Source organism: Bacidia gigantensis (assembly GCF_019456465.1).
Source record: "Bacidia gigantensis strain McMullin 20006 chromosome Unknown contig_175, whole genome shotgun sequence".
Taxonomy (NCBI): Eukaryota; Fungi; Ascomycota; class Lecanoromycetes; order Lecanorales; family Ramalinaceae; genus Bacidia; species Bacidia gigantensis.
Genome location: NW_025408595.1, coordinates 1 through 103,527, shown reverse-complemented (window position 1 = coordinate 103,527; position 103,527 = coordinate 1). Strand labels below are relative to the sequence as shown.

Sequence of the window (103,527 nt, the reverse complement as noted above, 5' to 3'; positions counted from 1 at the left end):
TGAGTATCGCGGGTAGACCATATGTTTCCTTATACCGCTCAACAATGATGGAACGATGGAATATGACACCATAGTTGGTGATTGTTCTTACTATAGGTACTCTTGTAGAATGTTTTCAACGCTCAAATGCCTTCGAAAAAAGCCCTGGGACGTGGTCTCTTCCCTTTTGTCCACAAATATCGCTACGTTTGTCGCTTGTAGGAGATTATTGATTTCATGGACGCCAAACCGTCTGATGACGGCCGTATTCATTTCACCTTCGCTCTTAGGCCTATAGATGCTGCCTAGGCAGGTTCGCATCTTGACCTCACTACAAGAATCCATTAAGTCGATTCGAGCCTTACCTCCGGCCAATTCGCGCGGGGGAAAAATCCTCACACCATCGGTCCTAGCTAGACTGCACGCAAAGCGATATCAAGCGCCGTGTATCATGACCAAGTGTGCAGTTTTTGTGAAGACCCTGATCTACAGAAGTATCACAAGGCATGTAAAGTAGAGTACATCTTCCGTTGATCCTGAAGTCGAGGAGTACCCACTACTCTCGGCGCAGATGAACGACAGTGAAGCTGAGGGTTGATGTCGAGAGCTGACACGAGGCCGCATATGCTATCGTAATGTGGATACGATTCATAAACTACCCTCGGGGTCCCCCCAGGAGGTATTTCGCGGCCGAAGGCAAAGATTAACTGGTTAACAATTTTCAACCCCGGCTAACAACCAACAGAATTAACGGAGAGAACTCTGATCCAAAAATCTAGTGGAAAGTGGAGCAAAAGCGCCGCATACAGGTAACCTTATATCGGGAAGATAGAGACCTTGAGCTGGTTGCAACGCATCATGTCGTCCCTTCCTCATAGCCAGTAAATACTCTATGACGAGAGCGGGGCGGAAGTAGTAGCATGCGCTTGTCAACAATCATCATCAAGTATGACGTTACAATAGCCGACAGTAACATGGAGCTTTGAGCAAAATTTTTTAAAGTAGGCATTGGACTAGGGGTTTGATTCATTCTATCCAAGCCTTGTGTGACATGACTATATGTGAAGTACCGAAAGGTGGAGTATCGACAAAAGAAATGGAAATCCACGGTAAAGACTGACTACAGTGAGCGTCCCATGAAAGACAAGGAGGGATCACTCCCGCTTTTAAAATCTGCTGTGCCATAATCATCTCCAAAGCGACGTCAGTAAAGGCTGAAAAATGAGATCTCATCCACCGAATCCAAGTGTGGATCACCTCCAGCGTCACCGTGCGCACCTAGTTCTTCCTCACCTGCTTCACCTGTGCTGGAATTCGTGTCTTCGTCGATATGATGTGTTTAGCCCGCATCGTTCGTTGCCATGGTGTCAAGAGCGGAGAAACTGATCATGCGGCGCCGGATTGAGGGATCAACTGGAGTAGAGTCTGCCTCAATGTTGACTGTGTTGGCGTGGGGTACAGAAATAGTAGGATCGACATTTCGAGCTCTGGAGTGGGCCGACGGACTCAAGGATGCCTGTTCAACGACCTGACATGTAGCAGGACGATTTTGGCGGTCAATGGAGGTGTCTAGCTCTTCATCGGCAGAGCCATGCCCGCTACCGGCAGGCTCTCGCTTACAAGCATCACGGCCGGCAATATACTCCTTGTGATAGAGGTCTTCCGCCAGTAGCCATGGCGTGGATGAGTCCAGGCTAAGGGAGACAGCGCTCAAGATCACCGTCGCTAAATCTTGGCCATCGAGTTCGCGGTTTTGCCAATGCTGACTCGCCTGGGCGTGCTCCTTTGTATAAGCCTCGGATAGCTCTTTCTTCATCATTGTCCAGATGAGTCGTTCACCGTGAAAATGGTAGATCAGAGATTCGTCGAGAAAGCGTAGAGTCTCGGGAGCCAGCGGACTTGGACAGTCCTTTGCCCGAGCAATCGAAAATCGGAGGTTCAACTGGTCAGTCACTAGCTTTCCAAATTTGTGAGTAACCCCTAGTTGGAAATGCAGCAACGAGAGCTCGCAAAGGACCTTGACAGCGTCGGCTGCCTCTTTAATTAATTCTTCCTCCACCTAACCCGGTGTCAGAATAAAGCTGAGATGTAAATCCAGTTGAGTTGTCTGCGCCCAATTTTTGAATACTTTGAAGGCCATCAAGCCGAGTTGGGGTAGGGGCAGACGAGACTGATCCTCATCTAGCAGTCGGTAGACCTTGCAAGTCAAGGCCTTCAACAACGTCAGTGACATCGTCACAATGGCCCCGTCTGCTAGAACAATTGTAACGGCTACACCTTGATCATGTCTAACAGCCAGTCAGAAGAGATGAAGCCTTCAAGTCTTGAGGACACCCACTTATGAATTACTTCGGGATGCGACAAATCATTTGATTCTATGTGCAATTGATCCAGGCCGACTTTGTCAGCCAATTCGGATGGGCCCATCGATGTTTTGGCAGGCTCTCCCTGCTGCTTGGTGTGGAAGCTGAACGGATTGAAAGGCATTCTGGGGCTTGATTGCTGACGGAAAAGGCAAGGATGAAAGACTTTTGGGGGCCTTGACAACGGAAGTGATCGTAATGGTAGGGGTCGCTTTCACGCAAGCGATGGACTTCTATGGAAGGGACGAGCTTACTGTGGAAAGAGAGATGGAAGCGTGAGGTGACTGATATTAGGCAACGACCAGATGTGTAGCAAACAACAGGTCCGCGAGAGCGGCCGGGTGCATGCAATTCGGTGCGCCGAGAAGGACACTCATCAAAGACACCCGGCTCTGCTTGGCGCTAGTCTTTCTAATTAGACAACAATCTGGCAAGCTGTGAATGTGGAAGTCTGACAGGGCCATATCTGTCGGCAGGACTGGCTTTGGGCTGGCTGGGTGTTCGGAGCACCAATTCGTCATTCAGTCAATTAGCCTCTGTGGACCAGGCTCATGAATTCTGTCAGTCACAAAGCAGAGTCATGAAGCAACGTCTTCGACCTATCTGATTGCGACAGAAGGGCCAATTGAGCAAAGCCTCAGCGAATGCTATTCAAGCGTTCTCTCACGTTTTGGCGCAGACCTCAACGTGAGAATCAGCAACTCCCACGGAATGTCTGACTGCCCGGAAGACTTCGCCGAAGATACGAGAAATGAGTGGCACTTTGTCAGGTACCAAGATCACAAAAACAATCTCGCAGCATAAGGAGAAGATGTGCAGCAGGAAGATCGAGATGACAACAACCGAGAGCGCGTTTGGTAGAGCCAGATCAACTGAGAGGCGGCTCAGACCATCTTGATCCACATGAGCTAGTTCAGGACTCACTTGAAGCTCAGGCGGAATATCAACGAAACTTGCGAGAGGCATCGCTGATGTACGCCTCACGAGCTTGGATGGAGGACAAGCAGAACTTAGAGGCGGATATTTCAGCAATTTCGATCTCTCTTTCAGCTCTCAGACCTGCTAGTGAGTGTGGCATTCAACACACAGGCTAGAGACAGGTTTACATCCCTTTTGCCTGAATTGAGGTACTTTGTGAATACAATCTTGGGACAATGTCTTGATCTAGCGCTCGCGGTTCAGGGAATTGCTTCGTAGATTAGAACTGAAAGAAGCGACATTGAAGAGTCTTGAGATTGGGACTTTTTGGGCGCACATGAATATGTACGGATGAAAGTGTACGGTAGCGTGTAAAGTTAAGCATATTCCGACTTTAAGTAGATAGAGGACCTTAGTTAGAGTCAATAATCCTGCGAGCTGTGAGACTTTGAGTGCCAGTCATATCTTCACGGTAGCCTTCGGTAGAAATCAACACCGTCTTCCGTCCCACATAATTCTCCGCACATCCTCTCGTGTTCGTATAAAGGCCGTGCTCTCTTGTGCTTCGCCGAGTCCACAGTAGGCGTTAGGTTGCGGCTGAAATGCGGATGACAGAGTGTACAGCGCTTTACTAGACATCATCCGTCTCCAATAGTACGCGCCAACTGTGAGAAGTAGAAGATCACAAGTGTGTTGTGGGGCTTTTGATCCGGCGGTGACAGTAGAAACGAATGCTATTCTGGCCACTCTTTTCCGTTGCTGCTTTCCTGGCTTTAGCTGTGACCCAACTCTATCACTGAAGCAATTTATGTAAAGCCAGAGCCGATTTGAAGGTCGCCACCTTCTGTAAGTCCATGGATGATTGTGGCCACCATCGTGTTGAAGTACTTTGGTTTCGCCGTCTCAGAAGTCATCTATTGGACCGAAAGGATCAACTGCTGGCCATAATTCCCCCAGCGTGATATGGAACCTAGAAGGCACTAATAATCTTAGCTGATTCCTGCACTTCACCGGGAGTCGATTTGTTCGCCAGGCGCGATAGCAGACCGTGTTAACGCCAAGATGGTTGCCAAAGCCATCATATTTCTGCTCTTGGCACTCAAATTGACGTTTTCGGTCTGCTCATCCCTCTGGTGAGTAGAAAGCGTTTCTTTTGGACGTTGTTGACTGAAAATCTTACACTGCGTCCTTCAGATTGGTCTCTTAGAAGGACAAGATGGAGATCATTTCGGAAAGAGGTTGTAATCCAGGCAGTTCGCGAGATATCCCGTTCTCTAGAATGTTGGGTCATTTTTTTGCAAAAGAAATCACAGTCTCTAAGAGCAAGAGGACGGGCGGTAGCTCGAACAAATTCGAGTTCTTCTTCGTTGAGCCTTCACATTGCAGACTCACCATCTCACTACCACCCCTTTGCCTTCTCAACGCCGTTTTTCCCGTATTATGCTAGGATAATGTATCAAGTCCTCATTTTCGCATTTCCTTGCTTCTCTCGAAGTCTTACGCCCCCTTTTTCGTGGAACAACTGCTCAACCTAGCTTCACATCCTAGAGACCGTGGTGGGGGGTCTGATTCGAATTTAGAGGGAACATGCAACCGGTCGACCGACTGGCCCTAGAGTTTCTCGCTTTCTACGGTTGCAGTAGACCCCCTTGCGATCTCTCATACTTCATAACACGATGATATATCGTCTTGACCGCGGATACAACAGAGAGCCTATGACCGAATGCTCACATTCAGAATGCTCCAATGCGAAAGTATGATGCCATAACCAAATTAACGACCAGATCGAACGCAGATGCTCCTCAAACATGCTGATGCTCTGACAGGCACCCTGCGGAGATGTAGCTGACAACGAGCCTGCAACGTTCTACTGCTCTTCTCGGGCTACTGAGGAAAAGATACCTCTCATCTTGCCCCGGGGAGATGATGCAGCCTGCGAGCGTAGATTGGTGGGCCAAGTCTGGCTCCCTTCCGAACCCTCCATCACTCGGTCTTACTGTGTAGCTATTGCTCTTGTTTCAGGCTCCTATTTCGCTTCGTACTCGAGACAATGGAGTTTCTATCGCGGTTCAATGTGCCTGGCCAATGACAGTGTCAAGGCTGTTGAAAAACGGCTGGTGGACCTTTCTGTATGTGTGGGGGGAGACAGCCTCGGCCTAGAGTGAGCCTCTGGCAGAACGCCAACCTCAATCTCTATTGCATCGTGTCACTCGGTGGGGCTACTTTTGAACTTCTCTCATGTCTTGGAGTGCCATGTCCTTCTCTATTAGCTAGGGTTTGTGAGGCGTGAAGAGTATAAGAGTTTGCCTATCAAAGTTGTGATGGTAGAGTCTTAGCAAAAGAAAGGTCAGGGACGAGGTTTGGCGAGGAAATATGGCGAAAAGGCTGGCGAAAAAGCTGGCGAAAAAGCTGGCAAAAAGGTGGAAGAGGGCGGGTTGCAGCGGTAAGAGGAAAGTCTCAATCACATCCCCATCACAGGATGAGGAGGTCTCCGTGGGAGAACATCGAAAATTCCCCTGACCTCCTACACCTTCCCCCTTCCCTTGCCTTGTCTCTTGCTCTCCGACTTTCTTTCCCGGGTATTTGGGGTTCGCAGGTTTGGGAAACGGAGGGCTTAGGCCCGGTCTCATGGCTTCGTGAAAGCTCATAGGTGCAGGAGCGTCGAAGCGCATCGTGCAGGACATACAAGTGCATGGTATCTATGTCGATGCGCATAGCCTTTCACAGGGCGTCCACGACTTCTCTGAGGCCAACCATGGGGCGGAAAATCATGCTCCCGAAACTTCCCCCACCCCAATAAAAGAGGCAAGCCATAAGGCATTGGCAGGAAGCTACTGCTTGATTCAATTGTGACTTTCTAGAGAGGGAAATAACTAGTCTGAACTGTCCACGTTCCAGGGCGACGACATCCTCTCTCCCTACACACGATCAAGCTCCATCTCTCTAGTCTTCGCCAATATTCGCATGTCCCGTCGGAAAACCCTGCGTTGACGAAGGCGTTTGCGGGGGCGCCCCTGCAATTCCCCCCATGGAGAGCTGGGCATCGGAGGTTCTAAAGGGCCAATCCTCTTCTTCCCAGGGTATAGACACGTGGGCTGGGAGAGTAGACATTAAGGGCAGTGTGATGTCCTCTAGAGCAGGTGCTGGCAATTGGTGTGCCATTGGTGTTGGGATAGGATTGTAAGTTGAAGGAAGAGGTGACATTCCCTGGTAAGTTGAAGTCAGAGGTCTAAATCCCTCGAGTGTTTGGTCTTGCGCACTGGCATCTCTGATAGTGTCTGGGAAATTGACAGGTCGAGCTTCTTCTCCTGTCACTTGAGGTACCCACTGTTGTGATAACATTGCCGGTTTAATGTCATCGTAATCTTTGTGCTGCGCGTACGATTGTCGTGTCTGAGTGTCAATTGCCGTTACCACATCGCTAGTCGTCTTCTCCTTTGCCCGCACACTTGCGCCCTCCTTATTCAATATCCCACCCACAGCATTCTCCCCAACATTTCCAGCTGCCACTGGCTGATCATCCACACTCCCTCCTATCATCTCTCCAAGCGTACCACCAGACTCCACAATACTCATGTCTGTCGTCCACTGCATCCCCATCTTCCCTCCCGGCAAACCGACAACCGTATACTTGCCCCCGGTAAATACACATCCTTCGCTACCCCCGGCTGGAGAATCTTCCGTGTGTCACGAAGTATGTGCAGTACGGCTTTGCGAGACTCAGCATTATCCACAATGGCCTTTGAGGAAATGTCATGAGCATTCCCATATCCCCAAAAGGGGTTTAGCTGGTTTTTCGAGCTAATGACCCAGGAGTTATAGGTTGCACTACTGAGCCTCAGCTGCTCCACGAGGAACCATAAACCCTCGACAAACACGAAGTTTGGGGGCGAGTGGACTCGGATAGGAGTCGGTCTTGGTGAGTTCGTGAGCGAGAACAATTCAACAGGGGTTTTAGTGAGGAGCTTCTCCCCATTGACGTTGTTGGTGCGGAGAAATTCCTCGAGCCACTCGATTGTGGGAAGCTGGATCATGTTATACGATAGAGGAAGTGATGTAACATTGATCAGCTGAATTAGCTGGTTCATGTGTTCCAACAGTGAGGCAGTGTTAAAGTTCCACGCATCGATGTTGCCCTCTTGGTCAAGGTAGACAGATTCACGCTTCGCAGGACGAATATCTTGCGAATCATCGTCGAGCGCCATGCTACGGCGGCGCTTGCGCCGTCCAGTTGGCGGAGGCGTGGCAACTTGAATTGACCCCGGCTTAGCTTCATGATACTGACGGCGCGGGGTGACGTCCGCGCCGCTGGACTCTTCCTGAGTGGCGGTTGCATTCTGATCTGCCATTTCCACCGTCACAGCTCGTGGAATTTGGTTCGCCCCCGATAGATTTATGACCAGGACAAGCGATGTGGAGAGAATGAAGAAGATGATGTGAGCCCATATTTTATAACGGAAGAGACGGACTGGCAGGTAATGGCCTTTGCTGTGAGGTTCGGACATCCGACTGCCACGGCCGCGGGGTAGTAGAAAGCGTCATGTACGCTCCCTTGGCAGAATGCTCGGTCTGGCGATGAGTGCAGCAGATAAATCTCTGGGTTGCCATGTTCATCCAGACTGCATTGGATGCTATTGGTGATGACATTCCCGATCGGGGACTCAAGCGTCAGGATTAACATTGACCTGAGGCTCTTGGAGGTTTATCGACTGTGATGCGGTAGATCGTGCAATGATGTAGGCATGCGTCCGCTCAAGGCGGATATGAGCATGGCGTTTAATCTAAATCCCGTGCCTTACATGTATCGGAGGAGCTTTCCACCAGCGAATGCGTAAGCTCATGGTTGAAATCGCCTGGCATTGCTCTTCATGGCCCTAGCAGCAGGATGATGGGGATACTCAAGTGAGAGGTAGTAATAAGGTGTACCGTGACCGTGACCGCGAGATTAGATTAGATGGAACTAGTCCCGATTTACGGTGTGCAGGATACCGTGTGAGGCTTGGCAGGCGGGAAGATTTCACCACTCTTTTTTCCCTTAAAATTTTATTTATTTAATATCTTGATGAATTTAGCTTTAAATAACTTTAAATTAAGCATATAAGAACATAAGAACTTTATATATATAAATTCCTAAGATTCAATTTTCCCATAAAATAAATGCTTAACTATTTATATATTTAGTTTTTAGTTATTTTAACTTTTTTAAAAAAAATAAAAACTTAAATAACTTCTTTAAAAAAGCTTTAAATTAAAAATTTTCTAAAACTATAAATATATATAGCTTTATAATAAATAAATTTTATAAAAAAATTAATAAAATCTATATTTTATATTTAAAGATTTTTAAATTTTTAAAATAATAAAAGATAAATATCTTCTATAAAAATATTTAAAATTACTTTAATTTAATAAATTATATTAAATATTATATAAATAACTTATTTTAAAAGTTTTATTAAATTCTATAAAGTATTCTTCAAGATATTAAAAAGTAAACTTTTAAAAAAAAGAAACTACGAAAAGTTCCCGCATGCCAAGCCTCACACGGTATCCTGCACACCGTAAATGGGTACCCCATGAGCCTTTCCTACTTCAGCTTAGTGGCAGAGACGCCTGGCCCCTCTTGCAAGTCCTGATCTTCTATCGTTTCCCATCACGGGCTGTCCTCTCGACAGAACCGCTACCACCATTGAAACCATTACTATTGCAATGATGTATGCTCAATTGCTCCTCTCTTCTGCTTTTCCAGTATCAATGCTGGATGGTGCCCAGCACGATGCCAGCCAAGCGCGCATGCTTCGAGACACTCATCTCTTATCCTTTGTCCCAACCCTGGCTTCGTCGCCGAGACGGTACTCGTATATCACATTCGAGCAATGAACATCTCAAAATCTAAGCCCTTCGACTGTTCTCGGCAAGCCCGGCCAGGAAATTCGGGGGTGGGTCCATTTTCTCCGCTAAACCCATGTTCAGATGGCTACGCATAAGAGCCCGGGCTCTCTCCATGGCTTCAAGATATTCTCTCCTTCACACTACCTCGCTCGTGTTACTGCCGCAGAACTCGTCCTCTGACGCCTGGCGACTCGCTCGTCCGACATACTCCCATAATCAACCTGCCTTGCAGAGCACAAGGACAATGGTACCACGTCGAAAAGCGGTACGGAAACCCACCCATTCTTCTCTCCTTGTTTCTTACATTGACACGCCAACAGTGCGACCATTGCTATCTGGGCCAAAGGAGATGCGATCTCGAGGTTGATTGGGACACAAAAAGATACCATCCGTGTACACACTGTCGAAAAAGGCGTCTCGAGTGCCACAATACAAGCCCGACGATAAGTCTTTGAGAAGAAAGCGATGCTCCCGAGTGCAACAAACAGAGACCACCCAAGCCTCTACAGCTTTGACGGAGCCACACAACCATAGCCCTTGGAACAGCCCCCCTCCTGGAGCGGGGATCCAAGTCGCCTTGACTCAACATTTGGGCTTCAAATCCGGCCTCAACCATGTCATGATTTCGATGCACCACAGATCTCCCACTTTGCTTATCTCCCTTTCCCCCATCAAACATCCCAAGGCTCTCAATCTAGGTCCTATCCACGACTTACCCCAGACATCACCCATCATCCTGCCACCCATACAGCGTCCCAAAGCTCTCAATCCTCCGCCCTTACACATCCTTCCACCTCTTCATCCCCGCTACCGTCGAACAACCGCACAACACATCCAGACAAATTCTCTTGGCTTCAAGACGGGCTGCTGGTCGCGGATCGTCCAGATCTAGAGAAGAAATTTTCCAGCAGCGAGCCACTATATCACTCCGGCTATGTACATGGGTGGCTGTGTATCATTCTCAGAGGGATTGTTTATCTCAGTTCGGGCATGTAGGAATGAAACAGACAAAGCTGGTGGTCAAAGAGAGCTGTAGATGAGGGACCTGATGGAGGAGATGATCGAGAGGAGGATAGACTACCACTCGGGTGGCCTTGTCTGCGATGGGGAAATGGAAGATGGTTCAAAAGGGGCGGGAAAGGAGCAGATCTGTTCTCTCGGCTACGACAACGCCATCAGCAGTATGAGCTTCTAGGTTCGCTCTCTCTCGCAAAATAAAGACACTGTTTCCGAGACTCTCACATGCCCTTCTTATGCTCCCTTCCTTCTCGATCTGGACTCGGCATGATCATCGTGGCAGCGGCAATGATCAGACCTGATACCTAGGCTCCCTCACACCTCGCTTTAGCCGGTGCAGATCAGGTCATGTCCGATTTGGTCGCTGCATCATCGGATCCATGCAATGTCCCGTTAGTGAGCGGACATTCGTTTTAACCAATCCAGCATATATCGACCGTCATTCTTCATTCTTCTCACCGTGGCAAGTCTATCCACTCCCAGCCCACACCTTTTAGCCCCTGCTCCCTCCCATCGCCGAAAGCGATGAGCCCAAGAGTCTCCAAGCGGCAGCAGGGCCGCGCAGCAACCGTCTCGGACTCAGAAGAGGGCCAACAAAGCGAAGAGGACTCTCTCCCCATCCCTCGGTCCAAACAATCCCGCAACGAGAGCGCAGGTAATATGCTGGCTCGATCTCGTGCCGCCGGTCGTGTGAAGGGAAAGCATCACAAGACTGCGGAACCATCTGATAGAATGCCTGGCTCGAATATTTCACCGGTGCTAGGGCCCGAGCCTGATGGTGCAGCATTCGCCAGTGGAAGCTTGCAACCAACTGTCGATGGGCAAGGGTGGCGAGCACGGAGTATGCCCGAAGTTCCTGACCAACGGCCAGCTACGCCCCTCAACCAAGCAAGTGATGGAGAACGAACTCAAGGACAGGAACCCGGTAGTGGATGGCGAGATCAGTCAGCGTGAGGATCTTCCATCCTCTCCCACCCGACCTCTCTCACTGACCTCACGTTCGTGCTCCCTGCTGCGCATTCCGTAACCACTAGCTCATAACCGCAATCCCCAAACCGGACCCTCAACTCATTCACACCATCGACGAAACCCTGTTCCTCACGGAAAACGCACAGCACTTTCTCGCCGAGCTTGACAACCTCTACATTTCCCTTCTCCACCCTTACGTCTCTCTCGCCAACATTGCCTCCCACAACCTCAGCCAATCTACATGGCAAGAAAAGCTCCAAATCTGGTTCCGCCGCACACTACTCACGGCATGGCAACACCGGTTGTTCTCCAGTGCCGCTTCCCAGACATCCATAGACAAGAAAGCTTGGGCCGAGCTTACCGGTCAAGCGCTACAGGCTCTGCAGATGGAAATGGATATCGTGGGGGAAGTGGTGCATGCATTGGCGCAGTGGCGTGCAAAATTGGCTTTGCTGGAGGCTGTCGTCAGAAATCCCCTGTGGTTGAGCGCTGGAGATGGGTGCACGAAGAACGGTGAGGGACGTGAATGCACCGGGTCGGGCAAGGAAGAGAGGAGTGGGGATGAGTGGGTTCTGCATAAGATGGGGGGATCGGAAAGCTCATACGCCGGCCAGGATAAATGGCTAAAGGGGTGGTATTTTGAGCATGTTGTGTCGATGACGGGGATGGGTAATGTAATGGCTGAGAAGGCCTGGAGCGAATTGGATCGTACGTGTGTAAGGACTTGATGGTCAGAATGGCGCAGCGGGAGGGACGGAAGGGCGGAACCAGAGACCAAGCTTGGATTTGGAGCAAGGGACGAAGTTTGAGAGAGGAGTAGGTGATGAAATGGACAATTACGAGACATGGTGGTAGACTTCATACGTTGGGGAATGAACGATTATAACGTTGGATATTTCAGAATCCCATCAATAAACATTGGTCGACCATTGGTGTCGTTCGTAACATGGCCTTTCTACATTACTTTCCTTCTCCGCCCTAACGCATCCTCGTCAGGCTCAAGGACAGGGGGAGGGATGAGGCGGAAGGGGGCATTGATGATTCGTATGCTGGATTCGATTGGAGCGAGGTTCAGTAGGGAAGCCGTCATTTGAGGGAAGGAGAAAAGCAAAGAGAGGAGGAGGGACAGAGGGAAGAGAGCAAGAGGACAGAGAGGTTCGGCTACACCGTCATCTCCATGAGGCCGCGCCCTCTTTCCTTGACCTTCCCTTTCATTTCAGTCCTTTGGATTCTTTTCCCTCTCTAACTGCCCTCCTGACAAACGCATCTCTCGTGGCATCCCTCAACTTGTTCGCCGCGTTGTCATCTGCTATGAAGTGCTCTCTTCATTGAGTCTTCATTGAGTGCGGGCAGCTTGGTCCTGATCGTCTTCGGAGGACGACCATGTGTACGAGTCGGAGTCGGATCCGCTTTTTCTTGGTGCAGGAGGGTTTTGGCTCCGTCCAGATCGCTTTGCGACTACTCTGCGGCCCTGTTTTCTCTGACCGGGACCTCAATTGACTGCCGACCCTGGTCGCTTTGACTCGCTTGCGAGGCCCAGCAATACCAGTTCCGTCAGAGTTTTCTTCATCCGGCTCCCTGCTTGCCTGCCTCTTTGACCGCGCGGGGTTATCCACCCGCCGTTCCTCCTCGAGCAAGCCCAAGCCCGCTGCCTCGCTCTCCTTTTCGACCTGGGATCGCAGGTCTTTGATGTAATTACGGATTGCTATATGCTCGTAGGACCCTTCTGAAATGCTGCCAGATTCGATGGGAAAGAGTAGTGGTAAAGCGTACAGAGCCTCCTTCTCTTGGCGATCGAAGGGGTCTTCCAACGTTTTTTCGCCAATTCCAGCAAGAGCTAATATGGCCTGGGCATGTTAGAAATCGTGCAGATACCGTTGGAGACAACTCACAGCAGGTTGGAGAGCGAATTTGAGACATTTCAGTGCGTTCTGTGAATTGACCTTCTGCCTAGAGTCTCGATGGTCTGACATTTTAGATGCTGTGGACAACCCTCAAGTGTCTAGCGGTCGCTAGAAGAGCCAATAGAGCTAGTAAAAGGGAGAGGTGTCTATGCCTTTGAATTGGAGGTCGACGGGTCACGGCCGCAACCACGGACGTTGCGGCAATCATGGCCATTGCCGTTCGCCGCCCATGGTTGGTTGATGCTGGCACACGCCATTCTCTGGAAAGTTTACGCTGGCCTAATCAGGAGAGATGGATCATTGACCACATTGAATTGGTATATCAAGAAGGCTGGCTGGGCGATGTCAAGTATCGATGGAATGGAATTAGCCTCATGCCAAGACTGCCCAAATTCCCCGAATGGAACGTAAGGTACAGAGAAAATCGCGACAACTTCACTCACATTAGCAGCGTCTCTTGCGTCATACAGACCGAATACATCCAGAAATTACACTCCTTTCCCCTCTCTCTCCCTTTTGTCCCCTCGCTCTCCACCGTTCTCGAATCCAACACGCTCCCTACACCTCCTTCCTCAAGACTTTCGGCCACTTACAAGAAATACGACAAGGTACACGGGAAGGTCAGTTACAACAGCAACGATCCGGGAAAGGGCAAGAGCAGACAAGTGACATAGGCGAGGTGCAGTAGGAGCGAGCTCAGCTACATCCCTTCAATTGCTTTGGCGAAGCGCAAAGGTAAAAGAGGAAGCTGGATTGGGGGTTTGGAGAGAAGGAGCTGCGCTCTCAAGCATGATAACGGTCGGAGAGCACCTTGGGAAGATGATACAATACACTGTCTCATGCAGGTCACGAAATGATTGGATGCGGCGCTTGAGAAGCCACGATACTTAGTCCGAAGATTTTGCGGTACACAGACGGAACAATAGACCGATGTGCTTAGTATGTTCCAGCGTGCTTTCAAGATCTAGAGGTAACATTGGTATATTTCTATCATAGGTCTTGTTCTCTGGAGCCCCCAATCGCTCGCGCTCTTGCTCAGCCAGCTGTGACCCTGTCTCTTTCTTACTCTGAGATTGTCTCCATCTGCCCCTCCATGCTTTTCCTCTCATCTCCACCACACGTTACGCTCCACTCCCACGTACGTCAGAGCATACGGGCAGGCGAAGGATGAGTTGGAGAGGAACTAGCGGGTCCGACTGGCTTCTTCAACCACTCGCCACAACCCCACCATCCCATTCATGTCGCCGACTTCTTGCCCGGCTCTTTCTGTTCACTCTTCTTTGCACCTTCTTTCCCTCTCTCCTCACCTTCCTGCCCTCATGTCTCCCGCCCAAGGTTCCCTTTCTTCTACCCACGGCGAGGTCAATCAAAGGAGGCTGGCAGACCGCTGGCCCTCGCGTCTAGGACCCCCCACCCCTCTCCTGGATTGCATTTAGAGCTGTCTCTTGTCCCTGCCTCCCACGCCGGACATTCGCGTGGCTGGTGGACTGGGCTATACAGGAAATTTCATCTTCTTTACGCCTTGTTGTCGCGGACAAGTCTCCCTAGGCTGGTTGATTTCTCTCGCGATTATAATCCTCGCCTTTCCTAGTCTGGCAGCTGTAGTCGGTTTTGCTCGCCCCTTCGTGGCTTCAATGCCAGGCGTTCGTGCAGTTGGTGTGGTATGGGTAGGTGAAGCTGCAGTGGGAGCCAAGTGGGGTCAAAAGGGTGGTCGGCTGTGGTAGGGGCTCAATGTCCTACACGCCATGCTAAAGATTGCATGACGAGGGAAGCAAGGGAATGCCAGCTGTTGGAGTAGTCTGGACCACAATTGGCGCGGTGGAGGTGGTAGAACAGCCAGAGCCATACCTCGATGAATTTTCTGAGCCACTTCTACGGTGGACGGAATAGTCGACTAGGCTAAAAATCACAGCCCAAAGATGATCTCGCTCTTCGTTACGGAATCAAAAACATGGCGCAAATCTGAGAAGTTCCGACGCTGCTGAGGTCAAGTGTGCGTGCACTGTCGGGAGCTTCATGTCTCTCTGTGCTTATCGTCCCCTTGAGAAGGCCCCGCTCCTCCACCTCCCAGGCCAATAAGCCCAACATCCGAGCCTCGAACACCTGGCACGTCTACAAGATCGAAGAGTTCAGCTGATGGGGAGAGGTCGCAGACTTAGGCAAGTGGTTGCTGAAGAGGCTGCTGCTTGAGGAGTAGGCATTGAAAAGCATATCCCTGGAGTACAAAGCTGCGACAGTGAATTCAGAATGCATTGCGGGCTGGGAACAGGGACAAGACGTGGCATTGGAAGAGATGCTCCGGCGGGAGAGACGGGCAGGTCAGGACTGAGGGAAGGCGAACTCTGTATGGGTAACCGGATATAACGAGTATGATTTGAGCTTGTCGTAAAGACTAACGACTAGAGTCGTGCAACTCTACCATTCTCCGCCTCTGACACCGCCTTGCGCAATACCTCCAGTTTCATCCCATTTGACCCCACTTCCCTCCCCCGGTGGAATTCTTTCAGATGTAACGGCAGGCGCGTCTTCTCAACGGGGATCTTACAAACTATCCTGCGGAACAAGCAAAGAAGATGGTAGAAAATTTGGGGGGTGGCCTGCATACGTACTTGGCCCTGGACGCCTTTATCTTCTTGGGGAGGCCCTGATCGAGGAAGCGGGGGTGCGGACGATGAAGGGAGGGATCATAGAGGCAGGCGATGGATGATGGAGTGTGGGGGGCGAGGCTAAGGCCAGTGTAGCGGGGAATGAGCGAGGAGAACGTAAGAGGGAATGAAGTGTTGGATGCAGAGCCAGAGAAGCAGAAGGGGGGAAGGATTGTGGGTGAAAGAAACAGCAGAGGGGCAGATAGGTGATTGGGGTCTTTTGAATGTAGATCATATGTCATTGATGTAACGAAGGACCTGATTACAATGCCTTTCATATCAACCTCCTGGCCGCCTGCTCCAGCCGTCTCCGCTGAATAGTGCAAGATGCGAGCGCCTTATTCACGTGTCCCTCACGCCTGCAGCGTCTCCGTTTTCACGTCCTTTATATTCTTCGGCTCTGCAGATACCTGAGTCTGATGGCCGCGCCCTTGGAGCCACCAGGATGCGACTATCTTCCACAGATCTCGGCTCGAACTCTGAGGGTAAGGTGGCAACCAAAGCCTCACCAGCCAAATCGCGACCAATATTGGAAATAGCAGAGCAAACACAGCCATCGTCACGACTATGACAGTCTCATGTACAAAGAAAAACCACCAACCCCATCTCCAGTACCATCTAGCCCGATGAATGAGCGGGCCGAAGATCCAGAGGGGCTCGAGGTAATCAAGGACAGCTGTGGTCCAGCCTTCGACCGCGCCTTGAACGACTTGGATGTAGGATTTCGGTTTAGGTGGAGATCGGCGCCAGAAAGAGGAAAGGGTGGGTTTGAAACCTGCTACGTTTGGTAGTGTTAGGTTGAGACGAGCCCACGACTGTGTGAGAGCCTGTTCTATTGCTTTGACGAGGTTGGAGTGTCTTTTCGAGGCCCAAGACATGACGCTCTCGAAGAGGGCGGTAGGTTTGGGGTATTCTAGGTGTTTCGGGACCGTGTTGCTTGCGATCTCGGAGGCGTAGGCGACGATGTAGGAGACTAAGCGCCGCAGCGAAGGCTGCGGATTCTGGAAGAATTCGATCAAAGGTTCGGAGTCCGCCTTAAAATTGGATGGAAATGCTTCGAGGACCTCACGAAAGGTGTTGAGACGATAGCTGGGCTCTGGGCGCAAGGTTGAACCTGCTGGAGGAACAGTATGGTTTGTAGAAGATAGGGTCTTCGTGACGCGGGAGACGGAATGGTGCCTTTGGTCAATCACTGCTGAAGTGGACAGGAATTCGGGTGTTGCCGCATTGTATGTGGAAGTCAAGGTCGGTGTCGTCTCGCTTGACCTCAAGTCTATGAGCCTCTCTGCTTCTTTATTAGTAGGGGAGTACATTGACAAAAGGAACTCACCTTCTGCACTAGTGCGCTCCGCATTACACAAGAAAGCGACCGCTACGCACAAGCAACGAAGGAGCTTCTTGCCATGCATCTTCAGCCTTCTGCCTGTAGACACTTGAGATATTCGATGCAATTGAAGAAATCATTTTCAAAGCAGAATAGAATGAAGTATAGCAAAGCAACTCAACACCGGCCATCGGACATGCTGCAACGTCGGACATCCGCCACTGGCCACGGAAGCCCCAGCACGGATCTTACAGCAACAGTCTGCCATCCACTTCATCCTGTTCATATCATTCGTTTTGCATCTCAGTATTGTCCATGGCAGACCACCCCTTCTTTAAAAAATACGGTCCGCCGCAAGACCACTCTTCACGTCCCATGCAACATGGTCGCAATACTCCCTCAACCCTTGAATCTGCTCCAGAACACGAGAAGAAGCCTTCTGAAGAGTATCTGATGAGCGGTGCGGTTCAAACCCATGTAAGTAGGCCTCTGTGTCAAGGCTGACTGTCGCTAAATGTCTGATCTCATCAGCTTTCACGTGCCGATTCAGCATCCCCAGTAGCACGAGACATCCCAGGCTCCGATACACATCACCTTCCAGGATCTTGGACCGTGAGTTGACTGCTATGAATCATATGTGCTCCAAGTAGCTGAACGCAAATCCAGAGTGCGTTGAAGCGGAGTGTAAAAGCCCATGAGGACAATGTGTACGATACAGATCGAAAGTCCAAGAATTCGTCCGCCGTCTGCTCATCTGAGACCCTCTCTTGGGCTCTTTCCGTGGTGGCCGTGATTCTTCTCGGATTGATGGTCTTCGTCCTGTTCGAGACAAAGCCTGAGGAGCCGTCAAGACGTCACATAGCAGCCGCCTCCAGCTTTTGTGCGCAGCCCCACCGTCATCTGCTGGAGGAAGGTCTTCAGGTGACCTCCTCACTGGAGGCTTCTGTGGCTAACATTACTCATTTGGACAATTACAACCGCAGCGACACCCAGAATCATATGCGGAAACCCTCTATCAAAGTGGACGTGTCAAGCCTGATGTCAGACCTTCGACGTCGGATCCAAGGTGCAAAATCGGTTTCAGACACAGCATGGAACCTTGTAGTTGTCGCTGTGCCAAATTTCATCTCCTCTGTCGATCACACAATTGATTATGTTGATGACCTGAAGCTCCTTGTGGATAGTTCATCCCGAATGCTTTTCCAGACGTTTGACAAGCATGAAGATATATTGAATGCAGCTAGACGTCTCCGCGATATAGTGTTGAGCGAGATCGGAGCCCATGAAAACGCTGCAGCTGCCTTCGGAGCCAAACTGGACCGTCAGAATTGGTAGTACCCGCGTGTAAAGCCAGACGAAGTTGAACGTAATCAGCGCAGATTGAGCCGTATCGAGACGTACAAGTCGGTCGTCGAAGGCGTTGCTACGATTGAGGAGCGGGCGTCTGAAAGCTTGAGCCACTGGAAAACGACGGAGCCCCTGGTCAAAGATCTACAGGCGCATTCGGGCTTTCTGCGACAGCTGGGGCAGATCAAAGCAGACTATGAGAAACAAGCCTTGGCCTCAAAGTTTGAAGACATCGCAGGAACATTGAGTGAGGTGGAGGTTGTGTTTGGAGTCAGGTAGGGATGAAGAGCGGAGAAGGTCCCACCATACAGTCGCAGTACCGGCGCTAGGCATATAATACATTTAAATCATCATTTCAGTACAGTATTTCAGACATAGGCAATTCTCGAATTTGTCCCATTACTACTTCATTCTTGAATGCCACAACGTAATCAGCACCTGAAAAGACTGGAGGTGTGCTCGAAATCCCAATCATGCCCAAGGTCAGACCAGCTTCCTCGAATGCTTCCTCGAATCAATATCAAAGATCACGCGCATGGACTATCTCAAGCCTCCTACAACGATTCTACCATTCAATTGATTTTCGATTTCTATAGCCCCGAATCGACCTCTCAATCCACCGTACACCACGCACCTGAAACAATCTTGGTAGGAGCTTGTCTACGCAGATCAAGGGCATGGAAATGCGCAAACCACAAGAGCCCTGGTGATGATGGCGCTGTGCGGGTCAAGGGTGGTTGAAAATGCCTACAACAGGCGAGACACGTGGACAGAACCTGCCCCATACACTCTCTTCGTCTCTGTACAAGAATTGAGAGGTCTTGATCTCGTGGTAGTATTACGTCCTGGCACACCAGCGCTGCTCGACTCCATACCTTACACCTCCAACACTACCGAACTTCATCTGCGCTCTAAGCGCTTTACAAGTAAATGAACAGCAGCTTTGGCCCTGTCCAGTTACAGACCAAAGGGGCCATTCTGTACCTGCTAGGGCTGGGATGAAAGTCTTACAACTCAAGCATACCGTAGGCGGACGAAGACCCAGGCAAATTTGAAATGGGTTTGGTACGGCGCCTTCAAGGTTTCAGAAGAGACACAAGTCACACTAGAGGCTGAAAGCACAAGAGAGCCTGCCGACGTTTGACAAGAGCGGAGCCTCACCTACGAAATCGCCTCTGTTCATCGAGGCTACTCCGCTCGACCACCGAGAACCCTAGAGAAGCATTACGCTGCCTGGCAAATTTCGAGATGGGAAACTACGATCCCATTGGAGCAAGCAGAAAAATCCAGCAACTGCGAGTTCCAACTATTCACATCTGCTGACTAGGTAAATGGGATGCTGATGCCGCACCAACGTCCCCAGCTAATTCTATCGTGCCTTCAATCAGATGATCAACTCGTTGTATCCATGTCCTGGAAGCCATGAAGATGTTTCCATATTTTGTCCGTCCAAGTATACACGCACCTTCTCCGCTTCCGCCTCCTCACCTTCGAGGTCCTTCGCCTTCTCTCGTTCCCCTCCACCTCCCCTCAACGCATATATGCCGTCCCTTCTTCGTCAATCTTCGCGAAGCTGCAGACAGTGAAACGCCACAGTAGAAAACTGTTGAAGCAACCCAGACGCTGAAGAGGGAGCCAAATGACTTTGCTAGATACACCCAGCAGATTACAAACCCTTTCAACGTCAGATTTCCCGACATGGAGTTGTTCCTTCGTCTATCGATTGTTCTTGAGGGATGAGGAATCCAAGGCGTACTCCGATGAGGAGGGTGCTCTCCACAATGAAGAGAACTTTGTGCCGCAACATCCAGGGTATAGATCGTGTTGGAGCACATCTAGTAGTAGGGAACGCGGAAGATGCGACGCAAATCTTACAAGTTACATGAGGATTTCTCTGCTACCGACGATAAAGGGGGCTCCAACATGACCTAAAGGACGCAAGAGACGTGAATACCCAAGCAAGGCAAAAGTCCAGGTCTCGCGATCTAGGATCAAGCAAAACACAAAAGCGGAGCAGGTTTCAGCACCTCCCGAAATCGTCCATCTGAAGCCTACCCGACTCACAGGCCTCTGGTCCTTACAATATCGAAAGCAAGCGAAATCCTCCTTCCCCCTCTTCCGCCTTGAGGCTAAGAAAGGAGGAGAAGCTTTCCAAGCCGAAGGCAGGGCAACAGTAATCGGGTAGGGGGCAATGGGCTTCGTTCTTTGGGGCGGTAGTTTTGGGGTTAGTGACGGCGCGGTAGCTGAGAAGGGCAGGAGAATGAGGCTAGTCATAATAGAGAGGATCCAAGTCTTTACCACTTCCGCTGATATCTCGGCTCGTATCGTTCCTTATGCTCGTGCGCATCTCGATGCTGTAACTTCCGCTTCGTACATACACGCCCTGCTTTCACTTGCTAAAGCTTCAACGCACCAGGGGCTGGCGGCGAAAAGACACAATCACTGGACCCTCGCTGTTGAATCATTCATCCGTATTGCTCCCTCTCGCTTCTGGACCGCGTATCCTATCTCCACCCGTGTCCCCAAGGAGGACATTGCAGTCACCTGAGCCCGTGCACACGCCCTAGCATTTGCCACGTGAGATACCTCCTTTTCGTCGCGGAAAGGCGCTTGTGGCGGATTTCAGTAGGCCTTGATGGCATCACTGATGAGAGTGCTCGTTAAAGCATTTGTGGGGGTGGATGAAACTTGTACCGTAGAAGAGAGTAGAGGAGGGGAAGAGAAAGGAGGAAAGTAGTAAGCAGTGAACACTTGAAAAGCCGAGGATGATTGTAGATAGTGAAATAGGCGATGGCAAGAAGAGAGAAGAGGATAGCAGGAAACGGAAGAAGCCTTTCATTCCATATCATATCCGACCGCTCTTTTCCCCTTCCTCGCAGTCCACCACGAGTGCCAAGTGAATACATTGCTCGTCTTCAGGCCCTGCTAAGCCCTTGCATCTGGATTTTCAGCCACTGTCTATTGTAACCACCCCCGAGCCCCACTTCGTGCCTGGTTCTTCAACTTTCTCAATCGCGAGGGCCTGGAATTCTTCCCTGATCTAATGGCGCTCTTCCTCTTCTTCTCTCCGAAAGGAGTTCACCCAAGCACGTGTCTTCTTGTTGCCGGTTTTCGCCAATTGTCTGGACTCGCGAAAAGGGACCGGGCGAGGAATCGACTTCGGATGCTTGATGAGGATTGGTCGATTTATGAGGGGATGAAATGGAACTCTGGAGACTTGCAATGTATTGGCTCATTGAAATTTGCTTCGTTATAGTCTCTTTTCTTCTCTATGCGTCAGGTCATCTTCACAAAGCCGGATGCGTGTGGCTACTGACCCGATCAAGAGACCAATAAGTCGTAAGAAGGAAGACGTATCGACCGCAATCCCCTTGATGAGATCATACTTTCCCTGCGATGGCTTCTCTTCACGAGTATAATGTTGTCTTAGGGAACTATACTCCCTCCCCAATTCCTGGCGACCGAGGTTACTCAGTCCGCGACCCGAGCCTTCACTTTCCATTTCGCTGTACTGAACGCGACCATTCATTCAGCGTCAGATGTCGGACCCTCATTTGTAGACCAATGCTAACAAGACATATTCCGCTTGTGCCTGTCCTCTACCCTCCAACGACTCCCAAGCCTTTGCGCAGAGACCATTGGAAGACCCCTTCAGAATATCCTCCATATTAATGCCACAGCCGACAGCAGTTCCACACGCACTTCTCATCGACAGCGTCTCGAATTCCCGACCAAAACAAACAGTTTGTTAGCACGCAACCCACATCATCGCCGTCTCGACGCCTTTCACCCTCGAAGTTGCCCCCGATTTTGTTTTCACAAATGCATCGTGTACATTCTTGCCCCCGATGGCGACACCACTAGTCTTTTAGATTTTTGTTTTTCAATCTATTTGTATTCTGGCTCTTGACGACTTGAGTGCTTGGGGGAGGCGTGCGCTCGGCAGTGGTGTTGGCCGTGCCTGGTGAGGATGGTTGAGAAATAGCTAGAATTGAGATGGGCGCAGACAGTGAGTGTTCGCGGCAAGCCGGGGGCGGTCAGAGGAAGCAAACCGTCTTGCGCGTCAATGGCGAGGAGCATTGTGGGCTTAGTGAGCATGTAATGTTGCTCATATCTAAAGTGAACAAGGAGACAGTGTACGAGGGGTAGGATGAAATTCGAGTCGGAAGAACTTTTGGCCGACATCTCTCCTCCTTTCTCTCCCTGCCGCACCACTCTGCTGACCTTCTCCTCTGTCCACATCCGCATCATGTCCCTTTGGCAACGCTCAATTGCCACCAAATCCACCAGCTGCAATGACTTCACACTGACGAGCCTGCACGCCATACGTTTCTTCACTGGCTGAAACATGCTCTCCAACGCCTTTGACGCCGTATCGGCCTCCACCACCTGCTTTCCTCTGCCTCTCAACTTCCAGCAACCCAACGTGTCGTGCGCAATGTGACAAGGTGGTGATGCCAGGGTGCTGGGTGGACGGAGGGTGAAGACAGCAGGCCACCATACTGTGGATGGATGGATGAAAGAGGACAGTAAAGTTCAAGCGCGAGTCTGCCACAAACTGTGAGCCCCGCGCCTGGAAGTGGGCCTTGAGCCCTTTGCTTTCGGCGAAGCCGCAGCCCCCCCGTAAAGTACGGCCTCCCAAAGCGGCCACGAAGGGCATACTGCAGAGTAAAAACGCCACAGGCGAACACGCGGTAATTGATAGGGTTAAAAGGGCTCGAGCCCAACCCAAGAATTCGGCTATCTCAAGACCACACCAATAAAGCGAAGAAGATGGAATCGGACGATTGACCATCAAGAACATGCTTCATCGTGAGTCTTCGGACATCTCTATGCCGATGATAGACGTGGGATCTAGCCAAAGCCAACAGATGAGCGTGAAGGAAAGGCTGTTGACGTATCTGGTGAACTCTACACTGGCGCTACCATCGTTCGGAGCCGATACCTCAAGCCACAAGGGAGAGAATGTGGGCCTCTGGATGTTTGCAACCGGGCAGGGATGGTATATCACCTTCCGTTGATCGCAAGAAGTTGGCATAAGGCGAGGTACCTACAACGAGCATGAATCTTCACGCTATTGGTAAAGATCAACTATATCCTGGCCCTCAAAAAAACCGAATCAAACCTAGACGACTCGTTGTTAGCGAGATTGAATCGCAAGGCTTGCTTGCCGAGTGTTCAAGTGGCCCTTCGCTTCAATGGCCATTCTACTAGCTACGAATTACTACTGATACGTGCCCACAAAGACTTACGATTTCTACGGCAGAACCTCAAATTGAATGATGTTGGCGCGTACAGAAAGGGATGGCGGGGAGATTGTTGAAAGCAAAGACGTGGCAACAATTCTAGCTGCTGCTCTCCAGATCAGCCGAGATATTGAAGTTGAGAGCCCAAATGCCTCGCGTCCCTGCTCTAATGAAGCGGGATGACTTGCTCGTACAACAAGCATCTTTCCAATGACAAGATTGCGGGCTAGTTTTTTAGTCATTATCAAAGAAAGTGGAATTGTAACATTTAGACCAATCGCTTCTATTGCTTCATCATCTTCTCCCGGGCTCGATTTGGCTACATACATGTAATCGTGAAGCAAAATTCCTCAATTAATATGAACACAGCCATCATCCGAACCACGCCAACTCGACTGCGAAAGCCCCAATGACACAAAAGTTCGAGTGGCTACTGCTAAAACAATGTCATTAAATGTGGTCCCATAGGTGGATGCGGGATAAATCTTCAAGATCAAGGCGGCCAGCATCTGAGACGGCGATATGTGTTCCATGATAGTACTTCTGTAATTTGAAGTCTTTCGCGCTGCATGACTGACTCTGTCATTTCATTTGTACAACGAGAAGTGATTTGTCTTTCATCGACCTCATTTTATCTTATTTCACTCGCTCTGTGGTGTCAATCACGTTGCCGAAGGCGTATGGCTGCTGGAGAGTGTTCTACGCAAGGTCGGTCGCTGCATTCACTTTAGATCACTATTTATACGAATAATGTAATATAGCAGAAACTCTCTTATTTCCTATGCTCCGCGTAGATCGAAGGGCAATACAATGCACTCCAATATATCTGAGTCACTGAACGCCTTTCAAGACGATGTGCATTGATATCAAATGACTCAAGAGATATAGGAGAGCTTTTCTTGGACGCACCTCGTATCCAGTTCGCGAAACCCGCCCTCGATTTTCTTATTTGTGTTAGAGCCTTCGAAGCTTTTATTATCAAAGTAGTGAAACACGAGTGATTCAAAAACAACTCAAACTTGAGGAACAGAATAATAGGTTGCCTGAATGTTTTGACATTGATGACTGTGAGAGCTATGTAATGACAGTCGAGATGCTACATCCCTAAATACTGACTAAGCCCTCTTTTGAAATAGCGGAGCATTTCACTACCCCATGTCTCAAGAAAATCGGATCCCACTTTTTCAGATGTGATCCAGCGTTTTTCCAGCTGAAAACCACATTTCAAGTCCACTTCCGCTTTTTCGAACATGATCCAGCGTCTTTCTAGCTGAAAATCATCTTTGAAGTCCGCGTCTCCCTCCCTGGTTGGTGAAACCCAGCCAGAAGCTTTCTCTCCGGCTACTTAACGCTTTGATCGGGTCGTTCTGAGTTAGCCATTCGGACCGCCCCCACTCGGCGTAGATAAGCCTGGAGGTTGGCTCCCGCTTGAAAATCCCACTCCGGGTCTCGGGTTGTGGTTGATCTGGGATGTGTTCATTCTGAGATGTGTTCGATGGGCGCCGTGCTCGGAAAGAATGACTGTGCTTGATCATGAATGTACTTTAAAGAGTGGCTGGAGACCGTCCTGCGGCCTTCTTCTCCTTCCACCATCGACCCTCTCGCCGGACACTCTCCTACCAGTCCCACAAGAATCGCCCGGTAATCATCCACCAAATCACCTCTCGCTGTGTGGCCAGCCAATCGGCTAGCCATGCTATCGCGATTGCATCAGGGTCCTCGTCCGGCTTGGCAGGATCAGGCTTTGTTATTCTAGCCATTATCAGCGTTGCGATCAAGCTGGACCGTGTGAAAGACCACAGACGACCCAAGATGGACCACAGGTAGAGAAAGAGCGGAGCTAAGGTGTTGTATATGGTCTGTGACTGGTGATCCCATTTTGACCAGACGTAGTTCAGGGCTTGTTTCGCTGAAATGTCTTTCAGGTGGGTCAGCCCGCCCTGGGTGTACCGGGCAGTTTGGACGGAGCGTAGCGTACGCCGGAAGATGTCGCCTTCAAGCCCTTGAAAGTACGGGGAGCAATGCCTATGAGCGTTGCGAATGTGGGCAGGAAAGTGTTTGAATGAATAGATCTTGTTGCGTCGGGCGGAGAAGATGTTTTGAGGTCCAACATGTGTGAATGGAGCCAGCGATTTGATGCATTGCTTTCTAGCGCGAAGGTCGACAGCGTCGTATCGGAGGGACTTGACTGGCTTTATGCGCTGCTTGAGATGGTGGGCGAGCCGGAGGAAGTGGTAGAGATCGTTCACTTCGCTGTCGGTGGGGCCTCGAAAGAATGTGTTCCAACACCAAAAGCCCAGAGCGATGATCATGATGAGGCACAAGCCGAAGATCAGCCAGCGCCATGGCTGCTTGCGCGTTTCTTGCTCTTGCTGATTTTGCTGCTGTAGCTGCTGTTGCTGCTCTTGTTGCTGCTGTTGCTGCTCTTGTTGCCCCTGAGGCTCTGTTTGTTGCTGTTGTCGCTGCTCTTTGAACTTTCTGATGCTGTCTTGAACCTCGTTGTATTTAATAACAGTTCCCATGTCAACATAGCATTTGGTTCCCACGGTCTGACTGGGATCCATGCTGAGTAGAGTGCTGAGTGCCAGCCCCAAAAGTATGAAGATAGAGGTATGAGGGCCCACTCTGGGGTATGAAAAGATTCCTGCGGTACAAGTCTAAAGCTCAAAAGCGAGGAAAGACAAGGGAAGGGAGGCCAGCCTCCTGTATAAGTGTGATTGTGAGTGCAGAATGAGATTGAAGAATGAAGGAGACAAAGGTGCTAGGCGGGTTATTTATGCCGCTGTAGAAAGCTGGATCTTGCCACACTACCGCCTGACGCGACAATTCAACAATAGAGACAATGAGAAGTAGATTGTTGCTGTCGAAATAGATGATATGGATCAGCAGGTACGATCAATGAGGTCTGGAGCTGGCTGAAAGGATTATGTCTTAGACCTCCACCACGGTTTTCTCTCATGAGGGTGACGACTCTCATGTCGCCACAAGCAAGCAACACACAATGTCTGAGCACCTTATGAGATCTCACATAGCATGACTGAACCTGTCATCTCCTTGAGGGCGGATGCTAGATATTGTTGCAGTCTCATTGATGCAGTTTTGGCCACCCGGGCTGCTCCTCACGCTTTGAGGATTTGCCACCCCACCATCACATGATGTTTAAGACTCCACTACATTGTATTCTCTCTGTTCTTTGTTTCAATGTTCAGATGTGCTATCAAAGGCTTGTGTTGTCGTAGATTGTCGTATGTCGCTGTACCTAAAGTCCTTACACGTGTCACTGGCTTTCCATATAAAGACTTTGCTCAGTCTCTCAGTCTCTCAGTCTCTCACAAGCCTCATTCCCCGATCCAAGAAGAACAGATATCATAAGAACAGTAGCTCTGAGAACTTAACAGCAATGCCGACTATACGAGACTGGCTGATCGAAAACCCCATGGCAATTCCTTTACTGATCCGTGCATGGTGGATGAACGAGCTTCCCAACGCACCGAGCCAAGTTATCGAAGTTGCAAAGGAGTTGTCACATTCGACCTTAGGAATACGCATAATCATGGATAAGATGAGTGAATTCCTGCCAGGAGCTGGTTGTGCGACCGGTGAGTACACGAAATTCCATTTTCCCATTTCGATCTTCCTGACCATGATTCTGATGCAAATCTAGTTGTCGGAGTTGCTGCATTCGGTCTCTGGCTATCGCAGCAGCAGCACTCTGGTTCAGCCAATGTGGAACACATCGAAGGTAGACCGAACGCTGCACCGCCCAACCATACTAATTCACAGATGTTTCCATCTCAAGATCCGTCGTCAAGTCTTACCGGTGGCCTGGTCAATAATTCGCCAATTTCGATGCACGGCCCGACGTCAGCAAACGTGGAAAACGCACCAAGCCCGATCCTTGTTCAAGTGACGGGGAGGAGGGGAAAGGTTCGGACTGAAGGGCAGCCTCGCATACACATGACCCGTGGCATGAGAGAGCTAAAGGGACCTTTGTAGGTGACGCGTTGATGGATTGGATAATTGAAGAAGTAAGGCAGTCGGTGACAGAATGAGTACTTATACGCAATGCTTATATTAATTATCCTTTGACTCGAATTTTCCATAGGTCAATCATCAAGCTGGTTTGATTTGAATACCTAAAGAAGACTCTGAAAAGCTACACGATCCGTCAGTTATGCGAAACGCTTAAGGGCTGGATTTCTTATGCTGACAGAGACCCTACAAGAATAGGTAGAAGCTTAGAGTTCCTCGATATCTTGGTTGCGCCAGTATCCAGCTACATCGCATTTATCCACCCAACAGAATTGTCCAGTCAGTTGTTGAAAAGCCTCATCTCTTATTCTTGCTTCTCCGATTCGCCTCCAGTCGCTCTCGACTCAAGCTCGTTATAGAATTTCAACATTTTGTCGATCCATGGCGAGTGATCTTCATCCTCGCTTTTCTTTCCTTTCTCTATATCATCAGCCAGCTTTCCTTTCAATTTGCTTAGAAAGGCGTCCTGGTCATGAGATCCTCTATTAAATTCTTCATTGAACTCCTTTTCTACCCATTGAACTTCTTCTTGAGATAGTTCACAGTCTTTCGATTTTGTTTCGTGAGCATCTGTGGTGCTAGTAGAAGCAGCGACGTGTGTGGGTACAGCCCCAACCGACGATTCTGTTGCTAAAGGATATGTGCCGTGTGTGGTCGCTGACGCAGACCTCGCTCCGCCCGATGTTCGCGTTTGAGCGACGGCAGGGGTGGCTGTAGATGTTCTCAATGGGGCTCGAAGTTGTTCGGGGAAGCTTGATCCGTCTGGATCTGTTGAGCGTGAACCCCCGTTATTGGAGGGTTCGTCCAGTAGCTCTTCAGCATGTGGTATATGATGCATCTCTGAACGAGAGGAGCGTGATGTCTCGCTAAGCTTACCTGACGCTCCTTTGGGTCGCGACAGGTGGGAGGTTCAGGCGACCGGGTCAATGACGGTGTCGTTGCAATTCGAGCTATCTTCAACCGTTTCTCGAAGTGAGGGCGATGCCTTTGTTTCTTCTTCATCCTCACTCTGCTGATTGCTGGTCTCATCTTGCGACTTGACCGAGTGCTGAATCCAGGTCTTCTGCTCACTATCTTTGCTTCCTTTGACAATATCAGCCGTGGTATTGTCTCTTGAACGTGCGGTATTATGGCTCCCATCGCAGGCAATAAAATCTTTCGAGGTTTCTTGGCTCCTAAACTCCCTGCTCTGTCTTTCTAGATGTCCTGCTCTTGAAAAATTCATGGGCAAGTGAGAAGTTCGACGAGGAGAATGAGTAGGAGAGGAATGCGGAGACTCGTTCGTCCTTTGTAGCTCATCATCGAGACTAGACGGAAATGTATTCCTCTTCATTGCGCTTGATGTAGTATTGCTCTGTGAGGCAAGAGTTCTAGGAGAGTCGCGAGCAGGTGGATGATTTGGGAACCCCTTTTCGCTCACCGCTTGAAGATTCGTAGGTAAAGACGCGGTGTCCTGTTGTGTCCTGCTGTCCAATCGTTTACGCACAGAGGGGACAGGTCTACTATCATCATTTAAATCTTCCGGGATAAATGGAAGTTTATGATCCTCAGTGTTAGCGCCGGCACCACCGGTGATTTCAGATCCATGTGCGCGTGTAGTGAGGAGTTGAGATTCGTCCTCAGTATTTGGGATCAGGGTGGCGGAGTTTCTTTCAGGCACCGCGACTGGTGCTGGTTCATTGGCTGATGCTGGTCCAGGTTTGGGTATTTTGGAGGAAGAGTTCGAAGTGGGGTTCGCCCCATCAACTTCGGGCATTGTAGTGCTTGTGTTCGAGTTGGAATCACTTTTTCGGTCACCAGTGATCTTGGAATGGAATTCAGATCTGATCTCCATGGCTTTAAAGATAAGGTAACAGCTGAATATACCCAAAGTTAGCTCAGCTCATGCTGCTCAGTTGCAGATCTGCCTACACCCAGCCGCTTCTGATCAATCGGAGATGCAGCCGCATTCTTGGATCCCATGATACACCTAGTAGACACCATGATATACCTCCTGTAATCTGTAGAACATCTTTCCATATCCAATAACTTTCGCTTTGTAATACACGCTCACCGCCCAAGCATACGCAAGCCACCGAATGACGATTTCCTCGAGCAGTGGAATGTAGAGGAACGTCGGAAGCAGAATATCAAAAAGCAGGAGTACAAGTGTCTGAAGGTTCTGTCTAAGCCATGTCATCACAGTCATGATTGAGCTGAACTGTGCTCGCAAGCTGTAGTCGAAGGATCAATACTTTGTTTGGTATCACTTCTTCCCATCTTTAGCCAAGGACAATATCCATACGGCCAGGACGCATTTTCTCCGCTCCAATCAAGATCACGATCACCACAATTTCCACATTCATAGCTTGTCCATCTTACGCAGCTCTTCCAATATCAGCTGAGACTCGACGCTCGCAGCAACAGCCATCTCTCGCGGGCAGGGGGAACGTAGCCAGGGGGAACGCAGCCAGGGGGGAACGATCCCACGTGAGATGCAGGATTTGACAAAAGCCCGCGCTTGACGGTGACAGCCAATGCAGATCAGGTATGCATCGCAAGAACAGGGTTCGACAAGCACAGGGACTGTGTGTCCATGATCTGGGAAGGCACAGGGCCTCACCTTCGCCTCAAATTCACTGACTCTGGCCACATACCGATCTCCCACGATTTGCGAAATCTCCCCTCAACGCGTACACCTTCCGACCCCTCTCTCCTTCTCCTTCACCACCTCTACCTCCTGCTGGCCAGAACACAATACCACAAGCAGAAGGAAGGAACATACAGACTACGCCTACCTACAATCACGATTCGGATCTCCGACTGGGTCGGTATGTTGGCTGAGTCACATCCACAAGAGGGAGGCAAGATTGAAAGAGCGTTACATTTGGCAGTGGCTGGCTAGGAATGCTGGTTTTTAGGGTTAGGGTTGGGTGAAGGGCGGCGTTTGGGCCGGTGGCTGCTAGACGAAAGCTAGAGGACGCCACTAGAAGTGCGTGGGGGTTGGCGGCACAAGAAGATGGAGGCAAGAGGGTTGACCGCGTGGAATGTGAGGGAAGAGGATGATGTCCTAGTCATCTGTGGCCCTTCATGATGATGTTCAGCAACCAGGTCTATTGTGGGACTTCGTCATGCAAAGCCACGAAATCTATGGCTGTGCATACAAAAGATCCATTTTCTCTTCTCATGGAGCTCAAGGTTGTACCCACAGCTCATGGAGTATCAACCACGACTCTTCCATGGCTGCAGAGGATGAGGAGGGGGAGATACTACATGCCTTCGTTCAAACAATATCATCTGTGATCTGGATTTTGGTGCGTAATGCAAGCGTCCTCGATATTCTTCCACTCGCCAACGCTATCTCCAGAGCCACAATAGCAATTTTCGCAGACAAATTCGGCAAGAGCCTGCAAGACTTCACCCATGGGTTTCCACTGCACCCAAATTCCAGCCCTTGCAGCATCAACACGAAAGCGTTTCACGAATCGTCCATTGAGTCATTTCACTCATTACAGAGACTCGCGCACAAATTGTTCCAGAAAATTGGAAAGACTCAACATTTAACCCTCCTTGAGTTGCAATGGCGTCGAAGAACCACTACCTCAAAAACCCTGCTGAATTTGCGTATCTGCGGCATCTGTGAAGTCGGTCCCCATTTTGGAGCTTGATGATCTGGTTTGCTGTCTCCAGAGATCTACTTTCGCACCTGGGCAGTGATTCCTGTTATGTTATACTTCATTATGGGCATCTCATTCATTTGGCCCTTCAGAACACTCAACTCGTCCTGCCCATCCAACCCCAAAATCGAAGTGTTATATGATGACTACCGCGCAGATGTCGTAGTGAGAGCCTCCTGCGAGGTGAATGAGGCGAAGCGGTCCAGGATCTCGAGTCCACCACCGAAGTGCAGGTGTAAAACCGTGTTTCCTTGCTGTGGTATTCGTCAGGAATGGAGAGAGCTATAGGGTGAAGGCAGACTTGGACTTCCGTTTTGGAGGTGTATCTTTCCCAGTGGACATCAATAGTCTAAAGCAGGACAACAATCCACATGAGCTCGTGCCTTTCTGGCTGGCTCGAAGGGCTCCACGGGTACACGCATACTCTCTTTGTTCATCAGCTAAGCGAGGAACGACGAGAAATTCTCTGCGACGTGGCCTCAAGCACGCTTCATGGTCTCAGCTGCTGAAAGCAAAGTAGGCATCGGATACATCAAGGCTCTCGCCCAGTAAGCAAGAGTCCACGCACTCTGTATTAAAAGACTTCCGCCAACCTCAGCTATACGTCGTCTATCGAACCGCTCGCTCGTCTGGCTTTCACTCTCCATCATCATCATCGGCTTCCTCGCTGTTGTCTATCGGCCTCTCTTCACCCCAGAGCAATCCGTTAGGCCACAATCATCCCTCCAACTCCCATTCGATAGCTATTTCCCACCATCTTCGCCTCTCGGCATCGACGGGGTCACCGAAACCAATCAATCCCTCCTCCAGCACCATTGCCCCCATCCCGAGACCTGTCCCGAAGTCAGTGTCAAGGCGATAGATTTGGTGTCAATAGAATAGTGCAGTGCAAAGCTTGGGGTTATCACGAAATGATCGGAGGGCAGCGATGATAAATGAAGAGTATCAAGACGTCTAAGGGGGGCTCTTTGTGTATACGGAAACACTAGTGGTGGCGTGGACGTGCGTGAGAAGACTATGGGCATAAGCTGGAGACACAGTTCGACGAATGTTTGTGACGGATCTTAAGAGTATAGGGCATTGTGGTAACACTAAATTCGAGCCTCTATAGGACTGATGATGAAAATTGAAGACTGGTAGAAATCCACCGCTAATAGAACGCTCGCCACGCCGCCAATTACTTCCAAGAGTTCCGAAGTCTCTGCTTTAAGCGTCTATTATAAACCCGAGATATTGATTTTACCTTTCATTCCATTCTATGTGATGGTGCTCGATGTCTTCTGAATAGTACATCGTTCCTAGTACTTGACTCAGCGTTGTGTGCGAAGATATGTCAACAAGGCAGGTAGGTGCGGCTCCGCATCTTTGAGAAGAATGTCAGTCTCGTTGCGACGTCGGTGAAACGAATTTTGGCGATTGATCAGAGCCTGTCGTATTACCTCCACCTTGTCATCGAAAGTTTGAGGACCCTCGTAGTAGACCAGTGTGCCACTGCTCAAAAGATTCAGTCTCCAGACCTTAAGATTGATTGAAAGCCGTTCGGGATTCATGAAATTCATGCACTTTAGAGTCAAGAGCGCTTCATCTATCGCCGCAGGCTCCCCTTCACCCCGATAGGTTCTACAGACTAAACTTATCGTCAAGTCTTTGACACCAGTGAAAGCCTTAGTGGAGGCTAAAGCTAAACGCAGCTTCTTGGGTCTGCATGTTACGTCAGGAAACACAAAGTTGAGTTTCATCTTTCGAAGAGAGTGACATTGGGTTTTTGATAAAGCTCTTGGTAGCAAACGCAATATATCTCCAGTCTTTTTTAGACTGACAACGAAAGTCTTGGCCTTCCAGAGGACGGGCAGGCATTCTTGATGAGTCTGGCTGCTGCAGAGTAGAAGTGCAAGTCGTAGTTTGCCAAGATGTTTAGTTTCGACGCAGCAGTACTCGTACACCTTGGTCAGGGATGTCGAAGTAACCTGACCTCGGAAATTTGTGAATTTGGTCGGTTCAACTTCTTCGTGATAGGAGACGCCGAACCGCTGTGTCTTCATGACTCGATCCTACGAATTGTTAGCCTTAGATTCATAACCGAAGGTCTTCGGCCTTTCAATACCCATGCTTTCTTACTCTTAGGTGGTAAAGCTTTACAGAAGTCTTTGGCGTCATTAGGCAATTCTTTCACGTAAATAAATCCATCCCCAAGCACATAACCCCAGATTTGGCTCCTTATTTCCGCGCGGAGGGAGAGAAGATGACATTTGCAGTCATCACTCTTCAAGATACCGCTCATGTCGTATCTTGTGAAGAGATGAGGTCGGAATATTTAAGATTAGTGGTCTGACGAGCTTGGACATGATGATGTAATGAGTCATAAATCTAATATTGGCCGTGCCGGCCTAGGGTTTAGAGGTCTGAAAACCTCGCTGCCGAGTGTCCACGCCAGCCAAAGACTGACTCTCTCGCTGGCAAAGCCATGCAGCTGCCTCTAGGCCAGCCAAACCCCCTACTGACGTAGCTTTGGAGTCTGTATCTATAGATCTATGTACAGGGACGGTGGGCGGGTGTTCCAAAAGCCCCCTGATTGACAGAAATGATTGTAGGAATGATGGAGCAGGGGCTGCCAAAATACTATGTAAAAGCCTAAGGAATTAGGCGAAATGAGCTCTTGGCCCACTAACCCCTAGTCTAGCTAGATCCTTGAAAGAAACGAACAAAGAAATACTTCAAACAGTGAAAAATGACGCCAGAGTGTATTGGGTCTAGCGTGCAGAGGGCACAAACAAAGGGCGGTGGAGAAACCATTCATAGACAGCAGTTGACTGAGTATGAAAAGGGAAAGTGAAAGTGAACGCTGAATAAGATTCAGAGAATGGTAGAAGTAGAGAAACCTTAAAAAGCATACACAATGGAGGGAGCTGGACAGAGAGGTGAGAAAATTTGAAGTTTACAATTTCAAATACCAACTTAAGGCTTCGCCCAGGAGCGTCGAGAGGATACCCGAGAGAGCAGTGGAGGTGAATGGAGGGAGAAGGAAGGAGGCTGAAGAAGGAGGGACCACGGGAAAGAAGAGGAGCGTATACAAGCCGTAGTAACCCTTACCTTAAAGCTTGTGCCGCGAAATGATTCAATGCTCAGTTGTGGCAAGAGGAATACTTTGTGTCTTATCACCGTTGTGCCGTATATGATGCAGCGAATGTAAGATTTGGTAGAGTTTTCGTCTTGTTCCCAATGCAAGGCTTGATATCACCAGGCTGCACCTTCCGCAAGCGCCGATATTTCCGAACTTTCGTTGAAGGGTAAATGCTTGATACATTGACAGCGCCATGCCTATTACAGGAGAGTCGAGACCATGAAAAAAATCTGGCTTACACAAAGGTTTTGCACATCTCCCCAGTTCTTACAATTTGTACCAATTTAAGTTTTCATGATGACTCTCCTGTTCCGAAAGCGCTGCTCGACGCCCCTCTACTTCAACCTCCATCGGTCTACATGTTGCCAGTTGAAGTCATCTTGCTGAGCCTCTCTTATTCTCTTGTACATGCCATCTCTGTTCGGTTGATCATGGACTTTCCACTTCTGACCCCATTCGCCTGCGGATCTACGGATGGCGTCTAGAGCTCTATCGGCGTTGTGTTGTCGGTGTTTCCGCACGATATGAACCCAAAAGTCATCCAGACTTTGATAACCTTGGCCCTCGACGCAGAACTCGCAAGTCATACTTGGCTTCGCTGCTTGAGCCGGATCTAAAGGTTTTGGAACTAAGTCGTTCGGGTCAATAGTATTTGCTAATAAGAAGCCTGGATGGTTTCCGAGCTTAGGTGTCAGACCGTGGGCTCTGGAGAGGACGTGAAACTGTACATCACAGACCTCGGGAGGTGTCATTGCGGCGTGCTGGAAAGTGGTCAACAGACTAAAAAGCCAAAAGGTGGTTTTTTCCTACCTTCATCAGACAAGGTGGATCATGCTTCATGCAATGTGGAGGTATATCTTGCTCTGTCGACCTTAATTCTATAGCTCTGTTCCTGCATTCACTTCTTTCTGCTTTCATAAGAGAAGGCTCGCAAAGTGGGTGGATGATACAATGATCTTGATGACATTGGCGAAGATCGCTCATGGAACGTTCATTCTCGGTTCCAAAGAATTCAACGACATCCGACTCTCGACGAGGCCACTTAGAGAACCAGAATTTTGCTCTGGCCAGGGAAGTTGGGACACCTGAGTGGGAGTACAATGCAACTTGACCCTTAAGCATTGTGTGAATGACAGTGAGACCGGTCTGTTCAAAGTTTTTACGGAGCTGTGTTAGATCGATAGAGCACCAAGTTTCCGGAACCAAAACGCAAGTCTTGTGGTGATCAGCTTTCACGCCCCACTTGGAAAGGAGCGCTCCGTAGTTACGATCAAAACTTTCCTTGGCCTCTGCCATAAGCCAGCTGACGGGACGTGGAGATGTCTGATAATTGGACTGCAAAGTCGGCGTTATTCCAGAGAAGCCAGGAGTGGGTGGTACGTCATTGCGGTGTCTTAGCATATTCGGTGCGCTTGTATGGGACTTTTCCGCATGCAAGCGGAGATGTCTGCGAGAACGAAACACCTGGTCACAGGGCCTGTTCCTAGCTCCCAGAACATCACAGACAAACATGCCTTGCCACCGGTGAAGTCGCACACTGGGCCGCCCGGTTGAGAAAATAAAATTCGTGCTCTTCAATGTATTTCTGGGTCTTCTTTCGTCTATGCGTTACGTTGTTGCTATTCTCTTGAATCTGATCAGTCTTGAAAAAAAATGTGAGCTTGGTTTTAAGTCGATGCTTTTATCTGTCGAAGAACAAGGCACACGTTGGTTTGGATATAGTTTGATGGAATACCTTCACCGACCGAGGCAAATTGCACGAACAAAGCCGGCGGCAAAGGTTTCAAACTCCTGCCGGATTGCTCCCGTTGCGAGTTCGAAAGAATACTACATAGCATTCTGGCAATACGGGAACAGTCTTTCGCAGACATACGATAGTATGCAAGCGTTGCTTGTGTCCGTCTTTTTGTGCGCTTCGACCAACAAGGAAGTCTTGAGGGTCTAGAGAGTTGCTTGTGAGATAGAAGGCTAGGAGATGTCTTGTCATGGCTGAAAAAAAGGCGACATCTCATGATGATCAACATACAAACTCTTTCATTAATGCCTTGATGCCTTGAGATAGGACGTTCAGGCAGGCCAACAAACTACAAGCTTTTAAAACGTCTAACGATTTCGTGTCGATAGCAAATTTGTGAAGGGACGAGAATGCTTCATACCGAATCTGAGTCTGTTTTCGATGGCTTTGCTCCCTTGCCTACTCAATTTCAAGGGACAGGCAAGGGAAACTGATGGCTCAGACCATGCTCTCCCCTGTGGAACACCTTTCCCTTGAGTAGCGTCGCAAAGGTCTTCAATGCTGATAAAAGTGTTTTGAGGACGATGCAGAACATTACCATGATTGGAGATGCTTTGTTAAAGTAAAGATAAGTTGACATACACCCTTGTCGCATTGGGGATTTATGAGTCTCTCCTCAAGTTATTTAGTGCATGCGAGGATCGACGCGTTGGCACGCTCAATTGAGAGGTCTTGCTTGCGTATCTTGTGTCGCTGATCATGCTGAAGCTGAAGCATCTATTACCATCTAGTAGCCTCGAGAAATGATCAGCTCTTGACAAAGGACTACCGGCGATTCTATTGATCCATCCTGGTGTACGCAAGCCCGACCGTTGGATAGACAAAATGCGCGACGGTAGGCTATCATGACAGCACTTCGAGCGTTGCTCTCTCAGCCCGGTGGTGTTTGGGCACTCCAATTGCTTCCAATGCCTGATCCCGTGTCTGTGGAGAACTTTCTGAACTCTGTGGGCAAAGAGCCAGGCCGCTCTCCTGTTTTCACTTTCACTACCCTCAATATCCACTTTGCGTGCGAAATCAAATCCTCTTGGCAAGAAACGTACCAGGTACCTTCTTTTGGACGTACCAGCATTCTCAGCCTCTGTATGCTCGACTCCGTCATCCAGGTTCTCCGAGCCAGCAACCAATGTCCCGGAGAAAGGAGAATCTTCTGCCTTGGCGGGGAAAATACTCATCGGCTGAGATGAGGCATTCAGCGACCAAAAGATTGGACACTGACTCACTGAAGATAGGGAGAAGGGAGGGTAGCAAATAAGGGCGCGGGCGTCAGAATTCGATCGATCAATGAAAATTAGATATGCACATGAGATTCGGTTGAAGGGGGAAGAAGCTCGAGCGGGACAGTGGGTAGTCCTTCATTATCATGTCGTCTGGCGGCAGCAGTTCGGACAAGGAAGAAAAATGGGTCATTATTAGTTAGCGAGCTAGCTGTGAGGCAAACATAGTATTCAGATATCTCCTATACACACCCTCCTTCCCTCCATTCTTCTTTGATGACAGACAAAAGCTTCGACTTCGCCTTCCGCTTCGTCCCATACTCGCCTCTCCTCCAGCTTGACCGCTACGACCATCTCCCTTCCTGCCTTGGATCCAGCCTGTCAAAGCAGAATACCGGTCTCCCCAACCTCCCTTCCGGTCTCATTTGCAAGATGAAGCCCACAGTGTACCTGTATTGCGTGACCCGCGCATTAGCATCGTACGCACAGATCGGTCGTGTAATAACTATGGAATCTTGGGTAGGGTCTTGGGGACTGCGCTTGGGTCGTAATGGGAGGGTGAAGTGAGGAAGTTTCGAAAAGGGTGAGACAGGTATAAGGGGGTTGACTGATGTGGCAGCGCAATTCGAAAGTTTTGATCATGACTTACAGATGCGGGTGGTAGGCGGGTTTGAAAATCAAGGAGGTTCATTGGCGCGGCGAGGTGGTGGGGTACATGGATACGTGGGACGGGTGGGAAGTATGGAGGTCGACACTTGATGCATTTGTCTATAAGTATGTGGTATCCCATGGGACGTGCTGTGCCCGCTTCAACAAAAGCGCCTACTTGAAGCCCAGAAGCTATGTTAGGCGACGCAGGCCTTGCAACATCAACCAGATTTATCGCTCATTGTATCAAGATCCTTGCCCGTGAAAAGCTGACCTCTTGGTCATTGTAGAAAGATACACATTCAATTCTTGCGTTGCTCAATTGTGGTAACGGTGTACACCACCTGAGAGTGTAGTAGAGGAGTGTAGTCTTTCCTCTGTCTTTACACCAATTAAGACGACTGTCTTGGCTGCACACGTACGAAAGCCTTGCAGGTATCACCCGACGTCTCCGCTGGGGAAATCTTGCCTTCTCCGTTGTCTTACGCGACGATGGAATGGTATCAGCGTACGTTTCTCAAATAGACTATCTCTTTCTCAAGCTGACTTCGTGGCTTCTGGACTGGCCTGATAGGCCGATCTGACTCTCGCTCCTCCGTTTTGTCAGAACTTGGAGGTATTTTGCCTCTGACCCCAGTTGTTCTGTTGCTGAACACTCATCGCAGTATAAATGCCATCTTTCCCTGATCGCTTTCCTGCTTCTCTTGATATGCTCCCGCGCTGCTTCTGAGATATTGGAGGGGGCTGCTGCTGTTCACGGAGCTGCAGTAGATGAGGCGGTGGACGCAGGTGCATTGGGTGGTAGTTATCGCATACTTTCTATCCGCGGTTAGCTCAACCTTACTATCACAGGGGATATGTACTCCGTAGCGTAGCCTCATACGTGATTGGCGCGGGAGATGGACACTGTCAGCCTTGGAGCCACAGTCCAGAATGAAGCGAGCGGTGGCCGAAGACCGGCTTTACCTAAATGAAAAGCGAGAACGAACTCCGAAGCATGTGCTACGAAAGTCTTCTCTTTTCCATTACTGTGGCCTTGTAATTTGGATTTTTACAAGTCTTGAGGTGAAAGTTCTGCACACGAATCGGAAGGCGGACAATACTTAATTCCTAGCGTCATGGCTTACTCACCGTGAGAGCAATGGGCTAACCCGAAGAGGCTTAGCTGGTTTGCCCCATCCAAGCAGGTCTGAGGCAGGGAGTAGTGAGACTTGACAAGCAGAACCTTCTGTCCATCGCCTTGCTAGTATCATGACTTTCGTCTCGAATAACTCGTGCTAAAGCTTAAAGGCCCTTTCAACATGGTCGAGGTTGCAATCACAAAAGCGAAGCTAATTGCATGAAGCGGTTTATCTTTCGCGCAGCAACTAGGGTACAATTCCTTTTCCCTCGCAGTTTCGAGTAGTTTTAGAACATGCGTGATGATCTGTGCGAAGGAGAAGCGAACGGGAGGAGAGTCAGAGTTAGCGTAGCGAGATCCAGATGTAACGTGCTGTGCTTTACAAGGCAAAGTTCGACATGTAAGATTGCTTGGTTCATTTCTGTATAAGGGAGTGCTCAAGGATAGAAAAAATGTTCATCAATGTCAGACGCTTTCATAAAAGCGCCCCCTTCAACACGAATTCCAGCGAAGAAAAGTGGCAGAAACAGCTTGTCTACTGTCTGTAGAAGTCTCCAGCCCAAAACTCTGATCACTGCCGCCGCCGGTCTTTACATATCATTTCAGCATGCTTCGAGAGCACCACTGACGCTGCCTTTCATGGCCTTTTCATGAATATATCCACAAATGCTTCCTTAAGTGCTCCCACAACTGCAATACAAGGCCTGACTGCCAACCCGAGGATTCAGCTGATTGGCTGAAGAAGTGATTGGTCGTAATACAAGATCATCATATGCATGGAAAGATTGACCAGATACAGGAAGCGACAAAATACGTCATAAACAACCTGGGACAATCCAATGTGCTTCGATATTCTTATGATGTATCTGAATATGCTGTGCAGCTCGTCCGATGAATCAGGGGTCTCGCCAAGATTAGGCAAGATAGTTGCGTGAAACTACGGTTGATAGCAAGCCCACCAGATGTAATTGATATCCCATAGCACACATTGAAGGGCCATGTAACAGTTTTCGAAGGAATGACAATTCCTTTCCAGTCTGGCGCTAGCGTTCTTGGAGGTGGCGTTTCCCAAAGGAAGAGACGCTCTGGTAGTTAAATGGCCAAGGAGAACTGCCACTGTCGACATGCAGATACCCAGCATCACATATTGACATGAGTCTTCACGGCCCACACTTTGACAAAGCGGCACCAGTGTCCATCAGCTCCCACCTCGACACGAGTATATATGCATTGATTTCTCACCATGCAGGAAGCTCATACAACACCTTCCACGCCTTCCGGGGACGCGACCTCTGACTTCTTCCCACATCATCGAAGGACTATTGAAACACAATACCTCAATAGCGAAAGTACCCTCATACCCAATTCCTATCTCGTTTTTGCGGATTGCGCCTGCTCGGTGGTGTTGACTGGAGGGTTAAATGATAATTCATCGTTTCCCAAGTTCATACCGTGAGCGGATTCAGAGTCTAGGACGTGATATAGTGGGTTGTTCGAGGGCAGGTTGTGAGAAGGCGGTATCACTTGCTGTTGCGGATGCGGCTGGCTAGCTTGGGGGGATTCTTCATAACTGGGGCTAGCGATGGATATAGTGAGGGCGAGATCTGGGAGGCGTAAGTCGCTGACATTCATGAGGTTGTGAATAGGACACTCTCCTGAGCTTATGACTATATATTCTGCAAAAAGCCCCAAAGCGCCTATGCCGTCCTCAAATGCGAGAGCTCTGGCCTGCATTCGCTCGATCAGGCGAATTAAAGAATACTTTGTAAGCTAAGTAGTATGTTCGAAGTATTTTATCGATCATGAGGCCGTGTAATGGATGGATTTTGGTAGATCGGAAGCAAAATGATAGCCCTTTGAGATACGGACGCCTCGCCTGACTATGGATTGAGACTTGCTGTCACCCCTCGCAAGCACCGTCAGGCGTTATCACGACTCCGCTAATAGAAGCTCAATACTGGGCAAAAGCGCTCTCAACAAATTCTGGCTAGCGTTGAACGACCTGCAGGCTGCCGGCTGCCGTTCATCTCTTTGGTCACCACATTACGACTTCATCTGCCTTCGCAATCAGACCTTCCCATGTAAGGCGAAGTCAAGCGAGCGAGCTTATCAACTCGTGCTTCCTTTCATTGTGTCGGTGCGAACACGCTCGTTGCGGCTGTAAGATTTTTCCTGAACAGCCGGCCAAACGTGCAGCAGGTCCGTGAAAGCTCGCTGTGAATCAAACTCAATGAACTGACATTTTCCACGTGCCAGACTCCAGCCCCTTCTGCCAAAGTCACGTCCCCAACCACTACCGGAGCAGATGCCACTGCCAATGACCAAGACCATAAAGAGGATAGTCATAATGAAGAGGTGGACGTGCATCACTCTCGCCGCAGTGGACGCCAGGAGTCGCAGTCAATCCGCCGTCCTCCCCCTCGCCAGCCCAAATTGAAGGGGCCGTCCTCATCACAGCAGCAATGGGCTGCAGTCTTCAACTTAACCCGTCTCGACCTCCAACTCGACGTTCAAATTTATCTTGAGCACCAGAACAGCTCCGGTTCCGCTGAGTTCTTCCTCGGCGAAGCTCTCCACGTTTCCTTCGCCGACGCCCCCGAGAATGACAACCCATTCGCACGCTTGCAGCCCCGAGCTCAAACGCAAGCAATAGCAAACCTTTATGTCATCGAAGGAAAGCTCAAGTACGTGGAAACATTCACCCATATCCGATAATTGTTCGTATGGCTGTTCTTCCACGATTATATCACGATTGCGTGGGGCAAGAAGGCGAGGATGACCAATAAGAAAGCCCGTGATGTTGTCGATGCCCTCGGAATTAGGGATACAGACAGGTCAATTACGGAGATCAAGGAGTCGTGGGCACGTTTCAATAAGATGGGGAAACATTTAGATGCGCTATGCAAGGAAATGGGTACAGGGGCTTTGTTCTGGTTGCATCGGGAGTTGTCGGCGAATTTGTTGGTTACCCAATCTCTTTCGGACTTTTTCTCGGGTTTTCATGAGTTCTTATCTTTGCGTTGTGGAAATGAATGCCGTGAGGGAAAGGTGATGGGCTAACATTTTCTTATAGCGTGTTGAACATCATGAACAATAGTGGGGACACTTTCAACGCCGCTATCCAGCATTTGCATGATCTCGGACTCAAAGAGAAAGCTGAAAGCTATGGCAATTTGTTAGGCGATAATGTCCGGTTATATATGGCTCGCCAGTTCCAGATTGACGCTATTCGGAAGAAGCAATGAGTGAATGTTCCGGCGATTGCCTCGCGGTGGGAGACTATCGGGGTGGGAAGGGGTTGGACAACAACGCAGGAAGCGGTGAAGCTTGAATGTATCTAAGCGACTGCTGATGAACGAATAATAAATCACGTAATCGAGACGCGGTCAATGTGCAAGTTGGTGTTGTGTTCTTCTTTCTTGTCGGAATGTGCTTGCCAGAAATACAAGCTAACGACCGTAAGTATCTGAACAACAGCAATCAGGAATGAAATTCAAAGAATTGCAGCGGCTTGAGTCTTGCTTTCCAACGTCCATGAAATGCTCTGCTCGCTTTCCCTCCAATTTTGTCGTCAGCATCCCATACTCAGCCTCAAATCGCTCTGTTGCCATTCACTAGGGAGGCCTCGCCCAACCCATCTGCACTGGAGCTTTCTTCCGCCCGCCTATCTTGTAGCAGCCCCTCTTCATCGTCGTGAGAGTGTACTTCCCAATGGACCTTGTCCAGAGCTCATTATTCCGTGACAAACTCTCCAACCTTCTCTGCCGTCACCTGCGCATGAATAAAGTCTCGGTATGACATCCGCCTCTTCCGCAATGCCTCGCGCGTCTCCCTCACCCATCTCTTATACTCCTCTACTTCTTTGTCCAATCATTCCTTGTCTAGAATTTCTTGCTGTGAGATTATTGCTTCGACATCCAAGCCGTTCTCCTCATCTTCGTCTAGTGCACTGGCGCCACGCTTGCGCGATGGCAACTCCCTGGCTGGTGTAGCTGTGAATTTGAAGGAGCTGGCTCTTGTCATCTGAACGAGGTCTCGTACTTTGGTCTCCGCATTGACCCAGCGCTTCTCTGCAACGTCGGCCTGATGCTTTTTCTCGGCGGCGTAGGAGTTGGATGAGTCAGACGCAGTAGTTGTGACATCCTTGCTCTGTTGTCGGGAGCCACTGGCTGTCAATCGTCTACCTGTAATACGGCTGGGTCCTGCAGCGTTACTTGGTGTGGTATTCAAGAAGTTGGGATCTTCCGTTTCTTCTTGCCCTGCGATCTGGCTCGGAGGGTTGCCAATTGCTGTGATGGGCTTGAACGCTCTATCCACATTCTCGGAAAAGGGAGATTTGGCAAGGGACTTACTCATCTGCCTCTTCGCCATCTGCGGAGCGAAAACCCTTAGAGCTTGCAGTACACGTAGACTATCAACTTTGTTGTTTGTCACTTTTCCAGCTTTAAGCGGCGGCGTTACCGGCTTTAAGCTGGGTCGTCCAAGCACAGTAGTATATCGATAAAGAATCGCTCTCAGCTTCGCTAAGGATCTCAGACTGCCGAGTAAATAGGACCTGATTCTACCAATTCAGCGGGCTCCATTGCCCACCGTTGGTTCACCAGGCCAAAAGGTCTAGGTAATCCTGTAGCATTACTGTACATTGACACTTTCCCCAGCTATGCCGCCGCATTAGCTGACACTGACACCACAGTGTAGTGATCTAGGCTGTCTTGATCCGCTTTAGCTGACAGCGGTACTTGCCACTGTCTCTACTCAATGTGTTGCTGCTGGATTGCACGCATAACCCTGCTCACAGGTAATCGCGCGCTGTGGCAGAACCTCTTGACGACCTCATTCTCACCACTGACTATACGCAGATGCCAAGTTGAAGAAATTTTTCTGTTGGCAATTCTGCGCTTGCATCGCCTCGGCTCAGCTGTAGACAGTAGTAAATGCCAAGCCGTGAAAACTTTTCACGGCTTGGCAAATTTTCTCCACTCCGCTGTACCTTAGTCAGCAATCAATGCCAAGCCGTGAAAAGTTTTTTCACGGCTTGGCAGATTTTTCGGCTCGATTAGGCCTAGCTCAGCCCCGTCTGACTTGTCTTTGTTCCCATATCACGTTCCTAGATGACTTGCAAGACAACCGACAAATCTATATTCAGCCCACTCCATCTAAGCTTGCTCTCACTACTCACTTTTACTTCGCCCATCAATCCAAGAATCCTCCCCTCAGTGCCCCACTTTTGCTTTCCTAAACCGCGCAAGTATTGACCTGTGCTAGCGACGTACTTTTTCGCCGAAGACTGCGTTCATATGGAATAGCCAGGGGATAGGGAGCTTCCACCTGAGACAAAGCACGTTCGTTGACAACCGGAACTATCGAAACATCTCTGAGCAGCCCCACAACTCCTCACTTACCTTGTAACGCAACTCACTAATATATCAAGCCCATCTCTTTGTATCCGCTAAACACCCCGAAATGGTTGTGGTGGTCTCGCAGCTATTGTAAGCTACGCTAAGTCATCTAAAACTAATGTGAGGAGTCTTCATGATTGTCGAACGCTTTTACCGTCTCTAGCTGCTTCGCGTCAATAGGTAGCGAGGCACTGTCGACGGCGCATTGAAATCAAACATTGACAGCACACCATTTTGCAGCAATGGGCACGCTGTTCCCAAATCAGAGCCTAGTATGAATGGTGTCAGGTTGACATCACGGAGGATTCCAATGAACACAGAGCAGTGGGAGAGCTTCAAGGAGCCAACACCCACTGGATCCAGTCTCAGGTACGTTGAGCGAGTCATCCCAATCCTTTCGTTGTGTATGTGAATCTGGTGCTTTGAGCTCACGGGCTAATTCTGATCTTGCACTTCAGACCCAAGCCAGTGAACATGACAGAGGCGGCTTTGATGGAGGACCTGGAGAGGCTCAGAGCATGTACTGACACCAATGTCTTGTTGCAGACGGCAGATGCTTTGATCAAGCGTTACGCTGAATGTCTGTTCACGGCAAAAGACGCCATCAACGAAGTCTACGAAGTTGTAGAGGAGGTTCAAAGTAGGGATCTTTCCGAAGAGATATGTGTCAAAGTCTTCGAATGGCGCGAAAACCTCGATAGACATCTCCAGGGCATAGAGCAGGCCCGGAGATCCGACGGCGCTAAGAAAGGGTCTGAAAAGATTATCGTCAAGAACTGGAAAGTCCCGAGTTCGATGGTCTTCGAAGCTCAATATTATTCAGATGAGAAGGCTCGAACGTTCTCTCGAAGTGTGATGAATGACCTGGCTCAGTTGTCAAAAATAACACCCCTACAGCGAGGGCAAGAGCTTGTACTGCAAAATGTGCATCGTCGTATAAATCAGAACCGAACCAAGACGAAAATATCACAACAGCGAAAGTTTATCGGGAAAATTATGCTCAGCGATGTACACACAGCACTCCAAGATGCAAAGGAACACGCCAGTAGTAAACGGAAGCCTTCCGTGCAAGATGATGGGGTTGACACTGGACCTTCAAAGAGGCTTAAAGAGACGGAATCAAATACTGGTCTGGTAGACAACGCTTCTGACATTCCCACGCCACCTCCAGAGGATGGCTCCTCGACACCTTTGCTGAACCTGAGTGCTACCATTAGACGTGGAACGCCCTTTGACGAGAACAACAGCGACTCGCCTTCAATCTTGACTCCGGAGGTGGGACGGCATGGCCTCGCTCCCTCAATCCAAGACAACCTTGCCGACTCAACAAAACCTATGCTCCTATCACCGCCAACAACTGGTGATTTCGCTGAAGACGGAAGTCTGATGGACCCCGAGCTTACGTATGATCAAGAGCACCTTGAAACCCCGCTGGAGCCCGATACATCTGGAGCCTTCGCGCAAACTCGCATAGAGAGCAGCCCCTGCCCTAAGTACGAGTCACCAGGGAAGTCCTCCGAACGAGGACTCTCTCCCGTCCTCAACTTGTCTCTGGACTCAAATGACACTCCTCGAGGCCAGGATAGAACTCTGCGCGAAGACAAGATGCTTTCTGCCGCGGAGCGATCATCTTTGCCATCATTGACGTCCCCACAACAACAAGACCAACTCGCACGCGAGAAAGCCCTTGAGACTCTCCAGGATGACCGGATGTTGTCTGATACAGCGATACATCTTAGTTTGAAACCATTTTCCGGTTTGACATGCTGCATACTCGATCCGCTTTGGTTTGCAATAGGTGAGTGAGGCCAGCCTCGAATCTCGTTCACGTCTATAACACAAAACACAGATGGAACAGAATGGCCCTCGATGCCTAAATTAGCTCCAGAAAAAGAGCTTTGTCTGATCCCGCTACATTCCCGGACACGATCGCACTGGATGCTGGCCATACTCAGGCCTCTAGACCCCAGCATCACGTATTATGATCCCCTTCTTGTTCCTCTGGTCCCAGCTCAGGAAGATCGTCTGAAGAAGTTGGGGTCGAAGCTCATTGATCATGGAACACGCACACCACAAATGGAATTCAATCAAAGTTTTGATGTCCAACAACAGAAAACAGGATTCGATTGCGGCGTTCACGTCTTCTTAAAGGCCATCTACGAAATCACCGGCTCACCAGCACCAAAGCAGCATGACTGCCCTCTCGGAAGACTCCATATGCGTTCGATTGTGAGAGAGACAGAAGTTGAACAGGAGACACAACCGAGACCGCCAACTTCGCTGTTCCCCCTGCATTCTGATCGCGTTCCAGAGAAGGTAGACATCATCAAGGGACTGTACAGGCTAGAGAGCGAAGCAGAAGAGGCCTGGTCAGTAAGCCAGTCTGTACGCGACCTCTTAAATCACCATGAAAAATTGAGCAATAGGAGGCAGCTAGACTGCATTGAACAACTAAAGAAGCAACAAGAGAGGCATGATGTAGTGGAATGTGCTTTTACTAAGTATAAGAACATGCCAAGCGACATGCGAACCAACGACGTTACAAAGTTTTTTAACGACAAGCGGCGCAGCGAGGCTAACGCTATAGAGAAGTCACAAAAGCGCTGCGAACGTATGGCAGGCGCGATGAAAGCACTTGTTGCGGCGTGTCATACTGCAGATGCAGTTGCAGAGGCAAGGCACCTGATATGGCAGGCTTCAAGATCTAAGTCCGAAGAGTTCGAAAGTTCAATGAGAGCTGATATTTTGATGATGGAGGAAGCCCTGTCGATGCGTGAGAAGCCATGAACTTATCACAGCTTCAATCGAATGGGGTTGCAATTTGGGATGGAGGATTCAACAAGTGTCGTAAACCATAGCTTAGGCTGCTCAATTTCTGGGGTGGAATTTCGGCTTTTCGTGAGAGCTTTTGAGCATTGCTTCCTTTGTCATGGTCGTGCATCTTTCTGGTAGCTTAATGAGATGATTTGGAGATTGCCGTGCTTGGAAAATATTAAAATGGAACGGGTGTTCCGCCGGCTTGGCCGCATGGAGTCTGAAGCAGTTGGTGGTTGAGCGTGTTAGCTTCAGCTTTTGGCACCCAACTGCTCCATGCTATGGATGAGTGGACGTCCGTATCTTTCACCGCTAGCAAAGAGCCTTCGACAGATTCAACCTTCAGGGGGTTTCATTGTCAAAGAAGTAGTCACTGACTTTCAACAAAATTCTGCTTACAATGCGAATGCATCGAAGGTTAGGGATAATCTAGCTTGCGCTTCACTTACCTATATGAAATTTCATCCTGTTCCTTTCTACATATGTGCTCTTTCTCCTTCTGACCACGCCATCGCCCTCAGCACACCGTGGCGCTGGTGTGCAGCGCCTAATCAGATAAGTACATACTATCAACCACCCAAGTCTTCATCGTTCCACTCCTCCCCCTTCCCCCCCCCGGCGTCTTCTCTCTCTGTCACTCAGAAGGTTCAGAAGAGAGAAGAAGCAGTATCTCGAAGCACCGAGAAAATCAACATAGATAGTACTCTCACGCGAAGCAAAGGGGCCATTGACGCCTCCTCTTCTTCCACGGCTCGACTTCACATCAAGCGGTAGACTTCTCACATGAAATGCAGTCCTGATACTGCCATAGCTGTCTGGTGCTTGGAGAATACCAAAAGACTCGCTGACTAGGTCAGGACCGTGTTCGCCGACCAAAACTCCAAATTACGAGGTGCTGCCGCTTCATCATCAATGCGCGATGATGGAACCACCGCGGGACGCGTCTACATTCACTTTTGTTTATCACTCCCCTTCCCTTGTCTCCAAATTTCCACACGCATCGAGTCTAACTGCTAACACCACTGTACTATTTCACCAAATCAATTTTCGCTCTGTGAGTCTCGCCTTTACGATCAACCATCCTCTCCCTAGCTTCAGCAAGTCCTACTACCGTAAGAACCGCCATCCCGCACTCTTGATCATCCAACAATGCATAATGGCTAATCTATTTCTTCCTTGAACAGTCAGAAAACATGCTTGATCTCGTCTGGCTCCTCTGGCTGGCTGCAGCCAGTATCTCATTTGGGCTCGTCAACATTCTTCTTTTCGCACCAATCCCGTAAATCCCCCTTCCCCTCCCCAGCCTTCTCCTCCATCTTTCCGCTTGCAAAAACTAACCTCAATTTCGTGCCTTTAGCCAGAAAAAGCCTCGCACACAGCTAAAAAGGACGATAGTACTGAGTAGTGCTGAGTACAGCCGATACCAAGAAGAGATGGGATTGCGCACACGACTTGCCCCCCGTCCTGCGTGGCGTCAGAGAACACGATATTTCTGGATCATTGATTTGTGTGAACCAGGAGATGAGTTTATGGCGCTTATGCACGCAAGGACTGAGCACATCTCTAATTGTGTATGTCGATACTGCTTGTAGTTTGGAGAGGTTGTTGGGTTCGAATCCCAATTGCGCTAGTGATTGTTGCCGTGGTTGAGTCGGGGTTGAGAGTGGAGAAGGCAACGACTGAGATGCGATGAGGGAGGAGAGGGGGGTAGAGATGGAGCGATGAGTGCGGTGGAGGTAGTTTTCGTTTTGTTAGGCCTTGAGAAGGTATGTTTGTTGTCAGTGGTCAGCCGAAGTGGTAATTCTGCCGGCAGGAGGATTTCACAAGGCTTTTAAATTCGGTCTGTACTGCCTGCGGCAGTCTTAACTAGGCATGCATTCACTTTTTGTGCCTTTTGACTAGTGGAGGTCTGCTATTTATGTCTCGTTCTCTCACGCTAATAGCTATGCCTGCCTCTTCTACCTATTATGGCACTTCTACCTGCCTCTTCTTCCAGATCACACTTTCTTGCCTGGCTCAATCATCTGATTCTTCGCTCGGAGGGCTTGACTGCTCATAGTCCGAGTCCTTCCCCTTGTCATCTCCGCCTGAAGCCGATGACTTACCTGCCGACGATCCTTCGCTTGACTCCGTTGTAAGGTCGCTTTGATTCGAGGCAGGAGAAGTAGCGGCCAAAACGTACTGATCGTCAAGGTGGGACTGGACGGCGTCTTCGATCTCGCTGCTAAATAAGTCCAATGGGATATCGATGGAATCCCCTGGCGGCAGTACCACACCTCGCTTGGCCCAGATGTCCTGCTTCGAGATCGTTATATGGCCGGAAAATGTAGGCCGGTTTGCTTTATCTGCATCCACTCGCTTCGTCGCGTCATACATGACAAATAGCTCTGGCTTCCAAGTCCCACTTGCTGTTGGAGAAGATCGACCAATCCTAGCAATAAAAATCCTCACACTCACATCCTGTAGGTCAAGTTTGCGATCGACAACGGGGTCAGATTTGGCAATTATCAGGCAGATCAGAGTGATATCGCCATGAGATCCATTGAGGTAGTGGTGTGCCTTCTTCATCAGGTCATCTTCAGTCTGGGATACAGCAACTTCAAAAATAAAGAAAGGCTTAATTTGTGTGCCGTCGACGACTTTCATTGACATGTCAGGATCTCTTGAGTATTTGTTATCATTTGACCATACTGTCATCTCTGCGAATGGAACACATTAGTCAAGACGCGGACAGTGCCACAAAGGGGGCAACTAACGACCACCACCCTTGACAAGCTTCACTTCAGAGCCACTTGGTAGTTTCCAGCCCTTTTCGAGGACCCTTCTTTTGATGTTCGCTGCAAATTCGTGGCACGCACCCACTAAACTCTGGTGGAGTTCCCCAGGCATGCTGATTACGATTCCGCAACGATGATATCGAGTTCGAGCTCGCTTTGCAAGAGTCAAGTCCTGGTGTTTTAAGAATTGATGGTAGTCGGATTTTGTCGCCTTGACTAGGTATCCTGAGTCGAAGGCTTTGAATGGGCGCACAAGGGTTCTGTCCCACGAATGCCTTTCGCAAGGATGTATTAGCTGAGGATCGAAGAGCAATTGCATTCCCCTACCTTTGATCAGTTGTTGAACTAAATCCGATTGCCTTAAATGTCGCGTTCACTATTTTGATTGTCTCTCGAGTCTTGGATTGTTTCCTGCGCTTATGACGTGGTGTTGATGCCGATGCCAATGCCGATGGCTGGTGTTGCGACGTTCTGCAATCTGAAGGAATGCTGGTCGGTGCAGTCGTTGATGCAATGACTGATGGCGCAGGAAGGGATTCTTCGCTAGATGGTAAATTGATGAGTGAATGCGCAGATGGTACGCTTGCACCTGTGGCTGTCGAGATCGGGCTATTAGAGGAGATGCTCTGGGGAGAGTAGTCTAATGGTGTGGACGATGTAGCAAGGAGGTGTCCGAGATTCGACAGATTATGTACGGATGACGGAGTAGTAACGGATGGAGAAGTTGAGACAGGTGTGGCAATTGGGTAGACAGGTGAATGCGAGAGGCGCTCAGCCGGGTCGGATTCATTCACTTCAACAGGCGACGTGCCCCTTGAGATGGGGCTTTTGGATGGAGTCGGTGGGCGCTGCATTGTCGGACATCCGATCGCAGGTGGCTGAATAGGTGCTGAAGTAGATGAAGATGAGTCACGCAAGCTTGCTGTCTCCTTCTGGTTTGGCGCGTCGTAAGGAGATGCCATGGTCACGGAGGAATGATCAAGGTGGAATGTTCAAGATGCTCGTCGTAGCCCCAATCGGCTAGCTGGAGGTCTCAAATGACTGTCGACTCCTTTCAAGCAATTACGAGCGTTGATAGTCTTGATATGGACTTGCACAGGCGCACTCTCTCATACTTCGCGCGTTGGTCACGAAACGTGGGGATTTACTTCAACAGATAGAGACTTGAGAAAACGATCAATCGTATTGATGCTGCTGTCAACAGGCGTACGCGCTTGGTAAGTAGGCGCTGTGGGCACTTTAATGACGTGTCGTCAGGGTGTTGAAAGGTGTAGGACACCAAACATATGAAGTTGAATTCATTTGTATAGGACGTGAGGCGCCTTGATCGTAGGACGCCAAGGGCTAGGAAGCCCCTGAGGTGCTTATGTAATATGTCATCCCCTGATATCAATGTAGTGGTTGAAAATACAGATCTTCAACTCTTGTTGAGTCTATGCTAACAACTTTATAGATTAATATGGGACGCAATTACTTGGGTCTATACTGCTACAGGTTATTCTAGATATTTTAAAGATGGCACCATTACCTTGCGATGAAGATGCGGGGTTTGCGAGTCTTGCAACACTTCAAGACTGTTTAACACTTCTTCGTTCTATATGCTTTCCTTGCTATTGTGCCTGCTAGCAACTTAACTATCTCGTATTGCTACCTTATCTCAACTATAAATCTATTAAACGATCCTTTCCTACCCAATTGCATTCACTTTCAACAATGTTTCCAAAACTCTCTACCAAATTGAGTGCCCGTCATGATACTATTACTAGGCATCTATGTGACCTTCTTCGCCAGACCCTCCTCCTCAAATTCGACATCGAAGTAAGGCAGCCAACAGTGTCGGGCTTGCAGCAGCTTCACCGCGCTCTAGATGTGGTTCTCGCCGATCTGTCAGTTCTTATTCGGACCCTACGAAAAGCAATTGAGTCACTACAAGGGGCCCAAGGGAGGTGGTCGGGGTTTTTTTGTGTTAAGAAGGAGGAGAGAAGGTACGACAAGCGGTTTTTCGCATTTGTCGAAGCAGCAGAGACGGCCACAGTCATGTAAGACATATTAATGAAATGGCAGCGATGTAAGCTGATTCTAATCTTAGTTGCGAGGATCCGAGTGCGACGGCCCACTAGGGGGCAGATTCTAGGGATGAGATTTCAAGAGAAGACAGTCGGGCGGCCGTTGAGCGCACAAAGGGGGCGTTGAAAGTAGCGCGAGAGGAGCATAGAAGGCTCTTTCAATTGAGAATCTCGTTGCCCTCACCTAAAGTTCTCCACCGCGCTATCCCTTCATCCTGCTTCCCTTCCCCCTCCGTCCCAAAAACCCCAACTCCAAAGCTTTTCTACCGATTGAGGACAAGGGAGAGAAAAGGGGGAGTCATGGCGCCATCTTCCTGCTAAAACAAATCATATTGCTGGTGCGATTATCGTTGGAGGTTGGCGGCGAAGGCGTGGTCAACAGTAAGCTTTGGAGCATTAGCATCGCCGCCACTCAATCGCCGTTGAAATTAGGCTGCATAATACCTTGATTAGATTCAACCTTCCTCTTTGACAGTAAAAATTCTGTTGCGATCTTCACGAGGGGTAGTAGTCGTTTGGTTATCATCGTATGCCCAGTCGCTCCAAGACAAGCGGCGGTTCTCTTCACTTTTGCTATCATGAGGGATGACTGGTGCAGAATCTTTGCGGGGCTTGTGGTGCCTGCCAAAGCGAGCGGTGATAGATTCCACAAAATGCCAAATTTTCTGAATAAATTGCATGGTGGGATAAGTACTGGCACTTACTGTCAATGAGTCTGCGACTAGTTGGATGATGCAGAGGGATTGCCCTGTTCACTTCAGTTTTAGAAGACATGGGCCTAGACAAATTAGATCATTCACTTCTCTGCGTAGTGTTAGTGACATTGCGTCCAATGCTCACCTCCCGCGCTAAGGCAAGAGTGTCGGTAGAGCTTGTAATACCAATGTTGACATTTATCGAAACCGAAAATCGTCAGTGGGGATTATGTAGGGCGTTGTTGCCATCATCCACGTGATAATTACAATAGAACCGAAATCAGCTCCCAAGCTCACTTGAAGATCGCTCTTTATTGACGAAAATCTCATCCTTGAATCTCTTTGCAACCACATGCGATTTCCATCGCTTTTCGTGCACTCCTCGAGCACTTCCACGCCCCTGTCTTATCCCAGTGTATCCACCATCTTTCTCCCCTGCCAGGGGTCCGCCAGCATCACCCCTTCGCTTCCCTGCTTCCTCCCCTTCCTTCCCTCCCCTACACCTCCCCTTCCAGCATATCTTCGTCCCCCAAGTCCTCCTTACGCACCCAACTCCTCTTCCACCTCACCCAAACATCCGCACCCTCCTTTCCCCCCTTCCTCTTCCCTCCCTCTTCCCCCTCCTTCATCCTTCCGCAACATTTCTCACAAGCGCAATCCCATCTATTCTTCACCTCGCCCCTCATCGACCCCTCACCCGCCACAAAGTCCCATGCCTCCCTTGTGATCAACATGTCCTCCCATTTCACCAGCACGGAGCCCGGGTCGCGGGATAGATCTTCGCTGCGCGTGTAGGAGTGTATGGGCCATTCGGCCATTGTTTGGATGTCGTGGATGGTAAGGGGGCGGAGAGGTTCTTCGCACTTTGGGGCAGGAGGGGTGGTGGTTGGTGGGCAGTCGGTGGTTGGGATGGTGGTGGTGGAGGATGGGTTTGTAGGAGAAGGGGTGGAGAGATGGTGAGGCGGTGAGGAGGTGGGAGGGGTGGGAAGGGTGTTGGTGGGAGGTGGACTTTTGGGAGGAATGGTGGCGGGAGGCGAAGCGGCAGGTGGATAGTCGACGGGGAGCTGTTGGGCTGGCGTAGAGGCGCGCTTTTGCCTCTTTGTGCCCACGTGCCGTGAGGAGTAGACGATTGTATTCTTGCTCTTGCTCTTACTCATACGCTTGCGCATGAGCTCTCGAAGTCGCTCGGGCGAGGACTTATGCTCGGTGTTGATGAGATGTAATAAAGTCGGCGCTTGGTGCACTTTTGCCAAGGTTCTCTCGGGCATGTCCTTACTTTTGCTATTGCTATCGTGCTTGCGCTTCAGGTCTCGAAAGCCCAGGGGCAAAGGCTTGTCATCCTTGGTGACGAGAGGCGAGGAGGTTGGCGCGTGGTCAGGCGTTGGGGAGGTAGTAAGGGCTGGTGCTCCGTATTCTTGACCCAGCACTGATTCAGTGTCTTCCTTTGATCGTGCATTGACATGGTCTTCTTGTGCTCCTATATGGTCATCCTGCTCATCTATAGTATTTTCAATTGCTTCTGCATCAGGCTCGATTGGCTTTTGAGCAGGCTTTTCCGGTGTAGTGGGCAGGCTGTAGACTGCTCTTTCGCGCCGTAAGGGATTGCGCGGCTCTACCGAGTCCTCGTTGAGGACGGTCTTTGCCCAAAAACTGTTGCCAAATAACGCAGGCATCTTCGTACCGCTGCCGTAGTGGATCTTTGTGCGGCAAGGAGGGGTACGACAGAGGTGATCTGTGTCTGCTGAGGAAGGTAACTCGAGACGCACTGGCTCTTGACCTGTCTTCAATGCGGTCAGCAGGGCAAGATTGCGATAGTGCACTGAGAATGCCATACAGGAACGAAGACGCGTCGCGATTGTTGACACGAGGGCTTTTAAGGTTAGAGTTAGAGTTGATGTCTAATGGGTGCTAAGCCTTGGGCGCAATTCTAGCGCACCCTGGCCCAAGAGAGGCAAGCCAGAAAGGGTCGGAAGTAGTTCGGAGATCGACAGCATTTGAGAGTTGTTGAGACAATTCCTCTGAGCGTTGGAGGAGGAAAGAGAGTAGAAGTTCGAGGCAAACAATTTAGAAGGAGCCCTCTTGGCGCTTCAGGCAGTGCTAGCGGTCCGTGCCGAAAGACGGGCATTTCAAGTGGAACCCCCGCGCAGATTGAAGAGCTCTTCAACGGAGAACATACATTTTGTGAGTATCACGAACACGAGAAACTCAAAGCACAGAGAATACCGTGGCATCAACTTGTTTCCAGCAGGTTGTAAGATCGACATGCTGAAAGCAAACCAGATAATAGCAAACCCTCCCCGCTTCCAACTCGAGGAGAAGCTAACGCGCACATAAGACACCGCCGGCCTAGTGAGTGATTATGGGTGAAGCTGACAATGGACTCAACATCGGCATTGAGAGTCAATCAGTCTGTTTCAGACGCGTACCACACCCTCTTCACATGAACTTCATCTAGACATTATCCCGATCGAAGGACAAAGGAGGACTACCTTGGTCATGTCGTCTGAAGACAGAGCGGATTCCACGCAACTTCCAACCCAGCTATGAATAGTCGCTCTCAACTCTCCCACGCATCCAATTGAAGACGTGAATCAACATCGCTATCGCTCATTCCAAGGCCTCAACAGCTGAGCGAGATTCGGACTCACGAATTGCAAGATAATTTGCATTATTCTGAAGGCTTTTTGAGTCCACAAGAACATCTCGCATGGCTTTCGCCGCTCGATGAAGTTCGAAAACGTTCGACGGGCAACCCAAGAAGGTTGCTAACCCTCGCGGTGCAAAATGGACGTTAATGGAAACCCACTCTAGGCGCACACTTTGAAGATCCTCGAGCAACTGGATGGACGCTCTTGCTGCTGTAAGCTCAGAATTAGGAGTTGTCAACGCGCGATCCTCGTTGCTCCCGCGTCTTCCAAGACGGTAACACCGGAGATCCACGGTGAACAGTTTGAGGCCAGTGAATGCTTCGGCTGTAGTCTGGGAGATGATATGACGAGGGATGCTCCTTACGGGCTTTCCATACCTCGAGTATGCGTTGATCAAAAGATGAAGGCTGCGTAGCGTCCGCCTCTGCCAGGGTGACAGCAATTTCGATAATGCGATCAGCGTGGCGCCCTCCGCAATGATGAATGTGTTGGTGCTCCAAAAGATATCGTACGCCTCTTGAGAAAGTTGTCGACAGCAGCTCAAAATTGCGAGATCTACTCGCGAAGGCGATGCATGCATTCGGGCTAGGCAATTGGGGTGATCAGTCTTCCGTTGCGCTTGGTTCCTTTCTATGCCAGGTGTGTTGACGGACTGCTCATCGCCACGTCTGATGGGGTTCCCTTCGCATACATGGTGGACGAACTTCGTAAACGTTGCTGTACGGAGCTCCTCCTGCGATACATCAGCAATAATCCTGAGTGAACAACAGGCCTCAAACCTCTCCAGATATCTTGTACGATTGACCATGCCTGTCGCTGGTCGGAGAATCATGCCCAACGACCCAATTGTTGGGCATGGTACAGAACCGGACACCATCAGCCCTTATCCCAGAGATGGCCCTGATGTGCACGCATCGATCTCCAAGCACATATCTTAAGATTTCTTTCCGCAATTCGAACGGTAGGGAAAGAAGCAAGGGTGTGGAAATCTCACCGTCGCAAGCTTGCCTAGAACGCGCCATGGTGGTCTGCACGAAACTGCTGCCTAGGGTGTGACCCACCACATCACGCAAATCTCATTAGCCAGGGAAAGTCAGGACGAAAAGACGAAAGACAAAGTCTTTGACTCGTGTGAAAATCTCTGCTGTGTGAGCCCCACGTCGCTTGTGTATGTATCCGTGGGAAGCAAACAAAGCCTTGTCCTTCCCTCAATGATTCTGCTCTCCTACCGACGTTCCCCTGCTTCTCTCCTGTCCCCAAGATGCGCTCTCGCTATGCTTCCTTGATTTTTGCGGATCAAGCATGGCTCTCTGACGCCCAGGGAATCGCAGCAACCGAATCAGCTCTTGCTGTACCCGTTCTCAGCCCTTTCCCTAATATACTCCTCAAATAAAACATGCATCTAAGAAAAGGTCAATGATAACGAAACATCTAGCAGCCATCAAAGCAATCGAAATTTTGGACTGTGGCTTAAAAGCCATACGGTAAACGCCTGCATTATTTTCCAGTCGCAGCTCAGCTCAGACGTTTTCGAAGTCAAAGACCTAAAAGACCTTGACCGAAGTCTTCGGAAAGCCAGGATCTGTAATGGCTGGTTGGTTGTCCTAGTGAGGTCTCTATCTTTTTATCATAGTGTGCACACTGTACTGTACCTTCCTTTGCCCCTTTGGACCCGTCTGTCCCATTTCTTCCCAGATTCACTTGCCCACGCTCATTCCTTCTACCCGTTTCTCTCTATCCCCTAGTGCCGTTCCACTTTCCCCCCTTTGCCCTTCTTCTCTCGTTCTGGCTTTCCAACCTCGATATTGACAAATCGCTGAAAGTAGATTCTAATTTAACGAGCCTGAGCATTTCAATCGCGAAAGTGTGATATATGTGTCGATAAATCGTCCTTCAATGATTATAGGGAGGTTGTGGGGAATTTGAAGTGAAGACGGAGCTGGTTGTCGAGGAATCTGGGTAAGGGTGAAGGTACGTTTTGAGGTGAGTAGCAACCTTTAGGCAATGGTTGGGTAGCGGATTGGGGTTGTGGACTAAGACGGTTGTCGAAAGGGTGAAGAGAACGGAGCAGGTTGTAGAAGCATTTGGTCAATGCGAATGCTAGACGCGTAGCCGTAGGGAATTCTCCTGACGAGCATCAAGATAGAATATGGTAGTGAGACAATGGCTTTCGCGCTAGAGGACGCTCTCTGTTAGAAAAGCAAAATTATGATCATGGTTAGAAGTCGTGTAAGTTATGCACTTGTTAAAATCAGCGCAGCCCTTCTGTCGCAGGATCTTGAGCGATTATGGAGCAACACCCCTGGAATCCCCAACAGAAAACTTTCACGTCGAAAGACTGATGATTTGCACGGCTCTGAAAACTGCGGCGACAAGTGTTTCGGACAAAGCTTCTTGCGTTCACGAGATATAAATCTGATTGCGCGCAAATCTCTCACGTTGATTGACTATTGCGAGTTTAAAGTACTCTGCACCTTTTAACGCATTGTCTCTTTTGCAGTAAAAGGTTTGTATGTACCGAAGTCGTAGTTCAAGATTGAGTCCCTCCGGCTTTAGAAACTATAACTGCCGCAATGCAATAGAATACCGGCGATAGACGAAATCTGCTCTATGTGAACCTGCAGCCTTGTGGTCAGGCTATCTCCTATCTGAATAAGACCTATTGCGAGTTAGCTTCCCTCCACATACACTTCAAGACTTAAGTCAGCAATTTTTGTGAATCAGCTCTGATGGCATCCACCTACGCGATCCGGATGGCACCATTAGAACTGCGGAAGAGGGGATTAGTGGAAGTCGGAGTTTCGTAACATGCTATCCATTGCAGACGAGACGTGCAGTGACACAGCTATCTTAATTTGAACCTGGGTGTTAAGTCTCTTGCTTCGCAAAGTAAAGTGTCAAGTCTACGACATTAGGGGTCGACTCAGGAGGATTTAGGAATGTTTATGTTGCCAGTCCATTCTTATTTGTTGCACATACTTCCCAGCCGAAGATTGGGCGCAGAGACAAATCAGCTGAACAACATGATTCGCCCGCAAGCGCTCCGAGGGAAGGTAAAGAGCATTCGGTCTCTGCCGCGGTCCTGAAAGCGAAATTTTGCACGTCATTAAGCGGAGATATAAGATTTCACTTATTGCCTCTTCTCCTCTTCTTTTCGCCCCATTGTACCCAGACGTACAATTTTCTTGTAGTCTAAGAAGCCCTTCAAAAGCGTGGTCTATCAGCTTCGTAAAAGGGAGATCCTCACTAGGGTCTGGTGACGAAGAACTCGGGAGTGAGAGAGACATTACACATTTCTAGGCCCCACGGAATACGAGTTCAGCCTTTAGCGTCAATGTTGATGAACAAGCGGTAGCCACGTCTACCGTTGAAGTGGACAACTTCCCAGCTTTCAGTGTCAAACTCTCGCTGATGCAAGGCCGTTGATCGAGCAGAAAGACCCAATTTTACCTCGTTGCATACTGTGCCCGTAGTATCGCCACATACATGAATTTGTCTGAGCTCAATTCTTAGACGTCTATCTACGGTATCAATTCATCATTTCTCCAGTGCCTGGAGGGATGAACCAGTGAAGTAGGCATACTTGGTGCCGCAAAACCCATTGATCGTGTTCCAATTCATGACCAGTCTGAGAGGCTTTTCCGACTGGCGGGGTCCTCTGGTGTAGCACTCTTGAGTTACGAGGTAGGCGCCAATCAACAACAGCGGGACGCCTTATCAATCGTCTCCTTCTCATGCACCTGTGCTGTTCGTACGCTGTTACTTTTGAGGCAATGCCTCTTATTACTAACAAGGCTGGGGGTACCTTGAGTTCGCACGATAGATTCTTCAACGCGCCGACGTTGGTACAGCAGCTCCCCTATGCCATCTTCCCTTCTATGGATGCGCATCCTCCGTTCGACATAATTGCCAAGGAGCGCACCAGACGAACGGCTGTCATGCAGGCCACGAAGGGCCTGATCGATCTAGTCTCTGGTGATGACATTTTCACGCGCTTTCTTGCCGATCGAAACAATTCGAAGGCCTGTGCACTTCTCCTGTCCTCAATCAAGTCTCTTTCCTTCGATTTGATGAGATGCCAAGTGCCAATACCTAAACGCGTCGATTTATAAACATCTTTAGGTGCAAGAGAGATAATGAATTGGAAATGCAGATTTCGCAGGTCACTCAGACTGATGCACCAGCTGGTTACTCGATTCAGGAAATGTGGGGACCCCGCTTAGATTTATACACTTTCCAACAACCACAGGGTCATAGTTTCCAGGGGCCTTGGTTCAAAGCTCTCTGAACAGCCTTGGGTCAATCCTCCTATGCGCCATCTCCCTGCCAAAAGAGCTGCCGCTTGAACAGCAAGTTCGGCAAGTCGAAATCTTGCAGCGCTGAAAGCCGCCTATCACAGCCAGCTAGACACAGACGAATAGAATCATAGGGTAGTCACCTGCAGAACGAACAACACGCTGTATACAGTCGTGAGGCCAATACATGGAAGTCCTACCTCGATGCGTATTCGTATGTACGCCCTTTCTGTATCCAGGTGATAAGTCTGCACCATTATATCATAACATTGGAGTACGACTCGAAGTCGAAGGATGAGTGCTCGCCCCCTACGCAAGAAAAGAGGACCGCTTTCAAGGGTCGTTCTATCGCAGATAGAGGTAATCATGTTTGCAATTCCACTCAATGCCGCGACGCCATCCACAGTGGCGATATCGAGGATCTTTATGGCCCCCTTTTAGTGAAGCAATTATATAGGACAGCTTCTGACTGCATCATAGTTACTCTGCGTTTTGTAATCGCAAACCCTGGAGGATTGTGAGGAGCCATTGCTTCTGTCAGTGATGGAAGGCTTGATGAAGCGTGCTATTTTTGTGATCTCTGATGGTGAAATTGAGGCATGTGGCTTGGCATTCACTGCTTTTTGGAAAGCGCTGAGGTTTCAGCAGGTTTGAGCATCTGTACTCTAGATGCCGGTCCTTTGAATCTATTCCTTATAAGAATGAAGCAGCTTCGACCCAATGTTCTGTGTCAGCTTCTTGAATGGATTTCTCGTACCTGATTTGCGTACGATCTTTCTTTGCAGTCTTCAAATTTGTATTCGACGAAAACTGAGTCTGTATGACCCGAGTCTGCAAGATCCCTCTACTCATGCAACCTTGTGCATAGCTCTGCATTGTCATACCTGCTATGCTGCGTTATTCATTTCAATTAGTGGTCAGTTGTGCTGTGCTACCTGTTTCGATTGAGTTGGAAGACTTTTTGTGCTTCATTCCCCATTCACTGTCGTGCTGTACCACTTAATTCACCCGAGTTGCCAGACCTTCGGTGTTGTATGCATGCCTGGGTTCAGGTGTCAAATATCCAAACCTATGACAAATGAGTCTGTAGGACCTGGGTCTGTGTCTTTGAAAGTGTCCGTACGACTTGACTACTCACTCGAAGTTGTGCACATGTTGTCTTCAAGATCTATAAAACTCTTTCTTCCTTCTCTACCATCTTTCTCTCTTCTCATCTACTACCAACACAACAAAGCAATAAACTCTCCACCATAACTTGCCCAAGCAACACTGCCAACTCGTCAGAGCAAAAGTTCCTTCGCACAGATCTACCCAAGCAACATCCCTAGACCAAACTCACACTTTTCCCCCAAGCAATAAAATGCCTCTCTATGATGACCTCGAAAGGGAACTCTCAGCGCAAGGTATCTCCATCGAGGTCAAAGAGATTGACGGACACGGGGACTTCCCAATGCTTATTAGCAAAGTGAGGGATTTTTCGGACGCGGAATGTAATACCATCCTAGACGCCTACGTCGATTTCTTCGACGAAGTCAATGAACGTGATATGGATGATTTCACGCACCTGTACCGCGTCGATATGAGCCAGGGGTACGTCTACGCGTGCAGTGACCAACATAGAAATGACAACCTCAGAATCGACGATGCCGAATATGATAACGCATGACAACATTGGTCGATTGTGAGGCATGGATTATGTCTGGGTGTTTGACGCGATCAAGCATGAAAGTCAGGAAAATCTGCACGAACTGCAGAGATGAAGAACCTGAGGTGAAAAGTGGGCAGTCATTCTTTTGTATCACCCAAAATTTCAAGGACATGTAAATTATGACAATAGCGGAAACGAATTCACGAATTTCGTTGCCAATCTTCATTTGAATTTGCAATTATTTGTCTTCGTGCGATGAACTTGCTTCCTTGCCTAATTACACATTGATAATTAGAATGATGTAGCACAGTCAAAGCCTTCGAAGTAGACTGCAACACTGGAATATCTGACATCACCAATGTCACGGCCCTGTCACTGACCTATTGTAAGAGAGTATTAAACTTACTTATAGATAAAAGTAGGCGTTGATTTAGTACTGGACATTGAGATTGTCCCGCCAATACGAACCATACATGTGGTCTCGCAACCGTTTCTTCCTTCAGCGAAAAACACCATACTTTTGACGATCTGGGCAACGTCTTTTGTTAATCTGCGACCTCCTCGCCCGACCGCAAGCCCACCCCCGACTCCTCAGTAGCCGGGAACACATTCAAACCCTAGGAGCGTTTGTCTTTCGTCGCAAACACTCTCTTTGCAATACTCGAGCGCAAAAGAAGTCGCTCTCGTTATTGTCTTCCCGCTTTAACCCCAATTATTTACATAAATCCATAACGAGAACCCTGATTAGCGTCATCAAAACATCTTATCTTCGGCCGCTACAACCGCTTCTATCCTTCCAGCATTTGGGTTTCCTTTTGCAGCGTCTTTCTCGCTCCCCACTACTATCTTCATATCTTTGACAATCTACGGCCGTCAAGTCATGAGTCATGTCGACTGCTCTAAAGAAAACTAGCTCTAGGTCCAAGGATAACTTATCTCGTTCACAGATAATTAGGTCGCAAACGAGTTAGCACCGCTAGAGGAAAAATCAGCGTGTGTTCAAGCCCAGCTTCATCAAACGTCATTGATAACACTTCGACCGACAGGACGGGAAATGAGGGATTCATCGTACACCTATCTCACACAAACAAGTCCCACGTCAGAATTATAGACAAGTTCGGAGCCCCCCAAAAAATCATTCCCCATAACTCAGCGGGGAGGGCTAACTTCACTGTCGCCTCAAAACGGAAAGACTCGCTTTCGGCGAGGAGGGTTGCAAAACCACAAGGATCGGAATTCCTGCAAATACTGAATGCTCGACCAGAAGACTTGCGCTATAGAAGCATTTCTTACAGTTCCACTTCGACATTCTCTATCGGAGCGATGACACAGTCCCCATCGCCCCTAGAGATTAACATGAGGGCTCTGTGGGGCGACAAGCAATGTAAAATGGTAACACGAAGAACATACACAAACATTGAAGGCAGGTGACAGCGAAGCACGAGAATCAGCTTCCCAACATCCCTATTCTTCACCCTCCTTCACACCACCCCCAACCCTCCCTATTTCACCCCCTTCCCCTTCCCACAACGCAATTGCACGCCGCTCAAAACGCACATCGCGGAGATTACATCCCCCGCCCCATACCCCCCCGCTCCTCTCACGCCTTCTTCCTAATCATCTCAACTTTACGAACAACCACGCGTCAGGAACTAGTCCGAACGGCTGCAGTAAGGCTGACCCCCACTTCTACTCCTGACCTCTATGCCGCCCCTCCTCTCCCCTCCCCTCCTTCAGGCCCCCATCACATACCACCCCATCCCACCGTTCGTATGCCTCCCACCTCCCCCTTCATATCTCCAATCGTCTTACTCCATCCATTGCGATAGCTTCGGAGCTTGGATTGAGGATCGAGGAAAGGGTGGGCGCGAGGTCGGCGTCGAGATATGGCGTGGATGTAGAGAGTAGGCGGTAGATTTAATGGAGGCTGCGCGGTTGGAGGTCTGAAGGGTAGGCGAGGGGGGGTGGAGGATCGGCGGAGATGGGGGGATCGTCGGGGTGGTTTTGAGAGGAAAGGAGAAAGGAAGGGGGTGGAGCGTGGTATGGTGCTTGTCGGAAGAGGGAGTAGCAGGAGGGTTGTGGTGGTCAAGGGGGAGAGGTTTGTTATTTTCTTATTGTAGAATAAGAGAAGAAATTAGAAGGCGGGGAGGCGGGGCAAGAGGGGCAAAGTGGGGGGGGAGAGCTGTAAACTCTGAGGGTGGGAAGGCTTAGCTCCGGGAAGCTGCCGGCGTTTAATGGAGGAGATTGTGCGGGGTGGTGAGATTTTGAGTGTGGTAAATAGGAGGGAGAAGAAAGGAGATGGTCACCGGTCTGGAATGATAGAGGTCTGCATATGGCGAAGGGCGCGCAAGGGCGGGGGTAATTCAGGGCAGACTGAAACCAATGTCGCTGCAAGCCATGGAGATGTTGGTTGAATGTTCAATGATGCTTTGAGATAGTCTGCCTATCTGATGCTCGATAGTAGTGCATGTTCTCTGTCGTCTCCGTATGCCATTCTATGCCATCGCCACAAAGACTGCATGTTGGCTGTAAGCAAACTCCTTTCATCTCTGCAAAGACTCGCAAGCTTCTCTCCTATGATGTTATCTCCTCCAGCTTCGCTCTCTCTTCTTCTTCGCAGCTACGCTTCCGCAATCGTCATAATGCATCATTCGAATTCCACTGTACCCCCATCTCGCCAGCAGCCTTGTCTGTCCGAGATTTCGCCTTTCAAATCACTCCCCGTTCTTCAATAGTGATGCGGAGTCAATCAGAAGGCGGCGACTCGCTGGGGTCATGCCAGCCAAGCGGACGTACAGCTCCATGCAAAAGATGCCAAACTCGGGTACTCATGGGGCTCAGTGGCCTCACCGTCGGCGTGGTCCTTTTCTTGGGCGTGGCCTCCGTCTCTATGCTTTGTATGCATGTGTCTTCTTTTGGTGACGCGCCTTCACCGTCTGCACTCAGCGATGCCCCTGCCTTGCTTAAAGTACTCTCGTTCTTTGGTGTACCTCCTTTGCATGGTGCGTCACCTTGGCTTCGCATCTCATCTTTGCTGATCGGTCCCTTGCTTGTCCCTGGTCTGCCTGTCATGTCTTTATATGGGATGCCCTCTTTGCCTTTGCTCTTCTCTGGCGCAGCTTTCCCAATAGAGTCGGATGCTGTGCGCAGCTCGGCCGATGTGCGTAGCGCTGCCTTGCGTAGATCAACCTTCAGCTTCTTCCTCTTCTTGGGGTTTTCAGCACTCAATTCAGATGTGGCTTGTTCAAGGCTGTCATCGGAGGCCTTTCGCTTTTTCGAACTCATAGGCGCAGGCTGAAGCTGAAGGGCAGATTGACCCTGAGGGGATGTTTGAAGCTGAGGAGGGGCTTGAGTAGGAGGAGTGGGTTGCGGTTGCGGGGTCGCTTGAGGTAGTGAAGATGGCTGATCTTGAGGAGCGTGCTGTGGAAGAGAAGTTGAGGCAGGCTCGACGGGTGCTGGCTGAACCGCTGAAGGAGCGACAGGTGTGAGGACGGTAGGCTGTTGCTGCGGCTGTGCTGGTGGCAGTGGTGGCGATCCCGGAGGTGACGGAAGCTGCTTCTTAGGTCTGCGTCGAGAGCGACGTGCCCAGTCGCTAAGACGACCTTCACGCAAGATCTCATACTCAATGCAGTATCCAGGCATAGTGCGATAGGTTGGGCTGGGACAATCGTCCATGTCGTCCCACAAGCTGAAGTCTGGCGGGGTGTGGAAGGGCGGCTCTGCGTGCCGCCCATGCCTCCTCGTCCAATCTATCGTCTTCCAAAGCTTTCATTGCATCAATGCGATAGAAGTCTTCGGGGTAGGCGGGATTGTCGGTCGGAGGGGGAAGATCAGAGTAGTCGTACGCCCACGACATGATTGTGATTGCTGGTGTCAAGTGTTGCGCATAGGAGAGAATGATAGTCAAAGCAGCAAGATCTCGGCAGTCAGTAATCGTGGTGTCACTGTGATGGTGGAAGGGTGGTGCAGGATGGATGGTGAATTGATGAAGAGGTGAAGTGAGGGTTTGAATAACTTACCGCGCTAGCGCGTGACCGGACTAGGGTGATGACGTAATGCCAAGCCACGCTACCATCCTTTCCATTCTCGCCTTGCCCTTCTGCCCCTTTCCTGCTCGCACCTAGTTCTACGCGCCTGATTAGATCGCTACCATTCAGATCGCTGCCACTCGCACTGACCGACCTTGGTGCAATTGACGTTCGGCATCAGCCGCCCAGTCACTAGTAACCACTTTCGCGATTACTCCTGAGATTGCCTTGTCTTCTCTAACATCCTAAATGGTAGTCACTTCCCATTTGATTCACTAAGAAATCACCTGCCAGGCATATTTCTTTCTTGGGAGTCTTACTTGAACCTATTTCACACTTATTTCCCAGCTCAATTCGTCAATACTTCTCACATCGTCAATTGCATTTGCCTACCATCCTCCATCATATCACTCGTCATGGATGAATATCCGACCCAGAAAATGACTTCATCGGAAGCGCAAGCTTGGCTCGAATCAGCCACAGGTGTCTCAGACATCGCATTGACAGGTACTTTCCCTGAAAGCTACTCCGCGCCAAAAGATGTTGTGAAGGGCGAGTTCATCCGTATCATCCCGGATAGCGATGGCGCAATGAGAGCGTTCAGCGACCTTTGTCAATTAAAGGCACAGGGAAGGCTTGATCCCCACAACGCCAAATTTATCATAGCAACCGGCAGCGACAGGTTTGAACGGCCTGGCATTACTCATGCCTATGAAGCTGAGTCTGTTACCACGGGGCATTTCACGATTGGATGGCATGTTCTCTCAGTCTCCGGGCCCCGCAAATGGAAGATCGGTACTTCGCTCCAAGAGGTCGACATACTACTAGCCTTCCCAGAGGCCCTCGGCAGTGACCGTATCGCGCCGGTACATGTCACGTTACGATTGAACGAACAATCTGGCGTGTGGAACTTGAAAGCCGGTGCCTCGATGAAGGTAGATAAAGAGCAGCTTCTACCCGATGGATCCATTTGTCTCTCTCGTTACCGCACAAGATTGTGGCTCAATGGCTTGACTTACATAGTGGAGTTCGTTGTCACGGATGCAGAGCAAGAAAAACTGTACATCGAAGAGAGAAATCGAATGTTCCCGGGAAAGTCGATCTCAAGATCGAAGTTCTCAGGACTCCCATTCAATTCCGACATACGTTTGCCCTTTGCAGTCTTCCGAAGGGGACTGGGATCAGGGACTTTTGGCTTCGTCTTTGAAGGGTTCGAGCCAATTCGAGGTGATCCCAGGGTCATCAAAAGACTCCCCCTGGCCAATCAGACAGATGCCGACGAAGCCGCACAAGAAGTTCGCGCGCTCCATACGTTGCGCGGATGTACTGGCATCGTCACAATGCACGGAATTGCTGATAATGAAGGAAGACCGGAATTCCCAAAAGTCTTCCCTAGCGACCTATACATTGTGCAGCAACGAGGAATACCCTTCAACGGATGGCAAGAAGTTATGGACGAAGGAGTCTGGGATCGGCGAGCTAGGCACATGCATTCGCTACTAATGGGCGTGTACGCCTTTCACGTTCGTGGCTGGATGCACAGAGACATCACTACAAACAACCTTCTCTACGCGGTAGAAAAGGGGGAAATGCAGCCGTCTAAGGCCATGCTATGTGACTTTGGCAAAGTCGGCTTTACACGAACTGATATCAAGACACATCTGGCAGCGTTCGAGCTCCTCCCTCCTGAGATCAGGAGGCCCCCACAAGTCCAAGACAAGAGTTATACGCACAAAATAGATATTTGGATGCTTGGTCTAGCCTTGATTCAGCATTGGTGGCCACAGGCAAGGAGCTTCCACCCTCGCGTCCAGGACCAATGGAATCAACTTATCCTTCGGCTGAAAAATGAGAAGGGATCACCACTGGTGCAATTCCTCGTCAAGATGCTGCAGTGGAAACCAGAACTACGTCCCGAAGCTCGCGATATTTTGCGAGACACAGATTTCAAACACCTCATTCCTTTTGAAGTTTGGCGTAAGGGCGAGGAAGAGCGTGACGAGCTCTATAAAAAGGCATTGAAGGAAGAGGAGGAGATGAAGAAAGCGGCTGGGAAAGCGCAGGGGGCGTGAGATGGAGGATTCGGGGAAGCGGCGGCGGCGACATCGAAGATGTATGATAACCACGAGAGCATGCGGAGACATGATTTTCACGACGACAGATACCAGGGAGGCAAAGTTGAGCGCGTGTATTTGAGATTGATAGCCTTAAAGCTGTCATATGACTAGTTGCAATTTCATTGATTGCACAAGGCTAGTCGAAGCATAAAACATCTATTATCCAACAGATCTTGTGAAGGCTTCTGCAACTTATCAGCTTATGGACTCGGTATCTATGCCTGCTGCAATGTCTTCACAATCAAGAAAACTTGCGAAACAATACCTTTTACTGTGTCCTTCTACATTCGTACTCCCGAAGAAACCAAGTGAATGCCTCAAGCATGCTAACAGATTTTGCCCCTTTACCCATCATTGACCACCTTCATCGGGCTGTTTGCCACCCACATTAATATGCCGCGGCCTGCTACTCGCATCTTCATTTATGTAAATTCACGCGAAGACATCTATACGCTGGCAAGAAGATGGGACGATTCGACGTTTCTGGAGAATGACTTTACTTGACACAATGACTTTCTATGATTGTGTGTTTACGTGTGACGGTGACAACAACGCAGAAAGCTCCAAGGACTCTTTCATAGCTGGAATGCTGGCTGACTCAGCACATTCGTCTGAAAGGCCCTCTTGTCATTCGCTCGTTGGTGTCACAACAGTAATACACACGTAAACGTGTCACTATGCCGTGGCGCGTGCTTTACTTATCATTACACAACACACCTGCGTGTAAGCGTAGCAAACACGTCTATTGAAATCAGGGGGAAATTAAATCTAGCATCTTACTTCCCCTGCCTTTCTCACCTTCAACGCCGCTTCTTACTACCTTCTACGGCTTTTCACTGCAAAAATGCATCACCCGGCTCCCATTATCCGCAAAACACCTACCTCGCTCTTCAACATCTACAATCCTCATATTATTCATCGCTATCATATCGGCAAATCAAAGTTCATTACCCCTGCGCTCGCCAGCGCTATCCAGCGAACTCTGCCACGGCAGCGACATCCCAAGACCGTAGCGATAAATCTACATTTCGAAAGTACGTCCTTCATGCTCAACCTTGCGTAACACACCTTACTAACAACTCTTCGCACAGCTCCAGCCATCACACCTCCCCTCAACCGTCACTACGCCACTATCGCCGACAACGACGCCGAGGATATCGCCTCCAGCCCCACCGACTCCCCCTCCCCCTCCCCTCCCCCTTTCCCCCCGACCATCAATGGTACACCCCCACCCCCAACAGTGTCGACCCCATCCGCGAGCTCTCGCTCGCCCTCAAGTTCAATCTGTACAGGCCCAAGGCGCGACTGCACTGCTGCTGCGGGAGTGCCTGGTTTTACGAGTGCGAAATCCCTGATCGCGATGGGAAGAAGGACTGTTATCTTTGGTGCGCCGATATTGCTGAAGTGATCATCAAGATTGAGGACGTGGCGGACTTTGAAGAGATTTATGAGAAGTTGGTGGAGGGGCGAGGGGACGTCAGCGCCTTGAAGATGAATATAATGTAGTGGCAGGCGTGAAAGTTGGGATTCTAGGTGCTGGGGTGGGAACAGATGAGGTGAGGTTTGAATATGGGTGTGGCAAGGGGAATTGGAGGGCATTGTGCGCGATTTCGCGATGTAGGACGGGAATGGATAAATAGAAAACATAGTTTTAGTGAGAGGGATGTATCTATTAAGCAAAGTGCGTAAAGAGAGGCTATTCGCTATCTCGATATCGCAGCTCTATCTAGGTATGCACACCGTGTGATGTTCATTCTGCGGACCCCCACCCTCGACATGCCACGTATAATAGCCCACGCTTTATTAGAGGACGCATGCAAAACCTGCTACTTGATCAATCACTAAATCGGATAGAGAGAGAGAGGGGTATTTGCAACGCAAATGCTCGAAGTAGTAACTTACATAAAGTGAATCGCAGCAGATCTGGCTCTTCCCTGCTATGGATATGCGGTTGCTGTAGCTGCTGCGCCTTTGAATTATGTTAACTGGCTGTTGACAAATTATAATACTATATCTTGCCTGTCCACTAAGGGAGAGACTGTGGTGTCAGTGGAATATCGTGGATTTTATCTTCAACTAATTAGTGTTGTGGAGGGAGCAGTACCGCGACTGCATTGTAGCTACATGTCTGTGTGAATTGTGTTTTGATCTTATGTATACATACTATATCGTTTAATTAGTTGCTCCAGAGCAGCGTCATAATCTTGATCATCGTTGAAGTATGCCTTATAGGCACGATTCATCCACGCCATGCAAGCCATCCACGCTATGCAGACCCTCCACGCTATGTAGACCACCAACGCTATGCAAACGACGCACGCTATGCAAACGGATCAACTAGTGAAAAAGCAACACCCCCCCAACTCATTCCTCTGTCGCATCTAGGCTTCAGAAAGCACCTCCACAGCCTTCACCTCACCTACCATCTCCTGACCCTCCACCCCCACCTTGACCTTCTTTCCCCCACCCCCCTGCTCGTCTCCTTCCTCCGCTTAACACCCCTCTTCCCCCCCTCATTTCCCTCCTCAACCTCAACAAACCGCGAATGGGAGAAATCCACCAACACCAACTTCCCCTCCCGCTCATCCCACAAAACATTCCTAGCAGCCAGATCCCCATGTCTGACCCCCAATACATGCATCATCCCCGTCAACCTCTGAACCTTCCTCTGATTATCCCACAAATAATCCTCATCGACCGCCGTGCCCGCATACGCCATCGCCAAAAAATACTCGATTTCATCCACCGCGCGGATGAGGAAGCGCTGCGCAGGCGCAAAGTGGCCTAGGCACGGCGGGATGGCTTTCCCCTGGAGGGGTGCCAGGCGGGCGTAGATGCTGGCTTCGTGGAGCATGCACGGGATGTATTCGGCGATTGTGCCTTTGGCGACGAAGACGTAGTTGTGCGAGAGGAGGACGAATTTGAAGAGGTAGCCGCGTGCGCCGCGGACGGGGAGGACGCGGCAGCCTGCGTGGCGGTCGTCTTCGAGTTGGAGGTAGAGGAGGCGGAGGAGGTCGGAGGCTTGGATCGCGTGGCGGTGGGGACGGCGCGGGGAGCTGAGGTCGGGGTTGGAGTTGGGGTGGAGCTTGTAGTTGGGGCAGGCTGGATCCATACCTTTCTCCGGGTTGAGGAGGCCTGCGAGGCAGGACTGCGTGCAGTAGGGGACGTTGCGGGTGAAGGTGGCTCGCTCCTCAAATTTGCGGTCGCTCTCTGCGTATTTGAGATCCTCTTTGGCGAAGTCGACGTCGGAGACTTCGGCGTCGTCCACATCGGCATGGTCCACAGTTTGCTTTTTAGCTCCTTGTCGCATGGATGAGGATTTTGTGCCGGAAGATTGCTTCTGGTCGACTGCTTTGGCCTGTGATCCTCGTTTGGGACGGTGACTCATGGCTGGCGTGTGGTCCTCATACTTTTCCTCGTCGCTAGGATCGTTCTCTGATGACATGTTCTCTGGATCGGAGCCTTCCTTGCAATGAGACTTGGAGCCTTTACTCTTCTTATGGAGTGGACTGTCTGCGGATTTCCTTGAATAGTAGCTGTGAAACGAAGTTTTGGCTGCAGTCTCTGGAATGTTTTGCAGCACCTCTTGATCATCAATACCAAATCTAGGGAGGCGCTGTTCGACATGGTCGCCCCATTCCTGTTGAAATCGCGAACGCTCTATAGCCATGAGACAGAAGCCAAGGACTTCACTAACAGCTGTATTGGAATATTCTCTCTCTGCTGCTGCGCTAGAAGATACCTGGTTAGGATTGGTGAGGCGCCAGTGGAGAGTGTAGGGATCATCTCTCGTGATATGAAGCCATAAATAGGATTCGCCAGTCGTAACGTACGCAAATCTCACCCGACCTTTTATCATAGCATTGAAAATTTGTGTGACTGTGGCTGCGACAATTTTCTTTGCCTTGTAATTCAAGGCGTCCTCATTATTCTCCTCTCCGGAGCCCCCTTGACGCGGTCGCTTGGATTGATGAGCTGGCTGCATAATCTCAGCGAGAATTTCCTGCCGGATGCTTTTGAGGCTCAGGCCACGTTGTAGAACATCCGCGGTTACTTTATGGGGAGGCTTGTACTCGACGATGAAGATGAGGTCTGCATCTTCTTCAGCGGTTCGGCAGACCCCAACCTGGTCGGTCGCAAGGTACGGCCTCCGAGCATTTGGCTTGAATGGTGCGGATGGATCTTCTGATGAGGCAATGCCATGTGGAGGCGTCTGAGGCTCGGTAGGCTCCATGTCTTCTTTCAACCCCCTTTCGTGAGTCTGGAAGGAGAAGGGATGGTCAAAGTGAAAAGTCTTCTGTGCTTCTGGCATTTTGCAAAGCGCCGAGGCGATTCGCTCTACGAATTGATTGACAGCGGTATGTTCCCATTGCTCCATGGCGCGCTCGCTAGCCAGTGGCTTCATCTGTGTGAGGGTGTCGACAACTCCCTGAAGGTTGGCGCGGCAAGAGAATACGCGTCTTCGGTCCACATTTCCAGCTTTCAGAAGGTTCAAAGCCTGGTCTGTAAACCACTGGTGCTTCGCCGCCAGAGAGTCGCTTTCGTGGAGGCCTGTGGGATAGAATTTGTTGCTGACTTTCGTGAAGCCTTTGGTTGCACGGGAAAGGTCAGATTCGATCTTGAGAGTTGCCTGCGCTTCATTGTGGCATATCTCTAGGAGCTCTTCGATGGTTGTATCCCGCAGCTGAACATCCGAGATCTCTGCACGAACTTGTGCATCGCTGGCACGAGTTTCTGCATCACTGGCACGAGTTTGTGCGTCGCTTGCACGAGTTTCTGCGTCGCTGGCACGGACTTCAGCATTATTTGCACGGGATGTTTCGGCGTCGAGTTGTGCTTCCGTTACCCTAGCCTGCGCCAAGAGAGCTTTGTTCAGGTCTCGGAGCCGCTGGAGCTCTTCTCGTGCGTCGTCAGCCATGGAGCTCGTAACGTCTGTAATGCTACGTTGCTGGTCGCTCTGCTGCAAGAGAAGGTAGAAGAAAAACGTGTTGGATATTGTTTGTGTTGAAATTAAGCCCAAGTCACGCGCGCGGGAAAAACGCGTGAAGCAAATGACGCCATCTTTTTCACTAGCGGCCATTGCGTCGGGAATCTTTCATCAAGGACATCTTGGCGTCCTCTCCATATGCATACTCAGTATATGAACATGCAAGAAAGTCTTCAACCGTTATTTCATGCTATCTGCTGTCTTTATCACATTGCCATCGAGCAGCTCACTTCCTCATGTTGATCATGATGATATTAATTATGCAAAGTTGTGACCAAGCAGTACAACCTTAATATATCCGGGAAGAAGTCTAAGGCCAAGGCAATCATTGTTAACCGGAAGACTTCAAAGATGACAGCGTGCCTTGGTCAACTCGGTATCATACAGTAGCCCAGGAGCCACCCAAAGCTTAGTAAACTTCCTTTCAGGTAAGTCTTCTTGAGCAGCTCACGGTCACTGAGACGCCGGTAATCCACTCACTCTGCATATCTCCACAAGAACCACACACTTCCCTCATCTCATCCGTCATTCCCCCAAATCACCTCCCGTCCTTCTTTGTCCATCTCTCTTTTTCTCCCACTTTCCCGTCCTCTCTGCCCCCACTCCTCGTCAACCCTAGCACTGATTTCCACCATCTTCTCCACCAGCCCAGCCGAGAAAATTATGGACAGACATACATCTCCTCTTCATGTGTTGCTCATACCTCGGTGCATCAGCATAATCAGCAACTCGCGGCTCGTACCAGTCCCACAACGCCCACACAAACACGCTCGGTACCCGCGATCTTCATTTGACGCGCATATCCTACGCTCGAATGACGCGTGCCGCGAGCATTACAGGAATGCTGGACGAGAAATTTTTTGAAGGGCTACGGGCGAGACTAGGCTGCGAGGCGGGTAAAAGCGTCTGATTTTACGAAGATGCAAAAAAGTCTCAATTGGATTTGCAGGCGTTTCTTCGCGTTGAGAAGTAATTTTGTTGATATTGAGGCGCCCAGCATCGGCTTTACTGCCTCGTCCCAAGCGAGGTGTAACAGTTTCGCCGCGTTAAAGGCATTGGTTGAGATTGATAATTAGATCACTGCGATTCTACCATCCAAAGGGATTAGAAAAGAACTTGCGGCGGGAAGGCTATGGGAATGGGATTGTGGAATTATCGCAGCAGAATTGGCCGATGTGGAAACGACCGACTGAGACTTTATGTGGGAGATGTCGGAAAAGAAGTGTTGATGTGCGGACCGAGGCTCAGAGGAGGCGTTTTCGACGCAGACTCGCTCGCAGCCTGCACTGCCACCTCTTCTCAGGGAGGTCCCAAACTCTTCACCACTTTGAAGGTAACTACAGTGGCTGCCAATAAGGTCGTAGACCTCTGAAGAGACGGCGGAAGAAGTTGCAGGGCTGGATTTGACAGGAGAAGATTTAGCAGGTGACGAAGTGAAAGATGATCATGTGGTGCTGAAGGTAGATGCTTCAATTCGGGTACTTAACATATTAGTAAGGAAAAGCAGAAGCCAGCATGCCTCCCGCTTCCAGAAAAGGGGGTTCAACCTTCTCGATAGTCACAGAAGCGGTTACGGGAACCAAGAGTATCAGTTAGATCAAGTAGAAGAGGTGCTCGGAAAGGAGTCGTTGCGGAGGATAGTTTCGGTAAACAGAATCAAGAACTCAAGAACTCCCATAGGAGTCAATGAATGCATTTGCTGACTTTCGGTGGTGGGTCTCATCAGCCCTTGGCAGCTTTACATCGATACAATGGGTCTCAGCGACTCCCTCCTCCAACGTCTGAACATGCGGCATACAGCCCAATCACGCGCTCTACGTTGACAGTCGACGCCGTTATGGCAGGAGCCTTATTCGTCGAGATAACTGTTCCTACCATGAAGTATCTAACAGCATAATCAACGCCAGCCCAATCACATCCTGGAGAAACAGGAGGTCGCATAAGGCGCACGCAGATAGATCATTCGGGGACACCCTTAAATCTGCCGATTGCATATGATGAGCAACTCGCAAGATTTCCTGAAACATGCTTACTACCACACGATTATGAACTTCGAATCTCAATAAAATGCTTCACCTGACTAGGTCGCTAGTAAGTGACCATCGCAGTGTATGTTCGGTCTAGCCACGCCACGCTAGATACATATTGTGATCCCCTGCCTCTCCTCCTTGTGATCTTAAAAATTTTCAATGTCGGAGGATCCAGTCTTAGTACTTTTCTTGCGAGCATACAACCCATTCAACAAAACCACCAGAAAGCGCCTCACTAATTCTTTGACACTTACAAAGTACAGATTGGGGAATGCATGCGAATGAATGCAGGAATCACTCAAATCATTGGTTCCACAGCCCTAAAGCTTTAAGTGACTCTATGAAATCATGTCCTCATCCACCAACCCGCCGCTTTCACATCTCTTGGCATTCGACTGGCGTGTTAAGAAACTGTCCAGAAAAATCTCTGCCCTGCAGATGGCAACCATGTTGGAGAGCACCACACATCCTCTTAAAAAGAGCACTCAATCCCTTCATTCTCAAGTCAGCTCCACTGACCCACCCAAGCTACCCCAACCCTCAGCCCCCGAGAAACAGACCATTCAACCATGAAATTCCCACTCCACCTCGTCCTTTCCGCCACCATCCCCGCCCACGTCCTCGCCGACATTCTCATCGGCCAAGCCACTGCGCTCGACTGGAGCGGTACAGTCGGCTGTTTCTCCGCCGTGACCATCGGCATGGCCCCCGCGTCCGCCTTCACGTGCCACAACGTCGGCGAATTCGACTCTTCCGATGGTGTCATGGCTGGGCAAGATGACCCTGAGAGCGAAATGTTCGAGTTCAAATTGGAGGACAAGTTTTGCCATGCTGGCTGGGTGACGTTCACGCCGCTTAATGTAAGTCACGTCATCGAGAAACTGTGAGATGCTACCGAGGAGAGGAACGGGGGGCTAATGGAGGGGGGAGGGAATAGGGCGGTTACAAGGTTTCTACGGCGGCGGGTTTGGTCGATTCGGGATACTGTTTCAAAGATGACTCGGCTGCGACTAGCTGTCCTATCAGTCCGTATACTACGATTAATGCGATTAGTACGTGGCGCTGCTCGACTAATATCTGTAAGAATTTTAGTGGGAGTAGGAGGATGATGATGTCGAGGAATATCTTGGGGGAAAGGATTAGACGGTAAGCATTTGATGGTGAGGATGATGTCGCTATTGGGGTCTACCGGAGCGAGAGGATTTCTGATGTTGCTTTTACGTTATTGTCCGCGGGATGGAATTGGTCGTTTTGGTACTTTGGCGAATGAAATGATGGAGGAGGGGTGGTAGGTCTTTCTCATCTTAGAATTAGGTACGTGTAAAGTGTGGATCATAGCGGAGTTATGTCAGCTTGCCACTTCTACCTTTTTCACTGTCCTCCTTTTCTCCCAATGCGCTCATACATATGACGTCGCCTCACCTCTCTCCCTTTCCTTCTACGTCCTTAAAGGCCGGCGCCTAAGTAGCCTTGACGTAGTCCTCTGTTCACTTTCACATCCATCGATTTACAGTTTTATGCTGACGTGTTGCGATGGCATCGTGTCTTTCCGCGGCGGAGTGTTCGGCCGGCTTCTTTGCTAACATAATATCTTTGGAAGTAAGACACTTAGTCTTCACGTTCTTGTACGACACCAGTCTCATGACATCTACAATGAACGATACCTCACGAGTGTCAATCTAAACAATATTATATTGACACCTCAATCAGCCTGGTCTTGGCCAGCGTTCTGCCAAGAAATGTAGGGCTGAATAGTCAGCTGCCCTTGGCTATTTAACCCTGCTCACAACTCCTCAACTCCTCTTCTCCTCCACGAAATCTTACATCACGACCAAACCCATCAACATGCCAGGTCGCGCCGGCCGCAACCGCGCTCGCGATCCCTTCAACTACTGGAACAACACCGCTCCCACGAAACCCGAAGCACAAGCACTAGCTGCACGCCTAGGCTTGGACTTCCCTTCCAATTCTCCACATGGCTATCAGTGTGGTTTGGTGTATGCAATAACCCCCCCCCCCCCCCCCCGTCCTCCAAGAAACCCTTCGCGACATCATTTCTGTTCCTGCTAACAGGGAATTAGATATCCTATACGACGCCTCATCGTCACGGGTGAAGACTCGCCTGAAAATTACGCGATATTGCTGGGACCCTTGTGGGAGACCAAAGCGATGAACATCATCAAGGAGACCCGTATCGAGGTTCTGAAATGTCCACCTGTTGGTTCGCCTAGCTATAAAGTCGCGGGGTATGTTGATCAGGGCGCGCCGAGGTGGACTCCTAAGCGTGAGTCAAGATTTCAGTTGTTGCAAGAGGAGTGTGGTCCTCAGCTTCATCTTGTCCTCGTTGTCACTCCCGTTTCTTAAACTATCGATCTCTTTTGCAATATTGCGCGCGATTAATATAGCGCTATATGCGACCGCTAACGCAGTGATCTCCGTAGCTCCAACGCCCGAGGAAGAAGCACAGCTCGCCGAAGTCCGCTCGATGTCAGATGTCATCAATCAGCACATGGGCGAAAAGAAAAACGTTCAGAATAGTGATGTTAAGGATATGTTGACATCGATGGGTTCCGACTGGGGAAAGAATCTGGGTGCTTTTCAGAGCGCTATGAACGCGCGGAATCAGGGTGTTTAGATACGCTGATCGCCGTAGATCTAGCTATGATGAATGTGCCACCTATTCTAGGTGAATGAATCATCTTTGGCCATGAAGTGCACTCGCTCTGTTGCCACTTCACATGCGATATCAATTTGCTATTCTATCATCCGATTGCGTAACCAATGGCTGCTCTTTGCTTGCCGACAGGCTTTTGCATGCTATCCACGCTCCTAGCAGTAATGACACGCTCAACCACCCTCCCCCCACATCCCACCCACCTCAATAAAACGCAGCCCCAGGCGACGTGGTAGAAAGACTTGGCGCCCCTCCCCTCCCTCCACCTCCACCCCCAAACCCCGCCGAGAACTTCGCCACCTTAATCCCCGTACTCGCCACCCCTCCCACCCCTCCCATTCCCGTCCCTCCCATCCCCATTCCCGTCCCCATCCCACCCCCTTTCACACCCGCGCTCTTACTCCCCCCCACCCCAACCCCGGTTTCAAAAATCGCCCCACCCCTCCTCAACTCCTCCCTTCCCACCTTCCCCACCGTCCCCATCTCGGGATAGCTCGGCGCCGTCGTCGGCAACGCCATCAAAGATGCCTGATGCTTAGCATGATCATACTCCTGCACCGGCGGCGGGCGTTTGCGATAATTCACCTCCTTAATCCCGCCCCAGCCTATCGTGTAATGCATCTGCACATCAGGGTCTCTACCACTATACGTCGGGGGCGCCGTTTCCGGCAATTTCGCATCTCTGATCGCGTTCCCGCGCTTGAGAGTTTTGTATGTAGGGGATTGGGTTTGTGGGCCGTAAAGGACGCCCGGCGCCGTCGGCGGTGTCGTGTCAAAAGCCGTCAACGATGCTTGGTGCGCACTGTGGTCGTACGGCAGCGACGGCGGCGGCCGTTTTCGATAATTCACCTCCTTAATCCCGCCCCAGCCCGTCGTGTAATGCATTTGCACGTCTGGGTCGCGCCCGTCGTACGGCACCGGCACCTTCGCGGCTTTGTCGGGCTTGACCGCATTCCCACGCTTAAAAAGTTTAGAAAAGAAAGTGCCAATACTGCTGCCGGGCTTTACGGGCTGCGGCGCCAGCGTTTCTACTTCTTCCCCCACGGTGCCGGAAGGGTCACGAAAATTGATCGGGTCCGCGCCGCAGTAGAGGTACAGGTTCGTGCTGTCGATGGAACCGAGTGGGTCGGGGGACAGGAAGCGTGAGAGGGACGGGGAGTAGTACCTCAGACCGCAGTGGGAGAGGCCGGTTTCGGCGTCGCGGTCGTAGGAGGCGAAGCGGTGGTTTGAGGGAATGTCAGTCTCGGCGGTGGTGGTGGTGGTGGCTAGGAATGTGGAGATGCCGAAGGGGGAGTATTCTTCGTATGAGAGGATTTTACCGGTGTCGTCTGTTTCGAGGCCGCCGGGGAATTGATATCGCGCTAAAGGCGGGGAGGATGCGGGGGTTTTGCTGGTTTCGAGCAGTACGACGGCGCCGGCTGCTGAGAGGGTGTGTTTGTGTTTCTCGCGCTCGAGTTGGAGGGGTGAGGATGGAGAGGGAGAGGGGGTAAAGCTGCGTTGGATCTCGAGGTTGCCCAGGAAGAGTGTGTCCCGCATCACTTGTGGTTTGGAAGGGTCTGTAGAAGGGCGGGCGGTGGTTTTGCGGATTCGATTGCCGCTGCTGTTGTAGACGTACCATGTTGTCTCTGGAATGCTGTCTCGAATGGCTTGTTGGGTGGTGCTGCGTAAGAGGCCGTTCACATCCCATGTTAGAGTTGTGGGCCCGACTTTGGTCACGCAGCCTTGTTCGCCGGAGATCCCTTCGTAAGTATACGTTTCGGTGAGTCCAGCAATTTCTATGCGTGATAGGCGATTACTTGGTGTTGCGGCATCCAAAATGCTTTTCTCTTCATAAATCTGCTTCTTTTGCCATCCTGGGATTGCTGGGTCGTTTTGGATTTCATGATTGAGTAAAGCAAGATTATCTGCATCATCGTAGTCATAGATCTCTTGGTAATTTCGTAGTTGGCTACCTTCAACAGGTGCTTTTAGTACCTTCGGTTGTGTCGAAGGGCTGCGTGTAGCTTTTGCTTGGGTATCTACCCATTCACGGCCAGTAGCTCGTATCAGGCGCCCAAGTGGATCATATGTGTATTCTGAGATTGGCTTGACAACCTTGCCTGTAAGATACTGTAATTCTGCTGCTTTGTTCTCTACTTGCACCTTGCGGCCTTCGCAATCGTATTGAAAGCCGGTGTCTTGAAGTACTACTGCGCCTGACGCGAATTTACGTTGCATGAGATTCCCAGTGACTCTATCGTGAGAGAAGTCGGCAATGCAGCCGTTGCCATATTTGAAGGTACTAGTATCACCAAATTGTGTATATACAATTTGGGAGATATAATCCTTCGGCTGAGAATTAGGGCTTTTCCATCCGGCAGATATTTCTTGACTCATGCGATTGTACTCTCTGTAAGATGTGTTATCCTGGGAGTCAGTTTCTGAACGGACTCGATCGTGGGCATCGTACTCGATTGCGTTCTTGTACACTTCGGGAAGAAGTTCATTCTGGACAGACCAGTCGAGGGTGTTGCGATAGTCTGACGCGACTTCGAAGGATATTTGTGTGCAATTGGACTTGAAGTCGAATTCAAGATACTTCTGCACTCCAGCCTGGTCCAGACTGGTGACCAACTGACCCCATAGGTTACGCGCCGACGCATTCGTCTCTCCTTCGCCGTAAAGGTTCTTCACGGCGAGGATTTCGGGACCCAAATTCCTCTGAAAGACCTTAGTCAACCTACCAATCTCATCGTACTCGTATCGAAACCGAGTTTTGCGATTAGTCCAGGCAAAAATTGGCTGCCCCCGGAAATTGACGAGCTGGCACTTTTCGCCCGAGTCCATTGATTTTGTAAGCACGCATTGTCCATTGTAGTCATACTCATTGACTTCTGCAAGCCGCTGTCGTGCATCGGATTTGGATCGAAGGTTGCCCGCGCGATCATATTTGACGGTTGAGACAAGCTCCTGGCTGCCTAGCTTTTGAGAAGTGGCTATTGGTCTTCCAATAGCATCCGAATAGGTAGTGATTGGCTTGTCGCCATAGTCAGAGGACCTCTGGGCTGCCACTTTAGTGTTTTCATTTTTCATTTTCTCTTCAAACCAGGAGGGAGAGTAGGATTGTTCAGGTAGGAGTCGGATGTAAGGGCCAACAGTTGCGTCTTGCTTCGGGTCAATCTTGAGAGTGCGGCTTTCCGAGCGAGTCTGTACCTCCCAAGGGAGGGATCGAGTGAGGGACCAAGTATGATCTGGATGGAATATACCAATTTGTCTTTGGAGTGTATCAGTCAGGTAATGGGTGATGGCGCCAGCGATCTTTGTTGGTGGTATGAAAGCACAAGAATTGCCAAAAAATGGCGCAAAGTCCATGGTTGGCACTCCGCTGAGATCACAGATAGGAAAGATGACATTATGCCATGAGACACCACCACTGAACGTTCTAGAAATGGATGTTGCTTGATAAGGAGCTCCAGAGCCATCTAGATATGTCACAGCTACAGAAAGTTGCGCCTCCCCATTGCGAAAATGCTTATCTCTTGAGATATCTACCTTGAAGGCAGGAGTGACGTTGCCGCTAGTCGCTTGCGATGTCTGGGCGAAACGCTTCCGATCGACCACCGTAATACTACCTGCGTCACGAATGAACGCGCGAAGACCATCAAGATTACCAGCTTGCAAGAGACCAAGTATATCCGTGATAGGTCTACTGTATCCTACGAGACTATCACCTACTTGCTCACTACTCTTCCCCAATACGGCGAAGGCGATAGGCTCACCCAGACAATCATATATCGTCTGGCGCCGGTTTCCGTTTGCATTCTCAATTTGTCTCGGTAGCAGGCGATTGTAGTCGTAAAGAGTCTTCGATGAGTTCTTGACGGCATCTGTAATCTCAGTGGGAAGCAGCCAGTAAGTATCCCATTTGGTAGTAGAAACACTGTTCATAGCGTCGAGAGTGCGGATGGGGCGATAGAATGATGCTCGTGCGAGCGCCAGCTCATCTGCCTGTCCTGAGGATGTCGAGTACGATATCGTGCTCGACATGACCCACCAGCGGTCATCAGAGTCTAGATTAATATAACCAGATTTGGGGAGTACTTCCAAGCGCAACTTTCTGTCGAATTCGGTGTCTTCGCTTGGCACAATGGTTTTGAGAGAATTCTGATCCAGCGCTAAATCGTAGCTGCGATCGACTATCGAGAAAGCTTCCAATCTACCAATTGTAGGGACTGTTTTCAGCTCATTGTCTTTGAAAAACACACGAGACTCGGCGATCAAAGTTGAGCTGGCTGGATGGTCAGAAGCTTTCCCCAAGTTCGTCAATTTCACAGCTTTGCGATGGACAACTAAATCCGATACGATCTGCTCGGCTGCCACAAAGTCTTTGGGCGAATCTGACAGGTGGTAAGATCTAGATGAGCACACAAGGGGCGTGCGTAGGTTATCAAGATCATCAACTGAGTTCGTGTAATGTATCTCCTGACATCGTACAATGCTGGCCTGTTGGCTAAGAGCCACCTGAGAAGTATCCGTGGCTGTTGGAATCCGCCCATATGCTATCGTGACGGACAGTATCGGATCTCCATACTCATTGTACAGCGGCGAGATACTATGTTCAATGCGTGGTGGAATATCCGACTGTCCTTCGTAGTAGAAGTTTACGGTCTCTCTAGGCGCTGATGCGAACACTGCTGGTGATTTGTCGCCCGATTGCAACTTTCGCGACGTATAGCCAAATTCATGTACGGTCAAAGGTATGGGCGTCTGCTGTGTCGTATCATGTCCATAGATCTCTTCACGAAGTATGCTCCCGTTCAAAGCTCTGCTGGCCGATGGGGCGTCATTGCCATCTAGATCTTTTGGTATATGACAGGACGCTTGGTGCTGACGCTTGAAGGCGGTCCCAAGAAGTGCTTGAGGAGAATCAGAATTGGTGTAAAACCACGTCTTGGAGTGTTTTTCAGGCGTTGAAAAGGCTTTGCGCGACGAGATGGCTGGGAACGAATCTCGTATCCAGGTCTCTACCGCACCGAAACCACAGAATTCGCGCTCGGACATGTCGTAATACCCGTCATGGTATTCGTATCGCGTCTGTCTTGAGGTTGAAGTGATCTCGTCTATAATCGTAATTCTTTCCACACACTGAATGGGAAACGGGAGTGATCTTTTCCATTTGTTGCCTTTCAAATTGTCATTTAGGTAGTACGAAGTTGATGGCTTGTACTGAACGGTTGTCTTGAGACCGAAGCCATTCGTAATCGTGGAAAGTAAGTGAGGCTTGAGTCCTTTGGTCAAGTCAACGAAATGAAAGGTCGGCCTTCCAGTAGTCTGGCCACTGCCACACCAAACAAGACAGGAAGTCCCGTTACCCAGTAGATCCACTACAGACACAGAGTCTAAGGATTGGAGAAAGGGAAAGTTGGCTATTGCTTGCCCGCCGGCCCAGTCATTACCCGACTGATTAGCATACCAGATCGCGCCTCCCCTTTGAGGAAAGTATATGATATCGCAAGTACCAGAGCCATCTACATCAGCAAGTCGCATGCGCTCCGTGGTGAACCGATCAGCGAGATCGAATACGGGCGAATTCATCATAACGATCTCGTCCCCGAACCGACCGTACCCAAGATTTGGCCAATAGGAGATCAACCCATTGGAGATAGAGACTATGTCGGATAACCCATCACCAGTCATATCTGCGGTGGTGATCATATTTGAAGTGTCTTTCTCGCCCAGCAAAGCGATGCCGAAAGCCCCTGTCGCTCGCTGAGGAGGTCCAAATCCCTTCTTTCCTAAGGATGGAAGCCAGATGACTTGACTGTTGGTGACATCTAGGTGAACAATGTCAAGAAGGCTGTCGCCTGTGACGTCCATTCTGAAAGCAAAATCGTCTGCTGTGTTGACAACAGGCCACGAGGGGTAGTTTTGAAAGTGACCCCAGTCATTTGACGCTCCCCTCTCGTAATATCCTGGTTCTTGTAGGGAGGTAAGGTCCAGCTTTCCAGTTCCGTCAAGGTCTTGCAGTACCCAATCTGTGCCAGTGTTGGGTCTAGGGTTGATAACTTGGGGTCTTGAAAAGGAACCGCCACGAGCATCTCCTGATAATGCATTTTCATTTCGTTGATATTGCCAGCCATATGAATTTGACATGCTTAACAAACCAGGACTACCCTCTCCGTCAAAGTCTACCCAATCGACCTTTTCACTTGGGCGCTCGCCGGGCAGATTGTTAATCTTGGCAACATTCACGGTCATTGTCTCCAAAGTCTTCGTCAGCGGGGTTTCTTGGTAAGTGAATTGATATGGAGGCATAGCCAAACGTTCGTGGCCACCATCTGTCACAGTGTGTCCTTCAATTCTCACAGACATGAGCTTCGTGGCATGCTTTGACTCTTGATACCCCAACGAGACGGAGGAGACGAGACTCTCTGCTCGTCCAAGTGTGTCTGATTCGGGCATGAGGTGGAAATTGAGCAGTCGTCGGCACAAGCGCTGTGTTCGTAGCTCAAAGCCACTATTGAAACGCGAGAAGCAATCTCCTCTCAACGACCAAGGCTTTGAATCGGTAGTTTTGGGGTTGTCCTGGTCATGCTCACCGTAATCAAGGATTACCTGAAAGAGGTATTGCATTGGCTCGGTTGATACTTTCCATGTTTTCAGATCTCGATTTACGGCTCTGTTACCGTACTTGATGGACTTCAGGTACAACTTCGACCCATAAGCTGAAGCTCTGTCTCGTTGCGCCTTGGACATCTTGTTGTTAGGGTCCTCAAGCCCGGCACCGTCTTCAGGTTTGTATGTGAATTCCATGCAGTTGCCTGTGGCATCATAGACTTTGCTGCACAGCCATGAAAATGTTTTTGGCGGTGTCAGGTCTCCGTCCATAGCTTTACTGGCCACTCTAGAGAAGGCAGAGTCTCCATACACCGTCGTAGTATTGTCCCCTGTGATTGTACGCCAATACACATCTGACTTCTTCGTCTTATTACTCCATTGCTCGATTCTGAGATTCTGCGGATCTATTCGCGGCCTGAATCTCCGAACCGTCCAATCACTAGACGCGGGCGGCTGCTCATACTTACTCTCTGTAGGCACGAGGTCATCGTAGCCAGAGAGTACAAAAGTATCAGATTCTGCATATCGCGGGATTGTATTGGCAGTCTTGCGACTGATTTCTGACACTTGCACATTCCATCCGAGGCCAAAGGGGCCATTGCCTTGACCTGAACTGTACGACAGTGCCAGACTCGGCGTGGCGGCAGCGGAGCGCGAGGCAGAGGTCGGGACTGGGATAGAGAAGGACATGGAGCCGTTGAGCGGCGTTATCTGTGGCGATTGATTGAGAGCTTTCAGGGCGCCCCCACCCCCAATGGCCAGCGGCGCCGACGAGAGACCGCTCTTCCTTTCGGCGCTCTTCCCATTGTTATTGCGATTCGAGGTCTGCATGCGTTCAATACCCGACTTCCCCGATTGACCCGAAAGGCCATCGAGGCGTTTGGACAAGCTTGCCATGACAGCGGCAATTCACCAGAGCCAGGATATACCCTCATTGAGTTCCGAGGGTACCAGAGTCGGTATCAATGGCATCGATAGGCAGCCGTCGGTCTCTCCGACGATGAGGAAACATTCATCGTGAAGCATACTGAGAATCCTTTGGCCAGAGGTCATCAGCCAGCTGTCACCAACCATGGTCTAGAACCTCGAGCTATGACCAAATGATGCGATTGATTGGGGGGTAATGCATGACGGGACTAGCTTGTAAGGGGCCTCTCTAGTGCAACCCATTAGACCCATTAGTCACGCTCGCCTTTGAACTGTCATTGGTGCCTATCTAGACGCTAAGTTTGTAGGTGAAGCCCCCTAACGGCCGCCAAGACCTGCGCGACCCGCCCCCAATGCTTACCTCGCTAAAGCATTTCTGCCATGAAGCTTGACGGATGGAAGTAAAGTGTTATACAGTCAAATAAGTATGCCAAGAGACATATGATGGTTTGCACAGTCCTTGAGATCACCATTGGGTATGGTGTGTTGGTACATGCTGTGAGAGGGTCCGCTGCAGGTCATTTCCCTGCCCCCCCGGGAGGATTGCGCCAAGGAGAACAAGCCTCTGGCGTGGCTGACAGCTAACGGCGTCGACGAGGGTCTGGACCAAATGTGGCTTCCGGCGGAGGATCCGTCCCCTGCTAGCTCCGCCTATCTCTTCACGCTATCCCACTTTCTCGTGCCGTTCTTTCCCCTTTGGTCACATCGATAACGCTTTGGGAGGGAGAATTTTAGTAGGCGAATCTTTCAGCAACGATGGCGGGACACAAGCTTTGCTCGGCGGCAGATAAGCAACAAGGGGAAGGACTGAGAGAGGCCATGAACCCGCCCCTCATCTCTCAGCGTCTGCAACGGTCCTTTCCGCATGCAGAGGGTGATTATCGCATCTTGATACCTCTCAGTGACACCCTGAGTGGTGAACGCGACGCTGAACACGTCGAGCTCGACGACTTGATGCCGTAGAAATGGTCAGGGAAGACCTATCTTGTGAAGACTTCAACAGCTAACAGTTCAGGCCGGGCCAGACACTCCCGCTGCGACACCGCAGCCAACTCAGCCTCCTGCAAATGCAGCGAACCCAACGCCAGCGCCGTCTGCGCCGAAACCCGAGGATGCTATCGTGAATGCCGTCGTTGAAGTCTTTAAAAGCGACGTCCCACTGAGCGATGCCTTGGTCGCAGGTTTGCGCAAGGGACAAACGTTGAGCACCACAGTAGATCAGATCGTGAGCTCGACCCCGACCTCGACTACATGGTCGAGTGCCGTGTGGAAAGCTACGTCCGCCAGGACCTTCGATAGGTTCGCAAAGTCCGATAATCGATTGCTGCCTTTTCTACTGCGTCAGGCCGTCGCAGCCGATTTATCGGTAGCAGATGTAGCAATCAAGTTTTACACCCTATCGCAGGGAGGAAAGGCTGCATCTAGCGAGAATGAGACCTCATTTCAATCGAATTTGTTCATCGCCGAAACTGCAGCATGTCTCGCTGGCTTGATTGATCGCAACGAAATCCCTGCAGAACAGAATCTCAAGGCCGGCCTTCTCGCACTTCTCGAAGCCGCGAGTCAGAAAGGGACCAGCTTCCCCAGAATTCGGGCTACAACTTTGCTGGATTCTGGGTCAGTGAGTGTGAACATCGATATTCGCTCCTCGGTAGTCGAATCCTTTGAAGACATCCAAAGACTGGCGAATCTCGTCCGACTCCCACATCAGATCGCGCCTCTTCTCAGGGCGAAATATAAATCGGCATATTCCATTGCGCAGACTCCTGTCGCGACATTTATACAGGCTGTGACAACTGCTGGCCTGCCTATCGACGACGCACGGCGAGTCCATGATTTTGCAACTACAATCGAGATACGTAATGAACAAGCTTGGGCCGGCGCCTTACAAGATCGTAATGACTCGCTCATGCTGCCGGCTGCTCCAACTACAGCCCCGGCACCAAACCCTCCTACTATACGAGCCGACCCTAATGATAAGACCATCAATCTGACTAACCTCTTCAACGACATGGACAGTATTGAATGCGCTGACTGCTCCTCAGTAACAAGCCCTTCAGCCTATTTTGTCGATCTTCTCCGATTTCTGCAAGAGACTAAAGAAGATATGAAAGCCCTAGCTTCCCCGTCTTTGTTCGCCTTACTCATAAAGCGCCGTCCCGACCTGCGGTATCTTCAGCTTTCATGCGCAAACACGAACAATACCATACCCTACCTGGATCTAGTCAATGAGTTGCTGGAATACTTTGTCCTCAATGTCAATGGTAAAGTCCCGAACATGGAGGATGAATTTGCCAAATTCAATAGCCAGGCCAAAGACAGTGGCAAAGTAGACTCACAGCAGCCGCAAAACTTGAACAGAGATGTATACCAGAACCATATCCTGCGCCAGACTTACCCATTTCCCCAATTGCCCTACAATCACAATATTGATACAGCTCGAGTCATACTAGAGGCTTTGGGGACTACCAGGGAGACAGTCTTGACCATTTTCGGTACTGATGAGGCAAGCATAACTAATGTCAGCCCCTGGAAGCGCGAAAGGTATACAGCACTTGAGAGAAGCAGGGTTGCCACTGAGAAGCGGATTGCCACTTCTCGAGCCATTGCTACCGAAAGCCTAGGACTTATTGATGAAGACTTCTTCGCGATCACTGGTGAGGGTCTGGAATCGATCGCTCTCTTTCGAGCATATTGGGGAGGTACTCAAGATGTCTCCTATGACAAATACAGATCCTTCTTTGATCCTAAATGGACCGAGAATCTGACGCCTGCTGGGTACTGGGGCTATCGTCAAGATGGACAGAACAGTCCTCTGACCCTAATGTTGGACGACAAAAACGGGACCGGGCTCACTTTCATCAAACGGCAGCTCCTGCCTCGTAGTGGCTTACTATTGGCAGAGCTATTGGAGATCCTTGGGACACAATTCATTGCAAGACGTTTGACCATTGTGGCCGAAACACCTGATGGAGCATTTACGGATGAGATCGATAACATGAGGCTGAAGACTACTTCCTTAGTTGACCCGACGTCCAACAAGCTCACGGAATCTATTTGCAATGACCTTCAAGCTTTCATCAGACTGCGGAAGCGAACGGGAATCGCAACCACAGAGCTCGACAGTATCATTTCTAGCTCAATACGAGCTGACTATATCCCCTCAAACAACTTTTCGATTACGCCCAAGGCCATTGAAGACTTGGCAGCAGCGAGACAACTGTCTGTTCTTGCGAGTCTAAGCTTATCAGAACTCCAACCCTTGTGGAGTACGATGGATACAAATGGCCCAAAGAGTTTGTATGCTCGATTGTTCTACAGCACGCGATTGACCGCACAGGATCCAGTCTTCAGTGTGTTGGGCAAAGGAGAGACACCTGCGCAGCTGAAGATCTCTGAGCATCGCACTGTGATCATGAGCGCTCTTGGTCTCAACGACAAAGACTTGGACAATCTCATTGACGCAGCCGGGCTGAAACCAGCTGACAATCTTTCAATAAAAACGATTTCTCTGCTCTACCGAGTCAATATTCTCCGTTCGATTTTCGGCGTAAAGATTACCGACTGTTCTCAGCTGTATTCGATCACTTCAAGCTCTCTAGACTCCATCTGCCAAGGACCTCAGCAGACTTTACAATATCTGAAGCAGTGGCAAGAGATCATTGCCACAGGCCTGACGACAGAAGATCTGAATCAGATCATACCAACTAAGAGTTATACACCACCACAAGACCCAATGATCAGCTTCTCCGTCAGACTGAGTACAGGATTGGCTGCTGTCGAAAGAACGTATCCTTTACGAAAGGATGAGGCAACGGGCTTTGAAGAAGTCCAGAAAGCTGTCGCTTTAGTTTTTGAATCTTCAGTTGTGCCCACTGTCATGGGTTTCATAGAAGGTTTGTTTGATGAGTTCTAGAAAGGTTGAATACCAGCACTAATGTTGAGCAGGAACATCGACCATTAGCTACGACGTAAAGTCTCTCAAGGCATCTTCACTTGCCACGATCATTCCTGCGCGACTAACTTTTGACTCTGGTAAAGCGCCGGGTGAGGGTCGCTTGAACCTTACTGGTCTTCTGGATACAAGGGAAACAAAACTGTTGTTGGACTTCACCTCTGAGGAGCCGGAATTGAAAAAGGCCGTTGCATACATGACCGATGCCTCAAGAAAGACTTTCGATCTGATCAGACTTCGATTACAGATCCCAGAAGCAGACGCCGAGAGAACATTTGCCACAGATCCATTGGATGAGGAAGCTAGGAAAACGCGTCGACTCCTCGTTCTGTCTTTCTGTATCCCGGTGCTGAGGTATCAGCTTGCACGCCAGCTGGTTCTTGACTTGCTAGCAGCAGAATTCAGTGGGGTCGATCCAGCTGCTTTACTTATCATCGTAACAGCAGTGATCAAGACCACCGGGGAAGGCGCGACTCAGATTACTGCACTTGACTCACTTCGCGGCTTATGTGATCTCCAACCCGATGAGAAGGCTTTCTCAGGCTACTTCATACCCCCGACAACTAACGCCTACGTATTTGTCTCTAAGTCACTGACATCAAAGTTGGCTGTCGATGGCCAGATGATAACACCCGAGAATGTCGGCGGGGAACGGAAATTTACGACTTCACGTTTGTTGAATGGCAGATCCTACAGATTCTCGTACACAGGAAATCTTGCCAAGGAGATGCGCTTCATGCCAAAAGACGGCCTCGTTCAGCTTACTCTTCCACTCGAAAGCCTTCTCGACGAGAGAATTGTCACAGCAGTTCAATCGATCTACCGAAGCCTTGTCGCAACGACAAGACTGTCTCAAGTCTTCAAGATGACAGCGGAAGAAATTCAGTACTTCCACCGTGGGAAGAACATACCGTTAACATACGATTTTAATGATATGTCTTTCCGGGGTCTGCGAGACCTTGTCACGTATTACAACCTGCGGCAAAGCATAAGTCCTACGTCCAGCGATGTCAAATCAAACCTTCTTTCTCTTTTTGCTTTTTGCAAAGACAACATACAGACCAACGATCCTCGTACTATCGACCAACTATATGAAAAAATCTCAGGCGCAACTGGCTGGCCACTGAAAATCGTTCAACAGATCATGGTACAAAAATACTCGAACAAAACCCTGGACTGGCGCATCGCACTTTTCAGAGGATTTGAGGAGCTGAAGAGTCTTCAGGACGTCATCTCACTCTCTCAGCGACTAACAAGTATTCTCCCCTCACTTGAGATATCGACGATGTTTGGTCTTGCTACTCGTAAATCCTTTACAAGACTGAATCCCCATCTCTATGAGTCTCTGTCCGCGGAGAAGCTAAGACTTGCGACAATGTCCGTAATAGACCAAAACGAAGTACTGCGACCTGCTATCGATACTCTTCGGGAACATCGGAGAACGGCTCTTCTGGCATATATCCTTAACCATCCTGCAGTCAAGAAACTTGGCATCATTAATGAAGACTCCTTGTTTGAGTACCTTTTGATAGACGTTCAAATGGGACCACAATTACTCACTTCCCGTATGAAACAAGCCATTTCGACCATCCATCTCTTTGTACAACGTTGTCTTCTTGGACTAGAGATCTGGAATCTCAGTGGCCCAGATCCTAATGCTCCAAAACTCAAAGTCCGTAGCGATATAGTCTCAAAGGTCCGCTGGTCATACCTATCTCAATACACACTATGGGAAGCCAACCGGAAGATCTTCCTCTACCCTGAAAACTGGATTGATCCAGTGTTGCGCGACAACAAAACTGACGTATTCAAACAATTCGAGACGTCTTTACAGAGCAATAACCTTGATAAGGACTCCATCTTCCAGGCCGTCAAATCGTACGTCTATGAGGTCAATGAGCTGGCGCATCTCGAGTATCAGACGTATATCTGGGAATTCGTCGATGATAGCGTGAACAAGTACCACTTCTTTGCTCGCACCAAACATGAGCCATATGAGTACTATTATCGAATGTTTAAATATACCAAGCTCGGAGCTCGATGGATCAGTCGGTGGGACTCATGGATGAAAATCGATATCGATATTGTATCTCAAGATGCCGACTTCGACGGCTCTACGATTCCAGGCAAAGGCGCTTTCCTGGTCCCTGCGATCCAAAAAGGCCGCCTTTACCTCTTCCTCCCTCAGGTCGTGATAAAGACCAGTCCCGTCGCTGCGCCGACTCCGGTAGCTATGAAAGGAATGTGGAACGAGCCCAAGAACGACCCACTGCAGAGGCAATATTGGGAGATCAGACTGGCATGGACCGAGCTGCGCAACCAAAAATGGACGCCAAAACAGATGTCTCAGGAAGCTTTGAAGATCAGTAGTCTTCGACAACCCATAGGAAATTACATCCTCCCTCCTCTGGCAAGTATACGCTTCTGGGCGACCAGACTTGATAATACTACACCGAATGCAGCCACAGATGATACCCTAATCATCGCTATCGAATCGTGGTACGAAGCGCGGCGAGAGGTCATCGGGAACCTTCCAGTCAGAACTGACCTGGGCGAGAAACGAGCATTTGAATACAATTTCCCAATCACGAAACCATCGAGTCGGTGGGGACTAGGCGCTTTTAAGATAATCGGATCGGAGGTCACCGTTTCCGACTACGATCCCCCCAACAATCTGTTCGTTTGCTCTTACTTCTATAAAGTTTCGGCCAAGGTAGGAACCGCTCCACAAGACAAGGTGGGCTTGGCTCGCTATTTCCCTAACTATCGGGACGTTTATGACAAAACTGTTCCTCCGAACACTGGTGGGTTTCAGGGCAATATACCAATTCTGCTAGCCCTGCCTAACGATGTCAAAACGGACAATGAAAACTTCAGCTGGACAATGTCTATGAACGTCTCATGGTCGCGTGTACCAACAGCGCTTCTCATGGAGCAATGGGTCTCGGGCAAATCGCAGACTATCTTCTCTGTGTTTACTAAGCCCGCTGATGAGAAGGTTATCGCCGAAGATCACCTTCAAATCTCACATCCTTACGCGTTCGACCTAATGGAAAGATCAACCCGCGCTGACGACATATATCCTATCTATCAATTCCTTAGTAGCGTAAAAGCCCCAGCTTCAGGTGATAAGAATCTCAATGCATATCATGCTTATGGTGCGCTGGATCCCAAAGCTGCAAAAGTCGTTGAATACGCGGAGCAGGCTTGTGCACAATCCTTGTACGTATGGGAGCTCAGCCTTCACATTGTGATGCTACTGATGGAGAAACTTCTTTCTACTCAACAATTCGAACTCGCGCTGGACATTGCACGTCTAGTGTTTGATCCCAGGGAAGAGGGTGATAGCTTGCAGAGATGCTGGAAGTTCTTTCCGTTCAAGAATCCGGAGATGGCGAAAATGGGCACAGTAAAAGAGTCTCTGAGTAATAAGCCAGGGGATGCCGGCAATGAAGCCCTTATCCAGTGGAAGGAGAATCCGTTCTCTCCTCATGCTGTAGCACGAGGTCGACCCATGGCGTACATGAAAAGAATTGTCATGAAATACATCGAGATTCTCATTGCGAATGGAGACGATTTCTTTCGTCGCAATACTTTGGAGAGCATACCCCTGGCCATTCAAAGATACGCAGAAGCATCGCAATTGTTTGGACCCCGGCCTCGCAAAATCCCTCCCTTAGGATCAAAAACTGCTCAGACATTCGCGCAACTTGACAAGTCTTTCAACAGCTTCTCCAATGCTGCAGTCAAGATGGAACTGGAGTTCCCCTACACTTGCGATCCCCGGAATCGTGGAGCAACGAATGCGGCAACCGCCTTGGCCAAAGGACAAAAGCCAAATCCTTTCATGGGCTTTGCAAAGACGACGTACTTTTGTGTTCCCGCAAATCCAAAGATGATGGAACTTCGCGACTTGATAGATGACCGGTTATTAAAGATCAGGAATTCTATGGACATCAATGGCAAGGCTCGAAGTCTCCAGCTCTGGGAGCCGCCAATAGACGCTGGTGTCTTAGTCCAAGCCCAAGCGGCGGGAATCAGCTCGTCATTGCTGCTGACTGACCTGGATGCCCCAATGCCTAACTATCGGTTCTTGTATCTTCTCCAAAAAGCTTTCGAACTTTGTGCAGAGCTGAAGAGTATGGGCGAGTCTTTCTTAGCAGCAAAGGAAAAGCGGGACGCTGAAGCTTTCAGCCTCCTCACTGCAAGGCAAGCCGTGGTCTCTGAAACAATGCTGATAGACGTCAAGCTACTGCAGAAGACCGAGGCGGAAAAGAGCATTGCTGTATTGGAAGAGACGAGAAAGTCTCATGAGATGCGGCTGTCATACCATCTTGAACTGACTGGTGAATCCCTGAGCAAAGTGCCTAACGAGCGGACGGCCTGGCAAGATCTGCAGCAAGCGATTGACAAGCCGAGCAGCGACGATCTACGCATGAGTTCATATGAAAAAACTGAAATGAACAAAGCGGACAGTGCCGCTGATCTGACCGAGAAAGCCTCTGTCATGGATGCGATTGCGGCTGGTCTGATGGCGCTGCCAAATCTTACTACCACCGTCCAACCAATGGGCGTAGGAATGATGATGAAGATCGATGCCGAGAATATCGCGAAATTCATGCAAGGCACAGCAGTGGTGTTGAAGCTGAAAGCAGAAATGGACTCCTTCGATAGTCAGCGCGCCGCTCGAAAAGCTACTCTCATCAGGCAACTTCAGGAGAGGCGGCTCCAGGCCAACCTCGCAGGCCACGATATCAAATCGCTTGACAAAGAACTCGAAGTCTCTCGCGTACGGCTGGCATTGTGCAATAAAGACATTGAAGTGCAGAAGAAACAAGCCGAGCAAGCTAAGGAGGTGCAGACTTTCTACCAGAGCAAATATACGAATGAGAAGTTGTATACTTGGATGGAAAACACGATTCGCTCCGCTTATTACGACACATACCTCGCCGCAATGCAGATCGCCAAAAAAGCCGAGAAGTCCTTCCTGTTTGAACACCCCCTCCACCGCAATCGTACATCACATCTCGCCCAAACAGGCTTCTGGGATAGCGGCCGCGACGGCCTCCTGTCGGCCCACAACCTCTACCTCAGTCTGAAGAGACTAGAAGCCACCTACCACGAGAAACGCTCTCACGACTTTGAACTCGTGAAGAACGTGTCGTTACGACAGATCTCGCCCGCTGCGCTACTTACCCTCCGCGAAACTGGCAAAGCAGAATTCACCTTGCCCGAGGTGCTGTTCGACATGGACTTCCCAGGCCATTTCATGCGGCGAATAAAGACCGTATCCGTCTCCATGCCATGCCTCATCGGGCCCTACTGCGGCACGAACTGCACAGTAACACTCCTAGAGCACCGAACGCGCGTGTCGGGGAAGAAAGGGGACAACTACGACGATCAGGGCCGCGAGGATACCCGCTTCAGGACCGATCGCGTGCCTATCTCCTGCATAGCCATCAGCTCCGGCCAATCCGACACCGGCACCTTCGAGCTCAACATCAACGACGAGCGCTACCTCCCCTTCGAAGGCGCCGGCGTCATCAGTAAATGGCGCCTCGAGTTCCCCAGCGAGATCCGCCAGTTCGATTACGATACCATTTCCGACGTCATATTGCATGTGCGCTACACGAGCATCGCGGGCGGGTCCGCGCTGCAGAAGGCGGCGAACGCGAGCGTTAAAGGCTATTTGAAGACCGTTAGTGAGCTCGATTTGGATAAAGGCGGCGTCAGCGTCCTGTTGGATTTGAAAAACGATTTTCCGAATGAGTGGTTCAATTTTGCGAGTATTGGGGAGCCGTTCGCCTTGGCGGGGCTGAGGGATAGACTGCCTTTCTGGACTAGAGCCGCGACGAATGTTGTGGTCAAATCGGTGTATCTTATTGTTAGTAGTGCGCCCATCGCCAATGACGCTGGCGTGGAGACGAGGCCGGACTTGGTGAATTTGGTGGAGGGGGAGAAAATGAAGTTTGAGGCCCCCTCCAGCGAGGCGAGATTGAAGAAGAGTGAGGTTATTCCTATGCCGGGAGTGGGGAAGGGGATGGGCGTTTTTGAGGTGGAGAAGGTCGCGGGCAAGGTGGATAGGAATTGGAAATTGAAGTTTAGAGTGCAGGAGAAGAGGGTTAGGGATGGCTTGGGGGGGTTGTGGGCGGTTGTGAGGTATGCGGCTGAGTATAAAGTGTGAGGAGAGGATGTGCTTCTTGGAGTCGTGAGACGGGAGAGAGATATATGGAGCGTGGTCGCACAATATGGCATGTCAAGCAGGAAGGTGGCTTTTATCGTTAACATAATGTGCAACTTGTTATCCATGGTTACAAGGACCTTTTTCTTAGGCCTCTGAATAGGAACTTTGGCACCTCCTGTTCCGTCAGTCTTAAGGTCGTTTCTGTCAATCAGGCGTTTCTTTAAATACCAACTCACTGCGTATGTGCCTAGGTATTAATAGATTGTGTTGCTACGACAGTAGGGTGCTTAGCCAGCCCGGGGCTGCTGCCTAGCTTTGCTCACGAAAGATACAGTCATTGGCTAGCGTCGATACTTGAGCAGCGGAAGTACTTGACGGGGAGTGCGTGAGAGCTATACGGAAGAATTAAGAGAGAATGAAAAAGGAGTTGTAGCCAAATCTAATCACTAGAGTCTCCGGAATTAGGTTTGTTTTCTGCTTATTCCAACTACTAAACCCTTAACAAACCTTAACTTTAGATACCCTAGCTACTCTCCTAATTTTTAAGTGGCTCCCCCAATTCACATAGCAATATACTGCCAATCGTCCTTTTCACTCGTCACACGTACAACCTGCCGGCAACAGCCCAACTCCAGAGATTCAAATTTGCGACGATAACGTCGGCTAGCAACCTCAGCAAGGTATGCGAGCAGTCTCCTTAGCCTCCTCCGAATCGTTAGGTATAAAGTCTCCTCCAACGAAAATTTGACACCGTCTTCAGCTACACCGGTGGCATCTCCGAGCAAAATATAGCCGCAGCTACAGTTGTCAATCGATAAAAAAAGTCGTTTGCAGGTGTATAAAGTCAAAGTAGGCAGGATAAATTTGCAGAAAAGGGTTAGGGGAAAGTGAGAAGCCTTGTAAAGGACTAAGTTTCATTTGGCGGAATATGCAGGAAGACTCTAATATACGCCAAAAGACGGTCGATGTCGCTGTTGCCAAATTTCACATCTCGGACCAACAACTGGCTTAGGGTCTCTAGATTAGCAATTGTAATAGCGCGATAGCTAGGGCTTACTCCATCTTAGGTCATAGTCATCGCTATCTATTGCACGTATAAAGGCCTTGGCAAGAAGCTTGTTCAACTTGTATCTGTGCTATGTGACGGCATAATTAGAGGTTATACGATACAGGTAAGCCTCGCGCAACTGTGCGTAATCGAAGTATTCTTGTACTTCGTGGACATCCCATTGCCCCCAGCCTTAGAAAACTCGCATTATTGTGCTAGAATATAAGATCGCTTAAGGTACATATTATTCCCCTGCCTTCTAAGATATGTTTTGTTGACAGCAATACGAATTACCTTGACTGCCCTAGATCGCAAGATTTACCTAGAAAATAGGTATTTTTAACAAGGACAACTCTAAATTTACTATAATACTATTGCTGCCTCGCCTTGGTTTATTTAATTTATAATTATTAATCTTTATAAGAGACTACCTATATAAGATATAGTAATCTAGTTATATATAATATCTACTAAGGTTAGGGTTAGGAGATTCTATTAGTATATTTATCGCTTATACCTAGCTTATATTATGAGATTTAGCTTAATTTCTATTAAGGTAGTCTATTACGCTCTTATATAATCTTCTATAGTTAGTTCTATATAATTCTTATTTATAGTTACTATACCTTCTCCTCCTATAAATTTTAACCTATTAGGATTATATTTTTTTATATAATTTTAAGTAGTCCTTGCTAAGTATTTAGTTCTTTTAATTGTATTAGTTATAGATAGTTTTTAAAACGCCTAATTAACTAATATATTTATCTCCTTTTTTTTCTTTTAATTCCCTACTTACCTTTTTTTCTATTCCTTCTATTAAAGTTTTTAGTTTAATTTTAGCTATAGGTATTCCCCTTTCTTTATTTAAAAGCTTTCCTATCTATTAGGGCTTGTTCTTCCGCTATCTTAGGTAGGTACTTAGAATTTTACCCTACTAGCTCTCTTATAGGAGTTTATATAACTTATTTCTTAAATATAATATCCTTTTTCAATATTTACTAAATTTTAAGTTAAAAAATTTTAGTCTATTTTTTCCCCTTCTATAGCTATTAGCCTTTTATAAAATAAGAGGTTCTAGGTTTTATTTAAAGCTAAAAACTTTTTTATTAGTTTTATTTTTTATAAGATAGTTTTTTAAGTATTTATTTTTCTTTTCTAGCTATTAGAACTTTTACCCTAATTACTAAAAGTACTTTTTTCTACTTAATAACTTCTAGCTAGAGTTATCTTCTTAAGGTATTTAATTAAAGTCTATTTTTTCCTAAGGTATTTAATTTTAATTTTAATTTTTTTATTTTTATTTTTCTTTTCTATTTCTAAATACTTTTAAATAATATTATAATAATTAATATTAATTTTTTACTTTTTTTAAAATATTTAATTTATTTTTTATAATTTAGGGATATTTTAGCTCTTTTAAGGGATTAGTTAGAAGATAATTTAATCTTTTATTTTAGATTAGAGCTAAAATTAATATTAATATTTTACTACTTAGTTCTTTAATTCTTTGTTTTTTACTTTTTACCTTTCTTTTTACCTTTCTTTTTAAATAAAGTCCCCCTATAGCTTTTTTATAAATATATTTACTCTTATTCCTACCCCTATAACCTGCTTTAAAATATAAATAGGCAAATATATTTAAAATTAAATATAATATAATGTTTTTAGCTATTCTAGCTGAGTTAGTAATTTTATTAATTTATATAAGTTTTTTATTACTTTCTAATAATTATTTTAACTTTTTATTACTTACTTTAAAATCTTTTTTATTAGTTCTAGGAATACTTTTTCTAATACCTTTTAATTTATAGGCTTTTATTTAATTTAAACTGCTATTAAAAGCCTTTTATATTTGAAAATTAGGGTAAAAAACTAATAGTAAACTTTTAATTAATATGCTAGCTTTTAAAGATTAGAAAATAATTTTAAATAATTTACTTTCCTTGCTACTACTAATATTCAACTTTTAATATATTTTAAAAAATTAATTTTAAATATTATTATTAGAAATCTAAAGTAGTTATACTTTTTAACTTATAAGATTTATTTCCCTTATTATAGAAGGGGCTTTTATTATAGATTTTAGCTAATATAGCTATATTTTTTAAGATTTATTTTTAACCTTATTTCTCCTAGCTATTTTTTAAGAACTTTTAATATATTTTAAAGCTTTTAATCTTTTTTCCTTAGAAATATACTATTATTTATATAAAATAAATATTATAGGACCTTTCTTTTCCTTCTATTTAAATACTTTAAAAGATTATTAATATATAGATTAAAAAGTATTAAGAATAATAAAGAGCTTTAAATAATCCTTTAAGTCTTCTTTATCTATAAAAACCTTCTCTCTATTTATAAAAACTATTAATTACACTTTTTCTATTATTAAACTTTAGATTAATAATTAGAATAAGTATAGCTAGCCTTTTTTACATAAATAGATCAATAGCTAGTTAAAATTAAAAATATTAAATATTGCTTAGAAATTAATAAAAACTACTTACTATTAAAGTTTATTCTTTAAAAAAATATAATTATTATAAGATTTATTATTATAGATAATTTTTATTAAAACTTTATTTAGATTAAATATATTTAAATTTATAATTAATTGTAACGGTCGTTTGCCTATACAAGGGCCGTGCAACGACTAGCTTGGGTCGTGTACAAGCTAAGTTGGCTTAGCAGGTAGTGACGAGCTACAAACGCAAGAGAAGGTAAGCTCTGAACGGCAAGCCTAAACACTGCAACAGTAATGCGATTTATACGTAAAGCTCTGTTAGGGTATTCAGTAATAAATATATTAACAACTAAGGAGCAAACTATCTATCGCAAAAGGAATAACATTATATATCTAAAGGTGCTCGCACCGTGCGGGCTGCTCGCAGTTAGCAGAACTGCAAGCACTGCGTTTGCTGCGAGCGCTGCAAGCGATGCGTAGTTAGTTGCCTAACCGAACTAGTAACGAGTATCCGTGCGCTGTAAGTCCTGCGGGGCGTAATACTACCCCCTTATGTTACTTCCTGAATTTCTTTAAGGCGGTTTGGGCGTTTTTAAGGTTAGAATATAGCTCCTACGTGTTTTCCGAGCTTAGATATCCCTTCTACTTTACTAGGAATTGTCTGTTATCGGATTCTTCTAGTATTTTTTCTACTTCAAACTCCTCTTTGTTGGTATAATTTTACGATGTTGCTAGCTTCGCTCCAGGTAGTGCAACCTTTAGCAGCGAAGCATAGAATTTTGGAAACGTCTTTGTTTATAGTAAGCTCAGCGTTACTACTGTATCTTTGACTTTCTTAACTTCGAATGCCCCTATATACAGCCTTTCGAGTTTGTTATCCGTTAGGTTCTTAGTGCTGAAGTATACGAGATTTCCTAGCTTTAAGATTATAGGTTTCTGTCCTTTATTTTTCTTCTTTTCTATAAGCGCTCTTCCTCTATTGAGCTGTTCCTTCAACTTCTCCTAGTACCTGGCTTTATCGTTAACGAAGTTGTTGACCGCTAGTGCTCTGGTGTCGGTTTTTCCTATCCTAACGCTCGTTCCCTAGAATACCTTGTTCAGGGTACTCCTAAGGTCTTCGTTCTATAAAGAGTTTATTGCTATTTATACTGTTAGCAGCAACTCTGCCTAATTGTGCTGTTTGTCTGCATAAAACGTTTTCAGGTATCCTTCCAGAGTTTGGTTTATTTGTTCTATTTGTCCGTCGGATTGGGGATAAAACAACGTCGACATTCCTGTTCCTATTTCCAAGGCTTTTCGCAGCCTTTTAAAGAACGCAGACGTAAAAAGTTTGTCCTGATCTGTTATTATCTTTGAAGGGAGTCCTTTATCGCAGAACTATTCCCTTATAAGGAGTCTTGCTAGGTCCGGTACGTCTATTGTCGTATAGCAAGGCACGAACTTAGCGAACTTAGAGAATTTATCGATAATTGTAGCTATTATATTATACGGAACCCCTGTAATCGGATCTGCGGACTCCGGAAACCCAGTAACAAAATCTATAGCTATTATATCGAAGGGTCTCTTAGGTACTTCTACCGCATAGTATTCTGTTACTACTTTTTTTCCCTGTTTCTTAGAAACCTAGCAGATTTCGCAATTAGCGATATATTTTTCTATGTCGTTCTTTATGCCTCTCCAATTTGTCTTCTCTTGGATCCTTTTGCAAGTCTTAAGCACTCCCTAGTGTCCCGCTATTCTCGAGCTGTAATTCTTTGTAATAATCCCTCTCGTATCTTCTAAGAGTTCTGCTGCCTCTAGTCCTCTCGTTGTCTAGCGAAGCATTGGTCTATTTTCTCTAGGCGTTATATTATAATTGCTTCTGCGGCTTAATGCATCCGCTATAGTATTTTCTATTCCTTTGATATATTCGATATAGAAGTCGAACCTAGCTATCGTTTCTATCTATCTGCTCTGCTTTTAGTTTAACTCCTTGTTGTCTAACAATAGCAGGAGATTCTTGTAGTCTGTTATTACTTTAATAGGGTGCTTACAGCCTTCTGTATATATTCTCTAGTGTTGTAATAATACTATTATAGCTAACATTTCTTTATCTGTTGTCGTATAATTTACTTCTAGTAGTGTCAGTTTCCTAGAATAGTAGGCTATCGGTTTTCTATCCTGCGATATGTAGGCTCCGATTGCTCTGTCTGATGCATCGGCATAAATCGTAGATTCCCTATCTGGGTCGTAAAGTCCTAGCGCTTCTTCTGAAGCGAACGCATCTTTTAGCTTTTTGAAGGCTTGCTTTAATATGTAATTCCAGCGGAATCCGACCTCCTTTTTTAGCATATCTGATAATAGTGCAACTATTCCAGCATATCCCCCTACTATATATTAGTAAAATCCTGTAAAACCTAAGAACGACTGCAAGTTTTTAAGGGACTTAGGTTCTAGGTAGTCTTTAATAGCTTCTAACTTATCGTATTGCATCGCGACTTTCCCTGGCATAACTGTAAATCTAAAGAAGTCTATTTTCTTAGTATAAAATGTTAATTTTTCGTACTTAACCTTTAAGTTCTTTTCTTTGAAGATTTAGAGAACTTTTTATATATGCTTTATATATAATTCTATGTCTTCCGAATATATTAGGATGTCGTCTATATAAGCGACAACGTTTCTGTCCAGCAACTAGTACAACGCTTTGTTGACAATCCTTTGTAGCGTTGCTGGGGCGTTTATAAGCCCGAAGGGCATTATGTTATATTTATATAACCCAAACTTTATTTTAAACGCAGTTTTCTACTTGTCCCCTTTCTTTACCCTTACCAGGTTGAAGGCATCCCTTAGGTTAAGATAGGTGAATACCTTTGCCTTCGCGAACCTGCCTTTTAGTTCGTAAATAAGGGGTAGGGGGTACTGATCCCTTTTTATAAGTTTGTTGATCCTTCTGTAATCTATATAAAGTCGCAAACTTCTATCCTTCTTTTTTACGAAAATAATTAGCTGTCCGATATTCGATTTTAATTCCGATATATACCCTCTTTTCAGGTTCTTGTCTAGATATTCTTTCAATACTCTAGACTCTTTATATGTCAACCTATATATAGGTCCAGCCTTTAGCTGGCTTAGATTATTAATTATGATTTCGTAATCGTCTTCCGTATGCTCAGGGAAAGGCAACCCTCCTTCGGGTTCCTTTAGCACATTTAAGAAGTTATTGTATTCGGTCGGGATTCTCTTGCATGCTGCTACTTCCCGCCTTATTCTTATTTAATATTTCCGGGCAGGGAATCCTATTTTTGTTCCGTTTGCGCCGACCGAACTTTTAGGTCTTCTAAGTAGTCGGCTTTTTATCTTTACGGTTATAGCTTTCCAATTCAGTATTGGATTCTATTTTTTGAACCAAGGTACACCTAGGTAAACGTCTCTTAATCTTTAATAGATGTCGAACCTTATTCTTTCCTTGTGCTTATTACTTATCATTAGTATTTCCTTGGTTTCCTACTCGACTAAGAGCGCTTCCCCTTGCTTGATTAAGCCTATTGTATACGGATGCGTTTTCCTAGTTAAAGGCACGCCTATCCGTATAGCATAATCTTGGGATATTATATTTATAGTAGCTCCCGAGTCCAGTAACGCCCTGGTTAGCGATCCATCCAAAGTAACGTCGACAAAAATTCGTTTTTCGTCTATAACGGAGTTGTTAAAGTATAACGGTTGTTTGCCTATACAAGGGCCGTACAACGACTAGCTTAGGTCGTATATAAGCTAGGTTAGCTTAGCAGGTAGTAACGAGCTACAGACGCAAGAGAAGGTAAGCTCTGAACGGCAAGCCTAAACACTGCGACGGTAATGCGATTTATACGTAGAGCTCTGTTAGGGTATTTAGTAATAAATGTATTAATAACTAAGGAACAAACTATCTATCGCGAAAAGAGTAACATTATATATCCAAAGGTACTTGCACTATGCAGGCTGCTCGCAGTTAGCAGAACTGCGAGCACTGCGTTCGCTGCGAGCGCTGCGAGCGATGCGTAGTTAGTTGCCTAACCGAACCAGTAACGAGTGTCCGTACGCTGTGAGTCCTGCGGGGCGTAACAAGTACTTTATAGCCTATAGATCTCTACTAACTATAATTACGCGTTAAGAATCCTAATAAGCTTTTAATAGCCTAGCGTCCCTTTTTACATATTACCTAAACAACCTATAGAGCCTAATCAGCTGCTAATATTGCAAATAGTTTAATAACACTAACTTATAGGCATGCAAGCAGCTTAATAGCGCTAACTATCGAGCTTATAAGTAGCTTAACGACGCTAACTACTAAGCTTACAACTTATTTTTAAAGTCAAGTTATTATATAGCTAGAGGTTCGCGAAATAAAAGAAGCTAAGACTTAATATTACTAAAGCTGCTATTTCTTTTATACTTGCTATATATCCTTCGATATAAGCCTTGCTTTCCCTTACTAAATTATTTCTAGACAAAGTACTTTACCCCCTTAAAGGCTTATCCTCCCTTATTAAAACTATAAATAATTAGAACTAAAAAATCCCTTTATTTATAGTCGCCCCAACTTAATAAAACTACTTGCCGCTCTTTTTATACTACCTAAAAATGCTATAGCATAATTTAAATATACTTAATTATTATAGCCCCTAATAGCGCTCTATATTTGCAAAGGAAACTTAACTACTTTAATTTAATTTTTTAAAATCCTAAAACTAATTATAAAATACTTTTAAACTATAAAAGCTTGTTATTAAGCGATGCTAGGATATTGATAGTATTATTGCCTACGTTACTATATTAGCTATATACTGAGAAAGTTTTAAACTGTCTTATTGCCTGCCTTTCTTTTAAAGAATCTAATAAGATTAAAAGGTCCTAGTTGAAAGGAAAGAGATCTATAAGCATAAGTACCTACGATTAGGTTATAGTATAAGCGATGCTAGGGCTAACGTACATATATACGTCGTCTTTCCAAACATGCCCGTTA

The 103,527-nt window shown here is 48.5% G+C and overlaps 27 protein-coding genes across 27 annotated transcripts; 12 read left to right on the top strand and 15 right to left on the bottom strand.

Moving 5' to 3' along the window:
- Nucleotides 1-1,318: 1,318 nt before the first annotated feature.
- Nucleotides 1,319-2,212, bottom strand: KY384_002858 (uncharacterized protein; the record flags this gene model as incomplete). Its single annotated transcript, XM_044811380.1, has 2 exons — nucleotides 1,319-2,014; nucleotides 2,108-2,212. 2 exons carry the CDS (start codon nucleotides 2,210-2,212, stop codon nucleotides 1,319-1,321), a joined length of 801 nt encoding a protein of 266 aa, XP_044671656.1.
- A 3,991-nt stretch (nucleotides 2,213-6,203) lies between these two features.
- KY384_002857 (uncharacterized protein) lies at nucleotides 6,204-7,765 on the bottom strand (the record flags this gene model as incomplete). Its single annotated transcript, XM_044811379.1, is given in 2 exon segments — nucleotides 6,204-6,937; nucleotides 6,952-7,765. The coding sequence occupies 2 exon segments, from the start codon at nucleotides 7,763-7,765 to the stop codon at nucleotides 6,204-6,206; spliced, it is 1,548 nt and encodes a 515-aa protein (XP_044671655.1).
- A 2,929-nt stretch (nucleotides 7,766-10,694) lies between these two features.
- Nucleotides 10,695-11,866, top strand: KY384_002856 (uncharacterized protein; the record flags this gene model as incomplete). The annotated part of the gene is made up of 2 exons (XM_044811378.1): nucleotides 10,695-11,113; nucleotides 11,452-11,866. The coding sequence occupies 2 exons, from the start codon at nucleotides 10,695-10,697 to the stop codon at nucleotides 11,864-11,866; spliced, it is 834 nt and encodes a 277-aa protein (XP_044671654.1).
- A 597-nt stretch (nucleotides 11,867-12,463) lies between these two features.
- On the bottom strand, nucleotides 12,464-13,111 carry KY384_002855 (uncharacterized protein; the record flags this gene model as incomplete). Its single annotated transcript, XM_044811377.1, has 2 exons — nucleotides 12,464-12,985; nucleotides 13,031-13,111. The coding sequence occupies 2 exons, from the start codon at nucleotides 13,109-13,111 to the stop codon at nucleotides 12,464-12,466; spliced, it is 603 nt and encodes a 200-aa protein (XP_044671653.1).
- A 137-nt stretch (nucleotides 13,112-13,248) lies between these two features.
- KY384_002854 (uncharacterized protein) lies at nucleotides 13,249-13,716 on the top strand (the record flags this gene model as incomplete). Its single annotated transcript, XM_044811376.1, has 1 exon — nucleotides 13,249-13,716. The coding sequence occupies one exon, from the start codon at nucleotides 13,249-13,251 to the stop codon at nucleotides 13,714-13,716; it is 468 nt and encodes a 155-aa protein (XP_044671652.1).
- Nucleotides 13,717-16,040: 2,324 nt separating this feature from the next.
- On the bottom strand, nucleotides 16,041-17,000 carry KY384_002853 (uncharacterized protein; the record flags this gene model as incomplete). Its single annotated transcript, XM_044811375.1, has 1 exon — nucleotides 16,041-17,000. The coding sequence occupies one exon, from the start codon at nucleotides 16,998-17,000 to the stop codon at nucleotides 16,041-16,043; it is 960 nt and encodes a 319-aa protein (XP_044671651.1).
- Nucleotides 17,001-17,326: 326 nt separating this feature from the next.
- KY384_002852 (uncharacterized protein) lies at nucleotides 17,327-18,637 on the top strand (the record flags this gene model as incomplete). The annotated part of the gene is made up of 3 exons (XM_044811374.1): nucleotides 17,327-17,488; nucleotides 17,678-18,332; nucleotides 18,366-18,637. 3 exons carry the CDS (start codon nucleotides 17,327-17,329, stop codon nucleotides 18,635-18,637), a joined length of 1,089 nt encoding a protein of 362 aa, XP_044671650.1.
- Nucleotides 18,638-25,220: 6,583 nt separating this feature from the next.
- KY384_002851 (uncharacterized protein) lies at nucleotides 25,221-26,168 on the bottom strand (the record flags this gene model as incomplete). Its single annotated transcript, XM_044811373.1, has 1 exon — nucleotides 25,221-26,168. One exon carries the CDS (start codon nucleotides 26,166-26,168, stop codon nucleotides 25,221-25,223), a length of 948 nt encoding a protein of 315 aa, XP_044671649.1.
- An 836-nt stretch (nucleotides 26,169-27,004) lies between these two features.
- KY384_002850 (uncharacterized protein) lies at nucleotides 27,005-27,600 on the top strand (the record flags this gene model as incomplete). The annotated part of the gene is made up of 2 exons (XM_044811372.1): nucleotides 27,005-27,203; nucleotides 27,269-27,600. The coding sequence occupies 2 exons, from the start codon at nucleotides 27,005-27,007 to the stop codon at nucleotides 27,598-27,600; spliced, it is 531 nt and encodes a 176-aa protein (XP_044671648.1).
- A 340-nt stretch (nucleotides 27,601-27,940) lies between these two features.
- KY384_002849 (uncharacterized protein) lies at nucleotides 27,941-28,474 on the bottom strand (the record flags this gene model as incomplete). The annotated part of the gene is made up of 1 exon (XM_044811371.1): nucleotides 27,941-28,474. One exon carries the CDS (start codon nucleotides 28,472-28,474, stop codon nucleotides 27,941-27,943), a length of 534 nt encoding a protein of 177 aa, XP_044671647.1.
- A 72-nt stretch (nucleotides 28,475-28,546) lies between these two features.
- Nucleotides 28,547-29,470, bottom strand: KY384_002848 (uncharacterized protein; the record flags this gene model as incomplete). Its single annotated transcript, XM_044811370.1, has 1 exon — nucleotides 28,547-29,470. The coding sequence occupies one exon, from the start codon at nucleotides 29,468-29,470 to the stop codon at nucleotides 28,547-28,549; it is 924 nt and encodes a 307-aa protein (XP_044671646.1).
- A 3,132-nt stretch (nucleotides 29,471-32,602) lies between these two features.
- KY384_002847 (uncharacterized protein) lies at nucleotides 32,603-33,573 on the bottom strand (the record flags this gene model as incomplete). The annotated part of the gene is made up of 2 exons (XM_044811369.1): nucleotides 32,603-33,343; nucleotides 33,397-33,573. 2 exons carry the CDS (start codon nucleotides 33,571-33,573, stop codon nucleotides 32,603-32,605), a joined length of 918 nt encoding a protein of 305 aa, XP_044671645.1.
- Nucleotides 33,574-38,391: 4,818 nt separating this feature from the next.
- On the bottom strand, nucleotides 38,392-38,868 carry KY384_002846 (uncharacterized protein; the record flags this gene model as incomplete). The annotated part of the gene is made up of 2 exons (XM_044811368.1): nucleotides 38,392-38,417; nucleotides 38,706-38,868. 2 exons carry the CDS (start codon nucleotides 38,866-38,868, stop codon nucleotides 38,392-38,394), a joined length of 189 nt encoding a protein of 62 aa, XP_044671644.1.
- A 2,104-nt stretch (nucleotides 38,869-40,972) lies between these two features.
- On the top strand, nucleotides 40,973-41,908 carry KY384_002845 (uncharacterized protein; the record flags this gene model as incomplete). The annotated part of the gene is made up of 2 exons (XM_044811367.1): nucleotides 40,973-40,981; nucleotides 41,450-41,908. 2 exons carry the CDS (start codon nucleotides 40,973-40,975, stop codon nucleotides 41,906-41,908), a joined length of 468 nt encoding a protein of 155 aa, XP_044671643.1.
- A 60-nt stretch (nucleotides 41,909-41,968) lies between these two features.
- Nucleotides 41,969-42,438, top strand: KY384_002844 (uncharacterized protein; the record flags this gene model as incomplete). The annotated part of the gene is made up of 2 exons (XM_044811366.1): nucleotides 41,969-42,153; nucleotides 42,267-42,438. The coding sequence occupies 2 exons, from the start codon at nucleotides 41,969-41,971 to the stop codon at nucleotides 42,436-42,438; spliced, it is 357 nt and encodes a 118-aa protein (XP_044671642.1).
- Nucleotides 42,439-43,063: 625 nt separating this feature from the next.
- Nucleotides 43,064-43,564, bottom strand: KY384_002843 (uncharacterized protein; the record flags this gene model as incomplete). Its single annotated transcript, XM_044811365.1, has 1 exon — nucleotides 43,064-43,564. The coding sequence occupies one exon, from the start codon at nucleotides 43,562-43,564 to the stop codon at nucleotides 43,064-43,066; it is 501 nt and encodes a 166-aa protein (XP_044671641.1).
- A 1,502-nt stretch (nucleotides 43,565-45,066) lies between these two features.
- Nucleotides 45,067-47,379, top strand: KY384_002842 (uncharacterized protein; the record flags this gene model as incomplete). The annotated part of the gene is made up of 2 exons (XM_044811364.1): nucleotides 45,067-46,390; nucleotides 46,442-47,379. 2 exons carry the CDS (start codon nucleotides 45,067-45,069, stop codon nucleotides 47,377-47,379), a joined length of 2,262 nt encoding a protein of 753 aa, XP_044671640.1.
- A 2,043-nt stretch (nucleotides 47,380-49,422) lies between these two features.
- On the bottom strand, nucleotides 49,423-50,295 carry KY384_002841 (uncharacterized protein; the record flags this gene model as incomplete). Its single annotated transcript, XM_044811363.1, has 2 exons — nucleotides 49,423-50,105; nucleotides 50,163-50,295. 2 exons carry the CDS (start codon nucleotides 50,293-50,295, stop codon nucleotides 49,423-49,425), a joined length of 816 nt encoding a protein of 271 aa, XP_044671639.1.
- Nucleotides 50,296-51,896: 1,601 nt separating this feature from the next.
- Nucleotides 51,897-52,303, top strand: KY384_002840 (uncharacterized protein; the record flags this gene model as incomplete). Its single annotated transcript, XM_044811362.1, has 2 exons — nucleotides 51,897-52,222; nucleotides 52,273-52,303. The coding sequence occupies 2 exons, from the start codon at nucleotides 51,897-51,899 to the stop codon at nucleotides 52,301-52,303; spliced, it is 357 nt and encodes a 118-aa protein (XP_044671638.1).
- Nucleotides 52,304-52,661: 358 nt separating this feature from the next.
- On the bottom strand, nucleotides 52,662-54,776 carry KY384_002839 (uncharacterized protein; the record flags this gene model as incomplete). The annotated part of the gene is made up of 2 exons (XM_044811361.1): nucleotides 52,662-52,870; nucleotides 53,642-54,776. The coding sequence occupies 2 exons, from the start codon at nucleotides 54,774-54,776 to the stop codon at nucleotides 52,662-52,664; spliced, it is 1,344 nt and encodes a 447-aa protein (XP_044671637.1).
- Nucleotides 54,777-64,280: 9,504 nt separating this feature from the next.
- On the bottom strand, nucleotides 64,281-65,391 carry KY384_002838 (uncharacterized protein; the record flags this gene model as incomplete). Its single annotated transcript, XM_044811360.1, has 2 exons — nucleotides 64,281-65,150; nucleotides 65,221-65,391. The coding sequence occupies 2 exons, from the start codon at nucleotides 65,389-65,391 to the stop codon at nucleotides 64,281-64,283; spliced, it is 1,041 nt and encodes a 346-aa protein (XP_044671636.1).
- Nucleotides 65,392-65,979: 588 nt separating this feature from the next.
- Nucleotides 65,980-67,635, top strand: KY384_002837 (uncharacterized protein; the record flags this gene model as incomplete). The annotated part of the gene is made up of 1 exon (XM_044811359.1): nucleotides 65,980-67,635. One exon carries the CDS (start codon nucleotides 65,980-65,982, stop codon nucleotides 67,633-67,635), a length of 1,656 nt encoding a protein of 551 aa, XP_044671635.1.
- Nucleotides 67,636-70,099: 2,464 nt separating this feature from the next.
- Nucleotides 70,100-72,760, bottom strand: KY384_002836 (uncharacterized protein; the record flags this gene model as incomplete). The annotated part of the gene is made up of 1 exon (XM_044811358.1): nucleotides 70,100-72,760. The coding sequence occupies one exon, from the start codon at nucleotides 72,758-72,760 to the stop codon at nucleotides 70,100-70,102; it is 2,661 nt and encodes an 886-aa protein (XP_044671634.1).
- Nucleotides 72,761-75,266: 2,506 nt separating this feature from the next.
- Nucleotides 75,267-75,798, top strand: KY384_002835 (uncharacterized protein; the record flags this gene model as incomplete). Its single annotated transcript, XM_044811357.1, has 2 exons — nucleotides 75,267-75,557; nucleotides 75,790-75,798. 2 exons carry the CDS (start codon nucleotides 75,267-75,269, stop codon nucleotides 75,796-75,798), a joined length of 300 nt encoding a protein of 99 aa, XP_044671633.1.
- A 744-nt stretch (nucleotides 75,799-76,542) lies between these two features.
- On the top strand, nucleotides 76,543-77,332 carry KY384_002834 (uncharacterized protein; the record flags this gene model as incomplete). Its single annotated transcript, XM_044811356.1, has 3 exons — nucleotides 76,543-76,694; nucleotides 76,779-76,981; nucleotides 77,103-77,332. 3 exons carry the CDS (start codon nucleotides 76,543-76,545, stop codon nucleotides 77,330-77,332), a joined length of 585 nt encoding a protein of 194 aa, XP_044671632.1.
- A 243-nt stretch (nucleotides 77,333-77,575) lies between these two features.
- KY384_002833 (uncharacterized protein) lies at nucleotides 77,576-84,865 on the bottom strand (the record flags this gene model as incomplete). The annotated part of the gene is made up of 1 exon (XM_044811355.1): nucleotides 77,576-84,865. One exon carries the CDS (start codon nucleotides 84,863-84,865, stop codon nucleotides 77,576-77,578), a length of 7,290 nt encoding a protein of 2,429 aa, XP_044671631.1.
- Nucleotides 84,866-85,651: 786 nt separating this feature from the next.
- KY384_002832 (uncharacterized protein) lies at nucleotides 85,652-95,034 on the top strand (the record flags this gene model as incomplete). The annotated part of the gene is made up of 3 exons (XM_044811354.1): nucleotides 85,652-85,769; nucleotides 85,906-88,791; nucleotides 88,844-95,034. The coding sequence occupies 3 exons, from the start codon at nucleotides 85,652-85,654 to the stop codon at nucleotides 95,032-95,034; spliced, it is 9,195 nt and encodes a 3,064-aa protein (XP_044671630.1).
- Between the last annotated feature and the right edge of the window lie 8,493 nt (nucleotides 95,035-103,527).